This window comes from Adiantum capillus-veneris, chromosome 2 (genome assembly GCF_014529385.1).
Source record: "Adiantum capillus-veneris isolate H3 chromosome 2, ASM1452938v2, whole genome shotgun sequence".
Taxonomy (NCBI): Eukaryota; Viridiplantae; Streptophyta; class Polypodiopsida; order Polypodiales; family Pteridaceae; genus Adiantum; species Adiantum capillus-veneris.
Window position 1 is genome coordinate 132,605,874 of NC_140932.1, and position 144,179 is coordinate 132,750,052.

Below are 144,179 nucleotides of genomic sequence, written 5' to 3' on the forward strand. Positions count from 1 at the left end.
CTCAAAACTGAGTCTGCCATAGAGGTAAACTTTGGGTCTCAGAAACTAGAATATTGTAATTTTACTTTAATACAGTATGAATAGGGTCTATAAAGGACCACTTGAAGCAACCACAGGGCCCAAATCATATCTTATCATATTGGAGTTCTAACTTCCTCAATGCCATGTGAGGGTTGATAGGCAACGCAAATGTGGCACGAACTACTTAAACCAAACCTCAATCTCAGATTGTGACCTCTTTTTACTTTGAAATTGTGTTGACATCAATAAAAATAACCATGCTCCCTAACAATTGCCTTCCACATTTAACCATTTTTTGGTTCTATTTGGCATGATGGTGGGAGGTAACGGGGCTTGGTTGTGCACTATTCCTTGGTAGTTGTTGTACTACGCACTCTCATGGAGTCCTTCATAGTTCTCTCTCTCTCTCTCTCTCTCTCTCTCTCTCTCTCTCTCTCTCTCTCTCTCTCTCTCTCTCTCTCTCTCTCTCTCTCTCTCTCACCAATGTACTCACAAATCTAAATACCAAAAAGGCTTGATGTTGGTGCATTTTTCTTTCATCTTGACAAAGGTATGCACTTCACCCTCTTTTCACATATGTAAGGTAGAACATCGAGCCACATTTGTATCCCCCACACACACACGTGTGCGCACATACACATGCACACGCACACATACATAGAGTGCGCTAAGCTATGATGACAGTGAAGCACCGACATTCAAAACATGATTCACTTTGACACCCAGTCCTTCCAATAGCTTCTTTCTAGGGGACAAGTAGGGAACACCACATTTAAAGGTTATTTGACCTTGTTTTTAACCTTGCAAGCTATTGAATAATTGTTGCAATAAGGAGTATAATACATAGTGAAATAAATACTCAACTTGGATCTTTATCTTGTTTTCAACATAATTTTTTAGCTTTTTGAAATGCTCGAATACTTTCCTTTTTGCCTTTGTGAAATAAACCCATAATACACACATATGATTGAAAAACTATCACATAGCAAGTGTAGCCTACAAGTGAAATTGTCCCTAACTTCTTAGTGTATGAAGTCAAGTGGTCTTGCTCATACTTTCCTCTCTTAGGCCAAATATACAGATGTACCATCACAATATTCCCTTGTGTTGACAACACAATATACATTGTTGTTGGCATACTCCCCTCCAAACCAATCAATTTTGCAATTCTCTTCCATTTCGCACACCCAATGACAACCATCTTGAAAATCTTTCTCAAAATACTTGTATTTCACTTGTTAGTCTCCTCTTAGTCTCCACCTCTTTTTGGCTAACAATGAACAGGCATGTGAAGGATAGTAGTAGTCACATGCTTTGACTTGCAACCATGCATAACCATGGGAATATTCCCAATATATGCTATTGGAAGCTTAGTGCCATTTGTTTTTTCTCTACTTAACCCATTTTTCTCATTCATGCCTCTCATTGGAACTAATTTTTGTGACATGTCATGGTTTAATGCTCCTAAATCACATACTTTACATCTCCCATACTTGCATCATGTGTTGCACCATTTATTACATACTACATAACAAGAGATCCTCATGCTTATGTGTACTTGATGAAGATTTATTGTTGTCCTATTGATCATGACCATAATGCCTATCACTTGGCCTCTGATAACAAGATATGCTCATGCTTATCTGTACTGAATGAAAATTTATAGATTTTGCTATTGATTTTAACCATAATGCCTTATATCACTTGGCCTCTGATAACACTCACTTGCAAATAGAGATGAGATTACTGCAATTATAACATCCATCATGATTTGTGTTTTCACTTGGGTGGCATTGTAAAGACAAGGAGCATTGGAGGCAAGGCTCTAGTGGCTTGGGGCCATAGGTTTGCATGCGTGGGGGAATATATAAGAGGCTAGGTATGTGTTGGCAAGAGTATTTAGTTATCCATCGTCTATGTGGTGTTTGAGGTTCTAAGAAGCCCCAGGTTGTGCTTTCATCTTTCCCTCTTCCTCATAGGCATAAGAATTCTACAAAAAAAAGAAAGGCCAATGAAGCCATTGACACGACACAAAACCTCGGACTCGTCTCACAAGTAAGATCAAAGCCACAAAAACAAGTTGAAAGCTCACTAAGGCCTACATAATGCTATTGAGAGGAATTTACTAATAACATGGTTCTTTGTGAGGAAAAATGAGAAAGTGACACTAGAATTTAAATTTCTTTTTTTTCACAATAGAGCATTACACTTTTTGGAAACAAGCGTAACGATGACTTGTTTAGATTACAATATATTCCAAAAGCATTAAAAAATATTGACTAAACCAATATCCAATGGCCCTTTTTAAAGAGAGAGGTACACAAATGTCAACACCTCTCACAAAGACCTAAAAGAAAAATTAAAAAAGAACCATGTGGCACTAATATGCAAGCTTTATCCAATGGTCCACAAAGGCACCGAAAATCCAACACTTTACTAAGGGCTCCTTATGTAGTCCAAAAAGCACATGCACTATGTTTCCTATGGAAGGCTTAGCCTACAGAGCCAAGACTATAAAAAGAGAAGCATGGGATGGGACAAGGAGAGGGAGAAGGTGAGAAAATACCAAAAGGGGGAGACATAGACAATAACAGACATGAATGCGATCATTTATGTGATTATAATGTAAAAGCTTCTTGTGAAAGGTAAGGCATGACACATGTAGTCATCTACATAGGGATCATGGTCTTCCCATTAGAATGAGTGGGTAAATGATGTTGATATTTTCAAAATAGACTTTGACAAAACACTAAGAGTTGCTTCACACATGTTGTGTCATAGAATAAGTACCCAACCTCTACCTTTGTCTAGTGATAGCTAATATGAGACACAAATTGTTCAATGATGCCTTTTTAAGTTTTTTTTTGTTCAAAAGGGAAATATTCATGGTGCATTCTCACAACTTTGTAGATGAGGTGAGAAAGAGCTTCACACTCTATGTAGGAGAGCTCTACTTGTAGTGATCTGTGCCAAGATCATACAAGAAGGTGAGAATGAGTCATCACTTTGCAATCTAGATAGGAGTACTAATTTGATTGACAAGGTGAGAGGTCTTGATTGCTTATGGAGAACCGAACCTGCAAGTAATGAAGAAGAAAATAGTATCTTCATTGATAGGAGTATTGATTTGATTAACGAGGTGAGAGTCCTCGATTGCTTATGGAGAGCCAAACCTGCAAGTAATGAAGAAGAAGATAGAATCTTCATTTCCTTGACAACATAGGCTACTACCCACTTTGAGCTTCTAATAGTACTTGTTTCACTTCCACAAGGGTGGCTTATTGATGATGGAAATGCTTGTGTATGATGGATCCATTGAAAAGAAACACAATGATGATAATGATTGGCATATTTTAGTATTTCCAATCCATATGTTTCCAGAAAAAACTAGGTGGTGCAAAGAGATTGTTAGTAGGATCAACATTGGTTTGGTGAATGTAATACCCCATGCACTTGTGGGTGATTTCATAAAAACTCCATCCAAAAAAATCTCCTTTTTTAGGTCCTCCCCATCGCTAAGAGCCCTTGTTCATGCCATCCATGTGGCATTTAGGTAGTAGCCTTATCCATAGGCCTTAGCATATTGCAAGACACTTGTCCGGACATTACTTTCCCCTTGAAGAAATGCTTTCATCGTAAAAAACAAGAGTTGAATTTTTTTTCCTTAAGAAAACCAATGTTTTTCCATGTGGAAAATTATTTAGGTATGTGTTTCCTCTTGGCTGGTACTTGATGTGAACATGATGGCTTGTCCTTGAGCAATAACACAAAGGCCCACTATAAAGTCCATAGAAATACTTTCCTATTTACCATTAGGAATCTCAAGGGGATGCAAAAGTGCACCTGCTTTGAAGTGCTTTGCTTTTTTAGCTTGAAAGTTTTGATAATGCAACATATTCTCTTGAACATGTCGATGTAAATCTGATCAGTAAAACATTTTTCGTACAAATACATAAGTCTTCCTTATGCCTAGGTGCCCGAAACTTGGACTATCATGACATTCATAAGAACTTTTGTGACGAATGTATGTGTGTGTCGATACACATACTCTATCCTTTTGGAGTAGATACATATCTTTGATGGAGAAATTCTCCCATCAACTTAGTTCATCACTTGATAGAGGAGAAGCATGTGTGAAGGTACTAGAAACACTACCAACATTGGAGTGAAAAGGATCACTTATTTTAACATGGTTCCACCCTTGAGTATGCTTTTTCATGCTTACATTATCCCTTTGGTGATTACAAAATCTCGCTTTGTATTTTTGTGGACAAGAGAGAGAGAATCTTTGTTATTCTACTAAGGGCATCAACTACAATCTTACATTGATCTTTATGGTACCATACCTAAGAGCATCTACTACAATGTACATCGATCTTTATGATCCCATACGTGAGCATCATACTCTCAAAGAATCTAAGACCACCTAGCCTTTTGACCCTTGATATCAATTTTGTTTATAAATTAGTTATAGTTTCATAGTCAAACACAATGTCAAACTGAGCTTCATACAAATAATATTTACACTTCTTCAAAGGACATATTGTAGCATGGATGTCTCTTTCATAAGTAGAGTAATTATTATGGGAATGATTGAGTTTATTGCTCTTAAAAGGCACTCTGTCTACCCTCTAGGAGTAGAACTACACGAGCCACTCTAGAACTAGCACCAATTTCTAGAACAAATGGGTATTTCACTTAACCAATAATAGTATCGGTGCTGATGTTAAAGCTACCTTGAGCTTTCAAAACTCAAAATAAAGTCTTGCCTTTTACCTTTGAATTGGTTCGTCATAGGAACAACAAGTTTTGTAGGTAAAATATTTGCAAAAGAAAGGCCCTTGGATACAGGCTACACCCCTGATGTTGCTTATTGATGCATGCAATTGACTATGAGGTATGTTAGTTGTGTAATGTTCTCATTTAATGCAAAAATTTGGTGCTCCAATGCATATGTTTGTGCTTTGAAGTCCTTATGTTCAACCAAACCATACTCTACATCATAGATCCAGTCCTTCTCTATGTCTGCCATACAAAATAAGTAGGCATAGGGTTTGCAGATTTGGAGTAGGTGAGCCTTACTCAAATTCAAAGTGTTGTGTATTTGGAATATATGCAACATCCATAGTGTAGTGTGTGCTACAAAATTAAAAGGAAATACCTCAAATTTTTTGTTTGTAAGTGAGGATGTCCACGGGCTGCTTTGAAATGATAAGCTTTGCTTTGACTTTGTTGAAATCATTGTAGATTCTTGCAACATCAATTTGGACCTTGAGAATTAAAATTTGTGCACTTTGCTATTTACTTTGGTACTTGAAAAAGCGGGCTTTGTTAATTGCCTTTGCCTACACCTGCATGCAAACACAAACTTTGAAGAAATTTATAGCTATATGCAAACACATTGTATGCTATGATTGTGTTGAAAAAACCTTGTGTTCTGAATGATCAATTTGATCAAGAACAATTGATGATACACAAGACTTATTCTGCAAGTTTATAGAGGTATACTTTTGATGTCTTCACCTTGAACAGTACCATTGCTAGTTACTTTGCCTTGCCCTTGGACCACCCTTGTGGTCACTTGGTGTGGTATAAGCCCTTTGGGGTGGCCTTAGGGTGTCCATTCTTTTTTGAAATGAAGCAACTCTTGCACACAAACATGATGGCAGCCTCGCTTTGAGAGAGAGAACCGCTTGCACTGCACCGTAGAGACGCCAAATGGGAGTGCCATAGTAGCATGATATGCTCATCTCAGCAATGCATATAGATCAAGACCAATCCCATCACATATAGTGTAGTTCAACCCCGTGGTTCTTGTGTGTAGGTGGTCTTACACATGCAGGTTCATGATCGGAGAAGGAGAGAGAAGTCCATCTAGATGCAAAGACACAGGCACTTCCCCCCCTTCGCTCTAATACCATTGAGAGTACAAGGGGTACATGACATGGAACTCCTCCCATCCAACTCCCTATATATACTAATAAGAGTCCACGCGCCATTGTCTTGGAGACACTTGTTCTCACATTACTCCCTTGACTAGACAATCATCATATCCAAGCCCCTATTTATAATGAATAGGGAAAGCCCATGATGTACTCATGAAGCCATGCTCCAGTCTTTCCAACTCCCTTAATTAGATAAGAGGCGTTGTTGGCACACGTGATAGTATTCCTATTAGGAATAGTCTCAAGGAAAGTGAACCAGTATTAATGAGGAGGCATAATGTGCCTAGTTGCACTATTGCCCAAGATCCACACATGCTCCATAGATTTTTCAATACATGCATCATGAACTTGTGGATCATATTCACATTTCATCGAGCTACATTGCATGAAAAAACCAGACTTGATAGTAGGCAACTAGGCAAAGACTATCAAAACACTCCTATGGTCTAAAGTCCTCAAACCAATGCATACATTTAAAAGAATATTCACAATAACCTAATTTTAGCAAGTGGATCTCAACATCTACTGACCTTATAGCTTCGTCTAAGGTATCTCTATCTTTCTCATATGCTTAGAATGTGAAATGAATGTGTAAAGTGAGTACAATGTTCTAATTTAGCAAGTGTATTGGCCATGCCAAATATATAGAAATATCACAATAAAGTGTAGAACTAAAGATCTTTCGCTTGTGATCACAATGCAAGTCTCAAAATTATGACAACACTTCATACAAAGGAGATAAAAGCACAAGAAGTAAGAAGGTACACCATGAACTCAAGACAGTAGTATGCTTGTTTTGTTATCAAAAACCTCTCCATAACTTTTCAATTTTTCCAATCTAATGCTTCACATCAGCTACTTGTATGGGATTGCGCCCACTCACCCACACCTACATGTCACAGGGGTTGAACCATAGTGGGTACGCTTACAAAAATTGGCTTTTATACCTTGGTTAAAGGTAAAAATGAGCTTTAAGTCAAAATAACCATCCTATCTAGTAATTTAAGTGCCATGAGTGAATCCCTTATTACGAGGTGGAAGCTTGTGGGCCCACTCGACCCCAATCAACTCAAATAATGTGACTCATAAATTTTCAAAATTAACAAGCTACATAAGTTGATGCATCGATATTGCTGGATCTACGTTTACATGTGAGCTGAAAAATATCTCGAGCCACTCTGGACTTTGTTTGGGTGACTTTGCCAACATTCCCCCACTCCTAGCTCATGCCATCCCCAACATGACTATGTCGTCGAGCCGCTTATTTTTTATTGAGTTGTTGAAGGCCTTTCTTCCAATTTCCTATGCAATGCTTCTCTTCTTCTGATATCAATATCTTTGACAAGGAGTTCTTTAGCTTGATGGTTGATATCAAAATCTTTGACAAGGAGTTCTTTAGCTTGTTGGTTGATATCAACATCTTTGACAGGGAGAGATCATGTTACATGTATATAATGCTTCTCCAAAAGTTTCATGTAATATGATGGCAAAACTAAGAGGCTAGTATAAAAACCAAAGAGGACTTCTTAAGAGGGTTGCTTTGACAAGTCTTAGCACAATCCTTGTGCATCTTTGAAGAAGCTCATCCAAGGGGCATTTTTGTATTCTACATTGTTGAAAGTCTCATGTGAGAAGCATAAGGTATGTCTTTTGCATCATCACACATGCTAGATCTGGTACCCCTCGCAGTATGTTTTGCCATGTTATCTAAGCTCTCCTTCTGGTACGCCTCTATTGCAACCCCCATGCTTGGCCTTTGGCAGTAATGGGTAGTTTACCCAAGTTGGCCTATCTTTTTGCATGAATGAGAAGGTATCCCAAGCTTTATGTTGTGGAAGTGGATAGAAAGTGCAATCTTCTTTGATCTCTTTAGGAGCTCTAGTTAAATTCATCTTTCTCCACTAAGCTCTTCAGTGATTATTATCTCTATGTTGTCTTTGTTTTGCAATACTTTAAGACAAAGTAGAGGATACGAAAAACCTTGTTTATGCCAATCCTTTCTAATATGTTCTAGCTTTAACATGCTAATACTCATGCTATGCAAAATTCTCTTCTTATATTCCGTGGCCTCTGTAAACACTTCATCTTGCTCTACAGTTATTGCCCTAGCCAAGTTTTCTTCATCTTGGCTATATATCTCTCTCTCTTTTTGAGGTCTCTAAGATGCTTTCCCTCCTTGTTTCTTGCTCTCCCACATTGATATATTCAAGAGGATTTATGTTTGAGAGGTCACTTCCTCATGTGCTAAACAAGTCTTCACTTTCTAAAATTGACGGCTTGGGTATTGGAACTACAGGGAGGCCTCTCGTAAGTAGGTTTCCCTTTTCTTCTAACTTAGCTTTAATCGGAAGAGACAATGCCAAAGGTTTTCATCAATGGCTTTTAATACATCTAATTGATGTTGAAGGTTTTCTTCAGACTGAGTAATCTGTGTTTTGGTAATAGTAAGTCACAATTGCATTGTTGGCTTTACAAGTCATTTGATTCAAAGGTTCTTGCTTCTTTTGAAGTTGTGCATCTTGATCAGAAATTTTGACCATTAGCATGTTGATGACACTCTACATAACTACACTTTGCTCATCTTTTCAGTTGTTGTACTCGATCCTAGTTTGTATCTCCTTTAGAGTTTCTCTCTCTTTTTCAGGCCTTCAATCTCTTTGATCCTCTCTTAGACCATATTATCAAGATCATAGCTCCTCACATGTTCATTGAGTAGCTCTTGCTCTACAGCATTGACTTGAGCATTAGTGGTTGCCAGTCTTGACTTCCTCCAGCCAGCTTATCTATGAAAGTTTTTGCACTTGCTACTTAAAGCCGTACATCATCTCCTTGAGGTATATTTTTAGACTGTGGGTTTATTCATGGGAATACCATTTGAGTGTGATGTTTGCTAGGTCTTCTTTTTTTGTTGGTGGTTTCCTTATCTTTGTAGAATTGTGGTGATGAAAGGCATGACGGAGACTGTTGATCAAAATGTGTGGTCTCCTCTTGTCTCTCCTCTATTCTTTTAGTTTGTTGGTGTTATCCTTGTGCTTGAAGTTGTGCGCGAGGAGATAAAGTCGGTAACCTAGACTCATGATCTTCTTTAATCCTCCTTTGTTCTTCCGCTATCCTTCTTTGTTCCTCTTCCCTTTCTTGCAAGTTTGCTTTGACAACTGTCACCACTCATTGAAGAGCACATTGAAGAGTTTTTAGAAGGAAAAGTCTTTTGCATTGACTACAAAGAGAGAGAGAGAGAGAGAGAGAGAGAGAGAGAGAGAGAGAGAGAGAGAGAGAGAGAGAGAGAGAGAGAGAGAGAGAGAGAGAGAGAGAGAGAGTCCTTTGTTCAGGAAAAGTGTGCCTTGGCTTAGCCTTGAGCCAGTTGATGGGAGGCAGAGAAGGAAAAAATCCCCTTGGAAAATCTAAGAAAATAGACCTAAATTGCAAAAAATGATGGTATTTTGCAATATTTTCTCTTTGGATCTACCCTAAGGGAAATTTCGTATGTTTATGAAATTGGTTTTTTCCAAACACTAGCATCAACACACACTCTTTGAGAGAGAGAGAGAGAGAGAGAGAGAGAGAGAGAGAGAGAGAGAGAGAGAGAGAGAGAGAGAGAGAGAGAGAGAGAGAGACTTGCTTCTTTCTTTTCCATTTTTATACACATCGAAGAGTTTTTTTTAAAAGGTCCATTCACTTTCGTATATTAGAATGGCTTCTAAGTTCCTTGTCACACTAAAGCATCAGTCATACCCTCTTTTTGTAGATGGTTGTTGATGTTGTTGTCACACTGGACTTGAAAACAAAAGTTGCACATTTTTCTCAATAAATGAGAGTAGCCCGAGTGGTTAAATCTCTGGCTTAATCATTGTCTGTTAGGATTCAATGCCTCTGAAACTCGCACGTGCACTTTTTGCAGGTTGGTTGTTGCTTGGAGAACTTGGCCAAGGATGTGAGGCCATCCCTCTGACAAAAGGTGGAGGCCAACATTTTCCTTTTCATTTTGATTGGGGACCACCTCCACATGGTTTGTGCTTCCTTGCCCTAGTGAGACATGGGCCTAAGACAATTTTCTCTTCTCATTCAAGAATATGATGAACACTCTCTCTCTCTCTCTCTCTCTCTCTCTCTCTCTCTCTCTCTCTCTCAAGGAACCTTACCCGTTTGTGAATTTCAAGAGATGAATACACCATCCCAATGAGCCTTACCTTTTTGTGAATTTTAAAATTCAATATCACTCAACAATAGGCTTGTGACACATGGCACTTCTCAAGACCTCATTCTCCCTCTTTTCAGTGCCCTCATTGCATGTCTCTCTCAATTATAAGAGTTAGGTACTATTTATAGTATAAAGATTCTCTCCCCCTCATTTTTTTCATAATTAATAACCCTCACCGACACGTACACCTTGCCTCGGTTGTGCATCATTGCACCTTGGGGCTTGCCTTGCTTCCTTAGTAGCTTCCACCTTAGATTACATTCACGAGCACATGTGCAGTATGAGAAGCGAGAGAGAGAGAGAGAGAGAGAGAGCATGTAAGAGGAAACATAGTTTTGTGCACTATGGTCAACAAGAGAACAGAGCGCATTTTCAGTAGGAGAGAAAGAGCGAGGGGATACGAGAGGAGAGATGGAGAGCATGCGGCATGTCTATGCTCTACAACTCTTGGAGTCAAAGACTCACAAGTCATGTCTCTTGAATACGGATGTGAAGACAAGAATCGGCACACATAGATCACTGTTCTATTAGAGAGAGAGAGAGAGAGAGAGAGAGAGAGAGAGAGAGAGAATATAGAAGAAAACTATAGACATGTTCCCTAGGTGGCATGCCTCCCTCTACTTCATCCTTGATGTTGAGGATGGGGCTCGAACCGCGCCACATAGGAAAACATGGGTCCATGCCGTATAAATATTCGCTTGAATTTTATTTCGCTCAAAAAATGTCGCTCGGTGTATGGAAAGAGTTGAGTTTCTGTTTGAAATAAAGAAAATTTTCTTGTATGGTGTATTCAAGAAATGTTGGCACAAAATTGTTGAGCATGTGCAATCATGTGGTTTTAAAGTCATCATCTTGTGCATAAGTATCAAGCATAGAATGTGACAATCGATAGGTTATTAAATGTTGGGCTGAAAACTTTGAATAAAAGCAGTCCACTTGATATACCTATCATCTACGAGGGGTTGAGATAATAAATACTTAATACTTTGTTTGATCAATTTAATTATCATGTCAGCACCCATTAAACAATGTTTCCAAATTTTCAAAGCATATACTACAGTAGTCAATTCTTTGTCATATGTACTGAACTTAGATTTAGAGGGTTTATATTTACAACTTTCAAATGCGAATGGATGGTTATCTTGCATAAGAACTACACCGATACTTTTCCACTAACATCACTGACTACAATAAAGAATGGTCATTCAAAATCAAGCGATTGTAACACAAGTGTATGAATCAAAGCATTCTTGAGTGTCATGAATGAGCTTTCTTGCAAATCAGTCCATACATATGGAGTATTTCTTCTAACAAAAGAGTTAGATAATGAGATTTGTAAGTAAAATTACGAACAAACTTCCTGTGATAACTGCATAGACCACTGAAAGAACATAGCTCATGTAAGTTTTTGGGTCTAGGCCATGATTGAATAGCTTCACTTTTCTTGGGGTCTACATGTATTCCCCCTTTTTTTTATACGATATGATCCAAAACTCAATTTCACATTGAAAAAATGAACTTTTTTTGGGATTCGGGTATAGATGGTTTTGTGAAAGAAGGTCAAAGATACGTTCCTTATGTTCTTACTCAGATTTACTAAACACAAAAATATCATCAAAAAAATACAATGACAAATTCTTGATGGTCAATGAAAATTCGGTTCATTATACGAGTGATGGTGGCTTCTGGTATATTTATCAGACCAAGTGACATGACAAGAAATTCATAGTTCCTCGTTTGTGTTGTGAATGTAGTTTTATAAACATCTTCCTCAAACATTTTGACTTGGTGATACCCCAATTTGTTAATGGTGATCTTGCTTAAGGCCCTGTAGTCAATACACATATGAAAGGTTCCATTTTTCTTCTTAACAAGAAGTATTGGAGCTGCGTATGGTGAACTACTAGGTCTAATAAGTCCTCGGTCAAATAAATTTGTGATTTGATTTTGAATCTCTCTTTGTGTGGTTGATTTTACATGATAGGGTGCTCTACAAAGAGGTTCACTGCTCGGGATAATATCAAATTTATGGTCTTCAGGGTGTGATGATGGTTTTTCAGGAGGCAAATCTGCATGAAACAACCTTCAAACTGTGTAGGAAAATCATCATGTGTAGAATGATATGGAATTTTATGAGCACTAGGTATGTTTTCCCTTGCTTTCCAATTGCTCATTTGGCTTGAGTGTGAGAAAGTAGTGGAAATTTTTTATGTTCCAGAATTACTTGGATGGAGTAGGTTTTGTTTTCATGGGTGAGAGTCAAAGTTTGTATTTTGTAATTGATTGGTGGATTAAATTCATGTCAAAAAGGCATCCCCAAAATCATATCAATACCATACAATGGTGCGACTATAAATGTATGTGTATGGAAAAAATCAACTATGCAAACTTCAACAGTGACTTGAGTTTTACAATTGAAATGTTGATTATTAAAGGCAGTCTTAACTTTGTGAGGTGAAGAGAATTGAGAGAGAGAAATCATGCATAGATGAAATCATGGCTACTATCATCATCCAAGAAAATTGTGATTTCTTTATCCTTAGCCTTGCCTTTCACTTTGAGTAAAATGTGTGGGGATATAGGAATACCTGGAGAAGGATTTTCATTGGCATCATACTTGGAATCACACCCCTCACCGTAACTGACTTCAACTTCATTGTCGTCGAGAATAGTATCTTTGATGAGGTTAACGTGTACACCATTTGGGCAGTTGTTGTTGAATGGTCTTTGGTTGTGATTGCATGCAATTTCATTAGGTTGGCCATTAGAATGGCCATTGCTCTTAGCAACGTTGTTTGTGCACTTATTTGTATAGTGCCCAAACTGTTAACATTTAAAACATTTCACCTTTTTATTATTGCTAGAAGGTTGATTAGGGCGTTGACAGTTGGAAGAGTTTTGGTTGCCCCTATACTGCATGTGTTTTTTCCATGGGGTTGAGAAGGTGTAGTAGAATAACCAAATCTGCATCTCTGGAAGAAGGTACCACTTTGAGTTTTGTTCCCATCAAAGTTAGGAGAGAAAGGAACTCTCTTGCTACAGTTAGTGTTAGCTCATTGATCAGTGAGGAGTTGATGTACACCTTTCTTTTTCTCCACATTGAGAGTCAAATTAATAGCTTTTGACAGTGAATCTGGTGCAAACATGTCTAATTCAACACCAGTTTGCAGTGCTAACCCATATACATACTTATGCTTTAGTTTCCTGTGATTGACTTGTTCAATGGCTTGAAGTTGAATGAGACAATTTCAAAAATGATTTGTGTAATATTGTACATCTTCATTTCCAACTTGGAAAATAAAATTTCACTGGTAGAATGCTTTAGCTTTGTATTATGTGGGGAAGTGCGAGAATTAGTGGCATTCCACCATAGTGTAGCACTACCAATGAGGTGATTTGATGCACATTTGACCATGTCACGCTTGGGAAAGTCTTCATCATGAAAATAGTCATCTAGTTGACTAACCCATGCTAGTACCGTGCTAACATCTTTAGTGCCGTCAAAATCCTTGAATGTGAAAGCTTTTCTGCTAATATTGTTTTGCTTTGGAGTAGGTGGAGTTTTGGCTTGTTTAGTGTGCAATAGCTTAACTTCTAGTTCTTGCTTTCACTTGCATTCATATGCAAGTGTTTGTTGCAAATTTGTGAGTTGCTCAACAATAGAGTGTGGTTGTGGAAAATGAGCCATGATGGCATGCTTTTCTTTTCTTTTTAAAAGAATTTTCTTGTATATATATATATATATATATATATATATATAAATATTATATATATATATATATATATATATATAATATTATATATATATATAATATTATATATATATATATATATAGTTTTTTTAATGTTTACTTATAATATGATCGATGTGCAGAATAATAAGTAAATAAAGGAAAAACAAAAAAGTTATTCTACTTAGTTGTACATTTGATGATGACGTCCAGTCCAAAAATGTAGCAGGAGAACAGGTTGAAATCTGACGATCAATTGAATAGGCCTGCATGTAAAAATTTGAAAACTTTCACTTTCAAGCTCCCTTTTGCAATTTGTAGCTAGCAATCAGTAAAAAGGGAATTCTCAATTTGCTTGATGGACTTTGAAAGGTAAGACCGGGTCCCGTTTCTTTTAATCAAATATTGTCGATCAACTTCATATCCTCAACCTTGGAATAGCCCTTCAATTCTCAATGTGTGACAAAGAAGCTTTTAAATGGATGGATAAGAATGTTTGAATCCGCCGCCATATAAATGAGGATAAGCTTGGTGGGTGGCACGAAAAATATGTAAATTGGGTGGTCGAAAAAAGTTGACGTGCGCGACTGAAGAGAGTTGGGTAAATTGGCAGCCTGCCAAAAGATTTGTGATTAGGTAATGGCCAAAGGATTGGGCAGCCGACCAAAGGTTTTGTGATTAGCTTGGGCAGCCAAAGGATTTAATTGAGTAATGTCCACACCTTTTTAAAGTAAAAGGTGTGGACATGCTAAAAAAAAACAAGGTAAAGGGAGCTCTGTCGTGTATTGTCAGCACCAAAAGGCATGGAGAAGATGGTGACTTGCAGAGGCTTCCTCAACCCATGAGCAAGAAGGGGAAATTTCTCCCAACACCAGGGAGACCAGGTTGATGCAACTTTTTTAGGGTTTGGTGAAGGTTGACCTCCAACTCTGCATGTACATAAGTGACGATTCCCGCAGCCTGAAATCGGGTTGCAAAAAAATAAGATGAATTGATAATTCTCTCTCCCCCCCTCTAATTGCTCCCTTGGACTGTAAAGTTCGCTTTGGGTGCAAGGTTGCAATTTGACTTCAAGTCTCAAAAACCTTCATGCACTCCAAGCTACTTGATTGATGTAGGCTTCTTTTTTTTTTAAAAGAAAGCCTCAGAAGCCATATTCTCAATTTATCCCCTCTTCTTATCTTTAACAAAGTCAAGATCTGCCTTCATAAACTCCTTCAAAATCTTGCTTCTTCTTGTTTTTCTCTTTGCCTATGCTGAACTTGCCCTTCAAAATTGTGATGCCAACTTGCTATGTCAGCAAATGGGTGGAGGCTAAAGCGTTACCGAACAACACTATGAAGTCTACAACATGGGTTTTGTATGAACATGTAATTTGCAGGTTCAGCCATTTGTTTGAGATTGTGTCAGATCAAGGAACCCCTTTCATCAATAAAACAATGTAGATATTGACCGACATTTTCTTGATCAAGCATTGAAAATCAACTCCATATTATCCCAGATGCATGTGGCCAGGCTGAAAGCAGCAATAAGACAATCAAAACCATACTTACCAAAATTGTTCGGAGGGAGCCTCACAAAAATGGCATGAGAAACATCATATTACATTATGGGCCTATCAAACTACTCACAAGGCTACCACTCTGATGACACCTTTCAAGATGGTATATGGCACAAACGTAGTGGTACCTATGGAATTTACAATTCCCAATCTGTGATTGGCTATTGAGCATGGTATGGATTTCAATGCAAACTTAAATCAAAGAATGGATGAATTGCTGAGACTAGATGAAATAAGAGAGATATCTATGTTAGAACAAGAGGTGGTTCATCATAGGAGAAAGCATTGGCATGATAGTAAGATCAAAGTGAGAGGAATTCAAGAAGGGGGATCTAGTGTTGCATTATCAATCAAAGTTAGGCCCTAAGAAACCTAATCCAAAAGTTGTGTGGTCGAGACCTTATGAAGTGGATTGGGTTTTCTCCAATGGCACAGTTAGGTTAAAAGACTTGTCAGGACTATTGTTGCAAGGGGTCTATAATGAAGCTAAGATTAAATTATAGTACACCGAATCGGATGGCATTCCAACAACACTAGATTAGGAGGCCAGTTCAGAGTCAGACGGTGAACCTCTGAATCTGTTCAATATCAGACCAATTGAGAAAGGAATGGAGTATTTTTGGAAACCAATAGATCTTTTGGGAATAGCTCTAGTTTCAGACCAGATCAGACAAGAACCAAAGGAGTCTGAGAAGAATAACATTTACTGGCAGGATATTAATGTGCAAATCACTAGGGGAATCTTGCCACTAATCATTGAAAGGACAACCCTATGCATGCTTGCCACGTCACAAACGACGCACATAAGCCCAAGGCAGTCAAAGCGTGGTGCATGTTTTTATAATTATGCAAAGAGTGCGCGACCTAGCACTTTACCCTCAGAGACTTGTGCACTTAGCTCCATGGCCTACAGAGCTTCCTCCATAGCATCTATGTCTTTGCTGTCTACACAACCTACTGAGAATGATTCGCCATTGCCATCATCGACCTCGAGGGTGCACTGTTCAATACCCCCTATATAATCTGCGTTTGCAAGGTAATTAAAAAACCCCCTTTTTAACATGTTTGAATTATTAGAATGACCCCTTATTTAGGAAATTTTTTCCAAATTTGAATATAAAAACCCCTTATTTTAATGTATCTCTACTGAATTGCCTTTTTTTGCATTTTAAAACCCCTCCTGCTGAACTCACGTAGTACATTAACATGATTACATAGTGTGCCCCCCCGAGCCATCGACTATCTTGGCTACTCAACTCAGAATCCCTAAGTGTTCTTGCTTTGATTCATCTTGATCATCCAATAGTGAGTTTTTCCTCTCTACTCAAGGCCCCTTCAAGGATTATCCAAGATTCAGACATGGGTAAACAGAAGATGTCTGAAAGTATGCAAGCAACTATGGATGCTCAGGCTGCACAAATTGAAGAGTTGTTGCGTCCAATAGCAGTTGTACAAGAATGATCCATGCCATATTATAAAATTAGCAGATGCATTTTTCACCAAAGGGAAAGGACCTTGCTCCAACTTTGGAATATGGTAGTGGTGTTGGAAGCGACAAAGATCAACTTTGACCTAAAAATTATTCAACAAGTGTATACCTTCAACTCAGATACTGGCATGGTAGAAATCAATGCCAGACAAGTGTATGCCACAACAGATTCACTTTCCCATTTCCTATATCTATCCTTTTCAACTAATGCTACAACTTGTTCAGCAGATGAAGTCATCAATTTTTTGAATGAAGATGCTCATACTAAAAAGAAGCAAAAAATTAGAGGACAAGGGATTTCATTTTCAGCCCTGGAATTTGAACCGACATACATGTATCTGAAAAGCCTTTTTGTATGTTGCTAGCCAGAATTAGGAATCTGAAGGCTAACCTCATAGTAATTTTTTGTATAATATCATGATACAATAGACTGCCAAGGTGAAGACTTGGAGCCTCTTTAAAGCATGGCATGCTTATCGATTTTTGAAATGGGCAATGTGCATTCCCACGCACATTAACGCCACCACTATCTAGAAGAAGGTTATGGGAGAAAGTATTGAAAGCACCCGGACTAGTATACAAGAAACAACAAAAGGGCATACATTCGAATAGCATGAGGTGCGTGCAAGAAGGGGAAGAAGGAGTGCAAGGTGTGTGGGTGGAGCAAGACTCAAGAATGAGCTGCCCCTTATTCTTTGTATATGTACAAAAGAATAAGGTGGTCAATGGGCGGGCGCCCATAGCCTAGGAGGTTGGGCAAGGGACAAAGGCCTTTACCCCAACAATTAATTGCATTAACCACTCCAGAATTCATTAAGGAAGACGAGTTTTTTGATAACTAAGATCAGAATAGAGTTCCTATCATGGAAATTGTAACAATAGCTTTAACCTCCAATCTCTTTGGAATGGTAATCTCTTTGGAATGGTGAGAAAGAAGTGTTACAAGTCGAAGTCGACTTTGTGGAAGTTGAGATACAGGAACTGAAAATAGAACAAGTTGAAAGTAACAAAATGATTTTCCATTCAAGGATTTATCAACAGAGCAAGAGAAAACAAAAGCACAGGCATGCCATTGTGAGGACAACTACCCTAAACCTCTAATTCTGATGCAAGTTCTAGGAATGAACGCGGTGAGATATACGTGAAGGTCTGTGAGAGAATTCAGTGACTCACAATATAGCTGGATGATATAAGGAAGACCTTGCATGAAGCAAAGAAGTTTATCAGAAATCATAGGCAGAAGGAACATGTAGCAATGTTAGTGGATTGGTCATATATCAAAGATGATGAAGTGCAAGTCATACAAATTGAGCTCCTCCTTTTTTCATCTCTTTTATAGAGTACTTGACCAACCACTTTGTAGTCATGATTGCATATCCCATTAACTGCATGATCGTGTAGTTTGCTGGTTGAGCTGAAGCAAGCGACCGGGCTCTAAGAGCTAAGTCCCCCAAAGTTCTTAATGATTTCGTAGCATGGAAAGCATAGAACGCTGAATGCATAGTCCCCATATAATGTAACTAAAAGGTGATTATTCCAAAAGCAACTAGAGAAGGGAAACTTGAACTTTGAATTCTCATGAGTTAATCATGTTGAATTTGTCTTAATATCAAAGAAAAAGAGAGTATTAGTAGAATCACTACCTTTTAAGAGTTTGTTCCATAGATACAACTTGAACCATGCATGACCACATTCAAGTGATATTTTTTTAATTCCATTAATACCACTGATTAGAACAATGAACTCTCTTTTCTCATCATTTTGATAAAGAAGCCAAAACCCTTGATGCAAAAAAGAAAAAAAACTTTTTCGTTTCAGATAGATGAACTTCAAGTTTTACAAATCCCTGTACAACTATTCACAAATCTCTTTATATTCAAAAGTGAAAGTAGCTTAGCAACTATCATTTAGTATCACCTTAATCAATCTTAACGAGTGTATGAGAGTTTTGTAAAGCGAAAAGAGTAGCATTCCACATGATGAGTAATTTCCAGAACCTGCTATCACCAACCCATGGATGGATTTCGTTATACCTTGAAGACCTTTATAATAAAAAGTCATAATCTTAAAGTTGGCAATCAAAGGAGCATAGCCAACTACACAACTTATCTTGGTATGAGACCAGAGTCTTGTAAAACACTTGCCTTTCTTCTCCATCTCTCTCTTTTTTTTTTCACTCTGATGCTTCAATGAGATTGTTTTATGGGATTGCACCCACACACCCACACATGCATGTCGTTGGGGTTGAACCATAACGGGTGTGCTTAAAGCCCCTCGCCTACCGTTAGGCCGATTCCCCTTGACTTCTTCTCTATCGAAAATATTCACACCTTTGAAATTTGAAGGGCAGGGTGCCTTGTCATAAAGCAACCTTGGAGTGAGCTAAAACTACAAAGACAAGCATTGAGAACTAGCACCCTTCCCTTTGGAAAGTCATACTATATATTGGAGTTTTGGAAATACATGAAGATAAAACATGCTTTTATTTACTTTCACAAATTCAATTTGTCCGTGCATGTTTTTTAACTTGTATGGGCATCCTAATGTACTCTCCCTTCATTGAAAAGGTACCCTTATTTTATTGCCCATTTCTTTTGGAGGACAATTGGTTAAACAAGCCCTTTTAATGACACTCATAACAATTTTGACCTTCATACCGCAAGAAAAATTCCCTAGGAAGGGCATTTTGGTATCAAATTCTATCACACTTATAGCTTTCTTGTAGGTTAGATCTAAACCCTGCTTCTTTACTTCGTTAGCGTAGGAGCCTCTTTTGAATTCTCGAGCTCTCAATAATCCACGTGGCAGTCTTTCAAACCGGCTCCATCGTTTTATCGATGCACCTGGGACAGCGATACGCACAGGGAGCAGGGCCTGAGCATGGACTCTTGAATGCAGTGATTGTAGCAGAGTAGAGCAGGCATGACTGAGCAACCTCGATCGTCCGAAGCTCAGCCTCAATCTCCCCCAATCTTTCATGAGAAACGTCTTCAGTTGTGCCCCTCGATCGCCTGAAGCTCAGCCTCAATCTGCCCCAATCTTTCATGAGAAACAACGTCTTCAATTGTGTCTCCTTCACTCTCTCAACAATCTGTACCAGGTTCAACTCCATAGCCTGCTTCACCTTTTTAAGTGCATATTAGGTGCTTTGTTTATTTATGTGAATGCCGAAAATGTGTGCACGTGTTGCGCATGCACGTTTATCTGTCAGTAGATGCATTTTATTCTTTCATGCAGTAGATTAATTGAGTTTACTTATTTGTTGAGCCTTGAAATATTAGGCATTGAATCAAGAGTAACATGTCTGTCCCTCTTTGTTTGCTATATTGCTCTTTCCAAACAATAGCTACATGTGGTGTTGTCTTTTATTTTTCCCAAGTATTTTCACTGATTTTGTCTATGGCTTTCCTCTAGGAATTGAACCTGGTCTTTTCTCCACCACACAGACACTCAAACCATGAGGCTACGACACCGGTTGGCGTTATCCTCTTATAGAATGTATGAATAGATATAAATGTTTAACATACGTATAAAATAGTATAGTATTTCTTAAATTCATACCTGGTTGATATGTATGCAAAGCGAGGGCCTCTCTCTAGCTACAATTACCTATGCATGCACCTTGAAGGCATGTGGCTCTATGCAAGATGCTGATATGGGCACGAAAATTTACACATTGTTAGTCAAAGGCTGTTGAAAAAAGATGTCGTGCTTGGCACTATCTTGGTCAATATACATGTCAAATGTGGTGCGCTTGAGAAAGCACAAAAAGTGCTTGATGAGCTTTCTGTCCGGCAATGATTGTGGGATGTGCGCAACAAGAGCATCTCCAGAGGCTGTCGTGCTTGGTAGTGTCTTGGTCGAGATGTATGCCAAATGTGATGTGCTTGAGAAAGCACAAAAAGTGCTTGAGCAGCTTCTTGTCTTGAATGTTGTCTCTTGGAATGCACTGATTAAGGGATGTGCGCAAGAAGAGCAGTGCCAAAAATCTCTAGGCTGCTGTTTTCAACAGATGCAAAGCATTGAAATGCATAGGTTGCGGGATATGCACAATAGGAGCAGGTCCAGAAAGCTCTAGAACGCTTTCCACTTCCTACGCATAGTGTGGACCCTTGGAATCCACTGATTGCAATATTTTCCACAGGAGACTAAGTCTATTTACACCAAATGCAATCGCGTACGCGTGCATCCTGAAGTCATGTTGCTCTACGCAAGATGCTCATATGGACACAAAAATTGAGATTGATATTGTTAGTCATGGGCTGTTGATCAAAAAAGATGTCGTGCTTGGCAATGCCTTGGTCGATATGTATGCCAGATGTGGTGCACTTGAGAAAGCATAAAAAGTGCTTGAGGAGATTCTTGCAAGGAATGTCGCCTCTTTGAATGCACTGATTGTGGGATGTGCGCAACAAGAGTAGGGCCAGAAAGCTCTAGGCTGTTTTCAACGGAAGCAAAGCATTGGAATGCACTGGTTGCATGATACACACAACAGAAAGCAGATGCAAACGAAAGGCTTCTCTACAAATGCATTCACCTATGCTTGCACCTTGAAGGCCAGTGGCCTTATGCAAGCTGTTGACATGGGTGAGAGAATTAACGACGAGAAGATACCTGGTTTGGCGTTGTTGGTAAGCCTATGTCGTGCTTGGTTGATATATATGCCAAATGTGGTACTGTCATGAAATGTCGCCTCTTGGAATGCACTGATTGCGGGATGTGTGCAACAAGAGTAGGTCCAGAAAGCTCTAGGTTGTTTTCAACGGATGCAAAGCATTGGAATGCATCGGTCATAGGATACACACAACATGAGTAGTGCCTGAAAGCTCTAGGCTATTTTCAGCTTCCTAGCCGGAGTGTGGACTCTTGGAATGTACTGATTGTGCGATTTTGCCCATAGGAGAAAGCTCTAGTTTGTTTTCACCACATGCAATCACCTATGTATTCATCTTGAAGGCATGTGGCTCTACGCAAGATGCTGATATGGGCAAATTATTCACAATTATATTGTTAGTTAGAGTCTGTTAAAAAAGATGTCATCCTTGGCATTGTCTTGGTCGATATGAATGCTAAATGTCGCCCCTTGAAATGCATTGATTGTGGGACGTGCGCAATAAGAGCAAGGCCAGAAAGCTCGAGACTGCTTTTAGCGGATGCAAAGCAAGTGTATCTCCATAAACTCAATCACCTATACTTTCGTCTTGAAGTCCATGCTTACATTTTGGGTATGTGGCTCTCACAAGTTCTCGAGGAGCTTCTTGTGCGGATCTTGGAATGCATTGATTGCAAGATTTTCCCCACTGTCATGGCCAGAAAGCTCTTGTCTGTTTTCATCAGATGTGGCCTCTTGGAATGCACTGATTGCGGAAGGTGCGCAACAAGAGCAGTAATGTCTTGGTCCATATATATGTGAAGCGAGTGCTCAAGGGCCTCTCTGCAAATGGAATCACCTATGCATGCATCTTGATGGATGTGGCTCTACGCAAGATACTGATATGGGCACAAGAATTCACAACTATATTGTTAGTCAAAGGCTCTTGAAAAGAGGTGTCGTGCTTGGCATTGCCTTGGTCAAAATGTATGTGAAGCGAGGCCCTCTCTCCTGATGCAATCATCTACGCATGCATCTTGAAGGTATGTGGCTCTATGCAAGATGCTGATATTGCCACAAAAATTCACAATTATATTGTTAATCAGAGGCTATTGAAAAAAGATGTCGTGTTTGGCACTATCTTGGTCAATACGTATGCCAAATGTGGTGCGCTTGAGAAAGCACAAAAAGTGCTTGATGAGCTTCCTGTCTGCCAACATTGATTGCGGGATGTGCGCAAGAAGAGTGGCTCTAGAGGTTGTTGAGAAAAGATGTCATGCTTACGATTAGTAACCAATTTTTGTGAAGGTACACCACTGAACCACGACGATCGGTATCCCAAACCAGGTAAAAAAATCTAACACTCTTTCATGAAATCTCTCTCTCTCTCTCTCTCAGTTTCCAATATTTTGTTCTACCTAACATAGCTAACGAAGCTCTCTAGTTGAATACCACTAGTGAGTTAGTCCCTTGTATATGATGCAGCAACCAAGAATCGATCACGATTCGGTAGCGCCGTGACATTTTGAATTTTGCACGGCGCTTCAGCCTTCAGGTGCCGAGTACTCGACACGAGTCAGCGAGGGATCTATGAGGGCACTCTCTACAGCTGACGTCCGGTTAACATGTCCCGTCTATAGCTGTTGTTCGCTGTCCTGGAGGCTATGCTCGCAGATTGAGGCTCGCTTATGACGAAGCCCACAACGTCCTACTCCCATTCCACGGCATCATCAGAGCCGATGCCCCTCACCGAGCAGCTTCTGCAGTTTGCTGCAGTCGTCGTGGTTGCTGCTGTAGTCGCGTTTCTTGGAATCACATTTGTTGAGTGGCGGAAGCGGCAATCTCTCCCTTTCTGCGATCCATATCAATCAGGTGATTGATTTGGCTGTGGATTTTTGTACCTACAACTTTTGTTTGTGATACACAGTATTCTCTGTAGATGGAGGATCGTTTTTCTGTTGTCACCGATTATGAAACTGTTGTATTCTTTGAAATCAAGGTTCACCGGAGCAATTCCTGCACAAGAAAGAGAAAACACTCCATACAAATGAGAATCGAGGCAAAAAATAGCAAGCATTGACAGTTTTCACCATGTAATTATGGTCAAGGAGTCAAATCTGTTTGTCTTGAAGCTGTTTGTTTGTCCTTAATCACTTGATTAGTCATTTTTTAAATTGAAAATTTATGGAAGACGTATATCACAACAAGGGAAAATGCATTTAATCACTTATCTTTGTTGAGTACTGTGTGTTTATTAATTGTATGTATATGTGTCTTGGTTGATGGACCAGAATGTACATGTCCAATGTCCTCAAAGCAGGATGCTCTCAATCTGCATCGTTGAGAAAGGCGAAAACCTCTCACCAAGGTCCAAGGCGGATCTAAAATGCATTAACTCCAAGTCCTCCTTACCACATAAATGCTGGACCAGTCAAGAGTAAAAATCTATGTGGAATTGACCTGTTTTGTGGTGACGTGAGATTTTTTTTACCAGGGCACCCATTTATGGGGTCATGGGGTATTGTGGAAGGGTTTGCAAATGTGGTAGGTCCCGATATAGGGATCCCCCCCGCCCTGCCCCCCTCCCCGGGCCCCCTTCCCCACTTTCTATCATTGCATTGTGCAGCGTGATGCGAGCGTTTTTTGGGGATTGCAGTCTCTCTCTTGCGAGTCTGCATTTTCTCTGTCCTCTCTCTAGAGTTAGTAGATTGGCACCGTGTAATGTGCAGCGGAAGTGATTAATGGTGATAACTCAAGAAGAGAGAGTTCCTTTTACTTCATGAGAGAGATGTGCAATAGACTAGAGAGAGAAGATACTGTGAGTGAAAGTTCTATGGGTGGTAGAAAGAGAGAGAAGACTAACGTCCCAAACCCCCCTCCCCAGGGCCCCCCTCTCTATCGCTAGAGAACAAGTGCTGATACAATGTGTTACAGGCTTGGACACTCCAAGCGAGAAATCAATAGCATGCCAGAGTCTGTACTCCCATGCTGTTCAAGTTCTACTGTTGAGTCTGCTTTTCTATTGAGTTACTTGTTGCTATATTGTTCATCGTCTACAATGTTTTCATTCTGTTGGAGTGAGATTTTATGCACATTGCACTGAGGAGTACCCACAATAGAGATCATGACACATTATTCCTGCTGCTATAGGTGCTCTCATTTTGGGCACGCCCGGTGGGACCTCAACTAAAGTTTCACTCTGTTGTGCCTATAGGTCGAGGAGCTAGCTCGTTTCAGCTCTCGTCTGTGTGTTGGTCTGCTAGTCTGGACTAGAGTAGTCCAGCTTGGTCTGTCCAGCTCAGTACCAGACCAGTTGGTCTAGTCACTCGTCTTGGTCTAGTCAGTCGTCCTGGTCTAGTCCCTCGTCCTGGTCTAGTCACTCATTCAGGTCACTTACACTGGTCTAGTGGAGTCTGGACCAGCTAAGTAAAAGTTTTAGTGCCCAAAGCTTGGGTGGGTTTGTGATTACTGCATGACACATACGAGGCAGTCCAAAGATCGACAAAGTCCATTACTAAGTCCTCTGAAGTACTACCATCGAAAGCGCCAACCCTTTGTGCCGAGTAGAACCCACCAGCCCCGTTACCCCTACCTTTCCACGCGTCTACCTCCACTCTCTCAAACATTCCTTCACCTCCCACGTCACCTTCCCCAGTCCAGTTCTCACCCCCTGTGCTACAGCAAGCTCTTGAACAAGCTCCTGTACATGCAGCCATGGAGGAGCTCACCAGCGTCCTGGCTAAGGTGAATATAAAGTTCCCGACTTTCAGAGGACTCTCCATAGAGGATGCAGACGACTATGCTAGGAGGTTTGTCTCCCTCTGCAGGGGTCGTGGGCTCAACAGAGAAGATGCTTACCTAGTGCTCTTTCCTTCAACCTTGGATGGCTTAGCCGATAAATGGTACAGTCAGTTTGCTGAGAACCATTTTATGACTTGGGCCACGTTACGAAGGCAACTCTGTGAAGATTTCAGATGTCACGTCCACATCTAACCCTATGTGCATGTGGACAAGCTACACCAGTTCCATGGTTCAGGTTAGCCTAGGAAGTGTTCTGGCACCCTTGTGAGCCTGTGCGCAGGTCCTGCATGTCCAGGCACTTAGAATAGTTGCATACCCACTGATTGCACACAACAGGATCATTAGCATGACATTCAGTACCCATCATGAGCATTTTCCAGACCATAGAATCTTTTTCCCAAAATACACATTTCTCACTTATTTTTTAATAAGTGACTTTTGTTGGAAAAGTAAGTAGGGCAATTTGCTAAAGAACACTCAATAGAAGTAGAAGAAGCAGGACACAGAAGGGCAGAGTCCAGACACCCGTAGGAGAGCATTCAGGCACCCACAGGTCCCATCGTTTTTCTCAAGATCAGCCCAACGTTTTCAGCCACTACCACCAATGTTTTTAGTTTTTAGCCCTTAGCCTCGCAAGAACCCGCTCCCACCCGGTTGCAGGTCCTCGCCAGTTTTCCCGTCAAGACCCAGACCAGCCTAGCGTTTTTAGAATTCAAGAGATCAGCCTAGCGTTTTCATAATTCAGCAGATTAGCCTGGCGTTTTCCGATTTCAGCCAGATCAGTCAGCGTTTTTGCATTTCAGCCCAAGTCCGGCGAAGCAGTTACAGATTCAGGCCGCTGTACCGCCACAGCAACAGATCTCCACCAAAGCATCTAGCGTTTTCAATTTTCAGCCTTGACACCGTTGTCGTCGACACCATCGTCATTGTCGCGTGCAATCTATAGCATAGACCTCTCGCTATAGAGAGGGGGCCCTTGGAGGGGGGTTTGAGAACCATTTGGTGTCGTGTTCTCTCTCTCTCTCTCTCTCTCTCTCTCTCATTCTCAGCACTTTCATTCACAGTAGCATTCACTTTGTTTGTGATCATTGCACTTGCACTCTCTCTCTAAGAGGAACGGAAGGCTCTCCCTTCTGTAAGTAAAAGGAACCCTTGAGCACAGTTCGGAGCACTCATCCTGAGTACTATCAACATTCACTTCCGCGGTTCGTAATTGGGATTTGCCCAAAACTGTATATGATGTGCGTTCTTTTCTTGGTTTATGTTAAGCATATAGCTCGCTCAATGAGAATTTTGCACGCATTGCCACACCCATGACTGATGTTTTGAAAGGGGTGAAAACTCGTCGACAGCGCATTGTTTTGCCCGAGGCAGCCGTTGAGGCTTTTTCGGCTCTCAAGGTTGCGGTGATCGAAGTGCCATGTCTCATCCTTGCCTCTTGGGACGATCCCTTTGAGGTATGGACAAATGCTAGCAATGTTGCCATAGGTGCTGTGCTTTAGCAGCATGGCCGTACAGTTGCATTTCTCAGTCGGAAGTAAATAGTGTTGAAAAGAATTATTCAGTTTATGACAAAGTCAGTCATTGGATGAGATTACAGAGAGTGTGAAGCTTCGGCTAAGCAAGGCTCAAGACTCTTATTCAAGCAAGTCGGGAAGAAGTGTCCTAAGTTGTCTTTCAGAATTTATGGTCTATTTCCAGTCATTAAAAAGATAAATGAGGTTTCTATGAAATTACAGTTGCCTAACTCATGGTCAATGCACAACGTGGCTCTCGACCTCGGACTTATTAGCCACTCCCACCCTTACTTCATCGTGCATCGGACGCGCTCCCGTATTCACCGCTCATGTCTTACAGGGCATAAGCCATAAAGGTCACTTACAAGAGAAGGATCCAAGATTTGTTTCGAGCTGCTGTTTTTCTCAGAGGCAGTGCCATGCAGATGTTGATAGCTACCAAGCAGCATACTCCAAGTACTTGGCAAGCTTTCAAGAAAAAAAAAATTTACCCGAAGTTTTATGGTTTCTGACATCTTCCTTCTAGTGCAACTTCTGGCAGAGGGGTATCCTAAAATGCTTGCCATGGAAATCCTAGCAGAACATAACTTGAAATTTCTCGACATCTCTCAGTAGACGTCTCTTCTTAAGTTGATAACCTTGCTGGTTCAGTGTGATTGCTATCTTGGGTCTACCATCGCCACCAGAGGAACACTGTTTGTCCAAGAGCTGATGGACCATGCTGAGGTTGTCTACGACCTTATGGAAAGAACCTAACCCTAATTTTTGATGCAGGTTTCAAGATGGAAAGTCAATTGTAACAAACTGCTGACATGTCAAAGCCTAAAGAATGGAGCCAACTTACAGATGCCGGCCGAGAGGCCTAAACCCTAAGAAGAACAAGTAACAGAAGAAGAAGTCCTACCAACTTATGGGGACCCCGTCCGATGGGGTCCCAAGTGACATAAAGGATTCAAATAAAGCAAGACCCGCACACACACACAAACTGATGACGTGGCAGATTTTCCAAAAATTGCGCTGTCATGATGACGTGGCAAGCTGTACGAAATTCCGCATTTTGCGCTGGTTGATGACGTGGCAGGCTGTACGGATTTCCGTGATTGACGCTAGCAGCTTTTTGGCTTTGCTTTTGGACCAGAAGCTTTTGAGTTCTAAAGGCTTTTTACTGTAACTGCTTTTCAGAACAAGGGCCTTTAAATATGAGGTCAGGGCTCATTCTCTGGCATGCATCTTGGAGAAGGTGCAGAGTCTGGAGTACCGGCTTGTACTGTGTTGATGCAATATAAAGAAATACCGAAAGGGGCGCCAAGGTTGGGGCCATTTCTCTCAGGGGTGGAATTCTGCCACTCGTGTCGCGTGTCGTCTCTCTCTCTCTCTCTCTCTCTCTCTCTCAATTCAGTTGTTATTGAAGTGCTAAAAGTCTATTCAGTCTGTTCTTTTCTATTGGCATGTGGTGCCCGCCTTGTGACAGTGGTATCAGAGCATCAGCCGTGTGCTATTTTGAAAGCATACCGATCCTACAAAAGGGTAGACAGAGCTATTGGAATTTTATCTGAGGTATCTTCACCCTCCAACCCGGACCTATTGGCCACTCTCACCCTTACTTCATCGCGCATCGAGCGTGCTTCCATCTTCACCGCTCATGTCTTACAGGGCATAAGCCATTAAGATCACTTGCAAGAGAAGGATTCAAGATTTGTTTCGAGCTGTTGTTTTTCTCAGAGGCGCTGCCATGCAGATGTTGATAGCTACCAAACAGCATACTCCAAGTACTTGGCAAGCTTCGAAGAAAATTTTTGCCTGAAGTTAAATGGTTTCTGATATCTTCTTTCGGAGTGTAACTTCTGGCAGAGTCGGCTATCCTGAAATGCTTGCCATGGAAACTCTAGCAAATTATAACCTGAAATTTCTCGACATCTCTCAATAGATGTCTCTTCACGAGCAGATTACCTTGGAGGTTTAGTGTGATTGCTATCTTGGGACTACCATCGCCGCCAAAGAAACACTGTTTGTCCAAGAGCTGATGGACCATGTTGTGCTCGGCTACGACCCTATGGAATGAACCTAACCCTAATTTTTGATGCAGGTTTCAAGATGGAAAGTCAGTCGACTTTTCCAGCTCGACTGATGTCGAGATTGCTTTTTAAGTTTGAAATCTGTTTGAGAACTTGTTTGGTGATCCTGTTTAAAATTTGTTTGAAATGGATGGTATATATTTTGAACTTGTTTTGGTGCCGATTTGAATTGTTTGACTCTGGTTTGATACTGGTTTCAAGGATTGATGATTTTACTCCCGGGTGGAGAAGTGAGAAATACTGTTTTGGTATTGTATGAATCTCGTAACGATGCAGGCCGATGCCTGGGGAGCGTTTCGTTGTATGTTTGAAAACCTCTGAACGATGCAGGCCGATGCTTGGGGAGCGTTTGGTTGTATGCTTGTAAAATAATTGTTGTTGTGACTCCCGGCCCGGACCTGGATGGTTATGCGGGAGGAGTATTAAGAAGTCTGAGCAGTGGTTACTCTCAACACCTCCAAACGACGCAGGCTGCGGTCTGGGGGGCGTTTGGTTGTAAAAGGCCTCTATATCACTTGGCCCGGACCTTTTTAGGTTATGCGGGAGGAGTGATGAGGGAGTCCTTGAATATCTCCCGGCCCGGACCTTGTTAGGTTATGTGGGAGGAGTGTTCATCGGCGGCTTTATGTTTCTATGTCTTGTAACATGCATATGTAAGCATTTGTGTTGCATTGTGATGTGCCAGCTACTGAATATTCCTAATTGGATGAGATTGCCCGGGTATGTAATTTTAGTGCATCAAGACACCCGTGGAAGATCGGTACGGTCTGGGTGTGATGGCTAATTTTACTACGTCGGAATATCAAGAGTTCTGATCTGGACGAAAGGAGAAGCTAACTCCTTGATCAAAAGAGCAGACAGGAGAAGCTAACTCCTTGATCAAAACAGCCGAGAGGAGAAGCTAACTCCTTTAAAAGAGCAGAAAGGAGAAGCTAACTCCTTAATAAAAAGAGCAAACTGATTGTCCCTCGAAATGACCCTTGGAAATTTTTGAGCTAACTTGAGTTGTTTTGCAGATATGCTGTAATCGCGGACAATTACTTTCTTTCAAGAAGGGAGATGTAACAAATTGTTGACGTGTCAAAGCCTAAAGAATGGAGCCAACTTACAGATGCGGGCTGAGGGTCCTAAACCCTAAGAAGAACAAGTAACAGAAGAAGAAGTCCTACCAACTTATGGGGACCCCGTCCGATGGGACCCCAAGTGACATAAAGGATTCAAATAAAGCAAGACCCGCACATACACACAAACTGATGACGTGGCAGATTTTCCAAAAATTGCGTTGTCATGATGACGTGGCAAGTTGTACGGAATTCTGTGTTTCGCGCTAGCTGATGACGTGGCAGGTTATGCGGATTTCCGTGGTTTACGTTGATAGCTTTTTGGCTTTGCTTTTGGACCAGAAGCTTTTGAGTTCTAAAGGCTTTTTACTGTAACTGCTTTTCAGGACAAGGGCCTTCAAATATGAGGTTAGGGCTCATTCTCTGGCATGCTTCTTGGAGAAGGTGCAGAGTCTGGAGTACCGGCTTGTACTGTGTTGATGCAATATAAAAAAATACAGAAAGGGGCGCCAAGGTTTGGGGCCATTTCTTTGGGGTGGAATTCCGCCACTCCGTATCGCGTGTCGTCTCTCTCTCTCAGTTCAGTTGTTATTGAAGTGCTAAAAGTCTGTTTAGTCTGTTCTTTTCTATTGGCACGTGGTGCCCGCCTTGTGACATCAGTGGACTTTTCGAGCTCGGCTAATGTCTCGATTGCTTTTTAAGTTTGAGTTTTGTTTGAACTTGTTTGGTGATCCTGTTTGGAATTTGTTTGAAATGGATGGTATCTCTTTTGAACCTGTCTTGGTGCCGATTTGAATTGTTTGCCTTTGGTTTTAATACTAGTTTCAATGATTGGTGATTTTACTCCCGGGTGGAGTAGTGAGAAATGATGTTTGAGAATGCTTGTTTATACTCACGGCCTGGACCCTTGTGGTTATTTGCGGGGGGAGTATTGGATGATTGGAAAGTGTTGTTTCTACTCCCAGACCCTCGTGGTTATTTACGGGTGGAGTATTGTTGTTGTGACTCCCGGCCCGGACCTGGATGGTTATGCAGGAGGAGTATTAAGAAGTCTGAGCAGTGGTTACTCTCAGCACCTCCAAACGACGCAGGCTGCGGTCTGGGGGGCGTTTGGTTGTAAAAGGCCTCTATATCTCATGGCCCAGACCTTTTTAGGTTATTTGCGGGAGGAGTGATGAGGGAGTCGTTGAACAGCTCATGGCCCGGACCTGGATGGTTATTTGCGGGAGGAGCTTTCATCGACGGCTTTATGTTTCTATGTCTTGTAACATACATATGTTATCATTTGTGTTGCATTGTGCTGTGCCAACCATTGAATATTCCTAATTGGATGAGATTGCTTGGGTATATCATTTTAGTGCATCAAGACACTCATGGAAGATCAGTGCGGTCTGGGTGTGATGGCTAATTTGACTACTTTGGAATATCAAGATTTCCGATCCTGACGAAAGGAGAAGCTAACTCCTTGATCAAAAGAGCCGAAAGGAGAACCTAACTCCTTAACAAAAAGAGCAAACCGATTGTCCCTCGGAAGGACCCTCAGAAATTTTTGAGCTAACTTGAGTTGTTTTGCAGATATGCTGTAATCGCGGACGATTACTCTCTTTCAAGAAGGGAGATGTCACAAATTGTTGACGTGTCAAAGCTCCAGAAAATGGAGCCAACTTGCAGATGTCGGCCGAGGGGCCTACACCCTAAGAAGAACAAGTAGAAGAAGAAGAAGAAGTCCTACCAACTTATGGGGACCCCGTTCGATGGGGCCCCAGTAACATAAAGGGATTAAAATAAAGCAGGACTCACACACACACTCACACAAAGCTAATGACGTGGCAGCTGTACGGAAGTTTTGGAAATTGTGCTCGTTGATGACGTGACAGGATGTACGGATTTCCACGTTTTGAGCTGGCTGATGACGTGGCAGGCTGTACGGATTTTCGTAAATTATGCTGGCAGCTTTTGGCATTGCTTTTGGGACCGGAAGCTTTTGAGTTTTGAAGGCTTTTCACTGTAACTGCTTTTCAGGCCAAGGGCCTTTAAATATGAGGTTAGGGCTCATTCTTTGGCATGCTTCCTGGAGAAGGTGCAGAGTTTGGAGTATCGACTTATATTGAGTTGATGCGAAATAAAGAAATACCGAAAGGGGCGCCAAGGTTTGGGACCAATACTCTCTGGGTGGAATTTAGCCACTCCGTGTCGTGTGTCGTCTCTCTCTTTCGGTTCAGTTGTTATTGAAGTGCTAAAAGTCTGTTTAGTCTGTTCTTTTCTTTTGGCACGTGGTCCCCGCCTTGTGACATTTTGCCCGAAGTTATATGGTTTCTGACATCTTCCTTCGGAGTGCAACTTCTTGCAGAGTGGGGTATCTTGAAATGCTTGCCGTGGAAACCCTAGCAGATTACAACTTGAAATTTCTCGACATCTCTCAGTAGGTGTCTCTTTTTGAGCTGATAACCTTGGAGGTCGGGTGTGATTGCTATGTCTTGGGACTACCGTCGCCGCCAGAGGAACACTGTCTGTCCAAGAGCTGATAGACCGTGCTGTGGTGGGCTACGACCTTATGGAAGGAACCTAACCTTAATTTTTGGGGCAGGTTTCAGGATGGAAAGTCAATTGATTTTTCGAGCTCGACTGATATTGAGATTGCTTTTTAAGTTTAAGTTCTGTTTGAGAACTTGTTTGGTGATCTTGTTTGGAATTTTTTTGAAATGGATGGTATTTTGTTTTGAACGTGTCTTACTTGAATTGTTTGATTGGTTTCAAAACTGGTTTCAATGATTGCTGATTTTACTCTCGGGTAAAGTACTGAGAAATGATTTTTGAGAATGCTTGTTCATACTCATGGCCCGCTGATAACCTTGGAGGTCGGGTGTGATTGCTATGTCTTGGGACTACCGTCGCCGCCAGAGGAACACTGTCTGTCCAAGAGCTGATAGACCGTGCTGTGGTGGGCTACGACCTTATGGAAGGAACCTAACCCTAATTTTTGAGAGAGGTTTCAGGATGGAAAGTCAATTGATTTTTCGAGCTCGACTGATATCTGAGATTGCTTTTTAAGTTTAAGTTCTGTCTGAGAACTTGTTTGGTGATCTTGTTTGGAATTTTTTTGAAATGGATGGTATCTTGTTTTGAATGTGTCTTACTTGAATTGTTTGATTGGTTTTAAAACTTGTTTCAATGATTGTTGATTTTACTCTCGGGTAAAGTACTGAGAAATGATTTTTGAGAATGCTTGTTCATACTCATGGCCTGGACCCTTGTGGTTATTTGCGGGGGGTGTATTGAATGTTTGAAAGTGTTGTTTTTATTCATGGCCTGGACCTGGATGGTTATTTATGGGGGGAGTATTAAGAAGTCTGAGCAGTCAACACCTCCAAACGGCGAAGGTTGCGGTATGGGGGGCGTTTGGTTGCTAAAGGCCTCTATATCTCCCGGCCTGGACCTTGTTAGGTTATGCGGGAGGAGTGATGAGGGAGTCGTTGAATATCTCCCGGCCCAGACCTTGTTAGGTTATGTGGGAGGAGCGTTCATCGGCGGCTTTATGTTTCTCTGTCTTGTAACATGCATATGTGAGCATTCGTGTTGCATTGTGATGTGCCAACCACTGAATATTCCTTATTGGATGAGATACTTCTGGGAAGTCAACGACCCAAGATATTAGGAGTTTCGATCTGGAATGAGACTCCTAATTAGATGAGATTCTTTTGGGAAGCCAACGACCCAAAAAATCAAGAGCTCCGATTTGGAATGAGAAAACTGATTGTCCCTTGGAAATTTTTGAGCTAACTTGAGTTGTTTTGAAGATATGCTGTAATCGCGGACGATTACTTTCTTTCAAGAAGGGGGGATGTCACAAATTGTTGACGTTTCAAGCCACTCAAGAACGGAGCGAACCTGCATATCTTGGCTGAGAGGCCTAAACCCTAAGTGAAGAAGCATAGGAAGTTTTACCAACTTGCAGAGTCTTGCCGAGTGGCCTATCTTTAAAGAAGTGTTCCCACCAACTTATGGGACCCCGTTCGATGGGGCCCAAGTGACATAAAGGCATTAAAATAAAGCTGGACCCACACACACACACGCACACAAAGCATTGGCATGCTGACGTGGCAGCTGTACGGACGTCCGCAATTCGTGCTGACATGCGGACGTGGCAGCTATACGAATTTCCGCAAAACGCGCTAGCAGCTTTTGGCGCTAGTGCTTTTGGGACCAATTGCTTTTGAGTTTGGCTGCTTTTCATGTAACTCCTTTTAAGGCCAAGGGCCTTTAAATATGTGTAGAGGGCTCATTCTCTGGCTTGCTTCAATGTGAAGGTGCAGGGATTGGAGTACAGGCATTGTACTCAGTTGAAGCAATATAAAGAAATACCGAAAGGAGCGCCAAGGTTTGGGGCCAATACACTCTGGGGTGGAATTCTGCCACTATGTCGCGTGCTCTCTCTCTCTCTCTCTCTCTCTCTCTCTCTCTCTCTCTTTCAGTTCAGTTGTTATTGAAGTGCTAAAAGTCTGTTCAGTCTATTCTTTTCCGTTGGCGCGTGGTGCCCGTCTCGTGACAATGCTAAAGTGCTTGGACATGCAGCTCTTGTGTTTGCTGAAAATCCTTCATTCATTGAGCAGGTACGTATCCCAAGGGGTTGCGTGATTGAGGGTGGTACATCAAGTTGGCTAGAAGCCGAAGCCGCTGCAAAGTTCCTCCTTGGAATTGAGGTCATAGTGACAGTTGGTGGGCTGAAGGGGGGGGGGGGGGGGGGGGGGGGGGGGGTTAGGGTATGGAGCTCTCTGGCTTGGTTGAGGGTATTGCTGGTACAGTTAGATTACCAGGTCTTCTTCCATAGTTTTGGTCGTACATCTGAGAGAGGGGGAGGAGCCTGTGGGTTTTTACTTAGTGAGGATCAGACTCTGCCAGAAAATTTTCATGGAAAGCAGCTTGACACAGTTAACTACAATTTTGTAATGAAAAAATGCCATCCTGCCAGCTGCTGAAAGGAGTGAAATCCCAATATGCGTGGACACAGATTGCTTACTAGCTCTTTGAGCTCGTTTCCTGTCTCGTCAAGGGGCTCACCATGGCTTGAATTTAAAATGTGAAGGGTTTAGTGCCGAGGTAGAAAAAAATAGATTTTGAACTAAGTGTTTGTGTTCCCGTCTGTGCATTTAGCCTCTTTTGGCTGCATCTATCAATTGAATGCTTTGAGTATTTTGTTTTGTCTGGTGTGCTCATCAACATCTTGTAGTTGTTGCAGAGTCTTGTTTACCTTGTCCGGAAAATGCAAGATGCATCGGAGGAGATATGGAGTGCAGTTCTGGTTTTAATAGGCATGGGAAATTTTGTGTCAGAGACAGAGACATAGAAAAATCTGTCAAGGCAATTGTAAGATCCTCTCATGAAAAGTTTGACCAGCCGCACACTTAGTCAAGCAAGGATAACATTTGCTTAAAGACATTATCTTGAATTGAATATGTAGTCACTTACTGTACTGTTGGAATGGGTTTGCAGGAGGAATTCATAGTTCAGAAAGTTTGTGGACATTATACTCTCCCATTTTGCAAGCAGATTGGTCCTGAACAGGTCTGTTTCTCACCACATTTGGAAGCACAAACTTAGGTGCTCTTCAGTTTCACAGTTTCTTTTTGGCTCACACATGTTTAACATCAGTGCAGCTGACTGTGCTTGAGGCCACACAACTTCTGGAAAATGTCAAACTGGTAGAAGTACTGAGCATCAATCCGGAAACGTTCAAGCTTGCAGGCCAACAGGGTTTAGAGACCGCTAAAAACAGACTCATTAGGACACAGAATGTTCAAGGGTAATTTATTGCTATTTTTGCTTTTCTTGTTTAAGTTACGATTTGGTTCTTATTGACAGTGTTCATTCCAATTATTGCTCGTTGTAGCTTGTTAGAGCTGCAATGTCCTACTGATTTGCTGGAGTATTACAAGCCTTATTGGTGTCGTGCTCAGGAGTGGATCTTATCGCACTACAGTACCCTCCTTATCCTTATTCCTTTGGTAGGTCACTGTTGGCATGTAAACCGTGCTTGTGTGGTGCAGACATTTTCAATAAGTCAAGGTTGTTTGGATGTAGATGATCTTACCTGTGATTGTGCTTCGTGGAGCATATCGTAATCGCAAAGTTTCTAAGCGGGCAGAACAACTCTATGTTCAGGTAAGTACTTGAAACACGTATTGGTGCATGCTTTTTGGTTCAATGAGCGGCCCGACTTCCATGTTTTGATTCATTTTATAGGTTTCATGGTTTCATGTGTTTGTCACTGTGTGTGGAGTCTACACTTATGCTCGAGCCTTACACACGTCTAAAACATCGTAGGTTTGTGAAGCACTAGAAGAAAAATCACGTAACAATGCGTCAGGAAATGAAAAGTGGATTGTTGCATCACATCTTCGAGACCATCTTCTCACACTAAGGGAACGCCAATATAATGCTGTTTGGCATGCGGTATGAGCTCTACCTTGAACGACCTTTTCAGACTTTTGCCTATCTACCATGATATTAGTCTTTGATCTTTTTTTATAATCTTGCGTACCCGTCTAGCTTCTTATCATTTTTTCAACTTTTGTATGGTTGAAAGGATGATATGGAAACTGTTGAACTGCATATTTGGGATGTTTAAAACCTTTACAAAAAGTGTGACCAGTCTTTGCTATCTTTGTTTCTTCTTTGTTTGTTACGTCCCTTTTTAAATTGTCGCAAGAGCTCCTTGTGCCCTATCCTTGGTATACTGTGCTTTAAGGAATAGAGCCAATACATCAAGTTGATGCTCAAGACTTGGTGATAATGCTCAATTCGAGTGTGATAATGCTAAGTCTAATGCATATCTATCAAGATTCTGGTGATACGAGCCGTGTTTGGCAGCAGCAACCTAGCCTACTGCCATTGCCAACTTCAATTGGTGCAAACTGGTACCTTTTTTAAATTGTATTCAGCCAAAATGACTTTCTGTTTTGGAGGGTATTACATAGCTAATAACGGCCATTCGAGGCTGACCAGACATCAAGTCCATCTGCAAGGGAGTGCGGGGGCATGCATGCCCGACATATAGGGATGAAGTATGGAGTGTGACAAAACATAACCTGTAAACAAAACTTCTTCTTGCCCCTTGAATTCAGAGGCACCACCTACTTTGTTCGGTGGAATTATAAAAGAAAAAACAATGTCAAATGGCTAACAATCTCTATGAAAATGTTTGAGGTGGAGGTGATTGCCACCATGATCTTCTTTGAGATATGAAACTTTTTGACTTAAAAAATGGTTGAAACCTAAAGGTGATTAATTGATCTCATGCTTTTTAAGACTCTTATATTCATTAATATCCTAGGTTGTTGCAGGTGGAGCAGATGGTTTGTAAGGACTCTCGTATTGATCAGTATCCAAAATTAGTGAAAGGGGAATCCAAGGTTGTATGGGAGTGGCAAGGTAAGCTCGCATTTTTACATTCTACAAAATAAAGCTGCAAGCTAATGATAGATATGGCTGTGTTGCATGTGTGTGTGCGCGTGCGCCATGTGTGTGCGTGCGTGTGTGTGCATGAGAGAGAGAGAGAGAGAGAGAGAGAGAGAGAGAGAGAGAGAGAGAGAGAGAGAGAGAGAGAGAGAGAGAGAGATGAAATGAAATGAAATGTTATATTAACGTCTTCAAAAGGCCAAAGTGACCTATGAGACCAAAAAGTTACAATGTGGTGGATCTGATACAAAATCAGAGTAACAAGATGACAAAAATGAACTGACAAATGTCACAATAAAATACTATGGAATCCTAAACTACTAGGTGTGAACTAAGCAGCTAGCTGGGATAGCTAGATCACAAGAGATCCAGCATCGGTCGCTGGCGGATCTCATCAATCTCCTCCATGGTCAGTAGTCTGACCGGGCGTCGTGCATGTCGAGCCAAAGTGATCCGAATCCTCTGATGCAGCCTCCGCCGATGCTGTGTAGTCCTCCGCAATCGTGGGCGTCTGGATCTCCCCAGCTCAGTCGCTCGGTCGATCAGTGTGCCTCTGGTGTGAGACAACGAGCTCTGCTGTGGTAGTAACTCCTCCGAGTGTCCAGTGGCAGCTCTAAAGAAATCTGTGATCTGTCTCTGAGACTGGCTAGCCTCTCCTCTCATCAGGCTCTCTCTGTGTCTGCGTAGCTCGAGCAAAAACAAACCCAAGCATCTCTGATCCTCGTACTGCATGACTCTGGAGAATGGTCCAAAGCCCTCTCTGAACAAGCAATGGAAGCGGCCTCGTATCTCGTAGTACACGGGGCAGTGGCATGTGTAGTGCAACTCTGTCTCAGGCTCGATGCCACACAGGGGGCATGTCCTGGCCTCTGTTGGTACTCCGCTGTATCTCCGAGTCTCGATCCGCAGCTGGTGTGAAGATGTGCATATCTGGCCGATAGCACATCGTACCCCATGAGACAAGTGGGTGTCCATGTATCTGGGCCTCGTCACAAAACCATCAACCGTAAGCTGGAGGAGATGCTCTCTGTAGAAAGCCATTTTCGTGCCCAGCTCCTGTGCTGGCTGTATCCATGTCCTCCTGGTGTCTAGCTGAGTCAAGTCCTGGCGGATGAGCTTGGTGATCTCGGACTCTGTAAGAGTCAGAGAGGGTGCATCCAGTGAGTACTGGAAGGGAGGCAATCTGTCTATGCTGAACCCATGCGCCTGAAACCATGATGTCATCTCCCCATACCAGCATGCTGTATCTCCCTGCATGGCTAACTGTCGAGAGGACTCAAGTGCAAGGTGGGAATATCTGTCTCTGGGAAGTTCCCACATGCGGTGTATGAAGGAGACAGATCTGGTGAGCGCCTCAACCACTAGTGGGCGGGCCGCTAGCTCTGCTCGAACAATAGCACATGGTACTGAGGCCTTGGCTCTAATGAGCCGCGAGATCATAGAGACCAGAGGCTTCTCCATTTCCCCCCATCCATCACTGCGGCCTGTCCTCTCGTGATGATCCAATGAAGGTCCCCAAATCTCAGCTCCATAAAGCAATGCAGAAGCCGCCAGAGTGTCAAAGAGCCAAAGCTTCGCCCGAGGCTCCTGAAACTGAACCTGTGAACACATCCTTTCCAATCTACCCAATGCTGCATGGGCTCTAGTCAGTCTAGTCTCTGCTGCCCTCCTGAATGAGAATGCTGGCCCACTAAAAACCACTCCGAGGTAAGTGTACGCATCTGTATACTCCACAGTCTCCTGGCCGTATGTGAATGCTGGGGCTGACCTCCTGATCCACTGTGGGGTGGTATTAAATACCATGACCTTGGTTTTACCAAGGTTGACGGACAAACCACTTTCTTGGGCAAACCTATTCAAAGCATCCAAGTGACGTTGCATCCCCTCCGGAGAGTCGGAGATCAACACAATATCATCAGCATATAACAATAATGGAATCCATGTCCCTGCCAGCTGTGCACCTCTATCACATCTCTCTCAATGTGGTTAGAAACCTCATCCACATACATACCAAACAGAGTAGGAGAGAGCGGGCAGCCCTGCTTCACCCCAATAGTGGAGTGAATCGGTGTGGATAGACCCTCTGAGGTGCGTACCTGCCCCACTACTGACCTGTATAATGCCATGACCCCCCAAATGAGCTCTGTGGGTACTCCCATCTGTTGTAATCTGCGCATCAATCTAGCTATAGGTACTGTGTCAAATGCTTTGCGGAAATCCACAAAGCTACAATAGATCCGTCTCCCACGCGATCTACCCTCCTCAATGATGGCTCTGAGTGTCAAGATATGGTCAAGAGTAGAAAAACCCCTCCTGAACCCTGCCTGCCCGGTTGCGCGTATCCCCTCCCTCTCTGCCCATCTACTCAGCTGCTGCTCAAGAATAGATGCGTACAACCGTGCCAATGTGTGTCCAATCATGATAGTGCGATAATTCCCAGGCTCCATAGCGTCTCCCGACTTGAAGATAGGTACAATAGTAGATAGGCTCCAAGTATCAGGCAAGCCCTCACACATGGCACGGTTAAACATCACTGCTAGAAGCTCTGCTGGTAGATCTCTGGCATGCGTGAAATGCTCAGCCACTAAACCATCGTGATCGTATGCTCTCCCAGTCCTCATCCTGTCAATGGCCTTCCTCACCATGTCCGCGGTGGAAAAAGCTCATGTGTGTGGGCATAGATCGGGAGGGTCGGGAAGGGAGAGAGATGTTAAATGAAGTGTTTTATTAACGTCTTCATGAGGCTAGAATGACCTATGAGACCAGAAAGTTACAATCTGGTGGATCTTATATAAAGTCAGAGTAACAAAAATGACATAATAAAATGCTATGGAATCCGAAACAGCTAGGTGTGATCTAAGCAACTAGGTGGGATAGCTAAATCACAGATCACAAAAGTTCCAGCATTGATCGCTGGCGGATCTCATCAATCTTCTCCATGGTCAATAGCCTGACCGGGCGTCGTGCATGTCGGGCCAGAGTGATCCGAATCCTCTGATGCAGCCTCCATCGATGCCTTGTAGTCCTCCGCAGTCGTGGGCGTCTGGATCATCCCTAGCTCGGTCGCTCGGTCGATCAGCGTGCCTCTGGTGTGAGGCGGCGAGCTCTCCTATGGTAGTAGCTCCTCCGGGTGTCCAGTGTCTGCTCTAAAGAAGTCTGTGATCCGTCTCTAAGACTGGTTGACCTCTCCCCTCATCAGGCTCTTTCTGTGTGCGCACAGCTCCAGCAAAACAGACCCAAGCATCTCTGATCCTCGTACCGCATGACTCTGGAGAGTGGTCCGAAGCCCTCTCTCAACAAGCAGTGGAAGCGGCTGCGTATCTCGTAGTAGATGTCACGAGGACGTGGCAGTTATTAACCATGTCACAAAGATGTGGCAACTGCTAACCTTGGTTGTTGGTTTCTTTCCAATGGGGTTTATTTTATTTGTTTTGAGACCCTCTTTTTGAAGTAGCAAACGGTCGGACATTATATGGCCAATGTGAACGGTAGATTCACCCGCAGACGGGAAGTGGTCGGCACTGGAATTCGTATGGTAAGAGGATATCTAGGCTCAGAGCAAGATCATAAAGGTCCCCCCGTCGCACTTGGCAAGTTGGTGGATACTAGGAAGTGAACTCAATTAAGGCGTAAAGTCAAGGTGTGACTACCAACTGAAAGTATCCAATACTTGGGCCACATTGCACTTTTGGATGCTGTCCCAATGAGGATAGATGGTCAGAAGACCAGTGGGAGCCCAACGGAAGCATCTCCTAAAATTTAGGGAACTGCTATTTTGGGCCGTGAAATGTGTTCGTGTCATTACCTCCGGTATGACTAGGGGAACATTTTATAACTATGTTGCGAAGTCAACTGACGCGTCGGTTGGGATATTTTTAAGCGACGAACCCGAAACGGGAAAATGCTTGTAAATGCGCCAAGTGTCACATTTTTATGCACTTGCCTCTTCTAGAAAAATGGGCGCTGAATTTTTAAGCTGGGAAGGCCTCATTATGCAATCTGTCACAGGTTAAGAGCTATGGAGTGCTTCCTTTCCCTCTCATGTATAGTGTGGTGCTAGGAGTGATGCAGAGGACAGTTAGGGGACTGTTTAGGGCTGAAAGCATGGCAAAAACCAGTAAATACATCATGCTGAATTTACTGTTTTTGGGCAGGAATCTGAGGGTATACGCCCGTGCAAGCGAGTTCTAGCAGGGGAATTGGTTTCGCGCAAGTTTTGGGGTTGTTATGTTGCCGAATTTTGGCCAAATCAAATGGTATCTAGGTGGATACACGTGAAGGATTCCCAGGACCTTACCTTGTAATTTACCCTCCTAAAGAATAAAGAAATATCGAAAGGGGCGCCAATTTTGGGTCCTACAGGTTGTCGGCGTCTGCTCGGAGCATTCTAGCTTCCGAGCCGTGTGTGTGTTCAAGTGTTAATTCCCGTCGCAGGTTCTCTTTGCAAAATGCTCTGTGTGTGTGTCTAAAGTAAAGAATTTCGGGTGAAAGCCAATGCCTACCGCCCTACGGGCCGATTACATGGTTCCATTGCCGGGATATCAATCACTTTTTCCTCAAAGAGTGAGCCTGGATTGTTTTGGGATAAAGACACAGAGTGCAGGAACGCGGGGATTACACTATGGCCGACAAGGGGAAGGGAATTATGGAAGAGGGTTCCTCTTCACAGGACAGGCAGGAGATTCCTATGGTTTTTGAGATTGGCGAGAGCTCACGGCTAGGTCGGTCTGTACCTCCTGTCAATGTGAATGTCCCTCCAATAGTACAGGGCTTTATGACTGGGCAACTTGAGGATGATGCGTTCAAGACTCAGTTAGTTGCCGCGGTAAATGTCTTTTCGCAGCTGGTGCAGAATCCGAGGTTTATGGAATTCTTGCAAGTGTCACCAGTGCAACAACAAAATAGGCAACCTACACCGTGTACGGAGCTTGTTGATGCTCAAGCCCAGGTACTTCATGTGGCGCAGGAGGAAAGGGAACACTCGCATGTTGCGGAGTCGGGGGTTCCAAAGCAGGTTCCTCCCGTGCTTGAACAAGTGGCTAGAACGCCTATTCCACAGGTTATGCCAATTCAGCCCGCCACCTTTCAGAGCCAGCATGCTGTCTTGAATGGACAGGGAGCTGGATACCAGGCAATGCACTCAGTTTTTCCACCACCCACGGTACATCCTGGGTATTTCGGGGTGGATCAGTGTTCCAAAGTATGGCTGGTTATGCGCCTGGAAGTTAGCCGTACATGCCAGGAACAATGTTCGAGGGTATGCAAGGCATCATGCCAAACCCCATGTATGCTAGTATCGGCATGCAGCAAGGTTTCCACTGCAACTAGGGTCAGTTTGGGGTGCCACAGGGTCATTTTGGCATGGCTGGTTTTTCTGGACAGCAGCCAAATATCGCACCTCTGACGCAAAATGTGAATGGCCAAAGCGTGCCGATCATGCCTACTACAATGCCCATGTTGCAGACCATTCCGTATGACAATTTGGGGGCACTAGAGAAGCCGAAGGCTTACAAAGAAGGTGGTGCAACGGTAAAGTTCAGTACCTTCAGTGGTTTCGAGGACAAGACAAAGGCACTCACTTTCCTCCAGCAGTTTGATACAGCTTATGCGGGAGGGAATTTTATAGAGGCTTTGAAGGTCAGGAAAGCTGCCACTTTCATAAACGACAATGCGCTTACATGGTGGACGACATTGTTAATGCAAGGACAGGCACCCGCCACTTGGGTTTACTTCAAGCAAATGTTTGAATCTGCTTGGCTATCAAATGAATTTGAAGCCGACGTCCTGACAGATTGGCACCAGCTTACTTCAGCTTCGTGCAAGAGCTTGCTGGAGTACAATAGGAGGTTTTGTAAAGCGTTACTCTCAGTGACCTCCTACAGATTTGTGCCATTGACAGAGCAGATAGAGAAGTACTGTTGTGGGCTGCCTAAAGGGCTTCGCGATTACTGTACAAAGAACAAAGTGGCTACCCTTACTCAGCTTATGGAAGTTGCGAACATTGGTCTTGCCTTGTTGAAAGGAGAGGACAGTGGATTTCCGAGCAGTGATAAAGGAGGGCAGCAAAAGAAAAATTCAGCGAAGAAGCCCTTTGTGAAAACGGCTCCTGATGCGTCACAGGGGTCAGAAAAGGCCACCAAAGACAAGGATTCAGCCGGCACTTCTAGAGCGCAGGCAAAGAAACAGAAAAGGAAGCCTTTTGTGCGCAAGTCGCTCGAGGAAAAGAAGGTCCTAATGGTTGAGAACAAATGCTTTATATGCGAGCAGCCTGGTCACTTTTCTTTCAATTGTCCACAAAGGAAAAGGCCAGCTGACTCAGAGGATAAAGAAGACCAGAAAGGCAAGAAGCCAAAACCCACGGCAGGTTTAGTGCTAGACATGGTGGGTGACAGGCCCAGCACAGATGCCAGTGAGTTATGCAGGGCATGGGGTAAAGTTAGGGATCAGACAACACTCATCTTCTTTGATCCAGGTGCCAAAGCCAACTTTATCTCACCAGAGTTAGCTATAAAGCTGGGCATCAGAGCTGAAGAGATGCGGTACACAGCAGAGGCAGGGTTTGCATGTCCTGGCCACTCAAAGTGTGTTACTCCCATCATTGGAAAGCTGCGTCTGCATATTCAGTCGTATGTGGACACATAAGAGTTTTACATCATGCCGCTGGAAGGTTGTGACGCCTTGTTGGGGATCTCGTGGATGTTCCGAGTGCATGGAGTCTTGGATGCCTACAACAAAAAGATCACTGTACAGCATAGGGGCAAAACTCACATCTTGGATGTAAAGCTTAAAGGAGAGTCAGTCCCTATTGTATCTGCTTTTGCTATCACTTCTATAATAAAGAATCATCTTTCTGTGTACTTGATTTTTGCACGTGATGTCGCAGATAGTGATCAGTCAAATTTATCTGTGTTAGATAAAGAAAGGTCAGCATTTTTGCAAAAGTTTAGTGACTGTTTTTCTGATTCATTACCGTCGCAATTGCCGCCAGAGAGACCTGAGGACCATCGGATAGATTTGGTGCCAGGGTGTAGCCCACCAAATAGACCTCCCTACAGGGTTAGTGCGGCGCAGCAGAAAGAGATTATGGGCCACGTTGAGGAGTTATTAGAGAAGGGGCTGATTCAGCCTAGTTCTTCACCCTTTTACTCCCCAGTGCTCCTAGTGCAGAAGAAGGATGGCTCATGGCGCATGTGTATTGATTACCGTGCGTTGAATAAGAATACCATCAAGAATAGGTTCCCTATTCCTAGAATTGATGATATTCTCGATTGTTTAGAGGGTGCTGCAATTTTTAGCAGGATAGACCTTAAGAGTGGGTACCATCAGATTCGTATAAGACCAGAGGATGTGCACAAGACTGCGTTTAGAACGACATTTGGTCTCTATGAGTTTCTAGTGATGCCGTTTGGGCTAACAAATGCTCCTGCCACGTTCAACAGAATGATGGACCGGATTTTCTGCTCGCATCAACAGTTTGTTGGAACGTTCTTCGATGACATGATAGTGTATTCGAAGAATGAAGAGGAGCATAGGCGTCACTTGACCATTGTGCTCGAAGAGCTGTGCAGTCACAGGTTACTTGTCAATCCTAAGAAAAGTGAATTCTTCCTCGAAGAGATCCACTTTCTGGGCCACATAGTCTCAAAGGATGGTGTTAGAATGGATCCCGCAAAGGTCGAAGCTATCAAGACATGGCTAGACTTGAAGACTGTGCACGATGTCAGAAGCTTCTTGGGATTGTGTTCCTACTATAGAAAGGTTTATCATAAATTTTGCAGAGATAGCATCGCCTCTTCACGCATTGCAAAAGAAAGAGGTCACTTTCAGATGGACCCAAAAAGAGATTTCAGCTTCTAGTCTCTTAAAGGAAAAGTTGACTTCAGATCCAGTTATTGTTTTGCCAGATCTCAGGAAGTCATTTGTGGTCTAGTGTGACGCGTGTGGCAGTAGCATCAGAGCAGTGCTAATGCAAGATGGACGGGTAGTAGCTTATGAAAGCCGAATTTTGCAAGGGTGAGAGAGGACTATGCAAGTCTATGAGAAAGAGCTCTTGGCCGTGATTCATGCGCTTTCTAGTTGGAAGCACTACCTCTTAGGTGCTGATTTTGTTGTCCAAACAGATCACCAGACCTTGCGATACTTCTTGACATAGTCAAAGTTATCCGAAAAGCATATGCGATGGGCAAACATTCTTTCCACGTTCCACTTCCAGATTATGCATGTGGAAGGCAAGAAGAATGTTGTGGCTGATGCGTTATCAAGAAAGCCACAAATTTCAGCTGTGTCAATTCCTTATCATCATGAGTTAGATGACATGAAGGAACAGTATACTGCTGATGAAGATTTTGCAAGGATCTTTGAATAGTTACAAGAGGGGCAACATCACGAGCACTACCTCCTCAGAGATGGTTTTATGATGATGCATGGCAGTTTTTGTGTCACTAGGCCACTGCGACATAAGGTCATGGAAGAGAGTCATGTACCACCCTATGCAGGGCATCGTGGCATTGATGCAACAGTTAAAGCGGTAGAGACGTTCTTCAATTGGCCTACCTTGAGGAGAGATGTGGATGCCTTTGTGCGAGCATGCATAGTTTGCCAAAAGGTCAAGTTTGACAGGCAAAAGGCACCAGGGTTGTTACAACCACTGCCGATTCCGGATAAGCCATGGGAAAGCATTGCTATGGACTTTATCTTTGATCTTCCAAGGACGCCAACAGGGAATGATGGTATATGGACCATTATTTGCAGGTTCAGCAAGCAAGCCCATTTTATCCCTGTCAGGAAGAAGATAAAATCTGATCAGATGGCAGGCTTGTTCATGTACAATGTGTTTAAGTACCATGGTATGCCACAATCGATTATCAGTGATCGTGATCCTCGCATGACCAGTTTGTTCTGGAGAGGATTGTTTGAGAACATGGCCACTACGCTCAAGTTTTCGTCTTCGTTTCATCCACAAACTGATGGACAGTCAAAAGAGGCTAATTCTACTGTCTTAGATCTGCTGAAATGCTATGTGTCAGATAATAAGGGCAAGTGGGAACAATATTTGCCTATGCTTGAGTATGCGTACAATAATACGGTGCATTCGTCTACTGGCAAAGCACCTTTTGAGATTGTTGAAGGCGGCAAAAAGGTTCCTCCCATTTTGCATACAAAGGACAAGATCTTTGAGGCAGATTGATATGTTGAGAACATGGATGAGATATATAAGAAGATTAAAGTTGCCTTGGAGAAGACTCAAGCAAAGCAGAAAAAGGCTGCTGATCGTCACCGTCGTGAATTGCTGCTATCACCTGGTGATTGGGTTTTGTTAAGGTTCGAAAAGGCAAGGTTAAAGAAGATGAAGGGCAAGGAACGGCTGTTTTCTAAGCTCAGCATGCGTTACTATGGGCCTTTTCAAGTGCTTGACAAGATCAGTGATGTGGCTTATAGGCTGAAATTGCCTGATGCATGGACGATTCATAATGCGTTTCACGTGAGTCTTCTAAGACCCTTCGTGGGTGATGTGCCAGAAGATATGCCAGATGAGGATCAGCGAGAAGTTGAGGAACTTGATGAGATCCTGGTACCTGAGCAAGTTTTGGCACATAAGGACAGAAAAGTTAAAGGACAAGTTGCAAGACGCTATTTGGTGAAGTTCAAGAACTATCCGCCTATGGATGCAAAGTGGATGGAAGAGCATGAACTGTCAGAGTCACCAAATGTATTGCAGCTTTACCTTGAAGCCTTTGGGTTACAGCCTACTTATGCCCCAACCCAACGTGTGCAAAGGAGGGGTAATGATAGAGCTAGTACATCAAATGTACATATGAATTCAGTGCCATAGATGGAAATGGCAAAAGTATGAAGGTCTCATTAAGTCATTTGTATCTATGTATGTTACAACCTTTGTTGCGGATACATGCGATGATAAAAGAGGGTTAATAGCACAAGATCATCAGTGGCGTGTATTTATGGTATGCAATCGAGGACGTTTGCGATTTCAAGAGGGGGGTATGTCACGAGGACATGGCAGTTATTAACCATGTCACAAAGATGTGGCAACTGCTAACCTTGGTTGTTGGTTTCTTTCCAATGGGGTTTATTTTATTTGTTTTGAGACCCTCTTTTTGAAGTAGCAAACGGTCGGACATTGTATGGCCAATGTGAACGGTAGATTCACCCGCAGACGGGAAGTGGTCAGCACTGGAATTCGTATGGTAAGAGGATGTCTAGGCTCAGAGCAAGATCATAAAGGTCCCCCCGTCGCACTTAGCAAGTTGGTGGATACTAGGAAGTGAACTCAATTAAGGCGTAAAGTCAAGGTGTGACTACCAACTGAAAGTATCCAATACTTGGGCCACATTGCACTTTTGGATGCGGTCCCAATGAGGATAGATGGTCAGAAGACCAGTGGGAGCCCAACCGAAGCATCTCCTAAAATTTAGGGAACTGCTATTTTGGGCCGTGAAATGTGTTCGTGTCATTACCTCCGGTATGACTAGGGGAACATTTTATAACTATGTTGCGAAGTCAACTGACTCGTCGGTTGGGATATTTTTAAGCGGCGAACCCGAAACGGGAAAATGCTTGTAAATGCGCCAAGTGTCACATTTTTATGCACTTGCCTCTTCTAGAAAAATGGGCGCTGAATTTTTAAGCTGGGAAGGCCTCATTATGCAATCTGTCACAGGTTAAGAGCTATGGAGTGCTTCCTTTCCCTCTCATGTACAGTGTGGTGCTAGGTGTGATGCCTTGCACACTACACACTGCTCTCTCTCCCCTACGTGCAGTTATGTGATGCCCCACAAGAGGGCTCCTCATTTGACTGATGTACAGCTGTGTGGGTTCATGCTTTTGTGCTGAGGCAAGAGCCTCCTTGAGCAGGAACAGGGGTAGCTAGTTGCTGCTCCAAAGCAGGCACTAGTGAGGGTCATAACCTCACCACACAGGTGCAAAATCAGCGCTGTGTATGCGCTGTAATTTTACTGTTTTTCAGCCATACGGACGCCAGAACGGGAATCGTGCCCCATAGGCAGAGGACAGTTAGGGGACTGTTTGGGGCTGAAAATAGGGCAAAAACTAGTAAATACATTATGCTGAATTTACTGTTTTTGGGCAGGAATCAGAGGGTATACGCCCGTGCAAGTGAGTTCTAGCAGGGGAATTGGTTTCGCGCAAGTTTTGGGGTTGTTATGCTGCCGAAATTTGGCCAAATCAAATGGTATCTAGGTGGATACACGTGAAGGATTCCCAGGACCTTACCTTGTAATTTACCTTCCTAAAGAATAAAGAAATACCGAAAGGAGCGCCAATTTTGGGGCCTACAGGTTGTCGGCGTCTGCTCGGAGCATTCTAGCTTCCGAGCCGTGTGTGTGTTCAAGTGTTAATTCCCGTCGCAGGTTCTCTTTGCAAAATGCTCTCTGTGTGTGTCTAAAGTAAAGAATTTCGGGTGAAAGCCAATGCCTACCGCGCTACGGGCCAGTTACAGTAGACGGGGCAGTGGCATGTGTAGTGCAACTCTGTCTTAGGTTCTAGGTCACACAAGAGGCATGTCCTGGCCTCTGCTGGTACTCTGCTGTATCTCCTAGTCTCGATCTGCAGTTGGTGTGAAGATGTGCGTATCTGGCCAATAGCACATCGTATCCCATGAGACAAGAGGTGTCCATGTATCTGGGTCTCGTCACAAAACCGTCCTCCGTGCTGGAGATGCTCTCTGTAGAAAGCCATCTTCATGCCCAACTCTTGTGCTGGCTGTATCCATGTCCTCCTGGTGTCTAGCTGAGTCAGGTCCTGGCGGATGAGCATGGTGATCTCGGACTGTGTGAGAGTCAGGGAGGGTGCATCGAGTGAGTACTGGAAGGGGAGCAGTCTGTCTATGCTGAACCCATGCGCTTGAAACCATGATGTCATCTCCCCATACCAGCATGCAGTATCTCCCTGCATGGCTAACTGTTGAGAGGACTGAAGTGCAAGGCGGGCATATCTGTGTGTGGGAAGTTCCCACATGCGGTGTATGAAGGAGACTGATCTGGTGAGCGCCTCAACCACTAGTTGGGGGGGGCAGCTAGCTCTGCTTGGATAATGGCACGTGGTACTGAGGCCTTGGCTCTAATGAGCCGTGAGATCATAGAGACTAGTGGCTTCTCCATGTCCCCCCATCCATCAGTGCGACCTGTCCTCCCATGATGGTCCAATGAAGGTCCCCAAATCTCAGCTCCATAGAGCAATGCAGAAGCCACCAGGGTGTCAAAGAGCCAGATCTTCGTCCTAGGCTCCTGAAACTGAACATGTGAACACATCCTCTCCAATCTACCCAATGCTGCTTGGGCTCTGGTCAATCTAGTCTCTGCTGCTCTTCTCAATGAAAATGCTGGTCCACTAAAAACCACTCCAACGTAGGTGTAAGCATCTGTATAATCCACTGTCTCCTGGCCGTATGTGAATGCGGGCGTTGACCTCCTGATCCACTGTGGGGTGGTATTTAATACCATGACCTTGGTTTTACCAAGGTTGACAAACGAACCACTTTCATGGGCGAACCTATGCAAAGCATCCAAGTGACATTGCATCCCCTCCGGAGAGTTGGAGATCAACACAATATCATCAGCATATAACAATAGTGGAATCCATGTTCCTGCCAGTTGTGCACCTCTATCACCATCTCTCTCAATGTAGTTGAAAACCTCATCCACATACATACCAAACAGAGTAGGAGAGAGCGGGCAACCCTGCTTCACCCCAATAGTGGAATGAACCGCTGTAGATAGGCCCTCTTGAGGTGCATACATGCCCCACTACTGACCTGTATAGTGCCATGACCCCCCAAATGAGCTCTGTGGGTACCCCCATCTTCTGTAATCTGTGCATTAATCTAGCTCTGGGTACTGTGTCAAATGCTTTGCGGAAGTCCACAAAGCTGCAATAAATCCGTCTCCCATGTGATCTGCCCTCCTCAATGATGGCTCTGAGTGTCAAGATATGGTCAAGAGTAGGAAAACCTCTCTTGAATCTTGCCTGCCCGGTTGTGCATATCCCCTCCGTCTCTGCCCATCTACTCAGCTGCTGCTCAAGAATGGATGCGTACAACCGTGCCAATGCGTGTCGGATCATGATAGTGCGATAATTCCCAGGCTCCATAGGGTCTCCTGATTTGAAGGTAGGTACAATAGTAGATAGGCTCCAAGTATCAGGCAAGCCCTCACACATGGCACGGTTAAACATAACTGCTAGGAGCTCTGCTAGTAGATCTCTGGCATGCATGAAGTGCTTAGCCACTGAGCCATCATGATCATATGCTCTCCCAGTCCTCATCCGTCAATGGCCTTCCTCACCATCTCAACGGTGAAAAAAGAACATGTGGGGGCATGGATCGGGGGGGTCCAGAAGGGGCGGCTGTCCAAGAACTGTGTACAGAGATGACGCGTATTGACCCCAGGCCTCTGTAGAGGTAATGGCCTTGGGGGGGGGGGGGGGGGGGGGGGGGGGTTGGTGCTCATGAAAGAGCCGCCATGCCTCACGTGAGTCCTGACTCAAGAATAGATGGCATGACTCAAGAATAGCTGGTATAGATCCTACTCTAGGCGAGCTAAAAATGCCCTCTTCTTCTGCCGCACTAGGCGTCGGAAGTCAATCTGTGACTATCTGTGAGTGATGGCCCCCAAAAGCACCTCCCTCTGAAGTCTAGCTCTGGTCTCGCGGCATTCCTCATCATACTAGCTGTTCTGGGGCATGCTCCTAGAACGGCGTCTCTACTCAGGCTGTGTGTGTGGGTATGCCTCTGTTGCTGTATCATGTAACTCTGTGTTAGTATAGTAGTAAGCTCCTCCAAAGGTCGCCCTGACTCTTCTATACACAATCGTCTGTAGATCCCATCTATGTATATAGAGTACGTCTCCCACGTGAAGGTGTAGTGAGTAGGAGCTGCTGCCTGTGGCCTGTGTGCTACACTAAACTCGAAAGAGATGGTCAACGACACAAGAGCATGGTCCATTGCCACACCAACAGGTCTGGGTCCAACCGTGAGGTCTTGGATACTAGAGATGAGACTTGGTTGTGCCATGACATAATCCACTGTGCTAGCTCCATGTCTGTGTGGAAAGCATGTAAAACTCCCCGCATCGGGAAATCTCTGTAGGCCATTCAAGATGACCAATCCATGTGCAGTCCCCATGTCTATCAAGTGTCATCCATACTCTGTATGCTCCCCCTCCTGTGATAGTCTGGATAGGCCCGTCTCTGCAACATCCAGCTCTCTCAGCATCTCCTCTGAAGTATCATAAAAAACTGTCTGATGATGGGCAGTCCTAGCATTGAAATCCCCTAGAATGATGGTGTCACCATCTCTAGAGAACTCCCAGATGTCATCATCCAAAATAGAAAAGGGGGACTGTCCTCTGGGTGGTGCATACACTGACGTACTCGGGGGAAAGTAACAAATAGCAATGTAAAGATATCTGCCTGTCTCTGCTCCAATATCACCCACATATACCTAGCTTGCTCATCCCTACGAGCTATATGTATCAATGGTTGCAACTCCTCCTTGAATAACACTGCCACTCCACTTGAGCCTCGCCCTCTGTGCTCTAATCGTGTGTCTCGTCTACATGCGGTCTCCCATCTGTATCCACTAATTTGAGGCATAGACTGCCCAAGGGCCTGATGTGTCTCAGAGTAGAAGATGATATCTCTCCCACTGAAAATTTCCTCAAAAGCACCCACATCTAGACGCATAGATCCATTACAATTCCAGGTAGCAACTTTGAGTGTCGTCCCATAGGTCTCACACCGTCATGTGGAGCGTGGCTCCAATATCACCACTCTTCCATCTCGGTAAAAAGCAATCTTATCTTTTTCCCTTGCCGCTCTAATCTCTGGCATTACCTCCTGCATATGAGCTATCTGTGAGAGGGTAAGGTCATCCTCGAGGAAGATGCCATTTTCTTAAGAGTTGGTCTCTTCTTCAAAAAGTCCTTCGCTTCCATAGAGGGAAAACGAAGGATGAGTGCCCTTTCTTTCGAGGTTTCCCCCTTGCTCCCATTTTTCTTGTTGCCGACTCTCCAAGCTCTTGAGTGCATCGGCTCATGAACCCCCATCAAAGCCATGAGTTCTTTTACCTCTTCGTCCACATTATCTTTGTCTTTAAGATCGCAAATCCTCACATGTAGAGAGCGCACACGCCTTCTTTGCTTCTCTTCAAGTGTCAGGTTAATGATGGTGGGTGTGGACGTAGTTGTTTCCTTGCTTTTCCCTTTCTTGGCAACCTCAATCCACTTCTCGGCCTCAACTGCCTTCTGTTGAGTCTTTGTAATAACGTCCACCCAAGAGGTCGTCATTTCTTTGTGTTGCTCTTCCCCCTCTTTGATGGCTCGCACTTGCTCTTCGATCGTGTTTAGCTCTTCTATCACTGAAGGTTGCAATTCTCCCTCTTCAAGTGTATTTCGTGAACGTGCCTCTACGAGCTCCCTCTTGAGTGACACAATCTCCTCGTCTTGGGCCATCACACGTTCTCCTAGTGTAGCTATCTTGCTTTCTTGGGCCAACACGCGTTCGTCGAGCATTTTTATTGTGCCCAATAAGTTGCGGTTGATCTTGTTAATTGTTTCGGTCATTCTTCTTTGCACTTTTGAACTGCATCCTCTAAAGGGTCAAGCTTATTGTTCTGTTTCCTGATGCTTGATCACCGCAAAAAAACGCTCTGGCTCAGCAATAACCAGGCAGCAAGTGAGCATCCACAACCCGATGTGGGTATATTCACAACCTCAGCCCACTGCGGGCATTAGCAATAGAGCAAAATAAGATGAAGGGCATTGCGCCCGCTGTCTTGCACTGAAACCTGTCAAGCCTTCCAAACATACAGTCCGCAGCCCCCTGGATCGGGAAAGCTCACGGCTAAACAGTCAACCCCGCTGGGCGCAGTGCATATACTCTGCCAGAGACAAGAGACGCAGGACGTAGCCCCAACGGGGTCTGCTCCTGATTCTGCACCTGAATGGAAACAAATACACACGGCCCCTAGCTGGGTCAGCACACCGGCTTCGATGAGCCCCCTCTGTGGGACTGGCCCGCGACCTGCGCATGCGGACACCCTGTAAAGCAGAAGGTTCAACCCTGCTAGCTGCTACCCGAAAACCTGCACGATCACTACCCTGGGCCTACTCTGTCTGCTTGCGAAGTGTTGTGTACCAGACTTGGACACTCCAAGTAAAGAATCTACCACGACAACACCAAATAACCACTTCAAAACAGTTCACAATTCACAATTGATTCAACACTGGCCCGACAGAGTTCCGTGCCTAGAGATATTGGCCCCATAGATTGGCGCCCCTTTCGGTATTTCTTTTTGTATTAATCTGAGTTCAAAATACGAGAGTGCGGGCAGACGCTGACACTTAGACTCCGCGTCCAGATGTTCTGAGTTGTGAGTGGCCTACCCACAAATTTAAAGGTACAAGGGATACCAAAAGCAGAGTCAAAAGCTGAAAATCAAAAGCATTAAAAGCTTTGAAAAATAAAGCACTTCTTTTTGCTTTTCTCTCTCATGCCACTACTTGGCAAATAAAGCAATTCTAAGTTCTCTCTCTCTCTCTCTCTCTCTCTCTCTCTCTCTCTCTCTCTCTCTCTCTCTCTCTCTCTCTCTCTCTCTCTCTCTCTCTCTCTCTCTCCTATGCGTAGGAAAAAAAGCTGCTGTAAACAGCAAGGCAAAAATTGCCGCAAAATACGGACTTCCGTACACTGCTGCCATGTCATCAGCCCCGCGAAAGGCGCCGCATTTTTCGGGATCAGCAGTCAATCAGGGCCCATACCGGCATGTCATGTGTGTACAGGGCAGCCACGTCACCAGTTTGTGACATACCCCCCTCTTGAAAGCATTGTAATCGCCCTCGATTATGCCTGCAAAACAGACAGAAGCCATAAACTGCCTTAGCAGACACTGACTGTTAGTACCTACGTACTAGGAACACACATCTAGCACATGTACCAATCGACAGTCACGTCATACGACATCACAGACATCACTAGACATCACAAGACATCACATGACATTCAACATTCATCCGGATCTTAGACCATGATTTATCGGCAATGTAGCTAGCAATCGCATCTAGATCCAGTTGGGACCTCATCGATGCCCGATTGACTAACCCCTATTGCAACCATGTCTATTCGAGATCAATTAGACCAAAATGTTGCAGTCATTTCGTCTATCAATTCTTGCACTTACAAACAAGTCAAGAACAAATCAGTTTCATATTCAGGATTTCCATTTCATAAAGTCGTACAGCAGAATACTGTCAGCTCTCAGTATCCCTGAATCTCAAAGAGACATCAGTGACTCTAGTATACAAAAATCAAGGCATCTGTTGACAAAGGAGCGGAGTAACTCCCCTCTTGTGCATCCCACTGCACCAGATCTCCGGCCAAGCTGAATTCTGGGTTCCATTTGGAGTAGACTATGCTAAACCAAAAGCTTCGAGGTAAAGTTTCACAATCTGAGGAGTATCTGCTAGGTCCTCCTCCTCCATCCACTTCGTATCCAATGTAGGATAGTTCTGAACTTAACCAAGAATTGCCTTCTAACTTTACCTTTATTCTTTGTGTCCTTATGTGCCAAAATCTGTTCAGGATCAAGGATCTCCTCGTTTTCTTCCACTTCGGGTTGCTCATCAGGCTCCCCATCATCATGCACATCACCTTTAAAAGGTTTCAAGAGAGTGACATGGAATGCATTGTGAATCCTCCAAGTGTCAGGCAGTTTCAGTTGGAAGGAGACAACATCGATCTTTTCAGAGATCCGGAAAGGTCCGTAGTACCGCATACTAAGCTTTGGAAAAAGCCTCTCCTTTCCCTTCTTCTTTCTCAGGCGTGCCTTCTCAAAACGTAAGAGCACCCAATCAGCCTCCTTCAATTTCAAATCGCAACGATGGCGATCTGCTGCCTTTTTCTGTCGTTCTTGAGATTTGTGCAAAGCCTCGCGGACCTTGGCAAAAGCCGTGTCTAAGTTGCGCGTATACTCATCCGCTTCAAAAATCTTATCTTTCGTGCTCAGGAAGGGTGGAACCTTCGCAGCACCTTCAACAATCTCAAATGGCGCCTTCCCCGTCGAAGAGTGTATCGTGTTATTGTAGGCAAATTCCACCAAAGGTAGACACTTTTCCCATTGAGTCTTCTGATATCACGTGACCCATCCCAACCCTACGTGTCCGTGGACAAGCTACACCACAGCAGGGTTCATTCAGTCCAGTCAGTCTAGATTTAGCAAGTGATCTGGCACTTTTGTGAGTCTATTCGTAGACCGTGCATGCCCAGTCACTTAGTGTAGATGCATATCCTTCGGTTGCACACAGCATGATCATCAATATTCCCTTTAGAATCCATCAGATTCAGTCGGGGGAATTTTCCAGTGCATTTAGCCTATTTTCCCTATTTTTGGTTATTTTCACTTATTATTTTTAAGTGACTTTCCAACAAAAGTAGGTAGGGCAATTTTGCTAAGTTAAAATATAAGCAAACCCAAGTTAGCACTTTCTGGCAGAAGAGGGAGCAGGAGCTTCCCGCTCAACAGGCAACTTCTCAACAGTACCCCCCCCCCCCCCAAGCACCCCTAGCGTTTTCTAGCGCTAGACCAACCCCCCTTCCCTGGCGTTTTTCCTCACTTGCAGCCGTCGCCAGAAGTCAGCATCCTTAGCGTTTTTATACACCTACAACAGCCCAATCCTCAACATTTTGGTCGCTTGCAAGGTCAGCCCATTAGCGTTTTTGACTCCAGCATTTTCAGCCATAAAACGCAGGAGCAGATCTGCAATTTGAGCGTTTTTGGATCAGCAATTTCAGCATTTTTGGATAAGCAATTTCAGCATTGAAAAACACAGATTTTTCAGCAGATGAATCGCACCAGATCAGCCCTAATTTGGTTGCAGCAGAACCCCCTATTTCAGCCCATGAAAACACAGCCAAAACAGTCATTTTCAGCCCCCGAAACAGTCCCGAAAATCAGCAGATAGAAGACCACAGATTTCAGCCATCAAGTCGTCGTCGTCATCACCGTCGTCGTCATCGGCATAGTCCAAGTTGCATCAGTCCATTGCATACTCATTGTACCACTTTGTGCAATCAAAAAGTAGACCACTCTCGCCGACGAGAGTGGGGCCTTCGGAGGAGGGTTTTACGTCTCTGGTGTTGTATCTCTCTTCTCTCTATCTCTCAGTCTCATACACTTGCACGCACATTGTCCATTCACTTTGTTCGTGATCATAGCACTTTCCACTAAGAACGGAAGGCTCTCCCTTCCATAAGAACTAAAAGGAACTTTGAGCACAGTTCGGAGCACTCATCTTGAGCAAAGCGGAAACAATCATTCCGCTGCACCTAACATTGGTATCAGAGCTTTGGCAGTGTTCTGTATCACTCAAGGAAAGAACCACAAGAACCACAAGAATTTTTTTGCTTGTTGAGGTCGCACGAACCCAAGCTTGCTTGGGCGTGTCGATTCCTAATCGTGTTTTGTTGAAGAGTGACAAGAATCCCAAGAAAGAAGGGCTTGTCTAGCCTCCCCTTGTGCCTCTTTTCACTCATTCAGAGCGGACCGTGCACTTAGCGGCCGGCCAATCGACGTGAGGTGGGAAAAAGCAACCTTGGTGTGAGCGCAAGGCCGCCAAGGGGTGCGCCCGCGGAAAGGAGTACAACTCGGGTGAAGAGAAGATCCTTCTCAAACGCGATTTGCAAGCGAAAGAAAACCTCAAGAACCTCAAGAACCCAAGAACCCAAGAACCAAGACTCTCAAGAACCCAAGTTCCTCGAGAACTTAAGAACCAAAGATCATAGTGCATGGTCGTCACCCGAAGCGGAATGGATACTTCGCATACAGGTGATGAGTATGAGAGAGGCGGCGAAGATTTTTTCCCACCAGGAGACTTTTTCGACCCTCCCCCTTCGCCATCTATGCAACGAGTTGCACTCACTTCTATGGAGATGATCAAGTCGATGTTGGACATGGCACAACAACAAGAAATGAATCGAGTTGCATTGGCACAACTCGCAAGCAAAGCAGAACAACAAGAAGCTAGGGACCGTGAACGCGACGAAAGAATTGCAAGACTTGCCGAAGAACAAGCAGCTAAGGACCGTGAACAAGAAGCTAAGGACCGTGAGCAAGTAGCCAAAGACCGCGAGCGCGATGAAAGAAACGCCAGACTTGCCGCACAACAAGAAGACAAGCGCCTTGCTTTCGAACGCGAGCACGACGCAAGAAAAGAAAGAAAAGAACTAAGGAAGGAGGAAGCGGCAGCACGAAGCGCGGCCTTGGAGGTCGAGCGTGAAGCTCGAAGGGAGCTACGCACTCAAGAATTGCTTGCCCAAGTCCTAGCCTCGAAGACCGAACCACCCAAATATCGTGGGAGTTCCTCAAGTGGTGCAAGCCACGATGCGGATTCCAACCATCCAGTCACAGAGAAGTTGACCTTCAGTAAGTATGATGGTAAGATGGATTCTACGGTTATTTATTCTTGGTTGCATCAATTTAATGTTTATTTTGCGACAACTAAGAAGACAGGAAATAGCAAAGTTTTGACGGCAGCTATGTACCTTGTCGGTGATGCCATCAATTGTACCACGCATGGCAAGAGGCACAGCTAGCCGCGCACCTAGAGGCAGCCGACAGATTCACGTCTCTTTCTTTCGATTGGGCTGATTTCCAAGACAAGCTCAAGGCGCGGTTTATGCCACCTCAGTACCTTGCACGCTTGAAGGACGATTGGCGCTCTCTCAAGCAGAATGGTATGCCAGTCATGTCTTTTTCTAATCGTGTTTTGCAGCTAGGTACCCAATTACGCATGTCGGATGATGAACGCAAAGAGGCATTCCTTTTTGGATTAGACGACTATATCAAGTTCAATGTAGAAGTCTTCGATCCAATCGATCTCAACAAGGCGGTAGCGATTGCTCTCGCACAGGAGATGAAGCACAACAAGGGAAAGCCTAAGGAGAACAAGACTTCCACAAGTACCTCGCAGACTTCTCAGAACCCACAGAACGGTAAGAATGGTAAGAATGATTCCTCTTCTAACCAATCTGCCAACAGTCTCTCATCAAAGAATTCTTCCAATGAATCTAAGGGTAAGGCTAACACAATTGCTAAACCTAAGCTTACTCTAGATGAAAAGGTAGCACAAGGAATTGTAGGAGGATACATCACTTCGGAAGAACAAAGCACTTATATAAGGAAGGTCGTTGTTTTCATTGTCACATTAAGGGTCACATAAAACGAACATGTCCTAAGCTTGAATCGAATGAATCTAAAGAACCACAGCACCGACTTCCTCTGTCAATGCAATGAATGATAACACGAGTGTGCCCCTAGTTTCTCAGGGCCCTCCCATTGATGAATCTCTCATTAAATGTTACGGTCGTACGTCGGGGCACCGTTTTGTCATATTGTTTGACCCAGGTAGTATGCATGATGTGATCAGTTCCTCTCTTGTTAAGAGAGCCCGCCTCGAAATTAGTCCGAGATCTCCTATCGAGGTCTCTGGCTTTCGGCCTGGTATGGACGCTCTCATCACGGAGGAGTGCCTTGATGTGTTGTTTGCAATTCAACAGACTGCCTCACTAGAAGATTTGTTGTTTCTCCTCTCTCAGGATGTGATATGATTTTGGGCATTCGATGGTTTTGTGAGACTAACGCTCTCATTGATTTTGAGGCTAACACTTTAACTCTCAATGCCAAAAGTGATTCTCCTACTGTCTTTCATGGAGAGGACATTGCTCCTTCTCCATCTCTCATTGCTAATATGCAGGACAAGGTTGAAAGGATTCGGGATAAGGAGATTCTCTCAATCTCTTTTTCTCCACAGCATGACACACAGGATTCGCATGATTATGAGAAGCACGATGATTTGAAGGATAATGATTTGCATGTTGATTTGGATGACAATGACAAGCATGATGATTTGCATGATCAAGATGTGATTTCTCACAAGCATGATGAGCTGCATGAAGATGATGTGATTGTTTACAAGGATGATGTGTTAGTGGATGCTTTTTCTAGCGAAGCTAACCTCATTGCAGATTTGATCAATCACGAAGAACCGATCTTGGCTTTCAAGTCGAGGTCCAAAGAACCCCCACAAGACGATTCGATCATTCAGGAAGCACAAATCTTGGCTCTCATTCCTAGGTCCATAGAACCATCATAGAAGTATTATGTGTTCGCATGATTGAGACGCACGCATTGTTCGAGTGTTTCATTCGTGACGGTTTCTTGTATTTTAGTCAACATCGTTGTGTGATCCTTTTCCTAGGCATGACATATTGTATGTTGAGCACGTTTTTCTCATGGATGAGCACGAATGTATGCGGATTTTTCGTGAAAAGCTGAAAAGTATGTATGTCAGGAAGTCACATTCCATGTCTCTTCCTTGGCATGACACAGTTTCCGAACGAGCACATGAAAGTATGCGCACCAAGCATGGGCATTTCCGTTGTGAATTGCCATAGTTGATTGCTTTAGATCATAAGAGAAAGATTCGATCTCATTGTTTGCATGTGTTTGATGAACGGGTCGTCCTCTGTCTCTATGTTCATCTACATTGCATACACAGTCTTTAGCGAAGACAAGATTTTTTCCACTTACTTTACATGGGATAGATATGTTCATGGTTTTGTGTTGGAAATGGTTTCAGGAATTTTCAGCCATGGAGATTCTTGAAGAAGAAAGAAGCAGGACTCTAGACGAAGTTGAAGCATTGAAGATGACTTTGTGTCGCTTTCGGCGCGGCCCAAAGAAGCAAGCGTTGCAGACCTTATGAAGTTCAAATACCGCATGACCCACACATCAGAGTGGGCTGGCGAAGAGTCCCTTCCAGGATTCCGGATGCTATTGGGGATCTCCCTCGACGCCATACAGTTCGGTACCAATACCTCACTTTGAAAAGGAGGGGATGTCACGTGACCCATCCCAACCCTATGTGTCCGTGGACAAGCTACACCACAACAAGGTTCAGTCAGTCCAGTCAGTCTAGATTTAGCAAGTGATCTGGCACTTTTGTGAGTCTATTCGTAGACCGTGCATGCCCAGTCACTTAGTGTAGATGCATATCCTCCGGTTGCACACAGCATGATCATCAATATTCCTATTTTAGCCTATTTTTGGTTATTTTCACTTATTATTTTTAAGTGACTTTCCAACAAAAGTAGGTAGGGCAATTTTGCTAAGTTAATATATAAGCAAACCCAAGTTAGCACTTTCTGGCAGAAGAGGGAGCAGGAGCTTCCCGCTCAACAGGCAACTCCCCCCCCCCCCCAAAGCACCCCTAGCATTTTCTAGGGCTAGACCAACCCCCCTTCCTTGGCGTTTTTCCTCACTTGCATCCGTCGCCAGAAGTCAGCATCCTTAGCGTTTTTGTACACCTACAACAGCCCAATCCTCAGCGTTTTGGTCGCCTGCAAGGTCAGCCCATTAGCGTTTTTGACCCCAGCATTTTCAGCCATAAAACGCAGGAGCAGATCTGCAATTTGAGCGTTTTTGGATCAGCAATTTCAGCGTTTTTGGATAAGCAATTTCAGCATTGAAAAACGCAGATTTTTCAGCAGATGAATCGCACCAGATCAGCCCTAATTTGGCTGCAGCAGAACCCCCAATTTCAGCCCATGAAAACGCAGCCAAAACAGTCATTTTCAGCCCCCGAAACGGTCCTGAAAATCAGCAGATAGAAGACCACAGATTTCAGCCATCAAGTCGTCGTCGTCATCACCGTCGTCGTCATCGGCATAGTCCAAGTTGCATCAGTCCATTGCATACGCATTGTACCACTTTGTGCAATCAAAAAGTAGACCACTTTCGCCTACAAGAGTGGGGCCTTCGGAGGAGGGTTTTACAACGTCTCTGGTGTCGTGTCTCTCTTCTCTCTATCTCTCAGTCTCATACACTTGCACGCACATTGTCCATTCACTTTGTTCGTGGTCATAGCACTTTCCACTTAGAACGGAAGGCTCTCCCTTCCATAAGAACTAAAAGGAACCTTGAGCACAATTCGGAGCACTCATCTTAAGCAAAGTGCAAACAATCATTCCGCTGCACCTAACATCTGATTCGAGATATAAGACTTCAATAAATTTAAAACCACTGAATTGCAATCTCAGATTGCCCGTCAGTCTGCGGGTGGAACGATGACAAGAACTTCAACCGCGTGCCAATGTTCTCCCAAATTGCCTTCCAAAACAAACTTGTAAATCTGGGGTCCCTCTCGGAGACAATCGTCTCAGGCATGCCATGTAATCTGAAGCTTTGGGCCACAAACAGTCTCCCTAAGCGATCCGGCTTGACTGTTCTCTTCATTGGAATGAAATGAGCCTGCTTGCTAAATGTGTCAATAACAGTCTAGATACCATCGTGACCACTCTGTGTTCTCGAAAGATCAAAAATGAAATCCATTGCAATGCTTTCCCAGGCGCGGGTGGGTATGGGCAAAGGCTGCAACAATCCTTGTGCTTTATGCCTGTCAAACTTGACCTTCTTGCATACCAAGCAACTGCGCACAAATCTTCCACATCCTTCTTGAGTCTCGGCCAAAAGAAGTCTCTCTCTACCCCTTTCATGGTGGTAGCGATGCCGCGGTGACCCGTAAAAGGTGGACACTGGCATTCGGTCATAACCTTTTCCCTCAACGACTGTGTAACGCACAACATGGTTTTTCTCATCAAGTAGCCATCGCGAATGGAATATCCGGCTACTCTCTCCCCATCCCGTATCCGTGTGAAAACGTCTGCAAAATCTGTATCTGTGGCATACTGGTCGACCATATCCTCGAAGCTCTTATGATGTATCGCGGAAATAGCCAGAACCAACGGCTTCCGAGACAAAGCATATGCCACCACATTCTTCTGTCCCTCAACATGGACAATCTGGAAGTGAAACTGTGACAAGATGTTCGCCCACCGCATCTGCTTTTCCTATAGCTGCTCCTGTGACAAGAAGTAGTGTAAACTCTGATGGTCCGTAAAGACAATAAATTCCGTTCCGAGTAGGTAGTGCCGCCACTGAGTAAGAGCATGGATAACCGCCAAAAGCTCTTTCTCATAAATCTGTGCTTTCATTTCCGGCCTTGAGAACAATCGGCTCTCGTAAGCAATGACATTGCCTTCTTGCATTAAGACCGCACCCAGACTACGACCACAAGCATCACAATATACTTCAAATGACTTCTGCTAGTTCGACAAAGTCAAAACTGGTCCCATAGTCAATTTCTCTTTCAATGTCTGAAAGGCAGTCACCTCTGTGGGTCCCCACGAGAAAGGGACTCCTTTCTGTGTTAAGATATGCAAAGGGGAAGCAACCTCTGCAAACTTTCGAATGAACCGCCTGTAGTACGAACACAGTCCCAAGAAGCTTCTAACTTCATGGACATTCTTCAAATCGGGCCAATCACGGATAGTCTCTATCTTGGCCGGATCCATTTGCACTCTTGCTGCTGACACAATGTGTCCCAAAAAGTGTATCTTTGGTAGGAAAAATTCACTTTTCTTTGCATTAATCACTAAGTTGTGATCTCGTAATGGTTGAAAGACCTGAAGTAGGTAATCTCTATGTTCTGCCTCACTCTTGGAGAAAACAATGATATCGTCGAAGAAAGTGCCAACAAATAGTCGAAAAATTGTGTCCATCATCCGGTTAAATGTCGCAGGAGCATTGGTTAAGCCAAAAGGCATCACCAAAAACTCAACTAAACCCAAAAGTCGTCCGAACAGTTGTCTTGTAGACGTCTCCCGGGGCGATTCTGATTTGCTGATATCCACTCTTCAAATCAATCCTGCTAAAGCACGAGGATCCTTGTAATCTGTCGAGTATATCATCGATCCTAGGAATCGGAAATCTGTTCTTGCTGGTGATTTTGTTGAGAGCTCTATAATCGATGCACATTCTCCAAGATCCGTCTTTCTTCAAAACCAACAATACTGGAGAGCAATACGGTGAAGTACTAGGCTGGACAAGACCCTTTTCCAAGAGGTCTTTCACTTGGTTCATAATCTCTTCTGTGCTCGGCTCGGCTCACACGGTAAGGTGGCCGGTTCGGTGGTGTGCTTCCAGGTATTAGATCAATGGTATGATCTTCAGGACGAGCAGGTGGTAACTCGCCTTGTAGGCCTTCTGAGAAGCAATCGGCGGGAGAGTGGAGAAAATCTTGGCGTTCTTTATCAACTTTAGACATATTTGTCCTATCCTCATCACTCAACTCTTTCATAAAGATCGAGTAAACAAACAGACTGGATTTCATTAATTTAGAAATGGCCGAAGCCAATACAATAGGGACAGACTCACCCTTCAGTTTAATGTCAAGTAGAATGGTTCTGCCCTTCTCTGTAGTCAATGTCGCTTTCCTCGCCCGATAGTCGACCACGGTGTTGTTCTTGTGGTACCAGGGAATTCCCAAGAGAACATCACAACCTTCCAAAGGCATTATGTAAAAGTCCTCATGCCCCAAATACCCCTGACAATGCAACCGAGGTTTGTCAACGACAGGTGTAATGGCTATGTCCCTGCCAAGTGCCGCTAGAACAACCTCCGCAAGTGATCTGATCCGATCGGGAGTGATCTCGAGCCGCGTCGCCAATTCCGGTGAAATGAAGCTGGCCTTGGCTCCTCCATCAAAGAAGATCAGGGCCTCTTGGTCTTTCACTTTGCCCCAAGCTCGGCAAAGTTCTGTACTCTCGTCCATTGTGTTGGGATCGGTACCCACACAATCTGGAACCAGTCCTGTTTTCATCTTGTCTTTTCTTCCATGTTCCTCAGCTACTCTTGAACTCTCAAGCCTTGTCATTCTGTTCTTCCTGTGCCTTTTTAGGGCACTTCGTGGAGATATGTCCGGGTTCCCCGCATCCGAAAGACTTCCCCTCCCCGATGAAGCGAGCTCTCTCCTGAGGAGTAAGCTTGGGTCGTGCATCCCTCTTTTTTTGGCTGCTCTTTCTCTTTCTACTTTCATTTACTGAAGTCCGCTCGGCTCGTTGTGTTATGACCTCATCGGGTAGGTCAGACTGCCAGAGTGAATGACAAAACCCCGTTTTGGATAACTTATCAACTCCTGTATAGAAGCTGACTTCTGTTCCAAGCAGTGATCTCGGATCTCTGCAGGTAGACCCAAGGTAAACCGCTCAATCTGTTCTCTGAACGAGATCTTCTTGAATGAAGAGGCGGGTAGAAAAGAGCTCCAGAATCTCTCGCAATAAGCGTCTACTGTATCTTTCTTGGTCATCCGCAGATGGTTCCGAGCAGCTCGTATATCGCGTTCATACTCTTGAGTTAGCCAAGAAGAAATAAAAAGCTTCTTAAATTTCAGCCATTTAACTGGCGCAGTCTTGTTTAAAAGAAGCGTGGACCACCAAGTTCGAGCATTCCCCTTAAAGTAAGAGGCAACTCTCCGAATCTTAGAGTGCTCTGAGTAGCGTCCTCCCGCGAAAGCGATGTCAAACTGCTGTACAAAAGACAAAGCCTTCGAAGCATCTCTATATCCCGAAAACGTGTCAAATTTAATTGACTGTCCACCTTCCTTAAACTCTCGAAGCTTCTTGCTTTTATCTTCGAGAAAGTCGTATTGGTTGGCTTTATAAAAATTATGCTTCTTTGCATAAAAGTTGTTGTCATCAGAGTGTGAACTGTCTGTAGACGAGTCCTCTGTAGAACTGTCACTCACTGAGCGAGATTTAGACTTCTTTGTCTTTTTCTTGCCCTTTTCGAAGCGTTGTTTCTTGCTTCGCTTTTTGCCTTTGTGGTCTTCTTCGCTCGAGTCAGATGAGCTAGAAGAACTGTCAGAAGAAGAAGAAGAAGAACTGGGTACTTCTTCAAATCGAACACGCTTCTTCTGTTTCTTTGCCTTTCCAAATGTCGACTAATGACCCAAATAACCCGGGAAGTCAGTGCCTTTCTTCTGCTTTTTGCCGTGGTTTTTAGCTTTGTTTTGCGCATCAAAAAGCTGAGCAATCTGTGCATCAACCACCTCTTCTAATTCCTTCTCTGAATATTTCTTGTGTGTAGAAGGTTTCTTGAGAGCGGGTTTTGGGGGTGGTGGTGTGGTTTTCTGCCACTGCGCATGCACTTCCTGAAAAGAAGTCTCGCTCATATATTTCACAAATTTTTGGTCCTTCGCAAAATTGAGCATCATCTTTGTTGCATCGCCGATCAATTGACGACGCTCCATCTCTCGACGCTCCGCCTGAGTAGGCCAAGGCGGGCCATACTCCTTGCCAGAATCTTCGTTGTGATCCCTTTCCGCATCTGTGCAGAGGGCGTTCTGTGCCTAGAGATATTGGCGCCAAAGACTGGCGCCCCTTTTGGTTTTTTTTTTGGTATTTTTTTTGTATTAATCTGAGTTTTTAAGGAATCCCAGTCATCCTTAGTTGCTTGTGGAAGTGCATTGTACCATGACCTAGCTTCTAGCTTCATGAGATGCTTACAGATTCTAACCCGGGATTAAAGTACAAGAGTGCGGGCAGGCGCTCACACTCGGATTCTGCGTCCAAGGGATGCCAAAAGCAGAGCCCAAAAGCTGAAAATCAAAAGCAACTAAAGCAATTCAAAGCTCTCTCTCTCTCTCTCTCCCCCTTGCTAATATGCATAGGAAAAGCATGTCCAAAAAGCTGCCGTAAATAGTGCCGCCAAACGCGCTGCAAAACACGGACTTCCGTACACTGTTGCCACGTCATCAGCCCCGCGAAATGCGCCGCATTTTCCGGGATCAGCAGTCCATCAGGGCACACACCGGCATGTCATGTGTGTACAGGGCAGTCACGTCACCAGTTTGTGACATGTTGCCCTGCGCCTGCTTTGCCTTGTGCGCCACAGAACCTGTGAGTAGCACGTCTCCTGTGTGAGCCCGTTGCTTTGCGACAAAACAATCTGTGCGAGGTGAAGCCTATGGCAATGAGAGAGAGAGAGAGAGAGAGAGAGAGAGAGAGAGAGAGAGAGAGAGAGAGAGAGAGAGAGAGAGAGAGAGAGAGAGAGAGAGAGAGAGAGAGAGAGAGAGAGAGAGAGAGAGGAAATGAAATGTAATATTAACGTCTTCAAAAGGCCAAAATGACCTATGAGACCAAAAGGTTACATGTGGTGAATGTAATACCAGGTCTGGGTACAAAAAGTACAAAGAAATGAAAAGAAAATAATGGGTAGGGGTGGGGTGAAAGCTGATACAAAGGGAATACAAAGGGTGAGCTGATACAATGGAGCTCTCTGACAGTCGAGGCATCATATACATATACATCAGTATGCGGGATGGCTCTTATGTTGCGCTAGTATAGTATAGATCCTCTGTCGCAATTTGCGTCGATATCGAGAGGGCCCCCTCATCTGTGGGCGACGGGACCGCCCCAACTCTATTGCCCGATCAAGCAGTATGCCTCTGGTGTTGTTATACTGTGGGAGCTGCTCGAACTCCTCTGTCTGTGACTGAAAGAAATCTGCAATCTTCCACTAGCGCTGGATCTCTCATTGTGCCCGTCTTCAAGAGGTCCTCTCTGTGTTTGCGAATCTCCAGTAAGTATAATCCGAGGCATCTTTGATCCTTATATCTCATGACTCTAGAAAGTGGCCCAAAACCCTCTTTGAATAGATAGTGAAAGCCGCCTCGTATTTCATAGTATACTGGGCAGTGACTTATGTAATGTAGCTCTGTCTCTGGCTCTATTTGGCACACTTGACAAATCCTGGACTCAGCGGGTACTCCTCTAAATCTGCCTGTCTCGATCTCTAGCTGATGTGAGAATGTGCGTATCTGACCAATAGCACATCGTATCCCATGGGATAGACGAGTATCCATGTATCCTGGTCTGATCACAAAACCATCCTCCGTGAGTTGGAGAAGATGCTCTCTATAGAAAGTCATCTTCGTACCTAGCTCATGTGTAGGCTGTATCCATGACCTCTTCGTATCCAACTGAATCAAGCCCTGTCTGATGAGCCTAGTAATCTTTGCCCTAGTGAGGGAGATGGAGGGTGCATCCAGAGAGTACTCAAATGGGGGTAGCCGGTCCATACTAAAGCCATGTAACTGAAACCAAGATGCCATCTCTGCATACCAACATGATTTATCTCCCTGTAATGCTAGGTGTCGCGAAGACTCTAGTGCTAATCGAGCATATCTGTCTCTAGGGAGAGCCCAAGTGCTATGCATAAATGAAACTGATCCAGTGAGTGCTTCCACTACCAATGGAGGAGCAGCGAGCTCCACCCTAATAATGTCATGTGGTACTGAGGCCTTGGCCCTAATCATCCGAGAAATCATAGACACCAAGGGCTTCTCCATACATCTCCATCCATCAGTATTGCCAGCAGTGCTATGATGATCAACTAAGGGGCCCCATATCTCCACTCCGTACAACATGGCCAAAGTGACCAAAGTGTCAGAGAGCCAAAGCTTTGTCCGACGTTCGTAGACAAGTCTCCCCAATGCTGGATAGGCTCTGGTCAATCGCGTATCTGCTACACACCTCAAAGAAAATACTAGACCATTGAAAACTGCCCCAAGATAAGTGTATGAATCTGCATACTCCATAGTCTCTCGACCATATGTAGAAGTGGGGGCGGACCTCCTTACCCACTGCGCCGTGGTGTTAAACACCATTACCTTGGTCTTATCGAGGTTCACAGACAATCCACTGTCCCGTGCAAATACATGCAATGCATCCAAATGACGTTGCATCCCCTCTGGAGAATCGGAGATCAGCACAATATCATCAGCATATAATAGCAACGGAATGCATGTCCCTGCAAGTTGAGCACCTCTATCACCCTCTGTATGAACATAATCTGAAAACTCATCTACATATATCCCAAAGAGAGTCGGAGATAGGGGACAAACCTGCTTCACCCCAATGGTGGAGTGAACCATGTCGGACATGCCCTGAGTAGCGTGTACCTGTCCTACCACTGTCCTGTATAAAGCTAAGATCCCCCAGATCAGCTCTGTGGGCACCCCCATGTCTTGCAATCTGCGTATGAGTCAGGCTCCTGGCACTGTATCAAAGGCTTTGCGAAAATCCGCAAAGCTACAATATATCCTCCTGCCATGGTGTGTACCCTCCTCAATAATGGCTCTAAGTGTCAAAATCTGGTCAAGAGTGGAGAAACCTCTCCTTAACCTTGCCTGTCCTGCTGCCCGTATGCCCTCTATCTCTGCCCATCAATTCAACTCATGCTCAAGAATTGATGCATATAGCCTAGCCAGAGTGTGACCGACCATGATGGTTCGGTAATTCCCGGGAAGCATAGGATCTCTCGACTTGAAGATAGGCACAATAGTGGACATACTCCAAGTCTTAGGGAAACCCTCAATACATGGCTCTATTAAACATCATAGCAAGAGGCTCTGCAAGCATATCTCTGGCATGGATAAAGTGCTTCGCTACCAGACCATCATGATCCTGTGCTCTTCCTGTCTTCATCTTGTCAATGGCTTTCCTTACCCTCTCAGCAGTAAAGAAAGTACATGTACGTACATGTTTTTGGGCATGTCTCTGGAGGGTCAAGCAAAGGTGGCTGCCTCGATGCTGTATAGAGAGATGTAGCATATTCCCCCCATGTCTCTATGGAAGTGATGGCTGGCGGTAGAGAGTGCTCATTGAAAAGCCTCCATGCCTCACTAGAGTCTTGACTCATAAACAACTGATACAGATCACGCTCTAATTGAGATAGGTAAGCCCTCTTCTTTCGTCGCACTAGGCGGCGGAAGATAATCCGTGACTGTCTGTGTAACAAACTGCTGACGTGTCAAAGCCTAAAGAATGGAGCCAACTTATAGATGATGTGGTTGCCCGAGAGCAGAAACCCTAACCCTAATTTTTGCCAGAAACCCTAACTATTGAAACCCTCATTCTGGAAACCCTAACCCTAAAACCTGCAAACCCTAATTCTGGAAACGCAAACCCTAAAACCTGCAAACCCTAATTCTAGAAACCCTAAGAAGAACAAGCAACAGAAGAAGAAGTCCTACCAACTTGTGGAGACCCTGTTCGATGGGGTCCCAAGTGACATAAAGGCATTAAAAATAAAGCAGAACACACTCAAAAGACTTGCACATCAAAATATGATGATGTGGCACCTGTACGGACGTTCCGAAATTCGCGGCGGGTTTTTAGGGAAATCCCGAAATTTTAGGGAAGTGATTTTTTCGGGTCAGCTTTTCATATCTGATGCTTTTAGGCTTTGGGCCTTTAAATATGAGCCTTGGGGGCCCTCTCTGGCACTTTTTAGCGCGCAGATTGCAGAGCAGGTGCTCCTCGGCTGTTGTACTTTGTGAATCGGCAGTAATATAAAGAAATACCGAAAGGGGCGCCAAGGTTTGGGGCCAATACTCTCTGGGGTGGAATTCTGCCACTCCGTGTCGCGTGTCGTCTCTCTCTCTCTCTTTCATTTTAGTTGTTATTGAAGTGCTAAAAGTGTGTTCAGTTTGTTCTTTTCTATTGGCACGTGGTGCCCGCTTTGTGACAGTGGTATCAGAACATCAGGCGTGTGCTTTTTTGAAAGCATACCGGTCCTACAAAAGAGCAGACAGAGCTACTGAAATTGAATTATATTTGAGGTATCAGCCACGCCCACCCTTACTTCATCACGCATCGGGCGCGCCCTCGTCTTCACCGCTCATGTCTTACAGGGCATAAGCCAATTAAGATCCCTTGTAAGAGAAGGATCTAGATTTGTTTCAAGTCACTGTTTTTCTCAGAAGCAGTGCCATGCAGATGTTGATGTCTACAGCTACCAAGCAACATACTCCAAGTACTTGGCAAGCTTTCAAGAAAATTTTTGCCCGAAGTTATATGGTTTCTGATATCTTCCTTCGGAGTGCAACTTCTGGCAGAGTGGGGTATCCTGAAATGCTTGCCATGGAAACCCTAGCAGATTATAACTTGAAGTTTCTCGACATCTCCCAGTAGATGTCTCTTCACGAGTAGATGACCTTGGAGGTTTAGTGTGATTGCTATCTCTTGGGACTACCATCGCCGCCAAAGAAACATTGTCTGTCCAAGAGTTGATGGACCATGCCGTGCTCGGCTACGACCTCATGGAAGCCCTAATTTTTGGTGCAGGTTTCAAGATGGAAAGTCAGTCGACTTTTCGAGCTCGACTAATGTCGAGATTGCTTTTTAAGTTTGAGTATTGTTTGATCTTGTTTGGAATTTGTTTGAAATGGATGGTATCTGTTTTGAACCTGTTTTGGTGCCGATTTGAATTGTTTGACTCTGGTTTGATACTGGTTTCAATGATTGGTGATTTTACTCCCGGGTGGAGAAGTGAGAAATACTGTTTTGGTATTGTTTGAACCTCGGAACGATGCATGCCGATGCCTGGGGAGCGTTTCGTTGTATGTTTGAAAACCTTCGAATGACGCAGGCCGATGCCTGGGGAGTGTTTGGTTGTATGCTTGTAAAATAATTGTTGTTGTGACTCCCGGCCCGGACCTGGATGGTTATGCGGGAGGAGTATTAAGAAGTGTGAGCAGTGGTTACTCTCAGCACCTCCAAACGACGCAGGCTGCGGTCTGGGGGGCGTTTGGTTGTAAAAGGCCTCTATGTCTCCCGGCTTGGACCTTTTTAGGTTATGCGGGAGGAGTGATGAGGGAGTCGTTGTATATCTCCCGGCCCGGACCTTGTTAGGTTATGCGGGAGGAGTGTTCATCGGCAACTTTATGTTTCTATGTCTTGTAACATGCATATGTGAGCATTTGTGTTGCATTGTGATGTGCCAACCACTGAATATTCCTAATTGGATGAGATTGCCTTGGGTATGTAATTTTAGTGCATCAAGACACCCGTGGAAGATCAGTACGGTCTGGGTGTGATGGCTAATTTTACTACGTCGGAATATCAAGAGTTCCGATCGGGATGAAAGGAGAAGCTAACTCCTTAATCAAAACAGCCGATAGGAGCAGCTAACTCCTTGATCAAAAGAGCAAAAAGGAGAAGCTAACTCCTTAATAAAAAGGAGCAAACTGATTGTGCCTCGGAATGTCCCTGGGAATGACCCTCGGAAATTTTTGAGCTAACTTGAGTTGTTTTGCAGATATGCTGTAATCGCGGACGATTACTCTCTTTCAAGAAGGGGAAATGTAACAAACTGTTGACGTGTCAAAGCCTAAAGAATGGAGCCAACTTACAGATGATGTGGTTGCCCGAGAGCAGAAACCCTAACCCTAATTTTTGCCAAAAACCCTAACTGCTGAAACCCTAATTTTGGAAAGCCTAACCCTAAAACCTGCAAACCCTAATTCTGGAAACCCTAACCCTAAAACTTGCAAACCCTAATTCTAGAAACCCTAAGAAGAACAAGCAACAGAAGAAGAAGTCCTACCAACTTGTGGATGGGGTCCCAAGTGACATAAAGGCATTCAAAATAAAGCAGAACACACTCAAAAGACTTTGCACATCAAAATATGATGATGTGGCACCTGTAAGGAGTCCGGACGTCTCGGAATTCGCGGCAGATTTTTAGGGAAATCCCGAAATATTAGGAAATTGATTTTTTGGGGTCAGCTTTTCATATTTGATGCTTTTAGGCTTTGGGCCTTTAAATATGAGCCTTGGGGGCCCTCTCTGGCACTTTTTAGCACGCAGATTGCAGAGCAGTTGCTCCTCGGTTGTTGTACTTTGTGAATCAGCAGTAATATAAAGAAATACCGAAAGGGGCGCCAAGGTTTGGGGCCAATACTCTCTGGGGTGGAATTCCGCCACTTCGTGTCGCGTGTCGTCTCTCTCTCTCTCTCTCTTTCATTTCAGTTGTTATTGAAGTGCTAAAAGTGTGTTCAGTCTGCTCTTTTCTATTGGCACGTGGTGCCCGTCTTGTGACAGTCTATGTGTAGTAGTATTGATGAGCACCTCTCTCTGTAATCTGATCCTCGTCTCTCTACACTCCTCAGCATACGAATTGTCTGAGGCATGCTCCCAGATCGTCTGCGTGTAGGTTGGCTGTGGGGATATGCCTCTGATGCTGCATCATGTAGCATCTCTGTTAGAATCTGGGTGAGCTCATCTAGCGGTCGTCCTGGCTTCTAAGTGTGTAGCTGCCTGTATATCTCATCAGTGTACACGTGATCCGTCTCCCTCGTGAAGGTATACCGAGTATGTGTGGAGGCCTCTCCCAATGGAGCTGTGTTAAACTGGAGAGAGAGAGAGAGAGAGAGAGAGAGAGAGAGAGAGAGAGAGAGAGAGAGAGAGAGAGAGAGAGAGAGAGGGGGGGAGGGGAAATGAAATGCTACATTAAACGTCTTCAAAAGGCCAAAATGACCTATGAGACCAAACTGATACAATCTTGGTGGATCTAATATAATGTCTGGGTACAAAAATTAAATGAAGTTAAGTGAAAAATTAAAATCTTATCTGCTAGATGTGAACTAAGCAGGTAGCTGGAAATGTGTAGGATTATGGATATGAGTAGGGCGGTGAAAGTAGTGACTGGGGGCTAATACAACACATTGTGTGTGTGCGTGTGGGGAATGAGTACTGGAAGAAGGGGGGGGCGGGGGGGGTGCACAGGGGTGCAATCTATCCATGCTGAACTCATGTACCTGAAACCATGATGTCATCTCCCCATACCAGCGTGTTTATCTCCCTGCATAGCTAACTGTTGAGAGGACTCCAAGTGCTAGGCGGCCATATCTGTCTTTGGGGAGGTCCCACAAGCGGTGTATAAAGGAGACCGATCTAGTAAGCGCCTCAACCACTAGTGGGGGGCAGCTAGCTCTGCTTGAATAATGACATGTGGTACTGAAGCCTTGGCTCTAATAAGCCGCGAGATCATAGAGACTAGAGGCTTCTCCATGTGTCCCCATCTGTCAGTGCGACTTGGCCTCCCGTGATGGTCCAATGAAGGCCCCCAGATCTGAACTCCATAGAGCAATGCAAAAGCCAAGAGAGTGTCAAAAGACCAGAGCTTCGTCCGAGGCTCCTCAAACTGAATCTGTGAACACGTGCTCTGGTCAGTCTAGTCCCTGCTGCTCTCCTCAATGAAAATGCTGGTCTTCTAAAGACCACCCCAAGGTAGGTGTAAGCATGTGTATACTCCACTGTCTCATGGCCTTATCTTCTGGTCCACTATTGGGTGGTGTTAAACACCATAACCTTGGTTTTATCAAGGTTGTTAGAAAAACCACTGTCGTGGGCGAACCTTTGCAAAGCATCCAAGTGACGTCCCATCCCTTGCGGAGAGTTGGAGATCAACACAATATCATTAGCATATAACAATAGTGGAATCCATGTCCCTGCCAGCTGTGCATCTCTATCACCCTCTCTCTCAATATAGTCAAAAGCCTCATCCACATACATACCAAATAGCAGAAGAAAGCGGGCAGCCCAGCTTCACCCCGATAGTGGAGTGAACTAATGTAGATAACCCCTCTGAACTGTGTACATGCCCCACTACTGACATGTATAATGCCATGATCCCCCAAATCAGCTCTTTGGGTACTCCCAACTCCTGTAGTGTGCCCATCAATCTAGCTCTGGCACCGCGTCAAATGCTTTGCGGAAGTCCACAAAACTACAATAGATCCGTCTCTCATGTGATCTGCCCTCCTCAATAATGACTCTGAGTTTCAGAATGTGGTCAAGAGTAGAAAAACCTCTCCTGAACCTTGCTTGCTCGGCTGTGCGTATACCCTCCCTCTCTGTCCATCTACTTGCAGCAGGGCTACAGTGTCACTGGCATGGGACAAGCAGTTAGTTGCAGTTGGGCTTGAGTTCACACTGGGCGGACTCTCACTTGGGCAGTGACACGTGGCAAGTGTTACGAATGGTGGTCCAGTGGACACCGCGGCCAAATAACCACCACCTCAGTTAGGAGATAGGCTTAGCTGGATTGGGATATCGGCCAACTGTTGGTGCTATGAGGAGATACATATGAGTGGTTGGTTCCAGTCGTGGGGACGCATCATGATCTACTTTGGTGTGGTCAGTCATCTTGAGTTGTACACAGCACGTCGCACCATCCCTGCACAGTTGAGCCTCGACACCCCACTGTACCTATAAGAGCTGGGCTAGAGCTAAGTGTGCTGCCATGCCAGTGTGTGTATTGGTTTCTTGAGTTAGTCGATGTTCATGCTGTTCATGTTCACTGTTGAGTCGTACTGTTGTTGCTTTGTTGTTCATTGTCTTCTTTGTTCTCACTCTGTGGAGTGAGATCTCACGCACACAACACTGAGGAGCACCCACTATAGAGGGCACGACACATTATCTCTGCTACAGGTGCTCTCATTTTTGACATGCCCCATGGGACCTCAACTGAAGTCTCACTCTGTCGAAAGTCGAGTTGAGGAGCTACTGGTTTGGGCGTGCCTCAGCTTGGTTCCATCTAGTTTTCCCTTGACCTGCTTAGTTTTCAACCTGCTCGTCTAGACCTGCTTGTCTATTCTCTCGTCTTGATCTAGTAGTCTCTAGGCTGGGTCTAGTCCTCTCTCGTCTAGGTGTCGGGAGTAGGCTGGGTCTAGTCCTCTCACCCAGGTCTAGAAGGAGGTCTAGGCACTCGCCTTGGTCTAGTGGAGTCTGGACGAGTGTGAGGTAAAGGTCTTCGTGTACAATTGCTCAAAGCTTTGGTGGGGTTTTGGTTACTGCATGACACATACAAGGCAGTCAAAAGAGCGACAAAGCCCACTACTAAGTCCCTTGAAGTACTACCACAGGAAGCGTCAACCCTTCGTGCCAAGCAGAAGTCCACCAGCCCCATTACCCCTATCTTCTCCCTCAACCAGTTCTACACCTCCCTAGTCACACCCATCAGTAAACTTCTCACCCACTGTGTTACAGCAAGCTCCGGTGCAACAAGCTCTTGCACAGACAGCCATGGAAAAGCTCGCAATTTTTCTAGCTAAGGTGAATATTAAGTTTCCGACTTTCAAAGGTCTCTCCACAGAGGATGCTGACGACCATGCCCGGAGGTTTGTTTCTCTTTGCAGACGTCGTGGTCTCAACCGAGAAGATGCCTACTTAGTACACTTTCCATCCACCTTGGATGGTTTAGCCGACAAATGGTACAGTCAGTTTGTAGAGAACCTTTTTACAACTTGGGCCATGTTAGGACGACAATTCTGTGAAGCTTTCAGGCTAGGCGACTTCCAAGAGAAGGTTCTGGATGAGTTAGCCAATCTAATGCTCCGGCCAAATGAGACTTTTGTAGAACTCATGATCAGAACCAAGTCTCTGGTCGCTAAGCTTCCTCAGTAACCCGGTGAATTTATGGCTAAGAAATGGGTGGAGAAGGCTCTGCCCAAAACCTCTCAGCAAAAACTCAGAGAGAATCTCCGACCTGAGGCCAACTTGGAGGAGTTTGTTGCGGCTGCTACTAGGATAGAAGGAACTAGGAAGCTGTTCACCGACTCCCCTTAGGTAGAGCCCCCCTCAATCAATGTTTTTGGAAAGTCCTTCTGACTCGTTAACTTCTTTATGCAGGGAATTGGAAACCCTTAAGTTACAGCAAGCTCTTCAAGAGGAGAGGTCCTTCTCTCTTAGACAGGAGGAGCCTCTAAATCACGAGGCATTGGAACAGATCAAGCGCGAGCTAGAAGAGCTCAAGTCTCAACAGGAGACTAAGGCTATGGTTTGGTGTAGCTCATGCCACTCTCCAGGGCACCCTCCACATGAATGCCCCCTTCGGGTTTACTGCCACTTCTGCGAAAAGTTTGGACACGAGGACAAGGATTGCTACTACCTCAAGGGATTGCGACAAATACAACAAAGTCTTGGTCCTACTCTTCAACAAGGGCCACCACCTGCATCCAACTTGGTTTCCCCCTATGGCCATCCAAACCACATGCCACCTTTGCTAACAGCCCCTCCTATGCAAGGTATGGAGAGCACTTTTCCCTCTCAAAGCTTTTATCATACCCATGCTCCCTCATTACCTCAAAGCTTCTATGCCTCCACCTCCAACTCAATGCACCAGGAGCAAGGACCACCTCGCCCATTGAATCGGCCCATTTTGTGCTACAGATGCGGGGAATATGGTCATTACCAAAGCAAATTGCCCAGTCATAAAGCCCTGTACCACTGGAGGGACATTCACATCAACAGGAGGTACAGACTGACGTGGCCGTGAGCTCTCGCCAATCTTGAAGACCATAGGAGTTTCTTGCCTGTCCTTTGAAGAGGAACCCTCTTCCATAATGCCCTTCCCTTTGTCGGCCATAGTGTAGTCCCTTGTTTTTGTACTCTGTGTCTTTACCCGAAACAACCGAGGCTCACTCTTTGAGGAAAAAGTGATTGATGTCCCGGCAATGGAACCTTGAAACCGGCCCGTGGGGCGGTAGACTTTGGCTTTCACCCAAAATTCTTTACTTTGCTTTAGACATACACACACACACACACACAGAGAGAGAGAGAGAGAGAGAGAGAGAGAGAGAGAGAGAGAGAGAGAGAGAGAGAGAGTACTTTGCAAAAGGAACCTGCGACGGGAATTAACACTGAAGTACACACACGGCTTGGAAGCTAGAATGCTCCGAGGAGACGCCGACAACCTGTAGACCCCAAAATTGGTGCCCCTTTCGGTATTTCTTTATACTTTGAGAGGGTAAATTACAAAGTAGAGTCCTGGGAATTCTTTACCTGTACATAGCTAGATACCACCTGTTTTGGCCAAATTTGGGCAGCATAACAGCCCCAAAACTTTCGCGAAACCTATTCCCTTGTTGGAACTTACTTCCACTGGCATAAACCCTCTGATTCCTGCCCAAAAACAGTAAATTCAGCACGCTGTATTTACTGGTTTTTGCCCTGTTTTCAGCCCTAAACAGTCCCCGAACTGTCCTTTGTCAGTGGGGCACTGTTCCCAATGGTTATGGCGTCCGTATGGCTGAAAAACAGTCAAATTACAGCGCATACACAACGCTGAAAACGCACCTGTTTGGTGAGGTTATGACCCTCACTGGTGCTTGCTTTTGGAGTAGCAGTTAGCTACTCCTGTTTCTGCTCAAGGAGGCTCTTGCCTCAGCACAAAAGCATGAAACCACACAGCTGTACATAAGTCAAATGAAGAGCTCTCTTGTGGGGCATAACATAACTGCACGTAGGGGAGAGAGAGAGCAGTGTGTAGTGTGAAGGTCATCACTCCTAGCACTACACTGTACATAGAGTGGAAAGAAAGCACTCAACTTAAAAATCAGCGCTACCTTCTTTTGCATGAGGAAAGTGCATAGAAATGTGCCACTTAGCATTTTCCCGTTTCGGGGTTGCCGCCTAAAAATCTCCCAACTGGTTGCCCAGTTGACTTCACGGCAGAGTTGTAAAATGTTCCCCTTGTCATTCCGAAGGTAATGACGCAAACACATTTTACGGCCCAAAATAGCAGTTCCCTAGTTTTTAGGAGATGCTTCCGTTGGGCTCCCACTGGTCTTTTGACCGTCCCAACTGTCGGATACTTTCTGTCGGTGATCCCACCTTGACTTTATGCCTTTATTGAGTTCACTTCCTAGTATCAACCAACTTGCTAAGTGCGACGGGGGGACCTACATGATCTTGTACTGAGCCTAGACATCGTCTTACTATACGAATTCCAGTGCCGACCCACTTCTTGTCTATGGGTGAAACTACCGTTCACATTGGCCATACAATGTCCGACCACGGTCTCATAAATAAAACAAAAATCATTGGAAAGAAACCTACAACTAAGGTTAGCAGTTGCCACGTCCTCGTGACATAGTTAACAACTGCCACGTCCTCCTGACAGAGGTATTTGCTTCAGATTGCACAAATGCTGATACAATGGTCCTAGATGCTGAGATGCTGATGGGATCTTGCGATAGGTGCTTGGATCTGCGAGGCTAAGGGCTGGAAATTGAAAACGCTAGGGCTGATTCGTGGCTTAATTTGGAAATGCTGGAATTATGGCTGAAACCTTCAACTTCTGAAAAATGCTAGGGCTGAAAACTGATGGCGATGCAAATCTGCTACTAATGGCTGAAAATGTTGATGGTCTGTTGGTCATGGCTGAAAACGCTGATGCAAAAACGCAATGGATGTTGATGGTACTGTCGGTACTCGGTGTTGATATTGAGGTTATTGATTTATGCTTGAGAAGTGACCCTTGGGATCACTTATATAGGGGTTTAAATCTGGGTCGGGCAATGCCAATCAAAATCCACGATTTCTAAATTTCACTTATGGAACGTGATTCACATGCAAATAAATACCTAGGCTAGGTGCTAATGCAATTGTATGAGAACACTCCGAAATGGCTACACCTAGCAGACACTGGCTATGCTCATGTGCAATCAGAGGGTATGCAACTAATCTAAAGTGCCTAGACGTGCAGGTCCTATGTAGATTCTCATAAGGTTGCGATAACACTTTCTAGGCTGTCCTAAACCCTAGAAGTAGGAGTTCTCTTGTCCACATGCACATAGGCTTAGATGTGCACGTGACACCAAACCATGTAGAACTCACAAGACACTCTTTCTACAAGATTTTAAAGTTCCAAAGGACAAATCAAAAGAGAGCTAGACACATCATGTCACGTGCACATGGCTCTGTGCGCCACGTGGACATGCTTCATCGACTTCCAGAGCCAATTCTGTACATATCTCTAGATAGGAGTGTCTAGAATCCTAGGAGGATTAAAATTGGTAATTTTGGGGTTGTGTTTGGAGGACCTGTGTGTCTGTACAAGTCCATTAGATTAGGGTTTTGAGTTTTAGAACTCTCTTTCATAAATGGTTCGTAGTCTCGTTTTGACAGATGTTATTACACTCCGGTGGGCATTTGACATAAGGTGTATTTAGGTCTAGGCCAGAGGAACGTATCGGTCCAGTTCTTTCGTCAAATGGTTCACAAATCAATGGGTTATGGCCATTCTATTGCCCGAAACTCATATGTGCGCACATTTGCACATTTTTTTGACCTTGGCATATTTTTACGACTTGGCACCTAAAAAGTGAGTATGAAGGAACCAACAAGCCTAGCATTTTTCCATAATTTGGGAGGGCAAGTGCAGATCAGCCCAGCCTTTTTGCATCCTGCAGCCCTTGGTGTTTTTGCTCCCTATCACCAGCACATCAGCCAACTGCCACATTAGGAAGAGGATGGGGTGTAGAAGGGCCTCTTTATTTGCCACGAGCTTATGGAGGTGATTAACATTTTGACGAATAGGTGTACGCCATGTGTGCAATGCACTTTTTCCCCCAAAAAGGAGGTGGACAATTTTATGATTTTTTGGCCTTCCATAACTCCCACATATGATCTCCGATTTGAGTGGAGATCATAGACATGCAATCTACTCGTCGAGCTCTTTCCATAGATATGCTACATGATATGGTTTCACCCGCTAGATTTTAAATTCAATTTTGGGGGGGAACTTTGAATTCAAACAAACTAACCGTTTTGGCTGTTTGAATTCAAAAGCTGTCCTTTGATTACTTTCTTAATACTACAGGTTTGACTTCCTTAAACTGCCAAATAAAGAAGCCCTCCTAGAACTTATTCTCTTCCTAATGGCTGGCTCATCTTCCTTGCCGGAAAAGCCTCTCGTTTGTGTACGCAAAATCCCTATGGTAGCTCGGACCTTTTGGCCCATCGAGCCTCTTCTCGTCCATTCCCTCGTTGGATGGAGTGCTCCCATTGAAAGATGAAAGAGTGAAGGTTATGATTGATGAAAGGCCACTCAAAACTACATCTGATGATGACCGCACGCACACTGGTCCAAAGATGAAACTCGAAAATTTAGTTGAAAGGCTACAAGTGTGGGTGCGGTCAATATGTAAAACCTCTATTGACTTATACCTTTCATTACCAAGTAAAGAGTTTAAATAACATGAAATTGCTTATCTTTTTTGCCCTTGTCAAGGTTTTTTTCTTATCATCATCCCCTTTCTTTTTGTTCTTGGGGTAGTTCCATGCAAGGTGGTTTGGAGACAAACAGGTGAAAAAAAGGTTTTCTTTCTTTGCTCTCTTCTTGACTAATCCTAGGCCCCTTCATCATTTTCTTGAAAGGTGGTTTTTTATCCTTTGAAAATGAAAAATTTCTTTTTTCCTTCTGAAATGGCCATGAAGTTCTGGTTTCTTTATCATTAGTGGGGTTTAAAGTGCTTCGGAAGCGTGTGGGGTCTTCATAGATTAGAGCAAATTTAATTGTATCTGCCAAGGTCTTCGTTTAAATTGTTTCCCCAACCCCTTGATGAAAGCTCTTGTCTCATGAAAGTGGTTAATGCCCTGGAGTTTAAGGATGATTTCACGGTATTCAGATATGAAAGTGGTTAATGCCCTAGAGTTTAAGGATGATGTCATGGTATTCAGATATGTAAGTGAGCTGTGGCTTGCCTCTTTGCAAAGCTTAATCCCAATCATCTCAATTTCTTTCTAGTTCATTCTTGGGTAAGAACTCTTTCAAAAAGACCATATCAAATTAAGCCCAATCTTCTGGAGTTTTACCCGTTTCTTTGAGGTTCATCCACCATTCATAGGCTCTGGGGCCCAAGGTGAGACTTGCCTTGAGCATTTATACTTTGAAGGAGTGTTTTAAGCCTATGCAAGTCTAGCCATTTCTGGAGGAAAGTGTTAAACAGAGTCTTTATTTCTGTCTTTTTCCTCACCGCTAATCTGGGTGGTTTCATATCTTTAAGAACGGGATTTTCTCTAGTCCTAGCAGCATGGTCTTGAGAAGGCTGGATGTAGATGTAGTGTCCAACATCGTGCACCCTGTTTATTATGCTGCTCATGACAAACATCCCATTCTTCTTTATTTTTCCCAAGTCCCAATCTCCGTCATATGGAGATCTTCATTTATTATGGTCTCAAAGAGGGAGATTTCCTTTTTCTCTTTTTTCATTTTGGGTAACCCTATTCTCTCTCCCTCCTGTGTTTTTTGGGTTTATTTCAAATTCACTGAAACTTAAAACAGATAACGTAAAACCTATGCATTCAACATGCACAGAATGTACAAGGGAGCTTTCCCTGATGATGATTATGCTACGCATACGGATCGAAGCGAGCAACACTTCACGGTGATCATTTCTTTGGGCTTCTGGACTTGAAGCGCTCGTGCGACAAACACTTGTCTTAGTAACAACTTCAATACCCTTGCTCTTGTTCGGTTACTGTGGAAAGCCGATCTCCAAGCAATTTCCCTTTATGATCTGAATCTGGAACATGTTTGCCGAACCCCTTAAGGTACACATGGGGTGATCAAATTGTAGTGTAAAAGGGCTACCATAAGCTATGGTTCTAGCATTTTCACAACTGGCAGGCGGCCGATTGAAGCTGAAAGCAGCAAGTCAAAGCCTATGCCAACAACAGCTTGAAGCGAACAGTAGTCGCCACAAGGTTAGCACCAGAGCTGTTGGCAAGGAGAAAGCTGGAATTTGTCAGCAGCCTTACAAGGGAAAAGGCATCAGCCGGGTAAGCAATGGCACCTAACGATTAGTTGGTGGCACCAGTAACTGCCTGAGAGGGTGTTGAAGTCACAGGGCAATTGCCTTGAGAGAGTGTTGGCGCAGGTGCTCATAAGGCAGGAGATGGCGCAATCATTTTCGCTTTACGCAGGTGCGGCAGCCTGAGGAAAGCAGCTCTGATACCAGTATTAAGTTCTTCCCTCATCAGTTCGCTATGAAGAGAGCCCTAACCCCCCTGCCCCCTTTCCTTCATGGCCTTGTGAGCTGCCGACGGCCAGCATGGGCAAGCCTCCTTTTCCTTATACACTTGTCCACTTAACTATTAACTACTAGAGTGAGTTCCCACGCTAGTTAGCCGTGAGCTCCTAGCCATGCCCCCTTGCTCGTAGGCGATAGCATGCGGGCGCCCCAAGCTATAGGATACGTCACACTTTCTTAGCTGACCTTGACACTTTTTATCTTGACATTTTTTATTCTCTTCAGGAGAAGTTTTTATCTTGGCCTTTTCCGTTTGGTGAGTTTCAATTTTTGCCCATGTGGCTAGTTGTATATGGTTTTGTCAGATGTCGCCCTTAGGCATGCTTTGTACCTGCCATGCTTTGTACCCCTCAGAATTGAGGGGTCTTTTAAGCAGTGTAATAGGGAACGGACAGAACACAGCCCAAACGTTTTGAAACGGTGTTCCGAACGAGTCCCGTTCTTGAAATGGAGTCGGGAATGGGACACCATTCCGGAACGGGGTGTTACCGAAACGGTGTTCCGGAACGGGGTGGAACGTCGAGCAGAATGGGCAAAAGTAGGCATTTGTGGGCAAAAAGGTAGGCATTTGGGGGCAGATTTGGGGCTCTTTGGGGGGCATATTTGGGGCAGTTTGAGGGCAGGTTTGGGGGCAGATTTGGGTTTGTTTAGGAGTCGATTTGGGACTAAGTTGAATGGAGGTAATTCAAGCCTTACTATAGTCGACCGAACCGGCCCCGTTCCTGTTCCCGTTCCCGTTCCCGTTCCGGGTAACTATGCTTTTAAGAGAGAGAGAGAGAGAGAGAGAGAGAGAAATGAAATGAAATGTTATATTAACATCTTCAAACGGCCAAAATGACCTATGAGACCAAAAAGTTACAACGTGGTGAATCTGAAACAATGTCTGAGTACCAAAAATGAAAAGGTAAACCGCTAGACTGTAGAATCCTAAACTGTTAGATGTGTACTCAGTAGCTAGTTGGAGCTGTGTAGGATATGAGTAGTGGGGTGAAAGTAGTGAGTGAGGGCTAATACAACACAATGTGGGTGTGTGTGTGTGTGTGGGGGGGGGGGGGATATAAAGGGTAAGAGTTGATACAAAGGCTGGTACAAGATGAACCGGGTGTAAAATCCTCAAAAGAGCTAAATCACAGGATATCCATGGCGGATCTCATCAATCTCCTCCATGGTGGCCGTCATGCATGTCGGGCCAAAGTGATCCGAATCCAGAGAGAGAGAGAGAGAGAGAGAGAGAGAGAGAGCCTTTTCTTTGTTGTAATGAGACTTTGTTCACCAACAGTTGAAGGGGCATTAAGGTCACCCAATTCAAAATTGGTGCTAAAAGCTTGAATGACGTTGAAGATTGGCATTGCCTTCTACAAAAACACTGCAAGGACCAAAGTTCCGATGTGAGCTCTGAAAGCAATCTGTTAATTGTTATGCCGATTGTTTAGATGTGAGCATTTGCCATGTGGAAATGATGACCAGCAGGGATTCAAGTAAAAGACTCGTATTTCTGATTTGATTGTAAATGTCGATGTGATTGTGCTCTTAGCTGCTGTGTGTTTATGTTATGTAATAATTTACTGAGTTCATGGTACCTAAATTAATCACTAGCGTTGTATTCTCACAAGTGTTCTATCAAAGTTGAAGTTTGCAAGTTTAACAACCTCATATGTTTCTTGGTTTTGTGTGTGTATGGTTTCTTCAGCCTCATCCTTTTGATAATCCCTTGTAGAAGGCTTTAGACTAAAACTTGTGTATCAAAGTAGAGGGACTATATCCACTAGAATGTTGCTTGGCACTTTTGTATGCAGATCTTAAAACTCTAAAATCGCTCACTATTTTCATCTATATGTTGCTAGTGTATCATTTAGGATTTGGTTAACTCTTTGACATAGTTAAGCTTCCCAAAAATCAAATGCAACTCTCTAAAGTTTTCTATAAAGTAATTGTCGATTTTCTACAAGTAGTGTTAATATGTATGAGGTGCTCGCTCTGTCACAATAACCATGACTAATTTGGTTTGTATGAACCAAGCACGTGGCATTTGCTTCAATTCACACTTTTTGAACAAAACCAGAAGGCTGCATTACATTAATAGTTTTATATCAATGACTCCAAAAGTTGATTTTGCTGATTTGAAATCTTGTAGCATGTCATCAAGATCAATGCCCTTCTTTTGAGCATAACTTTTTACCACGAGTCTAGCTTTATAGCAACCAACATGTTTGTCTTCTTGTGCTTCAAATTGAAAACCCACCTTGAACTTTTTTTTTTTTTGGAGGAGGTAATTTACACAGAGCACACCATCTTCATATAGCATCCTTTTGAGAAATTTTGAGATTTGGGCCTTACTTGACATTAATTATTGTTCTCATACATACATACATACATACATACGTGGTACACCCAAAATTTGACAATCTAGTGCATAAGAGGCATGTTGACAACCTAAATGATCCCAACTAGACAAAGCTGCATCTGATTGATTGCTATGTATAGTCTACACTCCATTTCGGCATGCCTTTGTTTGCTCATTTTAAGCTCTAGCCATTTACATCTTTTACATTTGCATTAGAGGTTGGATAATCTAGGGTGTACATGTAATTGATTAGGACATTCATGTGCACCAGTAAATAGAGAACATATCATATGCACTTTGTGAGTTCATGTGTCTCCTTGATACATGGTAACAAAGGCTAAACAATATCTTCTACAAAAGCAACATCTTTACTAGTTGAGATATATTTTGTTTGAGGATAAATTAACACAACCTTGGTTTTTATATTGTGACAATCAAAATGCATTTGACAACATTATTAGTAATTTTTAACATTGTTACTCTAGTACTAAAGCGTAAACCAAGCAACCAAGGATAGGCAGGAGGCTAGTAGATAACTTCTTGCTATGCGAAGCTTCATATGGAGTGAGAGACTATAATGCTTTAGTGGGGCACTGTTTTAGTATATATAAAATACACATGATAGCCTGAAGCCAAAATGCCTATGGCAAAAAGCTTAGCTTTTGACCATACATCATGCCTTCTCCATAAGTGATCTATTTGTTCGTTAACAATGCCATATTTTGAATGGAGTAATACATTGTACCTTGGTGTTTTATCCCATGACCTCCTCAATCAAAATGAGGGGTATCAGTATACAACCGAATACATTTTTATTTGTAAGCAAAATTTCTATAAGCACTTAAATACTTTGGACATGTTTTAAGAGGATATACCCATGCATGCTTGAAGTAATCAGCAATAAAAGCCACAAAGTAAAAATGGTTATTAAAATATGAAGTATGTATCAAATCACAAATGTCACAATGACAAGGTGCAATCTACAAGGGGCTTACATAGAACCATCCTTAGGGAACTTCGAACGTTGCATTGTGCATAACATATAGCCTTCAGCTACATGTTTCAATGGTGCCGCAACAGAGATCACCAAAGCAACATAATAAATATTTGCAACAATTAATAATTGACAATTTAGATGACCAAAATGGTTATGTCAAAAGTTTAGCATTTGAAATAGTCTTCGAATAAAAACTATGCATGCTAGATTTTCCACACATTTCTTGTAAGTGTCGATTTGATACAATCCACCAAACAAAGTGCCAGTTGTCACAATAGTATAAGGAAAAGTGAGATCTTGTATAGTAGATTGTCATCTACAAGCTTGACTACAAGACCAAGTTTTGCAAGTATAAATATAGACAAAAAGTTTGCCTTGAACCTTAATATATATAAAACATCAATAAGTGTGAAAGAACTACCACATGCTGCAATAAGCACAATCGTTTCAACTCCCTTACCTAGAAAAAAGGCATTAGTGGCATAAGGGACAAGACCTTTATTAGGTCAATTTCAAGAGAAGTAAACAAATCACGATAAGACGTAATGTATTTGGCGGTGTTGCTTTTAAAGTACTAAATATAATGCATAGATTCCACAATACTTGCATCATAAATAGATGGGTCATATTGACATTGTGCACTAAAAGTCCATTCTATATCCTACACAACATTTGTCAAATCCGCATTTGAAGAAGCATTTACATTGGTTACATTTGGGTCTTTTTGTGAGCTTCTAAAGCTTTAAGCTTAGGATATTGCTTGATGAAATGATCATTTTAGTGATGGCATTTCATCTTCTTGGCCTTTATTTCCATAATTCTCAAACATATTCTTGTTTGAAAAAGTTGCAGCCACAAGAGCGAGCTTGCTACTTGAAGAGGTGGTAGTATAGGAATTCTTACTTTCTCATGCAACCACAAATGCAAGTTCAAGAGCACATTGCATCTTTTTTTCCTAGACTCAATCTCTTGCAACAACACAAAGATAAGACCATCAAACTTTAAATCATCAGTCTTATTCTGTCATTAGCAAGAGGATGAGGTCTTGAAGGGCCTTTAAATTTGCAGAGATTACAAAAGTGATTATAATTTGGGTAGATAGGTGTACGCCATGCGCCTTTGCTTCAACCTCTCATTTGGCCTCACAAGTACCCATGACAATGGCAATCTCTTGTGCCCAATATACCTTTGGATGAACGCTCTTTGTGGCCCCTGTGCAATATTCCCATACAAAACCCCTCAGAAACCAGCTGGTGAGTTATTTATTGAAAGGCATCTCCTGGTAAACCTTGAGGTGCACCTCCATGAGCTACACATATAAGTGCGGATGAACCCAATAACATTCTACTTTTATGCTTGGTTCATGCTTTGCACAAGAGAAAAGCGATGCCTAGTCCTCATTTGAAACGTCTTCCTTCTTGATTTCCCGCGGGTTGACAACCCCATCATACCACCCATGAACCTCTTTGAGGTCATCCTTTGTCTCGCAAAATTTCCAAGGTCCATTGAAATGGAGCTCAAGAAGGTTTAAGGACCTTGAAGGATGTTGGATTGGCTTGATGTGCATGTGAATTTTTTTGGATGTTGCAACCTTTTCTCTCTCGGAGGGGCTTGGTTTCAATGGCTTTGTTAGCCCGTCTCTTCATTGGTGGCATCTTGCAACACAGAGTTAAATAGACAATGAAGCACATTTTACTTCTCTCTCTCTCTCTCTCTCTCTCTCTCTCTCTCTCTCTCTCTCTCTCTCTCTCTCTCTCTCTCTCTATAGAAATGCCATTTTGAAAGTGCTGCTTTGTAGCCTCTACGGCTAACCCTCCCTGCTATACGATTACGGGCACATTTTATTACATGTTGATGGTGATGCCTATTCTCCCTTTGCACAAGTAGCCATAGAACTTGTGTGTGTGTGCGCGCGTGCGTGCGTGCGCATGTGTGGAACTGTGACGTAAGGATGAAATGTACCGGTACAAGGCTTCTTGTTATGGAGGAGAATCTCAACAATCAACAATGAGGGTAACACATAGACATTCCATGCACAAATCTGTACTGCTCAACATTGATGTGTGGCACATGTATGTGTAACCATACTGAGTGTTGTGCATGCATGAAAAACAGAGTACATATGAAACCTACCTGCACCCCTTCTCAAGATTATCTAACAATTTGAACCGGCTTGAGAACCTTCTTGCCCAAAATTGAGCCTGCCATTCTTAATTTTGAACAGGCTTTGGATGAAGCGAACCTATCTTTTCTCGAGCCCTGTTAATACCACCACATCTCGTTTGATTCTCTATACATGGCCTCACAATTTTAGTTTCTATTTAGTTGGGTGAGGCAATGTAAATGAGAGCAATCTAGACAAGGGAAGCCTATGTTGGTGGCCTCGGGAAGTCTAAATAGACCTAGGCGTAATTGTGCATCCTCATGAGGGGGCGTTGTGTTCACGTGGCAAAAGCATATTTGCTCAAAGATAAGCATGTAGTTTCTCGACCCACCAACAAGACAAACGACCTTATACGCCAGAAAAACAAATTCATTTCTTCACACTACAACATGTAACATGGGTGTGAATCTATGTCTTTCCCTCAATGAGTTGCAACCACAATCTAACCACTACATCTCTTTTTATTATCTACACAAGGCCTCACAATTTTGGTTTCTATTCAATTGGTTACCATGATGTGAATGAGAGAAACTTAGAAAACCCAAGCCTACGTTGGCAGCCAGGGCCAGTCTGACGAACCCTAACCATGGGTTACAATCCACTAAAAAATCTAGTGCAAAAGCAATATTTTCACATAAGTCAAGCATATGGAGCAAGAGCATGATGAGAAGTTCATGGATTTTGTGTGTGTCAATAAAGAAAAAGTAATCCATTGACAAATCCAAGGAAGAAGCAATATTCACAAACAAAGAATCAGAAGCTTAGAGGGCTCCCACAAAAGCCAATTTCAGGTGCTTTCGGAGGGCTCTTTAAACGGAAATGGGTTGCCCCATAACTCCTTCACATTTTCATTGTACCTTCTTAGATGTGGGGCATGATCTAAAACAGCCTCCAAGGTAGGGGTTCTGTCAACCACCCTGTACACTCAAAAGGGCCCTCTATGACTTGAGATTCTAGATCATTTTATCTTTTGACCCTCTACAAAGGGTCTCCCTCGTTTTTCTCTAAATGAATCACAATTTTTTATTGGTAGAACTTGGCTTTATGGGGCTCTAATTTTTTAAAAAAGGATACACTCACATTTTAGTGGGTCCCCCCAAAATGTAGGGCCTATAGGGAGCCCTTTACGTAACCTATGTGTGCATTCTGATAGCTTGTGTTGTAATTGGGCCATTGACAAGGGACTTATGTGTGCACAACATGTTTCTGCAATAGTCTCTATCTAACAGTCTAGTTGTGACTTCTCTTAGACCCATGTGAAGGTCTTGGGTAAGGCCACATGCCCTTTAAGGTGCGAGCATAGGTAATCATGTTTAGGGAGGGCTTCCCTACTCACTCATTAAAAATAATAAAGATCTTTCTTACCAAGCCTTTCTAGGAAGCAAGAGCATGATGAAAAGTCAATAGCCATGAATTTTTGGTTATGTATTGATAGAGCAACAAAAAATCCCAGCGACAAATCAAGGGAAGAAGCAACATTGAAACAAGTCAAGCAAAGCCAACAATAGCACGAACAATGCAAAGATTTTGTGTTACATAGTGGCACCAAATCCAATGACAAATCCAAGGGGAAAGAAGCAATGTTTGCATGCAAGTCATGTTGATGACACTTAAAAGTAAGTGTATGTGTTTGCGCGTGTGCGCACATGTGCACGTGTATGCACGCACGTGTATTCTTGTTTAGTATAAATTAAAATATTTGCAACTAAACAAAAAGATTGTTGCAAATGACAATTGAGAGAAGCAATAAAGTGGTTTGCACTAAAATCCAAATGGTTCTTTAGATTTAATAGATCTTCGATATTCTTTTGAATAGCATGCATCCAAAAGAGAGAGAGAGAGAGATGCTCACCTACATCCATACAACCAAAAACAACTACTTGTTAGTCCTTAATGCATTTTGCAAGACTACTTGTTAGTCCTTAACTACTTGTTACTCTCTACATATTCTTTAGCTAGTCTTTTTTTTTTTTAATGCATTCCTATTTACACATATGTTTAAATATCCAAATTGGAAGTCTAAAGAAGGCTTTAAAAATGTTGGTCCCCTTCATGGGGCACTTCACCATTGTATACAAATTCCTTTTTGGTCAAATTTTATAACGGCATCAAGATCATGCGGTCGCTGCATGTCTTTGAACATGGGTTATCAAAAATAGTCGCCAATGTATTAAAAACAACCAAGATACTCTTTATAGTAAGCAACCACACATATGGTTTGAGTAATTAAGGATGTTTGCAAAAAACCAATGTATCCAAGCTTGGGGCATCTCAAACCACCCTTTACTAACGGTATTCATACTAAGCATCCTCTACAAAAAAAAAGTACATTATCCTCGTGAGGAGGGTGTTTTAAGTAAATAATCAATGATCAAGACAATATTAAATATGCGCATGCCCAAAAAAAAGGGATTATAGAATCATGTGCAGGTCTCCAACTCGAGGTAACCCTCAAATACAACAGAGGTCTACAAAAATTAACCTGATTAGAGAGGAGGTGGGTGATTACTTGTGATGTGCTGGCCTTCTCCTCCACCTTCTTTTGGAGTTCTTGGTCGTGCATGGAATTAATAGCAACAATATAACACAATATACATAGTGTGGAAAGGACCAAGTGAGCTTCAAAAGGGGCTCTACTCTCAAGCTTTATAGTAATGAGGATGATTTCTCATTCGTCTATTTCCTCCATCATCACACGATTTGTAGGTAGCTCACCATGCCGAGAGAGAGAGAGAGAGAGAGAGAGAGAGAGAGAGAGAGAGAGAGAGAAGCAAAGCATGATACTCATTATACAATAGTACTACCAAAAAAAAAAAATCAAGCTTAAGGATACCCCAAGGAGGGCTACCTGCAATAGGGTTTTCAAGCCTTTGTTTAGAAAAACCTACTCAATGTACACAAATGTGTATGTGTGTGTGTGTGTGTGTGTGTATTAATTTATATACATGACTCACAAGTTGAACTTAAAAAGAGAAATGACATAGGAAAGAATAAAAATGGTTACATATATTTTTATATAAATATGTGTACATATGGAAATGATTTTGATGTTTTAGCTACATTTGAAAAATGAACCAAATACAGTAATTGCCGTAGACATCCTTTGCATTGATAAATCGAATAGCTTTTGAATCTAGAGATAACAAAAGTCGGAATCCTAACCTACAATCGTCATGCAAACAAAAAAATCATCAGTTTTTGTGTTGTTAAATGGAATGTAGGTATAGAGTCAACCCGACAGTTGTCATGCATGTCTCTATTATCCACACGTTCATGTTTACCTTATTAAGATAATTTCTTGTATTATCGATCTCATCGCAAGCTTGGTCAATAAATTTCCAAAGTAGGAGATTTTCTTTTATGGATTATAGTTCAATCGTAGAAAGAGAATGGCTTAAAAGTAAAAGCTTTTTGTGGGGTAGTGACTCATTTGGAGATGCTATATTTTTGTAAACTAAATTCATGTAAACTTTAATGTGTCCATCAACCGAAAAGAGGTTAAAGACACTTACTAAGTGTTGAAAATTAATTATCGATGGAGATCTATATATTCCATTTTTCAATGCAAGCCATTGAAAAAAAAATCTGATGAACTCTTTATTCTCCTAGGCATCAAAATTACCAAAAAGAAAGTGAGTATTAATAATTTGACGCAACTCAATGTTGTTAATTTTAGGTCATGTGAGATTGTCTCAAAGATATGGGCTCAAAGTCTAATGACTAGTAATTTATACCTAGTGCTATGGGAAAGGAAGAACGCATACATGGTCCATGCTCTTTCTTTAAAGTTGTTAACAGACGATACTTGCAAAATTTATTCAAAAACAATTATGCAATCATTCATAGGATGACTAGCACGATTTAGGTTGCACATTGTATCTATGCACCCTACTACTACTACTTGGTCCCTTCTCATTAAACGGAATCTCAAGAAGATGCCAAAAATTTAAGTTTGATTTCAAGGCCTGTCGCCAGTGTTATGTCGCTTGCAGTCGTGCCTTTTGTCAGACTGTCACCCTCCACTCCCCATCCTGCTACCCGGGATCCTGGCTAATCCACTCGATCTATGGCGTCGTCCCAAGCCCTCGACACTCGCGACATAGAGAGAATGTTGCATAACACTGCTGCTGGTCTATACCTCTAGAGAGAGAGAGAGAGAGAGAGAGAGAGAGAGAGAGAGAGAGAGGGCTTCACAATGCGCTGTAGCGTACTTGCAGGGCATCAGGAAGGAGACAAAGAGAGAGAGAGAGAGGGCTTCACAATGCGTTGTAGCGTACTTGCAATGCATCAGGAAGGAGAGAGAGAGAGAGAGAGACGACCTCGCAATGCCGCTCTGCACCCGCTATCCATGCTTCCCCTGCTTTTGCTATTGAATCGCTGATCTGCCATCAACTTGGATGAAAATTTTCCTGATCATGACAAGATTGCCTCGTAACAAACAAGGGAGACAGAGAGAGAGAATGCATCACCGACGTTTTCCATCAACTCTTCTTCCTCCCTCTACTGCGGCCTCATCCTCTTCAACCAAATGCAACACTGTCTTATCCTGATCCTCCCAAGATTGCAAGAGAATCTACCCCTTGACATATATCACCTCTCTCTCTCTCTCTCTCTCTCTCTCTCTCTCTTTGCATCCGTGTGTGCTACACGTGTGATATGTCTTGAGCACAGATTTAGTTTCGTCACCTGTCCCATTCAAGCACCTCTAATATTTTGTCATAAATTCCCAAAATGCACTTCAAAATTGTCCGAATACCCCTGATTGCGACAATGCGACATTAAATATCTCCAAAGATTAAAACAAGATGAAAAAATGTGATAAAATCACGAGGCCTGCCATAGAAATTTTCCTTGCTAATAGAAAAATGGAAAGCGAAGATTAATCGAGAAAGAGAGGCAGGTGGAAATCCATTGAATCTAGCATAGTTGCTTTGGGAGACACACATTTTAGAGATGAAGTAGTTGTCGTACACGCATGTTGAGCCTCAAGATCGAGCGGGGGGAAAAACTCTCTTGACCAAATGGTTGTAGGTTACAAAAATTGTGTTTGAGACATATGGTGAGATGAGTTGATATACATCAAAGCAGGTGTTTGGATGGTATGAATGTAGATTTCCTTTGCTTCGATGGTTTGGTGGGTAGGAAGGGAGGGGGAAGTGGGAAGGGAGGGGAGGTCTCCCCTCCAATGATATTTGGGTTATTTATTTTGGGATTAGCATACATGTGATGAATGATCTGACCAAAAGCAAAATCTTGTGCCACAAATGTAGTGAGGTTGTTGGCTTCTCACCGAAATATGGTCTAGCATTGAATTATAGATGGTTGTTGTATCTTTGATTTGTTGCCGATAGTTCTCCGAATGAAGTAGAGATCCAACTGTTGGTATTGGGTTTTTGTGGTGCTAATGTCGATGTTGAAGTCCCCTAGTACGATGCTCAGGTTTTTTTTATTGTTTTCTTGTATCAAGTGTTGGAGTTCTAAAAGAAGTGTTTTTATTGGTGTGTTTGGTGTTTTGTATACATTCATGACATGGATATGAGTTGCATTTTGATTTCGAAAGAGAAAGTTGCATCGATTATTTCAAGTCCTACTCTTGAGACAGTTTTTTGACATATGGATTGAATGCTTGGATGGTGGAATATAGATACACCATAACCATTATAATGTTGAATATGCTCAAAGTTTGGTATCAGGGGGTTCATACTTTTTTTTTTGTTTCGTTTCTTGGAAGCACAAGATACTGGATGACATGAAGTTTGGGTCGCCCTTGATGTGGTAAATGTGTTTGTTGATTGAGACGATGTTTAATGATGCAACAATATGGTGTGTTTGTGCAAGTGCAACTAGGGGCTTGTTCAAGTAGGACCATCTAGCATCTGTCTGGAGACGTTTGATTTCTTTCAGGACTATGGGGTCAGTTTTGATGTGGCTCTTGAGAATGGGACTAAGAACATGTAGATTTGCAGGGTCTTTGATATGTGATAGAGCTGTGTAGACCAAGCCATGAGATTGGGTCCCAGTAGGGTCGAATGCGACTGTTGTCATTGTCAAGCCTTGGGATCTATGGATTGTGCGTGCGTTCGCTGCTTGTATTGGGAGTTGTGTTCTTGAGACTAGGTTGAGTGGGTTCTTTCCTACCTGAAAGTCTTTTGTGACTTGAAGTATTGGTGTCCATTGTTTTTTTATGTTTGCATGGTAGAGATGTGCATTTTGGGATCGTTGTCTTCTCCCAATTGAGGTATCGAAGAACTCCACCCAAGCTATCAATGATTGTGCTCTGTTGTTTGTTGTTTGAAAGATTCCATCTGCACCATTGACCAAACCATCAAGCACATTGATATTGCTAGCACAAAGTTCGACTATTATTCCTGGCTTTAGCTCAAGGATGGAGGATAATCCAACAGTTACTTGAGGGTTGTTTGGAATGACTAGGTTCTTTGAGCATGTTTTGTGGAATTTGTCATGAGCCTTGATGATGTATGGTGTCTCTTGCAAGTTCTCAAAGTCTGTTTGGTTGTGCTTGGACTTTAGTTTATTTGTGAAGAAAAGATGAGGTGTTGTAAAAATGTCAAATTTGTTGTTTGCAAATGTGTCATTGATAAATGCCAAGTCTCTTTGTGTTTTCTCCGCAACACGTATCCTATTTAAGACCTCTATAAACAATTCATTTGATTGGCGCATTGGTGTTGTTAGCTCAACGCATGTGATATGTGTGTTCCAGCTCGATGGTGTGAGGATGTCAAGTGTATTACCTGTGTCGCTGAATATCCAACGGTCGCGGACAGGGCTTGCTTGGCAAAGATCGCCACAAAAGATAACGTCTAGGCCACCGAAGGGTTCATTGTGTTTGTGCTTTATAGATCGGAGTCTTGTGTCAATAATACGCAATAGCCTGTTGCCTATTAAGGAAGCCTCCTCAAAAACAACTAGTTTGAGGTTTGCGTTTGCCTGGGATAGGTCATTGAGGGTGTCGTTGGAAAGAGGGGCCATCTCAGTCAGCATCAATGGAAGGCGCAATGCAGAGTGTATTGTTGTGCCACCAAGGTTGAATGCTGCTTTGCTTGTATATGCCATCAACAATGCTGTTGGAAGCTCAATATTTCCTTCTATCGAAGGTGCATAGTGTCGAACCAAGCCTTGGATGACTGCACGCAAAGTAAAGGTTTTCCCTGTGCCGGCGCCTCCTGTTAAAAAAAGGTGTATTTTGTCATTTGGGCATACTCTCTTTCGTGTCATAATATCATCGTAAAGATGTATTTGCTCTATATTCAAACTCACGACAATTGAGTGATATTCTTCATTTGGCATTCCAAGGAATTTGGATGATGTTGGTAGTTGAGTGGTATGATGCCTTGTGGTTGGTAGGTCGAGATCAAGCTCATAAGTGAATTGTTGTTGTTGAGTTTCTTGTGAGGAGATTGAGCAAGATGTTGATGATTCTTGATTGTTGATTTCTAGTTTTGTGAAAGGATCCATGTTTTGTGCAATTATAGCAATATTAGACTCATATCTCTCTCTCCAAGTTGATGTCAAATCATCGAACGTGGATTCATCGCTTGTGAACGGTAGAAACAACAGACATAGTTGGTGGTAATGTCTCTCGCTGTCGATCTCCTTGTTGAAGCTTGTATATCTGATGATCCGAGGCTTTTTGCACTTGTGGTGTGTCCTTTGTGAGATAGTGTATTTGCTTACATACTCTGCCAAACAAAGATTTTGTATGCTAGCTGGTCTTTTTGTATACTTTGTTACGAGATCATCAAAGAATATGTCTGTGTCATCATGATGAAGTGTTTGCAAGGAAGTCTTCGTCTTTAACAATAGTTTTCTTTGGGTTTGGTAGTCTGCATTGATGAAGATAAATTGCCTGGTTGTGCTGTGCAATGGAAGAGATAGTGAAATGTATGTTGCTTGTTGAGTGTGATTTCTTGAGCATTGATCAAGGCACCTCCAATTTTCTTAAGACGCTCCAATGTGGGAAGACTCTCCTTCTTGCATTTCTCAAGGATTTTATTGATTGCTTTGCTTGTGGTCGAATCTGTTTTTGTCATATATGATGTGCAATATGCAGCAGCTCCATGAGGATTGAAAATAAACTAAATGAATATCAAGATTGCCATCCCACAATGTGCACATTGTTTTGTTGAAATTGTTTGTGTATATATTTTTTGGTTGTCTTTTGAGCAAAAGTGTTGGTTCTGTGAGCGAAGTTGAGAGTGTCTCAAGGTACATGTCTTCATCCATGCTTAAAGAGGATAACCAATCATCAAAACTCATTTCAAGGCAGTGTGGCAGAGCTGCAAGTTGACTTTCGAGTTGTGTCTTATTCGCAAGAAGAATGGATTCCCGTTTTTCACTTGATCGTATTGAACGCAAGATAGTTGTTTGCCGTGCAGGTGGTCTTGGAAATCCAAAACGGCAATGCTTCTTTCTTTTTTGCAAGTTCTTCGATGGGAATGGATTTGTACTTTTTGTAGGTCAACAGGTAATTCATCTTTGTCACTTGAGATGTATTTATCAACAAAAGCAATCACTTCTTTGTCATCAGAAATTCCAAGCTTTGGAGAATTGTCAATCCAAATTAATCCATGATCATGTTGGCTTCCCCTATGCTGAAATTCTGTGACAAAGAAAAAATCCATGATTTGGCCAAGTATTTTTGAATTTCGTTTCAACTCTTTCTTAAGTGCGTTGAATCTATGGACATAGTATCGAGCTGTGGTGATAGGATTTGCACGAACCAACGCACGGATATAATGTGCACTAGATTGGAAATTAGATTCATTGATTTGTGGATTAAGCGCAGCAAGACATTCGTGCAATGGCTTCCATCTTTGCTCTACACATGATAGCATGACAAAAAAGGTAGGCTGTCCTATTTGTCGAATCATGGCGAAGACATTACGCTTGAGTTTGGCCTTGTAATCTGATGATGTTCGCAGGGATTCAAAGTCATGATATCCTAGCTGGGATGATAGTATTCGATCAATGTTAGTGTTGTTCTGAACATCTTTTGCGCATAGTTGCATGCCTTGCAATTTTCCCTTGCGCAGACGTACCCATATAGAACCAAGCACTTTGCCAATGATAATCTTCATCACTTTGAAGAACAAATTTTCAATGTCTAATGCAAAGCGTCTATCCTTGTTTTTGAGCTCCCATTGTGCGATCTTTAAGTAATTTTTTTTCGCAATGTTTGCATAGGTTCTTCTTTTTCCAAAGAACAAAGCTGGAAATGATAATTCCTCATAATCGGCATCATCAAATAGGCTCAGTGGGGAAAATCCTTCACACGGAGCGACGCTATGGACATGTGCACTGTGATCGATGACTTGTTGTGAAGAATAGATACCATGGACAAGGATGTCGGAATGTTCATTCACTAACTCATCAACCTCATCTTCTTCATACAACACTACATCCGGACTCATGTGAAAAGTAGAAACCCAAGCTTCATTAATAGAGGCTTTGTGCTCTATGTATAAAGGGGTGCTAATCAAATCTTTCAATGCTTGGAGCACATAAAAGGGACGTACACCACCACTAAGGTATGCATGGGCATCTCAAGTTTACGCTTAAATCTCCACAAGGATTGTAGCGTGCTCATCACTAAAACGCGGCAAGATTGCTTGAATTCTTGTCAAGTCTGCCATGCCATTAACGACACTACCTCGCAGCCCGAACTGACCCTCATAATTGAGCTCTCGTATTTGGGTGAAAGGAATGCGAAGTGATACAAGGCGCTTCTCGATTGCATTTAACAATGCAATGCTTCCAATACTTTCATTGAGGAGAGAATGTGGATGTATGCAAAAGAACAGCTTCCTTTGAGATTTCAAGCTTTGCTTACAAGAGAAACAAACTCTTTTGTCTAGAGCAGAGTTAAATATTTGCAATCCCATCAAGGTCTGGAGAAAAGATGCTTCGAGCACACTCAAACAATGCAAACTCTTTTTGAACAAAGGACTACCACAGCTTAAACATCCATATGCAGGAGTGTCTTGAATTTCCACTAAGTATTTTTGTTTCCTAGATCTTTTATTAGATTGAGGCACAACATTGTCTTTATGCAACATTTTTGATATTGAGTAAACTTTCTTTTGAATTTGTTTCAAAGTGTAAGAAGAACAAACTTGTGCTCGAAATCGAGAAGCTATCTCCAATGCTGTCTCAATGTTTGGAAAACTCTTCACAACATCCACCAATCTAGCGGCAAGATCTTTAGGCCAGGAGCAGCGCTTACGTTTCTTGATGGAAGGCGATTGTGGAAAAACAAACAATCCATCTTGACAAATAAAGACGAACAAGCCATGAGAAGAGGAAGAAGATGCAACACAAGGATTAGCGTTAAAAGAATGTTGATGATTTTGTTCTTAAAACACATGAACAACACATTGAAACTCCAAGACATGGCAAGCTAGATTGATCAAATTGATTGAAACCAAAGGAGAATTTGCTCTTGTGCCAATACGTTGGCAAACTAGAGATTCAAGAGTTTTGTCGTCAACATTATAAGAAACACGCTCATCATTCCACAATTTCAGCCACACACTTGTGATCTCCAAGTCGTGAGAACGAAATTTTGCAACAATATGCTTGGACAAAATATTCTCTTATGAATTGATAGAGATATCTACACCACATACAAACAACAATGCCCTTAAAACATCTTGATTACAAGGAGATGTCATCCAAAAATTTGAGTCGATTGAACATTGGAAACCATTTATACAAAAAACAATTTTATCGTCAAGAGATAATCCCACCATAATGCCTAGATACAAAAGGATATTCAACAGAATATAGGCTTACTAGACGAGTGCAAGGCACATTAGATAGATAGCATCTCCCTATTTAGACTTAAAGCTTGTTACATACCCATGTGCATCAATTGAGAAATGCCCAGCTCTTTTCATTCCCACCAAGGAAGCTTTCAAACTCACTAGATCAGTTTCATACAAATGCAAAAAAGAAGAGGGTAGGCGAAGGACTTGGTCATCGATCTTTCCGTGCAAGGTGACAGAAATGCCTTTGCCGTCGCGAGGAACCAGCTTTGATTGAAGAGCAGGAAATTTCCAAATTTCAACAACTTTGTTGCAAGTAAAACAATGAGGATTAGAGCTTTGGCGTTTGACTTGGGCAGATTTGCAAACTCCACATAAATACTCCCATCCAATGCTGTTGACGTTAACAACCTCAAGAGAACCAAACACCTGAAATTAACATAAAGGGATCACACAATGCACAATGAATACAACGAACCTACCAAGCGGAACTCACCGTTTTTCCGAATCTCATATTAGCAATCTGCTTATCACGGATATCTTTGAAAACCAACTTCAATTGAGAGGGCAATGGCAGCAGGATAGTGTAGTCCACGACAGACAATGTGTTAGAGAATTGTTTGAAGACATTTATGTTGTGGGCCACACAATCATAAAATCCATTCTCTTTGACTTCATTGGATATGTTATAAAAATCAGCCTTTCGAGAAGATACAAACAAAAGCTGCAGCAATAACAAACAATCAAAACACTATCAAGAACACTTAGAGCTGTGCATAGAAGCTTACCGTTGCTCTATCAACATCAGCAAGGCCATCAGCAACAATAAACCTAGTGCCACTACTCCCATCACTTTTTGCCATGTTCTCCACCTTGATAACAATAAATGCTACAGTAGTCACACCATCTTCAATTGAAGAAGTCCATGATGAGACAAGATCTTTAATCTTGTGCTCGGGAAAGAGAGTTAGCACAAAGTCGAATGAAGGAGCCTTCACAATAGATGTAGTTGCATCAGCATAGAGAGCAAGTTGGCAAGTGCCTCCATCACTAGGATTCTTTTTCCTCACAACAGGGCCCTCAATACGTATAAAATCAACCACCACAAATGAGTTGACAAACTGCTCAATATAATTTTCTGCCACAACAAAAGTGATAGTATGATGTGCAACCTTGTCCACAAGATCAGCCTTCAAAAATCTGTTGTAGTTTGCTTTTTGGATTTTGTATGTGCCATATTTTGCAAGCACCTTACCGATGAAGACAAAACGGTAGTTAATAGCATCAACAAGCTCAGTAATAAGAAGCTCGAGTGTAGATTGGCTCAATGCCAATTGACATTCAAAAGAGTCAACAATAGGCTTTGGCTCTTCTTTAATAGATGCTAAGCCCAACGAACGATTCACACCAACAGAGGGAGTGGCAATCCCAGAAATGTTAAGCGGTGTTCGCCCTACATCACATGGCACACAATACTATTATTATCGATTACACATTGGTAAGCCATAGAAATTTAAACAAAGCTAATCTCTCACAGTGGCCATTCCCCTTGCAATACTAAGGGCCTTTTGAACAGATTTTGGAGATTTCTTTAACTTGGCCTTGGGACTAAGCTTTTTAAATGCTGAGTTTGGAGAACCTACTAAGCTACTTGACGATCCAAGGCCCCCACTTTCAGACACAACTTCATGCAAGTTTTCAGTTCTAGGAGCTGCGCTTAAAGTCTCAAAGTAGTCATTGCTTGAGTTTGTAGAGAAAGCATCTATAATCAAGAGCAAATTCAAGACAGTTTCCAAGATAAGCAAGACAACAAGACTCTTAAGCGCCAAAAGAGGAAACGAAATGCAGAGGTGTATTACCATCCATATTCGAATCCATGGCGCCTTGGTATAGAGAGTGATGCTATGCTTTGATAATAGATGTGGCTATAAGGTTTAAAAGACTGTACTATAGAGGAGGTAAAACTCTCAGCAAGAGTAATCTCACAATAGGAGGCTTGTAAAACATGATAGTTCTTCAAAATACCTTTGGCTTTTATATACTAACAACTCAAAGAGTGAAACGTGATGGATAATCTTGAGTACTTCAAGAAAGATAGTTCAAAAGTTCCACTCAAAGGTTGGCAATAAATGCAAATTTTTACAATTGTTGCCATCTATCATTATATAATATTGGGTCACGACCTATACACTCCATTAAGAGAGAGAGAGAGAGAGAGAGAAGAGTGGGCTCTTTTAATTAACTCTACTTCGATTTTTGCAATAACATTAAAAGCTATAAATAACTCAACTATTACTAGAGAGAAGAGAGAAGGGAAGACAAGTACATCCTAAATATTAGAGAGAGGAGAGAGGAGAAGAAAAGTGCAAGGCTGCAAATGAGATGAGAACTACAACTAAGTAAATTAAGAAATCTAAAAAATAGAAACAAATATGATTCTAAATCATCACATCAAAACGGATTTGTTTTCTCACTTTACAATATTAACAATGAACCTTGAGACAATATTTAATAATGAGAGTTGAATCATTTTTTTACATTAAAAAAATAACATCATAACCATAAATTTTCAACGCCAAATCCCAAAACCCTAACCACATACTCATCTAGTCCAAATAATCCATCAATAGGATTAAATCATGGACCAAAATTGCATCATAGAATGTGGAGCCAATCGTTTTTAACTAAAAGCATCTCGCCACACCAAAAAAAAAATTATAGCAAAACAAAGCATAGAGTCCATCAACAACAATAGGACAAAGTTCGAGATATAATTAACTTCAAAACATTACACAACATCAAACTTAATTGACACCGAAAAAGTTGGCAACTATTATAGTATTCAAGTTATTTAGCCCATAACAAAGTGTGCTTGACCTCGACATACATTAAGTCACCCAAACTATCCAATCCCGTCAATGGTTCCGCACGCCCCTGCAGAAAACAACAAACTGTTAAACAAACAATCAACCGGTAGAAAGCAACAACTCAAAAAAAAAAAATCTCTTTAAAACATACCGAAAATTAACACAAACTGCCGGTGACGAGGTACATGTGACACCAAACCGCCATAGATCGGCAGGCGAGATGACACAGCAGAGCAACGCAACACACTGCAGCAAGCCTGCACAGCAGAATGCCCCGATCCACCACAGACCGACGGAGAAGACGACAATACAGCACGGCAACACCGGAAACAGTAGCAGCAGAACAGATCGGCGTCCAAGATCCATCACAGGCCGACGGAGGAGACGTCCTAACAGAGCAGCACAACCCCAATGCATAGAGCAGCACGACACAGAACAGAACGGCCCAATCCACCATAGACCGACGAAGAGGACGGCAATGCAGCACGACATAACCAAAAACAACAGCAGCACCACAGATCGGCATCCAAGATCCGCCATAGATCGGAGAAGGCAACGTCCAAACAGAGCAGCACGGCCCGAATCCACAGAGCAGCACGACACCACATGTTCAAGTGCCACTTCAGATCGGCGAAGGAGACGAGAAAAAAGAGCAGCACAACCCCGAGACATGGAGCAACATAGCACCAAGGCACGGCCCCAATCCACCATAGACCAGCGAACCAAGAACACGAGGCACCCGCAGAGAAGCACAGCAGAGCACAAGCGCGGCCCAAATCCGCCATAGATCGGCAAGCAGGACGACAAACCACAGCAACGCATGACTGCGGAGAGGCAGGGCACTGAAACACGCCCAACAGCGCCATAGACCAGCGAAAAGAACCACGCCACACAAGCCAACATGTTCTCAACAACCCCATGCAAGAAGCAGGACAACACTACAGGAGCAGAGCAGGACAGCACAGCAGGAGCGCGGCCCAGAACCGCCACAGGCCGGTGAGCAGGGCGATATGCCCCCATGGTGTCATGCGTGAACGACAACACTACGGGAGCGGAGCAGGACAACAGAGCAGGAGCACGGCCCAGAAGCGCCATAGGCCGGCGAACAGGACAATAGAGAGCACCAAGACAACAAGCAGAGGCACCCCATGCGCAGCGCAAACCTACGACCAAGAACCGCCATAGACCCGCCTTGAGCGTTGCCTACCCTACTAAGGGGCTCATGAGCCCTAACCCTAAGGAGACCTCCACGAGGCTCCACTCCAAAAGAGGGAAGAATGATAACCAAGGCACTCATTATAAGGCCCTCCCACCAACCCCACTTTAAGCCTGGCAGCTTCCAGCTTGCACCCAACGTCCACCATTCGGAATCCAATGCACCTATCTTCTCAAGAGCCACTCAAAACAACATACTTTAATTTTTCTTTTCCACACTTATTTATAAAACCCATCTCATATTTTTCCCTAAGAAAAAATGCAAACCACCACTATGACCTTAGCCCTTTGGGCAGGCCAAAAAAACTAGAAGATGCTAAAACTACTCTCTACTGTATTAAAATTCAATACTTAAAAGATGCCAAAGCATCTTGCAATTTCACGCAACCTTTGGTCCACTCTATGAAAGGATGCACATAGTCGCAGGGCAAGCTTTGTGCAAGGACGCACACAATCGAATGTGGACCCTCATGCGTTCACAACACTCTCGCAGGCAACATTGAGCGACCACACTCGTTCATGCATGACAGACAAAGCGAGAGCTTCCGCCCGTGCGTGTAGAGAGAGAGAGAGAGAGAGAGAGAGAGAGAGAGAGAGAGAGAGAGAGAGAGAGAGAGAGAGAGCATTATCCACATGAGAGGAGGAGGAGGAGGAAGCATTGGCTTCATTAGTCATAAAATTTTCGCCATGAGAGTGGTCATATTAAGTATACTATCTAGGAGACAACTCTATATTGTGTGCTCCTTCTCCAGTATGTCCGGCATTTGTATCTTTTGAAAGCTCGTATCTTTGTACTCAATTGTAAAATGTAAATTTGAGCCCAAATTATGTTAAATTGGTGCTAAAATGGGGTTCTGTTTAGATGCCTAAGCCTATATGCCTCTAATTGATGTAAAAAATTCCACTTAAATCTCCCTAAAAGTATTACTCAAATATGTAGATGACCGCAAGCCATAGTTCAAAAGGAAGCAATGTAGGCAATGTGAGAGGCAAAGAGTGGCTTGTGCTAGCACTTAGAGGGGATCTTTATATAGTAGGCAAAAGGGATGTGTGTGTGTGTGTGTGTGTGTGTGTGTGTGTGTATAGCAAGAGAGCTAGACAACCCATTATGGCGTTGCAGTTAATAGCGCCAACAAATTTAGTGTCATTGGAACGGCTTGGAATAGCCTTGTAGAACAAACAATAAATCTCACACACACACACACACACACACACACACACACACAAAGCTACATTCAGATTGTGTGAGAAAGCATTGCCATGCAATCTTTTCTAAGGCAAGGCTTGTTCACACCATTAGCCGATGCCATTAAAAAAAAGGCAACTATTTTGCTACTGCTTGTTTGACAAAATACTAACAAAATGATTTTGCGGTCTAACCCATCAAGCATAAAGCATAGAAAAAGTAATTTGAGACAATCCAATTTCTGGAGGGTTTGGTAAGGCATATATATATTTTCTAGCAAATCAAGAAATGATGTGCATGACCTACGTCCAACCTCAAACCAGTTTTCTTGGCCGTCTCAACCAAGCTTGAGCAATGACTAGTCATTAGGAGTGCTTTTTGTCTCCAGAGATAGGATAAAATTTGTAGAAAAATCGAGCGGGTTAGTTGTAAAAGGTTTATGACTAACTTTTTCAAATTGAACTGGTGTGTGTGTGTGTGTGTGTGTGTGTGTGTACCCACCCTATCCCAGGCATCCAAACACTCGTGAGGCAGCAATCCCCATGAGAGGGGGCCTACTACCTCATCAAATAAATGAGAGTATCAATGTCAAACATGATTTCAGGCCAACTCTCGTTAGTAAGGGATTTGATAATGATATTAGTAACATCTTGATTTCGAAAATGATTGGACCATATCTTATTTCATGATATGAGAGTTCCCTCAAAGGCTATGTAAGCTATTGTTAATAAGGAGTACAAAATTAGATGCACTATGTTGTCCTAATCTTCCAAGAAGGTCAAATTAACGCGATTCTAACGAGATGCTGCCAATGCTTTGAGGAGAAAACGGGAGAAGATGACACGTGTAGGGGAGGCGCAGAGAGAGAGAGGGAGTTGTCTGTCAGGCCAACGGCAGAGAGAGAGAGAGAGAGAGAGAGAGAGAGACGCGTGTATCCATTGTTGCGCGAGGTGTTTGCATGGAACCAGGAGTGAGATAGGCCCCAGGCCAGAAGAGCACGCAAGAGCATGATCACGGAGTGCGAGCTGCGAAAAATACACAGCAACGGGACTGAGTTGCGCAGTTGTGTGGCTCGATCCTAGTGAGAATTGTGGGAGCTTGGATTGCAGCTCGTGCTGAGCTGCATGTGTGAACAAGGAGAAGTAGGGGTTGCAGGAGCGGCGATGGTGTGGGCGATGGGAGAAGCCGTCGTACTGGCGAGCTGGGGCAGTGTGCTGCACAGGGGTGGGGGAGTGTGCGGTTACTGAAGGGGATGGCGGGCAGACGAGGAGTGATCGCGACAGGCGAATGACTTTGGCTTTGAAAATAAGAGATTCGTTCAGAATCTCAGCAACAAATTAATTAATACATGAGTGAATGGACCCAATATGCTGAGGCAATTTTTGAGGGAGCTTGAAAAGGGCTTTTTGCTTTTTATTTTAACAAGCTCCACTGGGATTATATCCAGTTTATCCCTCTTCCAACAAAGTTTGACTCCAGAGTCACCATTGTTAGGAAACTTTCCAAGTTAAGGTACACAACATTGGTCTGGAAAGGGTAGTTATTGACCTCAAATTGAGATATAAAAGATGGTTCAATTCTAAGCCAGTTGGGGTTTGGTTAAATGAATAATTGATACTTAGAATATCATCCATGTATCTCAAGGTTTGGTTAAATGGTATGATTATTTTAGTTAGCTCATGATAAGTGAGATGCTTCTAATACCATTTGTACTCAAAGAAGGCGAGGTGAAGGTTGCACATAAGTGACAAGCAGAACAATCCCATTAGGATTCCTAGAAGTTGATTAAAGAAGATAGAACTTCCAGATTGCACAATGCTATGGTCAAATACCCAAGCAAGTAGTTTACATAAGTCAAATCAATCAAAGTGAAATAGTGAAGGTTTCTTAAAAGTTTGTATCCGTTTCGTTTCATAAATAAGGGAGTTTTTTTCCATCCTAGACTGGAAAGCAAGGTTGATTAATTCTTTTAAGATCTTCAAAAGGACAAATTGACCATTTAGAGGATTTTTTTTGTAACATTGTGTGATGTCTACAGAAAACAAAGAATAAATTGGTGGGTGGTGAAAGATTTATAAACGCATCGGAGGAGTTTTTCATCAACCAAATGTTGTTGATTGACATATTAAGAAATATTTTGAAAACTACTTGTTTCATCTCACAAAGATGAAGAAATTCTATCAAGACAAGATTAAGATAGGAGGTAATGTCCCTATTGATTTTCATAAAAGATGCCAGTATATGCATGAGAAATCCAACGGAACTTATGTTTATGACGTTTATATGTCATAAGAGGACAAATATTTTACTAATTGATGTAGGATATCTAGAGGTCGCAAGTTCATCCTTGACTTGTGTAGTAAATGAAAATTAGGGTGGTTAAGATAAAAAACTCCACAGCATTTGAGTCTTTCCTTAGCTCCAAGCCATAACTAGATTTTGACATAACTCCTTATCTATACCAAAAATCTAATATTTTTAGTGCAACCTTGTATCTTACTCAAGAATCTAGTGACCAAAAATGGGAATTTTCTCAATCTCATGAAAGAAGGCCAAACTTCATATCAAAGAGTTTTGCAAAAATAAAGTTTGGGTGGGTAAACATCAAAACACTTATTGACAAAAAGACAAAGGGTTATTAGGATCTGAAATGTGGCCAAAGTACTCCTTTGAGAGCTACTTATGAGGACCTATAAGAGATCATAAATCAAGTAACAGCCTAATTTGCGGACTTCTTTTTTTCCCTTGAGTAAAACTCCTAGCATTTCCTCCTGAGAAATTGAAGGCAGATTAAGTTGGAGCTAGCATGGAAGTGTATGACCCACTAGGGGAAGTAAGAGAAAGAGGTCTCTTCAAAGAGGGGTTATCTTCATCATCTAAGCAAGGATTAATCATACTTTGAATAGCCTTAACCAGACGACAAAGCCTCTATATGATGCCAAGAAAGTGTCTGCTTCATCTACTTTGATTCTTGGAGAACTTCAAGCATCATGTTTCTAAATTGCATAAATGCAATATTAGGCAAGCACTAATGGCCTAGCATGCATGTCCACCCAACCAAGAACAAAATAAGGAGTGATGATATTCATTTTCATTACTCTAGAAGATAAGGGTCAAAATGATCGAGAACATACCAAATGGCATAATCTAACCACATAATACTAGACCCACATGGAGCTCTACTGTCCAAGAATTTATAGGCACACTTGATATAACGTTGATAGACGTTCTAAGTAAATTTTAAATAGTATTTCAATGTAGCTTTAAAGAAGACCATAGCTCCTTTGGTTCGGCCATAAAGTCTTGCGACGGCTGAAAAGAATTTTGGTGTATCCTAAATTCTCATGGTAAAAAGGGCTTTTACTAGCTCCCTTTATCTAAGAATTGTAACCTTTTTAGCACTTTAAGATGGCCTTTCTCAAGTGATGTAGTTGGGAGGAGCCTAGCAAGGAATAACAAGGTCTCCATTCGGATAAGTGCTACGAAACCTTTGTTAGGAAGGGCCATAACTTGTGTTCAATGCCCATGGGTTTTACTGCCTTTGAGACTTTGACAAGATCTAACAATCTACCTTCAATAATAGCACAAAAATGTGTCTAGAAATCCTTGGTTGCTTTCAAAACAATAGGATTGCAAGAAAAGCCACTAGTAGGAAGACTAGGGGTAGCTAGGGTAGTGATGAAGGAGGGTTGAATCCATAAAACCTTTTCAAAAGTCTGATCCATTGGAAGAAAGGAAGCAAGCTCCTCACTGTGAGATTTTGCAAGGATAGGGAGTTGAACAATGTAATCTATATGGACCTTGTTACCCTCAACAAGGTTCTTATCAAGATCAACCAGTAGCTTAACCTAGTCATTAATATAACTTGAAGAAAAGAGCCATGTGAATTAGACAAAGTAGAGGCGAAAATCCTACAAGGGGCATTCTCATCATTGATACATTTCAACACATAAGAGCTAGCATGTGACAAAGTATCCATAGGGTTTCTTGGCTGCCTCATATAAATAAGGCCCTGTTCTAGGGGAGGATTCAATAGGGCCAAAAAGTTTTGAAAACATAGCATGTTGTATCCTTTTAACAATCTTTTCTCTTTTTAAGGGATCATAAATGACCCGCATGCGAGAAGTTTGCTTGAAGTTTCTTTTAACTTGACAAAATCAAAGGTTATGGTCAAAACATATTGCAATAAAGGTCGTCTTCCCATCTTCCTTTAACACTAGTCAAGTCAATAGAGAATATGAGGACCATGAGAGAGGACCCCAATTTTTGATATCTCCTGAGGCCATACCACCAACTAGAGCTCAAAATCCGGAGGGTATTTTGCTCAGAAGATCCAAAAACAAAAGTGATATGAGTCAACTAAATAGAAAATATGTTACAAATGACAACCGACAAAAGACAATGAAGTGGTTTGTATAAAATCCAAGATTTAGTATGAGTGATGAGTAATTCCCAAAACAAGCTGTTTATCTATAGTTATAGATCTTCAATCTTGTTTGAACAACATCCATCTAAAATAGAGAAAAAGAGAGATCTTCATCTGCATCCATACAACAAAAGACAACTATTTGGCAGTCTTTTATGCGTTTTCCAAGCCTCAACAAACTTTTTACTTGCTATCAATGTCACTTGCATTTCTGAGTTCAAACTATTCAAACAATATGCTTTCTCATAATAATGTCTTTAGTTAGTCTTTTTTACATCCTTTCCTATTTATACACATATTCAAGTATCCAAACTGAAAGCATAAAGAGGGTTTTAAAAGTAATCTACTTAATACAACCAAGGGCTGAATTTGATGTCATAGCCCAAGTCAATTTTAATCAAACAAACTCTCTTCCCTATTTTTGCTAGGCCATATCACCCTATAAACCATCCCATGAAAAAATATCTACTTAAGCCAAAGGACAATCTCTCTATATGGAGGCATGATAATGCTACCATAATCAATTTTCCATCATTTTTGCAAAACAAAATATTAGTACTCAAGCATTCACGGACAAAAATCGGAGTCGTATGCCCCTAATCAAAACGTATAACATTCTTGTGCACCATACTTGGCAAAGCACTTAAGTCCCATGCTAAAACAATAAGACATTATCAATAGAACTAATAAGCTTGCAAGAAGGAAACCACTTTCTTGTGCCTTGAAAAGTATTGCGATATCACTGTTTCAAATATGCACCCTAATGGGCAAGATTTACAACATGAGGTTAGTATAAAACCCAATAGTATGATTTTATGTTTTAGTGGTCGCCAAAAAACAAGGTAATATCAAAGGCATCTACCACCAACTTCCTATATAGTATTTTGCACATGGGAAATCCCAATGTGGAAAAAACAAAGATATCAGATTGAAAATCTACTATGCAGATCCTCGTACAAGGGTAAAATATTTATCAACTTCCTATATAGTATCTTGCACATGGGTAATCCAATGTGAAAAAAAAAGATACTGGATCAAAAATCTACTATGCAGGTGCTCGTACAAGGATAAATATATATACAAAGTTTTTTGAAAGGACCAATGTGTGCGTGCATGTTGTGCGAGCAAGGAGAACAAGTGCCGATGTGGGTGGAGCTATCCTCACCAACTTGTGACAGTCCCTTACTCTTTTACATATAAAGAAGAAGTAATCCTAGTGTACAATGGTTCATCAAATGTTTATGGCGTATCCGATCCGGCGTAATAGGCACACACTGCCTTTATCTCAACAACGTCCCACTTAAAGGTGAGTGTGCCGATAAGTGGACCTACTATAGGATCTAATAGTATGTACAAGAAGAAAAAAAAGAGTCTTCTCTCAACCTATGCCGACTGGCCCTCTCAAAATATATACATGCCATTGTACAAGCTCTAGAAATGTGCGAAAGCACAAATCTATGCTAGAATGTGCACAAATATCTTGCAAGTATCCCATAATGACCTACACAGCTCCACGCTAGTATCAGTCACCACACGACTGACAAAACCCATCGAAAATGCTCCCACTATAGTTGCTACCTTGGGTCTCGACACCACTCAAAGGTTGTACATGAGACTCTCAAAGGGCAACGATAAACATGCGATCTCTGCCTGCTGGCTACCATATCATTGCTACATGCATGTGTGACCTCTGTCAATGTATCCATGGAAGGCACCTCAATGCTATATGCATCAGAATCTCCATCAAACCGAGTCATGTATGGATGCATCAATCCTAACTCTGGGGTAAATCCTTGCTCCCTCATCATCCATAGGGACTAGATCCACATATCCTAGCATTACCATATCAGCCTCTAGCATAAGTATATCAAACAACCATACATTACTCATCTCCATTGTAGGAGGCATCTCTATCATAGGAGGATAAAATAATTGTGTCTCCCTAGAGCATGACCTCTTTAACTCTCTATCCAAACATGTTGCACACAACACTCTGGAGATCATCATTGCAAAAGAGATTCCTCTCTTCGCTCATCACTGACATGTGTACAACATAATAGAGATTGTCCTGCCTCATAACTATCTCATTGAGTTCAGACTATGTATCAATTGAGAACATACATGACAAAGTGTGTACAATGCACCATTGAGCCATGACAAGCAAACTTCTACTGCACCATCAATGTCATATATTGAACTATCAGTAAGATGCACACGACCAAGTCTCTCACAAGAAAAGCTACTAAACCACTCACGACATAACATGACACGAAAAGCAGTGTCATCATCTAGTAACTAACGTGGAGAAAATGTGCAAATCATAGACATAAAATATACGGAAGGTAAACTAGAGGCAAGAGTGACATCACCGTCACTAGCATAGCCGACCACTAGAACCACCTCTATAACTTGTGTCACAACCACATATGCATCTCATATACATCTCCTCAACTGCCTCATACGTATGAAGCAATGCCATCTAATGTGCCATGTGTGATCACAATGCCCACATCGCATAAATCGGCATGAACAAGACCTCCATTCATCACAAGTCATCTTTGTTGACTTTAAAATTCCACATATATCTGCTATATGAATGTCAAGAAACCAAAATATGCATATGCATCTAAGTGGGAGATCATTTGACCAATATGTCACATAGGCATAATCATCGCATATGCATAAAATAGTCCTATGAAAGATGTATATTATAAAAATCCTCAATTCAACATAAATCCATGCATATAATACAAGAGATATGCAAGCACAAAAAGCCTCACTAAACCAAGTGAGCTCAATCTGGGATAAACAACTCTCAAGCAAGCATAAAGCGCATAACCATATATGCAAGTAATGAGCAAACACAATGCTCAACACACATCCCCCAAAACTGATTGCAAATTCTAATAAGTGTGAATAATTTGTACATGTTACTTGTAGAATCTACTAGAGCTTAAAATTGGCTACTTGTAACCCATAGCCGGTTCATAAATATGCAGGCCTAGAAGAGTGCCTACCTAAAAAACCTATCCATGTTTGAAACAGCCATATGCAAAGTGAGAGAAAATTCAACCACTATGTGAGAGAGGGATAAACCACGAGGAAATTTTGGCAGAGTTCCCTTGTACAAGGAGCAAAATCTCAACTCGAAAATAGAAAAACAATGCAACGTTTGTGTGTGTGTGTGTGAGAGAGAGAGAGAGAGAGAGAGAGAGAGCAGCCTCACACAACATATCTAGAGTGGCTTGCTTTGACTACTCCGACATCGAACTCTCCCGGCATCGGCTTCTTTGCTAGCATTGGTGGCGGATTCGACATATCCGGCCATTCCTCTGGCGTCCCAGACTTGGACTCCTGCAACATCGACATCTCTCCCAGATTCAACATTCACATCCTCAGATTTGACTCTTGGCAATTGACACATTTATTGAGTACTCCAGGTACACATCATAGTGCACACATGATTTGTGCCCGTAGATTGTGACACACAGACACACACACACGCGCGCACACACACACACACACACACTCTCGAACTCAGAGATAAAATGCCGCATTTGTATGAGCAGATGGTGCTCTGGGGCCGTTTGATTTCCCGAGAGGACCATAGCTTGGAGACGGAGATTTCAGAACTAGCACGACAATTGGTGTTCCAGGTTTGTGCTTATTGATGGTTGACAGACACTGTCTGGCCGAGGCGTAGTATAAGTCTGCGTCAACACTAAAAGTCGAGTACAGGTTACACATCATAGGGAGCATTGGTTTATACTCTACATGCACTGGTTTACAGATTATGTACGCTATCTATGGTTTTGTTAGCGCATGGTGGTTGTCGGCTACTCAGACACAAGAACTGTTGGATGCATGTACATGGATTTTGGCAGAAGTTTTTGCAACAAATTACAGATTCTGTGGGATATTATGCATGATTTCTCTATATGGCATTGAGGAGTGCCGTTTTTGAGCTCTCTTGAGAGCGATTTTCCCATAGGGATCTGATTATTGCTTGCTTATACTTGACACATGTTTGTGCGATGTTAAAATGGGTTTAGTAGAGACTTAAATGTTGACGTACGTTATTTGTGGATACTGTCACTATATGCTTTTGTGAAGACCTTCTTGGCACTTATGGAAGTCTCAACCATCTTTTGAGATTTGGTTTGGAAGATAGTCTTCGTGAGCTTGACTAGTTTTGTGTTTATTTATGATGAGCTTTTGGTGCATTGGATGCCTTGTTGGCAGTCATTTTTGGATCTATTTGGTGATCGGGTTTATGCATAGTGATCTTTATTTGTGTCGATTTATGGTCTTATGTACATACTACAGATATATGTATCTATAATTTCGAAACATCTTTAAAACAGAGACAAAAATGGCAGAATAGCATTTTTGATAACGCTTACGAACATCAAAAATATGCAGAATAGCATTTTTGAAAACAATGTTTTTTTTTTTCTCACATGCATCGACAAAAAGAATTTGCTGATAAGGACTAAAAACGTATTGCATTTGTAGCTCTACACACACTCTGTCAATAAACCGTTGTCAATGAGCTGCAAGGCTCGAGAAAAGATAGGTTCGCTTTATCCAAAGCTTGTTCAAAATGAAAAAAGACCGGTTTAAATTTGGACAAGAAGGTTCTCAAGCCGGTCCCTTGCCCCCAATCGTACCTAGGTAGGTATACGGTGCCTCTCGAGCAGAAGCTCATGATGTTATGCATTGTATGAAAAACACTGAGAAAGACCCCATTTTCCTACATAAGAAAATTTCTAAATCTTCTTGTGTATATATAGTGAGAGTCCCTTAGTCGTTTACATATAAAGAACTAGTACGGAGGCAGCCTCTCTCTCTCTCTCTCTCTCTCTCTCTCTCTCTCTCTTTTAGAATCTAGCCTTCATCTCCCAGCTTGCGCCAAGTCTAAATGAGACTCCCTTCCGCCATATTATGTTAAGTAGATAAGTAATCCTAGTGAGTGGGCGGCCGGACGTCTATGGCGCATCCGACCCATTGCATCAGGAAAACACCGCATGTACCCCATCATTTTTAATGCAGACTATACGAACAAACCTTTGTATCAAGATCATGCATTCCCTGAAGGTTACTGAACAAGGGCAATAAAAAATAGTAGACAATGTATTAAAAAAAAAAACCCCTTTATAGTAACACACCACACACATGGTCTGAGTATATCAAGGATGGTGGATTGAGATGCCCTTGTATATTTGAATATTGAAGGATGGTGGATTGAGATGCCCTTGTATATTTGTTTGTATATTCATATCAAGCCTCTTGTACAAACAAACTACGTTATTCCCATGAGCGGGGTACTTTAAGCCAATAATCAATGGACGAGACAATATTGAATACGTGTAGGTCCCAAAAAAGGGATGGCATAGTTTATTTCAGAACCATGTGCAGGTCCTTAACTCAGGGTAACCCTCAAATAAAACAAAGATCTAGGAGAATCAAACTCATTAGAGAAGAGGTGGGTGACTACCTATGACATAGTCGCCTCCTCCTCACCTTCTTTTTGGAGTTCTTGGTCATGGCATCAGTAGCAACTGCATAACACAATACACGTAATGTAGAAAGGAATAAGTGAGCTTCAAAAGGGTCTCACCTCTTTATAGTGGTGGGGATGGTTGCTCACTCGACCTCCTCTATTTGCTCCATCATCACACAATATTCAGGTGGCTTGCCATGCCTTCTTAGAGAGAGAGAGAGAGAGAGAGAGAGAGAGAGAGAGAGAGAGAGAGAGAAGCAAAGCAGGATACTCATTATACGCTAGTACTATAACCTCCAAGGAAAAATTCAAGCCTAAGGGTGCTTCAAGGAGGGGCCCTTTCCCGTGTGGGAAGGGTCTGCACCCAAAAATAACTATACTCTCGATAGGGTTTTTGAAATCTTGTTTAGAAAAACCTACTTGGTGTACGCAAAGATGTGTGTGTGTGTGTGAGAGAGAGAGAGAGATGGGAAAAACCACCATATTTACATATTGATTAAGGTGTTTCTAAACACACCTTTTTTTAAGAAACATGTCATGCCAAGGTGTGGGCTAATTTCTCTCACTTTCACCTAAAATCTATCATCAAATTCAAATGTTAGTATGATAAAAGAGGTTTGAAGTGTGTTAGAGAAAAGAAAAATAGCTTTACGGTTTAGTCCTAGCTTGCTATGCAGACGACATTTCCATTAGGGGCATTGGTTGGGAAAATTCATTTCTCAAGGTTAAGCTGAGACACACTTTTCCCAAACACTAATATTCAGAGGCTAAACCTTAGTAGTTCACATTTTCGTGTATGTAGGAACTTTTGCATCAGGTGCAATCATCGACGTGGCTAACAATAATCATATTTTATGCATGTTGTGTACTAAGGACAAACTAGATAGAGAGGACAACCCACTCTAGGCATACATGATGCAACATATCCACGTTTCAAAGGGCATTGTCTGAGGTTATGATGTAACTCCAATTTTTTGTGGATGTAGGTTCTACAGATGATGGTGTAGGTTCTAGCAACTCTACTGCCAGCCAAAGTTATTTTTCTTACTATTGAGAAAGCATGTTGTGATGCTAAAGAAGTGCAAGCTCAAGTGTTGATTGCACTTTTCATTGAGTGTTTCATCACTCTATACATTTTCTTACCAGAAATAGAAAAACAGGTATGGGATAGACTAGCTTCTTTGTATGTAGAACATAACTTGGCCAAAATTTCTTAGGTTTGTAAGTATTAAGAACCAAAGATTATTCAAGAGGAGGATGGTATAGATGCATTTCTTTGTGAATATTAAAGACCTCAATGAATAGTTTATTTTCATTGGTGAGGCGTAGTTCTCTTATGCACAAGGTTCTTGGTATTTTACCAAATTCTTATCAAACTTCTGCCTCCACGTAGAGACTTGTGACACATTAGGAAGAAACCAAAATCTAGGAAGTCGAATTATTAAGATTCATAAAGTAATCTAAATCGCCAAAGATTTCATCTCTAAAATCAAAATTGAAATCTGACCAAAAAAACTTTATTATGTAACACACATACAAAAATAGCTCATCATGTAGATCCTAAATCTATAATCTATACTAAAATTGGAATACTGCACCCTTTGACCTACCTTGCATGCCCAACATTCTTAGATAACCATGAAAAGATAGTGTTGTGCAATTAACATGAAAGAGCTGGAGAAAACCTCTCTCTTTGGATGAATCAAGTTGCAGCAATGACCACTTGACTAGAAGGGTAGAGCCCTTGCTAGTGTAGTTTGTATCATCTATATTCATGTGACTTGATCAAGTAGGTCATTAGATGAACTACCGCCTAAGTATCATGCGCAAATTAAGAATTAACTAATGATTGAAAATAACTTTAGTTTCTCTTGACTAAACAGAACATTAGAAGCCCAAAGAGCAAAAGTTCCTCTTAGCACCGAGAGGGGGGACATTAAAAGAGCTACCACCTAAGTATCATGCACAAAGTAATAATCAACTAATGATTCTTACTAATGAAAGTAACTTTAGTTTCTCTTGGCCAAACAGAACATTAGAAGCCCAAAGAGCAAAAGTTCCTCTTAGCACCGAGAGAGGGGCAAAGGGACTTGTGCAGACTGGATGATGCCTTCTTTTGCTTTCAAATGTTGAGGTTCTTTGGGAATCTCATAAAGAAGTTAATTTAGTTTAGTTGTGTAGACCCAGTAGGTGGTTCAACTAGTAGTAATGAGCGTGTCTTAATAGCATATTTATATATCAAGAAACCTCTTGAATGGAAGCAGATAAAGGATCAGTGGCATAAGCAAGGTCCAACAAGCGTAGTGGCACCCTCTAAACCTATTACTAAGTAAAAAGCATCTCAAGGGAATGGCCCAATGTATTGTTAGTTGATTATTTGTTTTTAGGTATTTATTTTACTTATTTGATATGATTCTAGGTAGGTCAATTTGTTGAGCAAGATATGTAAGGTGTCTAGGCTAATATATAAGTGCACCATGAGCCTCCATTGTAAAAATTATTTATTTGCTTGGTTTAACAACTCTCTCGCTTTCTCTCTGTCATGCATTCTCTCCAAGCTCTACACTTCCACATCATCGAATTTACATGGTATCAAAGCATTGGTGGGAGAACTAGCACATGTCCAAGAGAAGGTGATGGCACAATGGCTCGGGGTCTTATTCCCTTTGTGTTTTGAAATGACCTCACTTGTGAGCTCCTTGGTCCCTTGCAATAGAATTTTAGAACACTTAGGCAAAGGGAGGCATGGTTTGGCTTGTATTTTCAAACATCGTAAGTAGAGAAGGCTCATTGGATAAGGCCAATGATGGCAATTTGAAGGCACTTGAATGATGTTTTTATTTGTGTTTTGAAATGCTTAACAAGGGCCACATTTGTTTTTCAGTTTTAATTGCATTTTGAGAAGCATGCCCTCCCTCTAGCTTGCCATGTTGTCTCCCTCTTACCTATGTGTTCAAAGGCTAAGGATAGCAGCCCCCTTGGGATTGCTTTTTGAGACACCCTTGGTGGGAGGGGCTCCACTCTCTGTTTATTCTTTTGCACTTTGAAATGCTTCAGTTTTGGCCCATTTTGGAGGAAGTTTTGTTAAGTGCTTTGAGACAATTTTTCCAAGGCTCAATGGTGACGACAAGTGGAGAGGGTAGTGTGTTTGGTATCAAAGGCAAAGGCAAGAGCTTGAACATGCAAGTGGCATCCCATGCTCAAGCGCCAACAACAAACTAAATAGTGACAACTATACTCATTGGAACTTGATCATGGGGCTCTAGTTTTCCCAAAAAGGCTTATGGGATTTCATCGATGGCTTTGAGGTGTGACCCATGAGGGACAATAGCAATAGGTACACCCGACTTTAGGATGATGCGTATCTCTCATCATGCATTGATTGGGATGCGAGTAATGTGAAGGCAATGCTGGCCATTATGGAGTCACTCATAAATGAAATTTTCTCCCGCCATACAGAATTTGCGGAATACTAATGGAATGTGGTCTAAGCTTGTCAAAATGTTTGATTGAGATTCTACAATGCAAGCACAACCTTTTTGCATGAAGTTTGAAACTAGAAGTTCCATATAGTATTTCCTAATGAAGGCAAAGATGCAAGCACAACCTTTTTGGATAGTTATTTTCCATCAAGCTTGAAACTAGAAGTTCCATATAGTATTTCCTAATGAAGGCAAAGGTGATCCATGATCAACTCTCGCCTATGAAAAGTGCATTGACTAGTACTCTATTAGCTACTTTGGTACTTACAAAATTTTGTGAGTACAAAATGGTGTTGAGGACACTACCTTTGCAAATCACGAAGGAAAAGTTGGAAGTTGATGATCTCAACTATCTTCTCATTCAAGAGGAAGATGTCCTAATCACTAAACACAAAATTCAAATTTTTGGAAAAGTTGGTGAAGCACTTGCTACTTTTGATACTAGAAAGAAGTCCAAGGGCCATTGTTACAAATGTGGAAAGAGTGGTAATTTGTCTTGCGATTGCAAATCCAAAGGCAAAGTTGTTGGGCTTGAAGAAGAAACACCACCAAAAATGTCCAACATTGAATGCAAACGCAAATATCAAAAGCTAAGATAAAGTCTGAAAGAAGTTTGAACAATTGAGATGGAAAGTGAGGAGGAATCCAACACGGAGAAATTCGATGTACCTGTTGGGATTTAGGCCAACTGGCCGGACATCCCACTTACTACTAACCCATCTACTAACTTAACCATTATCTACTTATTCTTTAATACAACAAAATAAGGAGCTGCAACAAGATAACGTTGCTTTGCGCTCCACCCAAAGCAGCTCTCTCTCTCTCTCTCTCTCTCTCTCTCTCTCTCTCTCTCTCTCTCTCTCTCTCTCTCTCTCTCTCTCGCATTCGCACACGCTTCCCGCGGCACCTTCAACTGGTATCAGATGCTTGCTGTTTTTGCGTCCGCACGTGTGCACTCTCAAAAGTGCAAACAAGTTTCCAATTTTGGCATCGACAAATTCAGCGTTTCGAGAGCATTTTCAGCAGGTATCCTGGTATCCTGGGGTTTTACCCCCTTTCGAAGCTGTTTGTAGAGTCAAAAGCTTCATCTGAGCTATGCTTCAGGAGTTGTGTTTTTCAACTCCACTTTTTCTACAGCTACAGGTACATGTACAGGACACAAGTGCAGGTTGTTCAGAGACTATTTTGGGATGGTATATAGTCGTTTTATGGCTATTATGTGTTATTGAGATGGTGTTTATGGGCTGATTAGGAGCACTTTTCGGCATCGACATTGTCTCGGGTTTTTCAGGCATCCATCTCCTCACAGGTTCTTGCATACATACAGGACATCCAGGTTTCTTATAGGTTGCAGTGTTTTGCATCAGCATAGATTTCAGTGGGAGTACTTGATGCGCATATGCATTGTTTTGACACTTTTGATAGTGCTTGAGCTCTTTTGAGAGCGGTTTTACTCCCCGCAGGGATTTGTTTACTGCTTGCACATTTTGTTTGGCGCCTGTTTGAGCGCATATACTGCACCTTGCAGTATTGTTGGCAGTGGATGTACGTTGAGTTTCAGAAACTGCCATATGTACCTTTTGTGGAGCCGATTTGGCTTGTTTCTAGCAGTCTTGACCGTTTTTGAGACTCGGTTCGGAGGCCCTTTCTGAGACTGGGCTGGTTTCTTGTCTGCATAACCTTTTGTGAGGGTCGATAGCATGAGGTTTTCTTGAGCTGGGGGATTCTCGAATGTTGAGATCCTTTCGTTGATACAGGTTGCTGGAGTACCCATTTTTTCATGGCCTCGCCATAGGACATGTATAGAGAGGGCTAGGTGCATTTGACACTGTGTTGGCAGTCTTGGGTCAGCTTTTGACTTTTTATGCACAATTAGTGGTTGATGCACCTGTCTTATGCTTTGAGAACATTACTTTTGATGCGTTACTGATCTCTTGTGATAGTTTTGGATTGAGATTCTGTCAGTTTTTTCGGGGAAACTCCGCCAAATTTTTTCTAGAATTAACAGTGTTTATCATCATATTATCTTTAGTTTGCAGCCATGTCATCTAGTGGTGAAAAGGATATTTACAATATCCGAAAATTTGATGGGACAAATTTTTCTATCTGGGAAGAGCAGATTCAAGATGTTCTTATACAAAAAGGCCGCCTGGATCCTATCATGGAGCACCCAGAGGGTGAGTATATATATGTTGAGTGGGAGAAACTTGATGCTAAGGCCAAATCTACCCTCCGTTTGCATTTGGCCTTTACTATAGTTGGAGAAAGGACTGCTAGAGATGTATGGAATAAGTTGTGTTCCAGTTATGAGAATAAAAGTTGTTTGACCTTCGTATGAAGGAAGAGGGCACTATTTCTACTCACATTAATGAGTTCAATATCATTTTCACTTAGTTGACCACTCAGGGTTTGGTCTTTGATGAGGAAATCAAATGTATCTTCTTGCTATACAGTTTACCCTCGTCTTGGGATATGTTCTATAATGCGATTAGCAACCCACCACCTGGTACCGGTCTAGTGTACAATGATGTCCTTAGGAGTTTGTTTATCGAGGAGATTCGCAGGAAATCTCTCAAAGGCAAGAAGGATGGTGATGCGTATGTTGCTAGTGATAGACAGAGGGGTCGCACTCAAAGTCGTGCCAAAAGCAAGGAACGTGGGGGCTCACGCAATAAGTCTCGGGGTTCTATGCGTAATGTCGAGTACTATCACTGCCATAAAAAAGGGCATGTGAAGAAGGATTGCAGGAAATGGAAGCAAAGCAAGAAGGATAAGCAATCCGGTGAAACTTCTAAGTGTGATGATTCAAACAAGGACAAAGCAAAGTTAGAGGAGATCAATGTGCTAGAGTCTTCAAATGCTCCTATTGTAGAGACTCTTCCAGCGGTTGTTATGCCATTTACCTCTGACGTATTGGTCTTCATAGCAGATCTACCTGTCGAGGCTCTTGTTACAGAAGATGCACAGTATGCACAGAATTGGATAGTAGATTCTGGTGCGAGTTTCCATGTGACACCACATAAAGAGTGGTTCTCTACTTATTCTCACTCTTGTGGCAAAGTGAAACTTGGTGATGCTTATGAACTAGACATTGAAGGTTTCGAAAACGTCAAATTGCATCTAAGGAATGGCACACACTTTATGTAATGTCAGACACGTGGCCAAGTTGACTAAAAGATTGATTTCTGTTGGTTAGCTTGATGATTTGGGCTACAACACCACATTTGGAAATGGTTCGTGGATAGTACGCAAAGGTAATCTTGTTGTACTCAGAGGTCAGAAACATGGTACCTTGTATTCCATGCATGTGTTAGATGTTGGTCATAATTACATATCTATAGCCGAGCTGCCGTGTACTGAGTTGTGGCATTGCCGGCTAGGTCATATTAGCCAAAACGGAATGAGAACTCTGACTCGTTTTGGCTACTTACCTGTCTTGTCTTATGTTGACTTTCTTGTTTGTGAGCAATGTATCTATGGAAAACAGACTAGGTCCGTGCACTTACCATTGGGTCAAAAGTGAGCTGAACCTCTAGATTTAGTACATAGTGATGTTTGTGGTCCTATGTCAACCGAATCTCTAGGGGGGGCCAGCTATTTTGTGACATTCATAGATGATTCTACTTGAAAGGTGTGGGCATATCCTTTGAAACATAAGGATCAAGTTCTTCCTGTGTTCCAAAATTTTTTAGCACTTGTGGAGAATCAGTCTGGCAAGAAACTCAAGAGGTTGCGGACTAACAACGGTGGAGAGTATGTCTCCAAGGAGTTTGACAATTTCTGTGCTAAAAGGGGGATTAAAAGATAGTTTATCGCACCATACACACCAGCTCAGAATGGAGTTTCTGAGTGCATGAATCGTATGATTCAGGAAAAAGTCATAGCCATGCTTTCTAGGGCAAATCTCACACAAGGCTTTTGGGTAGAAGCCGTCTTGATCGTAGTGTACATTATAAATCGTTTTCCTAGTACGCCATTGAATTATGAGATTCCAGAAGAGTTATGGTCTAAACGTAAGCCCCACTATGACCATCTACGTGTTTTTGGTTGTGAAGCTTATGCTCACGTGCCTAAACAACTTTGACGGAAGTTAGAGCCAAAGTCACACAAATGTATCTTCATTGGATATGGTGCAGATGGAGAGATGGGATATTTTCTCTGGCACCCGAAATCTCGTCGAGTCATCTGTAATTCAGATGTGATCTTCAATGAGTCAAAGATGCATAAACAACCTATCAAGGAAATAGAGATTCGGAAAGTCACTTTTGAGGATGTTGCCTCAGAGACAGTGAAATCAACTCAGCAGGCTAGTGATGTACCTTCCACTAGCAATGCTCCAGAGGGAGTGGATAGCAATGGTCAAGGAGTGAGACGGTCTACTAGAGTCTCTCGTCCACCTCCGCGTTTCAAGCCAGGTCTTGATTACATCATGTTGATCGATTGCGACGAGCCAAGCTGCTACCAAGAAGCCATGATCGCGGATGATGTGGTGAAGTGGGTGCAGGCGATGGAATCTGAGTATAACTCGATTCTGGCTAATGACACTTGGGTCTTGGCAAAACTACCAAATGATGCAAAAGCTTTACCTTGCAAATGGGTTTACAAGAAGAAATTTACCTCAGGTGGATCCAAATCCAAAGTACAAGGCTAGACTTATAGCCAAAGGGTTCAAACAGCAAAAGAGAGTCGATTTTGATGAAATCTTCTTGCTAGTAGTCAAGATGACAACACTTAGAACCGTACTTGATCTTGTAGCGATTGAGGACATGGAACTTGTCCAAATGGATGTGAAGACAATATTTCTTCACGGGGATCTCGATGAGGATGTTTACATGATGCAGCCTGAAGGGTTTGTTCAGGAGAACGCATCTCGTGAGGAGCTAGTATGTAAGCTCAAAAAGGCACTTTATGGCTTAAAGTAGGGTTCAAGGCAATGGTATCATAAATTTGATGCATGTATGAAGTCTGAAGGATATAAAAGGAGCGAAGAGGATCACTGGTTGTACACAAGAAAGCTAGATGATGGCTTGATGATCATTCTAGTTTTGTATATTGATGACATGCTTATAGCTGGGAAATCCATTGCGGATTTTGCCAACTTGAAGAAAACACTTAGCAATAATTTTGCAATGAAAGATTTGGGGGATGCTACACACTTTCTTAGCATGCAAATCAAAAGAGATCGCAAACTTCGTATTCTTGAGTTATCTCAGGAAACATACATTGAGAAAGTTTTGCAGCATTTCAATATGCAGGGGGGGAAAGCATTGAGTACCCCAATGCAGGAATTCTTGAAACTCAACAAGGAAGATGCACCCAAAAATCTGATGCTGAGCGAGCTGAAATTGCTAAGGTACCATATTCTTCGGCAATGGGCAGTCTCATGTATGCTATGGTAGCCACAAGACCAGACATTGCTTTTGTAGTGGGAGTGGTGAGCTGATATATAGAAAATCCTGGCAGCATGCATTGGGAAGCAATGAAGCACATTCTTAGGTACCTCAAAGGTACGGTCGGCAGGTGGTTACGCTTCGGGATTAGTGATGCATCCATCGTGGGTTATGCGGATGCAGACTATGTGGGTTGTGTCGACAATAGGAGATCGACATCTGGCTATGTTTTCATATTTGCTGGAGCAGCAGTATCTTGGAGGTCATGTCTTCAAGATTGTATGTCGTCTTTCACTACGGAAGCAGAGTACGTTGCATTTTCGGATGCAAGTAAAGAGGTTGTATGGTTATCTCGCTTGGTAAAAAATCTTGGCATTGATGAGACTCCAGTGATATATTGTGATAGTCAGAGTGCTCTTGCATTGGCAAGGAATCCCGTGTTTCACTCCAAATCAAAACACATTGAAGTCAGGTATCATCTCGTGAGAGATTTCTTGGCCAAAAAGCTCATTGATTTGGTCAAGGTACAGACTGACGACAACCTAGCAGATGCTTTGATGGAAGGCTTAGCTTTGGAGCGGTTTACACATTGCAATGAGTTGATGGGTATAGGTTGAAGCCACTAGATTGCTTCACGGTTGTACATACCAGGTCACTTGGGCTACGTTGGCCGTCAAGTGGGAGTTTGTTGGGATTCAGGACAACTCGTCGGACATCCCACTTACTACTAACCCATCTACTAACTTAACCATTATATACTTATTATTTAATACAATAGAATAAGGAGCTGTAACAAGATAATGTTGCTGTGCGCTCCACCCGAAGCAGGTCTCTCTCTCTCTCTCTCTCTCTCTCTCTCTCTCTCTCTCTCTCTCTCTCTCTCTCTCTCTCTCTGTGCTCTTGCACTTGCACTCGCACACGCTTCCCGCAACACCTTCAATACCCTCTCACTATAGAAAGTACACCATTCAAGATAAATGAATTGTGATTCAGTAGCTAATGAGGAAAATCAAGGAGCTAGCTACATCTTATGATGGGCCTGAGCATGCCAAGAGGATCGATTTGGCTGAACCAGGAGAAGAACCAAGACCGGCTTATATAGACACCAACCTCATTGAGGAGGAAGAGAATCTTTTAATAACTACTCTCAAGTAATATAGAGATGTGTTTTCTTGGTCATACAAGGACCTTAAGAGAGTGGATCCAAGTATATGTCAGCATACGATACCCCTTAAGAGTGACGCTAACCCGTGCAGACAACGTCCCCATACTTATAGTGAGACATTTTCAATGAAAATCAATGAAGAGATAGTAAGGCTTAAAGAGACAGAGTTTATCTATGAGATCAAACACACGGATTGGGTGTCTCCAATCATGGTAGTGCCCAAAAAGAATGGAAAATTGTGAGTGTGAATCTTAAGTAGGTAAACACTGCCATCATAAGAGACAACTATCCCTTACCTATCATAGATCATGTGATTGAGAGAGTTACGGGCAAGGAAACTCACAACTTTCCTTGATGGCTTTTGGAGCTAAAATCATCTTACAATAAAGCTAGAGGACCAATACAAAATGGCTTTTTCAATAGAATGGGGCATATTTGCTTACTAAGTGATGCCATTTGACTTGACTAATGCACCTTCCACATTCGAGAGGCTTTTGAGTCATTCGTTCAAAGAGTATCTAAGACATTTCGTAGAAATTTATATGGACGATTTATGTGTGCATTCTCTCCTAAAAAATGAACACGTAGAGCATCTAAAAACGATCTTTGAGAAGTGCAGGACTTATCAAATCTGCTTAAACCCAGAGAAATGCGTCTTTATGGTAAGACAAGGAAAGATTTTAGGGTCTATTGTGTCCAAAAACGGAATTTCCACATATCTTGAGAAGATACAAGTTATGGTTTTCCTTCCAGATCCCGCAAATGTTAGGGAGGTACAAGCCTTTATTGGCCATTGTGGCCACTATTGAAGGTTTACCTATATGTATGCAATCATTGCAAAACCTATCTATGCTCTCATCACAAAGTTTGAGTGGACTAAAGAATGCGAGAAAGCATTTCAACAATTGAAGCAGAGATTGATTTTTGCTCCAATTTTGCAAGCTCTTGATTGGGAAAAGATCTTTCATGTCCACATGAATGCATTGGCATATGCAATCGAATACATCGTAGCAAAACATGGAGAGAACAATATGTATTTCTCTATCTGTTACTCTAACAAGAAACTGAATAGTGCGGAGAGGAAATACACGACAATGAAAAGAGAAGGATTGGGAATGGTCTATGCGATCAAAAATTTCAAACACTACCTTCTCGTGAACAAATTTGTGTTTTTTGTGGACCAATAGGCACTATTGTACTTAGTAAACAAACCATGCAATACTGGATGAATGGTTTGATGGTTTATTATATTTCTTGAGTTTGATTTCATTGTAGTAGTAAAAAAGGGGACTACACATTGGAAGGTAGACCATTTGTCTCGATTGACTCATGGAGAACCACCTCTCTTGGGGTTAACAATGATCTGCCTGAGTATCTTTTCAATATTGAGATGGAGCGAACATGTAATACCACTACTCACCATTGGTTCTTTGGAGATTGAAAGGTAGCCATCAATCATTGAGTAAATACACTCACTTGTGCTAACACCAGGACGGCTATATAATCAAAGAAATGATGGAATTCTTAGTCTGTGTATAGAGCCAGAGGAGAAAAATGTGTACTTGAGGTAGACTCATTGTACAAACAATGGGGATTCACAATGCAAAAATGCAAAATTTACAGATATTGATGAGACTTGGAGTGTATTGGCCTCATATGTAACAAAGTGTTCATGACTATGTTAGTTTGTGTGACATATGTACAATTCAAGCATCGGTAGAACATGCTACACTATTTAGAATAGCAGCCACATCCAAGAGTGTGAGAACTTTAGGTAATTAATTAATGCAATTAAACTCTCATTGGATCCCTTAGTCTTCTAGCCAATAGGAATCAAGCCAGCCATTAGGCTGCTGAATGCTCATTGGACCCCTTGGGAGACTATCCAATAGTCTTCTAGAGAGCTTAATTTCTATTGGTTCTTTTATCAAGTGTTTTTAAATGACTTAAACTAAATATACTCTAGCTTAATCCTCATTGGTCCACCTCTATGGCCATCCAATAGGAATTGAATGCATCTTGGGGGCAACTGTGCTAGGAACCTGACAAGTGTCCATTATGCCCTTTGTGTAAAGGGAAACCTTTGTGTGTGTGTGTGTGTGTATTCTCTCACCTCACTCTCCCACTTCCCCTACCTTTAGGGCTCGCCCCCTCCTCTTTAGGAGTCTTTGAAGACTTTGTGTACACTACCAAGAATCCAATTTTCCTAAGCAATGATGTGCGCGTATGTCGCACGTGTCAATGCAAGGAACTTTCCGATACACTGTGTGCAAGCCACAAATGGCTCCAAGCACACAACAAGCCTAAACTAGTAAGCTCAAAGAAAGCGATGGTGTGTCACTCACCGCTCTACGCTTGCTTCATGGAGGATTCCTCGCCGCGAAGAAGAAGGAGCCGCTGCTTTGCCGTGCTCAACCACTTCACTGCCGTCGTGCCTTCGTAATGCTCGATTGCCTACACACTCCCTCTCTCTCTCTCACTCTCTCTCTCTCTCACACACACACACAAAGAGATGAAGAAGAAGAAGAAGGAGATGGAGCAAGAGCACTCTTCAATTGCACAAATGAGAGAATGAGTGAATTTTAGGTTTAGTTGAATTTTATATGAGCTCACCCCATTCACACTTGGGCGCCCATGCTTAGCCAACTAATCCCTTGAATGTTCCAGTTAGAGTGCGCCTCTCATCGGCGATCACTCTTACCCTTTTCCTATTGGACCGACAAGCCCGGTACCTGACTCTACCAAATAAATAATACAATGTCCGCCGTAGGTTACAACGTCCGTCTCGTAGGTGATAGGGTGTCCGTGAGCCGTGAGGGTTAACATGCCCCCCTTCCTGATGTAGATTCCGTCCTCGGAAGCTATTGAGTTGAAGCTCGTTCGTTGAGGTGGAAGAGCATTTGAGATGAATGTCCTTAGCCTTCTTCAGTCACTGCAAAATTAAACAACATTGGCATAGTAATTGCATTCTCATAAGCGATTAAAAAGCATATGCAATTTTAGGCAGACAATTTGATTGGTAACAAAATTTTAAACAATTTGTCAGCAATAAACATTAAATTGCAATATAATCAAATGCATAAACAGATGTAAAGGTAAAAAATTAAACAAGTCTAGGGTCGCTAATTTAACGGTCGAAAGGCACTAGAGATCGACTATTAATACCATGGGTAAGCTTCTTAATTTTCTCTGGTCAATTAAGTTGTTTAATCGCGAGAGCCAAGTATTTCATGTTCGAGGGCTGACTAGAGGCTATACCTAGAAGACCTTGTAGTTAAGCTACGATAAAAGGAATTTCTCATGAAATCACTTGACTGATTACTTTTTCATTGACCCCCCAAAGTCTTTTCACAGTGATTCAATTTTGATGTGTGTGCTTATTTTGTATGCCTTGGGTTTTTTGCTTTTCAAGGAAAAGCGCCCACACTGGGAACCTCTACGGCTCTAGTACCATAGGCGATACATGTGAGTGAAGTACCCAATCAAGCTGAGATTTCTCTTTTAGCTTAATATTTTACATTGTGGCACTTTGATTTTTTGTTTGTTCATTTTCAACACTTTAATTTTGTAACTTTGGGGGGTCATATAACACTGTTACCCTCCCCAAGCTCATCACATTAGTAAACTCCCTTTATAATACTTAAGCTAAAGGTCAATAGGGTCAAGCCCACTAGAAAGCCCTAGTACATTTCACACAATGCTGCCTTAATCGGATTAAGAACCTAAGTAACCATTGATTATTAGGAAGGCATTCCCCATGGTATTAAGAGAAGATCTCTAACACCTAACTTGGTCAAACTAGCTTAGTCGGACTGCTTGATTTATAAACCTAGACAAGTGATTATGACAAAAAATTACATTGAATTAAATGTTTGATACTAAGCAAATGTGATGGATATTATGCTACCAATCACAATCAAAGCACACAATCATAGATGCAAAAAAGATAAAGGGCAATGCTAATGGACAAGAAACACCTATTTGTGTTGATGGTCGCGCTTGGTTTGAAGAGTGAGTCGAGATAAAGATTCCATGAGGTCCAAATCCTAACAACAACAACACGCTCCTGTACACACTAGGAAACACAAGGAATGCCTCCAGGAGGCACATCAGTGGGAAGAAAGAACTTTGCTAATCCTCAACTCTAAAATAGAAACACTCCTATTGTAATAATCCTACCTACCCTCCATCACTCGAGTTTCCGTTTTATGACGTAGGTTTCTGTTTCACTGTACCGGATGTGACATGTGTAGGTCTGGTCAATGTTTTGACTTTTATTGTGCATACTCGTTTGCTAATTGCTCTTGCTCTTTATTTTTTATTTTTATTTTTCTTTGTGAGTATAAGGCTTTATATGTACATTCCCTAAGATTGGGAGATTAAGAGATCAGGGAGAAAGGTTGAGAGGGAAGCAAGTGAATGATGACTGTCAGCAAACACTCCCCCCTTCCTTGGGTAGATCATACCGTTTGAAATGAGCTTGTCACCCTTTGAAACCAATTGTTCCAGTTGGTAACCGGTGGGGATTTTTTCCAGTAGTTTTCTCTTACCTTAGGTGCCTCGTCTAGTTGCAAGGGTGGTAAGGTACTCTCCCAGGATCGAACTTGAAGTGGTTCATTAGGTGATTCTTGAACACTGTGAGGTGTGGATTCTTTTGTAGCTTCATGGAGGTCCACTATTGTAGGTGGAGGCTGTGGAGAAGCTTTTACCTCTATGGATGCATTATATGAGGAGCTAGAAGCTTCATGGGACTCTCCCCTTCCTGAGCTAGGTGGAATAAATCGTTCTTTCTTTGGTACCCAAACTAGCTGTGGAGTGGGTGTGTAGCATTCTGTGATTTTTTTCTTTCCGCGATTGTCGATTTGTTTTGGAGCTACGGGATTGGGCTCACATGGGTCAGGTGACAGGTAGAAACACAATCTACGTTTTGGCACCCAGATTTGATTATTTCCTTGATAGTAGCCTTGGGCTTCCAATAGTCGTTCAGGAATCCATCGCAATATTTTCTTACTTTTCTTGGAGCGAGTGGTACATTTCTTACAAGGCTTCTGTTTTTTAGCACTAGCTATGGTAGCTAAAGAAGCTTTAGGGACCCACTTGTATGTTTTCTTCGTTATATTTAGATAATTCTTGTCAGAAGCTGTATGCATTGTTTGTAGCATATTTAAGGGTACGAGAGGTGGCATTTCATCCCCCTCAGGTGTTACCCAGGTCATCCCCCTATTTCCCCAAGTGTCTATGGTTGCTGCTAGGTGGACCCAATCCACATTGTCCGACTCAGTCATCCTAGGTAGGACATCCATATAAGGAGAATCTTCCCCAACATCAGTGTTCGCTTTACACGTGTAACAATACTGCAATGGGGCCGAGTGAACTGTGGTGTGAGATCTATGATCAATTATAAACCTGTTTCCTAGAGGATGTGCTCGACCCATCACAAGATCCACTCGAATGACAGAATCTTGGAACTGCAAGTAGACATGGTTCTTAGACGAGTCATGCACCATTTTTTCTTCCCTCATGAAAGGACGTCCTAAGATCATCTCAGATGCCATAGTGTGCTTGGAGAAATCCATAACAATGAAGGTTTAACAATAGACCCATTGGCCATCTTCACTACTATGGTTGTGGTCGCAAGGTGATGTCTTCCCATAGTTTCCCATCAACTTTTAGTCACAATGCTAACCCCAGTGCCACCATCAAGGATTCCCTTCACAGTTAATCCCTTAGTAGTGATGGGTATGGTCACATTGGATTCATCACCCTCAAAGTATTGCCCCAACTTGTTAACAGGTATTTGTATAACAAGGTTCTCATCTAGGTTGGGTTGTGGATCTAAGTGTTCCTCCTCTATTGGCATCTCTCTAGCTCCATCCATCTGTGAAAATTGTGGTAGCCCAAACTTCAGTTCTCCATTGAGAAAGGCTCGAAGAGCTGAGACTAGCTCAGGGTCTTTATATAGTTTGGACATGATGGTGGTCCTAACTTCTGAAGACATGAAATCCATCAATTTGGCAATGTTTAACGACACCTTTTGGCCTTGAGTCTCTTGACGTGGGGAAGATGGGATCTCCATTTCTTCGATAGGATCAGGTAGTCCCTCTGTAAACATTCTTTCAATCAAGAAGTGAGTACGCCCACTTTCCCATGACTTTAAGTCACTTTCTTCTTGGATGACACTAGGTATGTCCAAGGGTCTATGGACTTGGTGAGGTTGTTGTTGCGTAGGGAACACGATGTCTGTAATCTGGATCTTCCTAGATGCTGTTTCCAGATCCCTTTGGGTATCTTCTATCAAACTCCTTAATTGCTTGACTCGCTCAATCTCCTCTGTAGGGTTTGGGTAAGTTCCTATCTTCTTTCTGGATCCTGGCCATTGTGGCTCATGAAGATCTTCCTTGTTGGTTTCTATGTTAGTGGTCGTTTTGGTCTCCATGGTTTCACCTGAATCAGAATCTTCTTCAGCGTCGTTCATATATACGGGGTCATCACCGGTCCCTATGTTGGTCTTTGAACTGGGGTCTGACTTCGTTGCTTTGTGCAATCTCTTTCTTCGTGTTTTCTTCTTTTTCTGAGATTGGGCAATTGATGCGTGTCTCTTTCCTCAAGAATATAATTTTGTTTTTGGAGCATCGATCGTGTGAGTACGTTTACTAGTACCACGGGTGTACTTGGTGATGGCTCCTCGGTAACTTCAATCAAGTTTAATGGCGTGATCTTCGGTGCATTTGGATTATTTGGACATTGGGCAATCAAATGATCTATGCCACATCGATTACACATGAGTATCGGCATCGTAGACGTGCTCGCTTGATTGGTTTGCATTAGTGTGGCGTTCTTTTGTAGCCTAATAGGACACTCGGCTACACGATGTGGACCTCCACACTCATAGCATTGAAGAGGTGGTATCTTAGCGGTGTAATTGATATTTTGGCCTCTTGCCGCAAGAGCAGCTACTTGATATACATGTTTGACTTGTCCCCAATAGTCCTCCATATAGTATTGTGGACTTTCTTCAAGCACATCTATCCCATAGGCAATATTAGGATCTATATCTTCCTCATAGCCTTCCAAACAAGAAATAGATGACTCACAACCCACTTGATTCACAGAAGTGATTCTCGGATGCGGTGGTTGCGGCAAAAACACTGAAGGTGGTAAGGGTGTTGTTTGAACAACATTTTGGGCCCTAGGGACCATGTGTTGTGCTGTTTGTTCAAGAGGTGGGGCCGGCATCAATGCAGGCACTCGAGGTGTGTCTGTCCATGCTAAGGTTGTTCTATTGGCCATCTCACGCTTAAATACTATGCAATCCTTAGCTTGATGACCATACCTCCCACATGCATTGCAGTTCCCATTGAATTTTACTCTAAAAGTAGGGCATTCACTGGTACTATGCGGTCCATAGCATACTGAGCACCATTGCTGCTCCCTTCTTCGATACATATGATTGTTTTGTGGAGCACGATTGTCTCTAAGACTCTCTTGAATAGCCTTGGTGAGATCTGCTAAAGTCATCTCAGATATCTTTGGCTCCTTAGCAAGAGGCTTTAGGGTCATTGGCTGATGCCCTGATGCTTGCGATCTAACAGATTTAGGCTCAACAGACACTCTTTCTCCTTGAATCATTAAATTATCCTCCAATTGGATCGCATTGGTGGTGACTGCTTCCCAAGTGGTGAGACCTCTAATGACTAGGCCATTGTAGATATCCTCATGTCGTAATCCCCTAATGAATCTATCAAGCAATTGGTTATTGTTGAAACGCTCATTTGGATTACAACGAGAGTTCAAATGCTTCAAGCGACTTATAAAGTCTCTCACTGACTCTCCTTCCTCTCGTTGGGCTTTCTGGAGTTGAGAGGCTACACCCCAAAGCACTCCCTCTTGTATGTATTCTTTTAAGAACAGTCTCCTAAGAGTAGGGTAAATCGTTTTTTCTTCAAACCTTAGGGTTCTATACCAATCCCCAACCTTTCCACTTAAGGTTAGGCTTAAAGCATTGCTCTTATGTAGGTCATTGTGTTCTCCTAGAGAATCGCATATTTGTTCAAACACTTCGATATGCTTTCTCACATCCCCGTCTCCACTAAATTTTTGTGTGAGCTTGGCTATTTGTACTGCCTTACTTCTAGACTCTCTATTAGGCGTGTTATGCATATTCTCAGCAATAAATCGACCAATAGCTTGAGAAAATGTTGCCAAGTCACCTAAGTGAGCAGGCACCGTGGGTGAAGGTGCTCCAAAGACTACATGTGGAGTAGGTATTGGCATTGGGCACGGCGCATAGGAATCTCTTGGGTACCACGTTGGGTACGATGTTGTGCCATGTGGTGGTCCATAGTTCATATGGGTGGCCCTAGGCATAGCAGACGTTGGATGTGACATGCTAATGCTAGCCGGTATAGTCCCATGGAAATAAGAACTTGTGTATTGTGGTTGTGGAGCATAGGTAGTTGAAACAATGGGAGGGGTAGAGACTACATGAGTGTGATGACCCATAGGTGCATACGATTGGTACGCACTTGTAGGTACTATTGCAGGCATTGAGCTACCATGTAGCGGTGAGTTACTAACAAACGAGGTCCATGGTGTGTTTCTTGGCATGCCCATCATTGGGGTAGGCATGGTAGCCGTGGTGTCATCAAGGGTAAGATGAGCTAGACTTGGAAAAGTAAAGCTGTCACTTGTGGGCTCAGATTGCATTGAGACCCCTGGCGAAACAACATATGGGGGATCGATGGGACTCACTGGGGGAGTCTCCACTTGTGATAGAGTGGGTTGTTTCCCTTTGCCCGTGTCTAAAAATCGCATAGGACCCGTCGAAGGTATGTTTATTCCTTGATTTTGCCTCTCGGACTAGATAATCCTATGGATGACATTGCAGATCATGTGTTGTTGTTCCTCTAGACTAGTGGCACTAGATATGGATTGTACAACTTCTAACAAACCCACATGGTATGTGTAGCCCATGTATAGGTCGGTCAAAGTCTCCGTGTGTAGGTCATATTCCCAATTTTTATTGAGAAATACCTCGTCCAAACTTGGTGTACTAGAGGGTTGCCGTGAGGTGGATGCAATGTTGCTTCCCTTGTTTTAACTTTTAGTCACCGCTACCTTAGAGGCGACTTTGGAAGGTGGTAGCTCGGTAGAGCCCTCATTAAATGAGGTAGGTAGAATGTCCACGTGGACACTCTGAGGGAGTTTGGGGTCTACAAGAGATGTGAATGGTGATTCTACTTCCCCACCCCCTTCGTTTACTTCACTAGCCGTAGGTTCAGAGCACGTAGCTCTACTAAAAGTTTTCATCAAACGGCTAAAAACACTAGTTCCAGGTTGTTGGGCCCAGCTAGGTACGGTTTCATTTGTTCCCCCGGGGCTTTGTGTAAGATGCTCTTCCATAATATCGTAGTCAGAGGAAGAGTCGCTAGCCGCTATATTTGGGTCTTGGGTTGCACTACCTTGGGTCCCTGCCGAGGGCGTAGACCCTAGCGTGGAAGGATAGTGAGTACCCCCGTAAATCGAAGCACTAGCTAGTTGTTCGGACTCTAACACACAACCAGAGCGTAGATACATGTGCTTTGGGTGTCCTACAAGTGTCGGCAAGTACCCTCAAAGGTTATTTGCTTTGTTTTGTGGGTGTTTTGCACCCCGTTTTCTACTTGATTTTTTCTTGTTTTTGATGATTTTTAATGTTTGATTTTTTTGATTGAAGTGTGTGATAGCTCGAAACGAGCGTATCACTTAAAGGATTTCTGTGTGCTTTACAACACAATTTTCGGGCATGTGACTTTCCGTTGGTCCTCAAAAAATCGATTTTTAGCTACGTGTGAAGCTAAAATTCATTTTTAAAAAAAAGGCGACTGAGGCCTAGGCCTGAGCGTGAGCTTGGGCTTGGGTTTGGGCTTGGGTCTGGGAGATAGTCCCGATCCCGGTTCTACCTTTAAATTTTTTATTTTTATTTATTTTTTAAAATTTTTATTTATTTATTTATTTATAATAAAAAAGATAAGGCCGCCGCGGCCTGCGCGAGAGCACACACACACTCTCTCTACCTACTTCTAACTAATACACCTAATCTTACACACTAACACACTCTATTAAATCTCACTAATCTACTTCCTACTTACTGTACACAGAAAACTAACTACCTTAATACATAGAGAATAAACACAGAACCTTTGAAATCTCTATTAACAAAGAAAACTAACTACCTTAATACACAGAGAATAAACACAACACCTTTGAAAACTCCATTAATAAAAAAAACACACAGTATAACACCAAATCCCTCTTCTCAACACACACACACTCCTTCCTTACCTTTCCTACAATAGAAATTGCACCACGGAGAAGCACAGAGTGCTACTCGAGCTTCATGTATGGCACTCCCCGGCAACGGCGCCAAAAATGTGCGCGTATGTCGCACGTGTCAATGCAAGGAACTTGCCAATACACCGTGTGCGAGCCACAAATGGCTCCAAGCACACAACAAGCCTAAACTAGTAAGCTCAAAGAAAGCGATGGTGTGTCACTCACCGCTCTACGCTTGCTTCGTGGAGGATTCCTCGCCGCGAAGAAGAAGGAGCCGCCGCTTTGCCGCGCTCAAGCTTCCCTGCCGTCGTGCCTTCGTAATGCTCGATCGCCCACACACTCCCTCTCTCTCCCTCTCTCACTCACTCTCTCTCACACACACACAAAGAGATGAAGAAGAAGAAGAAGGAGATGGAGCAAGAGCACTCTTCAATTGCACAAATGAAAGAATGAGTGAATTTTAGGTTTAGTTGAATTTTATATGAGCTCACCCCATTCACACTTGGGCGCCCATGCTTAGCCAACTAATCCCTTGAATGTTCCAGTTAGAGTGCGCCTCTCATCGACGATCACTCTTACCCTTTTCCTATTGGACCGACAAGCCCGGTACCTGACTCTACCAAATAAATAATACAATGTCCTCCGTAGGTTACAACGTCCGTCTCGTAGGTGATAGGGTGTCCGTGAGCCGTGAGGGTTAACAAATGACCATTGGACTTAACCTTGTTTTGGAACCTTAGCAATTTGAAGTCTTAATGGGTTGAACCTTAGGTCTTTGAAGCCCATTGCTTGCTCACACATGAGATTGTGTGAGTGTGTCTGTGATAATGCCTTGCGAAAATCAGCCCCCTCTCTCTCTAGGTCGACCCCTCTTGCAATTTAATCATGTTGGCGTCCCATTGGACCCTGCAAAGCTTAGCCAATGATAATTGAGAATCATAAGTGATAGCTTTGTGACATGTGTCCCCCTTTCCCCTTTTGTGAGAGCTTTAGGTAATTAATTAATACAATTAAACTCTCATTAAACCCCTTAGTCTTCTAGCCTATAGGATAGGAAAGCCATTGGGCTGCTGAATGCTCATTGGACCCCTTGAGAGACTATCCAATAGTCTTCTAGAGAGCTTAATTTTTATTGGTTCTTTTATCAGGTTTTTCTAAATGAATTAAACTAAACATACTCTAGCTTAATTCTCATTGGTTCACCTCTATGGCCATCCAATAGGAATTGAATGCATCTTGGGGCCAACTGTGCTAGGTGAAGGAGTACGAGCGGAAGTGCGACGCGAGAGAGAGTGCAAGAAGAAGAGCACGACGATATGGTGAACTCGCTCTACTGTAATGTGTAGAGCATAGTGAGTTCTTATTAGGTTTTTACAAAAGAATATGTGTACATACCTGGCGGCCCTCCCACTTACCTGGGCGACCACATTGGGCTTTATACCCCAACAACCTCCCACTTAAAGTCCAATGTGGTACTTTAAGTGTGAGAGAAGCTCTATACAAGCTAATATACAAGAGATGTAGAGAAGTGATGTACTACTCTACACCTATCTGCTTGCGAAAATGCGCAAAGCTCTCTGAGGGAAGTCCTTTTGTAAGTAGATCAGCAAGATTTTCTGTGGTGTGAACTTTGACAAGCTGAAGTTTCTTATCCTCGAGCATTTCCTTGATGAAATGATACTTCACATCCACATGCTTTGTCTTTGAGTGATAAACTGGATTGCGAGCCGATTGTATAGCACTTTGACTATCACAATATAACACAGGCATCTCTTCTTTGATTCCCAAATCTGTTACTAGTCGATTAAGCCAAATTGATTCTTTGCATGCCTCTGATGCTGCAACATATTCAGCCTCTGTAGTAGACTGAGTAACACAATCTTGTAATCTAGAACGCCATGATACTGCTCCACCAGCCAATGTAAAGACATACCCTGACGTAGACCTTCGGTTGTCTAAGTCACTTGCATAATCTGAGTCTGTAAAACCCTTTACACTTAGCTCCTGACTCCCATAGCATATACGCATACTCTTTGTAGCTTTCAGGTATCTCAATATTCCTTTCACTGCCTCCCAATGTTTCTTGCCTGGGTTTGACATGTATCGACTTACTACTCCCACTACAAATGCAATGTCTGGGCGAGTAGCAATCATTGCATACATCAAACTACCCACTGCAGACGAATATGGAATCTTATCCATTTAAGCCTGTTCTTCCTCAAACACAGGACAATCTTGTTTGCTAAGTTTCACATATGGTGGCAATGGAACACTCAATGCCTTTCCCTTGTCCATATTGAAACGTTGCAAAACCTTGTCAATATACTCTGTTTGAGATAACCAAATCAACTTCCTTGATCTGTCTCGCTCAATGCGCATACCAAGTATATGACTTGCCTCACCCATGTCTTTCATGTCAAACGATTTTGCCATCTTTGACTTCAAAGCTGAAATTTCTTCCAAGTGCTTGCCAGCAATCAACATGTCATCCACATACAAAATAAGGATCAGCCAACTGCCATGCTTAGCCTTCTTTGTATATAGACAGTGATCGAACTCACTACGTTTGTAGCCTTGAGAAAGCATAAACTTGTGGAATTTATGGTACCATGCCCTCGGTGATTGTTTTAAGCCATAAAGACTCTTTAACAACTGGCATACCCAATCTTCCTTGCCTTTCTCAACAAACCCTTCTGGCTGCTGCATGTAAATTTCCACATCTAAATCACCATGCAAGAACGCTGTCTTGACATCCATTTGGTGCAACACCAAATCTAATATGGCAACCAATGCAAGAAAGCATCTCAATGTAGTCATCTTGACCACCGGAGAGAAGACTTCATCAAAGTCAATGCCTTGTTCTTGCTTAAAGCCCTTGGCAACAAGCCTTGCTTTGTACTTTGGCTGACTATCATGAGCGGTGATCTTATACCTGTAAACCCATTTACAAGGTAGAGCCTTTTTGCCCCGTGGTAATTTAACTAGCTTCCATGTTTGGTTTTTATGCAGAGCTGTCATCTCTGACTGCATGGCCAATTGCCAATTCCCGGAGTCCTTCATTTGCACTGCTTCCTTGTAACATGAAGGCTCATTGCAATCAGTCAACATAACATAGTTCATAGATGGAACAAACCTATCAGGAGGTCGCGTGACACGTCCAGATCTACGCACAATAGGTGGCTCAGGCTCATCCACAACCTGTGGTTCCAATCTATCATGTCCTTGCTCCTCTTGAGCCCTGACATTTTGTCTTGCACGTGCAGGTCCATCTTCTTGGAAGACAACTCTTCTAATCTCCTCAACCCTCTCTGGTTTAGTATGATATTTGGATTCATTAAAGTGAACATCATTACTGCGGATAACCTTTCTGGATTCGGGATCCCAAAGTCTATACCCCATCTCACCAGAATTACCATAGCCTAGAAAGATGCACTTTCTACTCTTTGGCTCAAGTTTGTTCCTAAATTCCTTTGGAAAGTGAGTATATGCCTCACAACCAAAGACTCTGAGATGCTTGTATGAGGGCATTTTGCCTGACCATACCATCTCTGGCACTGAATCCTTCTGCAAAACCTTGCTAGGAGATCTATTTACAAGATGAACAGCTGTTGATACAGCTTCAGCCCAAAACCCATTTGGCAGCTGTGACGTCTGACCTTCTCTTGTATGGTCCTATTCATCCTCTCAGAAACACCATTTTGAGGAGGATTGTAAGGAGCAGTAAGTTCACGTTTTATACCTTTTGACTCACAAAAGTCCTGAAAGGCCTTTGAAACATACTCTCCACCATTGTCAGTGCGTAAGCATTTAAGCTTCTTGCCACTCTGATTCTCCACAAGTGTCACAAACGTTTTGAAAACACTAAACGCTTCATCCTTGTGCTTGAGAAAGTAAACCCATACTTTCCTCGAGTAATCATCTATAAATGTCATAAAGTAAGAAGCTCCCCCTAGAGATAGGTTAGGCATAGGTCCACACAAATCACTATGAACAAGTGCCAACTGTGTATCTCTTCTACTGCTTCTATGCTTATGTGGCTGCTGTGTTTGCTTACCATACAGACAATGTTCACAGAATTCAAAATCATTAAATGAAAAGCCAGGCAAATAACCAGAACGAGACAAGATTTCCATTCCCTTCTTGGACATATGTCCTAACCGGCTATGCCACAAAGAAACGTTCGACTGCTCGGTTACATTGATTACATTTTTAGAGACATTTGATACATAAATCATGTAAAGTCCTCCAGACTTTACTCCATGTGCTACTGTCATAGAACCCTTGGATATCTTCCACATGTTCTGTCCAAAAGTGGTGACGTAGCCAGCATCATCAAGTAAACCTGTGCTGATCAAGCTCTTTGTAATTGCGGGAACATGTCTCACATTCTTCAGCGTGAAAGAAGAGCCATTCTGAAACTTCAATTGAACATCTCCAACACCTAAGATCTCACATGTCTACCCATTGCCTAGCCGCACATGATCTTTAGTGGTCACATAAGAAGTAAACCACTCCTTGTTTGGAGACACATGAAGTGATGCCCCTGAGTCTATAATCCAGTCACTCAGTGCATTTCCATCAGATGCTGTAAGAAGAGCTGAGTCCATTGTATTCTTCAAGAAGTAGATGTCTCCTGACACTAGACTGTCATCCTCTGCAACAGTGTTTGTCACATTTATTTCTTGAATCTTCACTGAGGACTTGTTCTTCTCACCATGGTCTTCAGCTTTCTCTTTGCCTTTTTCTGCTTTCCATTCTCTGCAGTCTCTTTTCATGTGACCCTTCTTGCCACAATGGTAGCATTCTATGTCACTCTTGCCTTTAGCACTGCGGGACTTGCTACGAGACTGATTCCTCTTTCCACCTTTGTACTTTTCTTTGGTCCTTCCCCTGACAACTAAGGCTGTTCCTTTGCCTTTGTCCATTGTCTTTCTATTGGTTTCTTCAGTAAGCAGACTTCCTTCTACACCTGCTATGTTCAAACCATTTGGAGGTGCAGAATTACTCAAAGCTGTGCGAAAAGTGTCCCAACTTTCTGGCAATGTGATCAACAGGAACATAGCTCTAACAGGTTCATCAAACTTGACACCTTGAGCTGACAACTGACTATAGATTGTGTTGAATTCATTCAGATGATTGGACATAGGTGTCTCTTCTTTCATCTTCAAGTCAACAAGCTTCTTAAGACAGTATACATGTGAAGCTGCACTCTGCTTCTCATAAAGATCACTCAGCATTAACCATGCTTGATAAGCCGACATCTCGTCTGCTACATTGAAGTAAACGCTTTCTGCCAAAGTCAGCATAATGGTCGAAAGTGCCAATTCATCCATTTAGCTCCATTCATCTTCGTCCATATCTTCTGGTTTTATCCCCGTGAGCTTTATAGGTTTTATATGCTTCTTTTGTACCAAAACGTGCCAAATCTGCTTCTTCCACAATGGGAAATTGGTTCCATCCAGCTTCTTGATATTGTAAAGAGCAGTGTCCTGTGATCCAGCCATAGCTACGCTTCACAATAGTTTACTTTCCTGGGAAAAATTCGGCAGAGTTTCCCCTGTAAACTAACCTCTGAACCAATATCAACCTGTCAAATGAACCAAGAAAGCTTCAGATTCTGCATAAATTTTGGCAGAGTCTCCTTTGTAAAATGGCTCTGGTGTACTAAAAAAAAGACCAAAAACAGCTCAAAAAACACTATCTCTCTGACATTGTAAGCTGCGGGTAAACCTGTCCTGCACCTGTATTGTCTCTCACTGTCCTGTCACTGTCCTATAAGCATAGACTGCGACAATGCCTCAACGGCAGTAAAGCAAAGATGCAATCCCAACTGTCTAACTCACAGTCAATACATCCTAGCTGCCTATCTAAGGGTGCTCGAGGGATCGCTCCAAGACCTGTATCACCGAAAGGATCTCAACATTCGAGAATCCCCCAGCTCAATAAAACCTCACTCGATCCTCAACAAAGGCTGCAGTAAATCTGACAGTACATGGACTTCCCACAAAGTCATACATCCACAAATTTCCCATTGTATGCTATAACCGCTGCGGCGGTTGTTTGCTGCGTGACTCACAGCCAGCAAACCCTCAACAGACATACATCATCTCTGAAAATACATCCCATGTGGATGTACCTGCAATGTCAGGATGAAATCTGGAATATCAAGCAGCAAACACAAGCTATCTGATGAACTAGTGGATGTTGCCTACAGTCTGTGTGTAGATGCGCCCGTGTCATATGTGACACGCCTCCAAGAACTATGAGCCGTCCTTCGATGTGTAGACAGCCACAAATCAACACTCTGGGAGTGTCGATATCCTCAGCACCTGCAATCGTAGGCCAAAAACCCCAAATTTGCAGAGTCGGATCTGCACCCGCCGAGACCACGTAGTAAAAAATGGCCTGCGCAGACCTTTGTCGAAGCCGAACGGTGACCGAGATGACGTGTCTTCGCCTGTCGAATTTCACTCCAATCTTGGCTGGTGACTCTAGCCTCCTGCAGTGTTGCCCCGAGCCTCGATCTGAGCTCTGATACCAGTTGAAGGAGTACGAGCGGAAGTGCGACGCGAGAGAGAGTGCGAGAAGAAGAGCACGATGATATCGTGAACTCGCTCTACTGTAATGTGTAGAGCATAGTGAGTTCTTATTAGGTTTTTACAAAAGAATATGTGTACATACATGGCGGCCCGCCCACTTACCTGGGCGACCACATTGGGCTTTATACCCCAACACTAGGAACCTGACAAGTGTCCATTATGCCCTTTGTGTAAAGGGAAGCCTTTGTGTGTGTGTGTGTGTGTGTGTGTGTGTATTCTCTCACCTCACTCTCCCACTTCCCCTACCTTTAGGGCTTGCCCCCTCCTCTTTAGGAGTCTTTGAAGGGCTTCCAAACATGGATTGTGATCCATGTACCTTTTTCACTTTTCCAGGCCAAAGCCTCACCATCATGTCCTAATTACCAAATAAAGCCTAACCATAAAGTATCAAGTCATTTGGATTTTAAAACATTAACCATAGTTCCAAAATTCTCTAAGTCTGTGGAAATTTTCCAAGATTGGCATAAATCTCAATTCGGTTTTGGACCATAGCATCTCCATATCATACTCTATTAGGTGGTATCATCAAAAGTCCAAAATGTGTTCCAACATGATCGTGATCCATGTACCTTTGACACAAATATAACCTTTAACCACATGACCTAGTGCCTATAGTTGTCCTAGATGAATTGGTGAGATTTGGTGAAATTTGAACTTGTTTTGATCAAGTTTTGCCCAATTTTCATTTTATGGTCAAGTTCGCATTTTTCTGCATTTCTTGACTACTTTTTGACAAATTTCAAAAGCTAATCAATTGGTTTTCTGATACCAAAATTCCTTAAAGAAGAGCTCAAAAGCAGTGTTAAGTAGCTCCCTATGAAGTCATTCACATCTCCGCAAATGAGAAGTTGCACATATCAGAAGAGGAACTAGCCAAAATTATAGCAAATGTATTCATAAAAAAATTCCAAGCTGCAAATGGCACAAAGGTGAAGACAACCATATTCCCAAGGGAGTTGCAGACCTTACACTAGCAAAGGGAGGTGATTGAAGGTTCTAGGTGTCTACAGCTTGACACATTCTTTTAGCTTCCACTGTGGGGCACTGACTTCTAGAGAGCCCACGAGATCATGAGCTCCATCCATTTCAATACATTGACTGACAAAGATGGTGCTACAATCAAGGTCAGAATCACATATGAGCTCAACAATCAGGCACTCCACATACCAGTTGGAAACCACAATCTACTGCATAAAACCAAAGCCATCAACAATGAGAAAGCATTCATCAAGTAGTAGGGGCATAAGTTTACATACAAGGATCTGATCTACACACATACAAAGTTTCCACTAGAACTGATCTTGCACCACCTCAAGGTCTAGAAGCCACCCCGCTACACATAGCCAAATTTTCACATAGTAGTGGTAATAGCCATGGGACTGGCAGAGCAAAGGGTCATCCGCTATGACCTTGGCAATTACATCTTGGAAAATCTAGTCAAAGCAAACCTGAAGGGCAACAACCAAAACAAAACCTACATGAACGCATGCTCGATACTCACAAAGATTGCATACGAAGACCTTGGCATGATTGACCAACTGCCACTAGTAGAGTTGCAATTAGATCTACGGCATAAAAACAAGCATGCAATCCAATCAGTGGGAAGCTCATCTACTACCCCAACCAAAAGACAAAGACGAGGAAAAAGCTCAAAATAAAAGACTCCAAATAGCGAAGATACAGAGTTGGATATGGACTTTAGTGGCGAGATAAAGCCAGTCACTAGAGATACTCCATCAAAATTCTACTCTAGAGATGATGAGGAGGACAACATCACCATCACTCTAGTTAGAAACAAACAAAAACTAGCCAAGCAAATTCCTAAAAGGAAAACTTAGAGATCTATGGTAGAGGCTCAATGGTTGCGAGTAGAAAGATTGAAAAAGATGGCTAAAAAAAGAAGAAGATCGATGAAGCGGGCTCTGATGCGGATGATGAGGATGACCTTGATCTAGATAAAAAACTATAGAAAAGGAAAGTTGAGCAAATGGAGAAAATAAGACAGTATAGATGAAGGAAAGGAGCGAAAGATGCGGGGCTTAGGATTTCCTTGGGTCATAAGTCTCCAAGTACTAGAAAAATTTTGGTAAGAATCTGGCAATGCATCAAGAACAGTCTACAGAAGGGAATTGTCAAAAATGACTTTGCCTGAAAAAATGATTTGCTCATTGATATCCTTAATACCAACAAGGAAATTTTCCATGTCATCTTCTGCATGTATAATCTTTTACTCCAGCTCTTTACACAACAATGCAATTTTAGTCTCATTGTGAAACTTTCATAAAGACCAACCAGAATATCCCAAGCTTGTGTTACTGATTTAGCTGAGTGAATCTGAGGAGTAATAGTGCACTTCACAGATAATTCAATGATTGCATGAGCTTGCACATCTCTAACAATAGGATACATAACAATGTCTCTATGTAGCGTGTTTGACACAAGGCAATACCACCACCACACTACTTAAATTGTATGCCCATGAAATAATGGAAAAGCCCAAATATTTCATCTTGAAATTAGCATTCAAATTAGAATTAAATTCAGCATTATGTGTCTCATTTGAGCAAGTTTCCAAACGACAATGAGAAATACATCACCCTCACGCTTGACATACAAAGTGCTTTCTGTGGGACTTTTACAAAAGCCTTGTTTAATCAAATGAGTATCAGCTTTCTCATCCTAAGTACGAGGAGACTGCTTCAACCCATACAAATCTTTCTTACATTTGCACCCTTATCGTCTTGTCCTTCTTGAAAAAACTGTGAGGATGAATTACATAAAATTCCTCAAATATATCACCATTCAAGAAAGCAGTAACAATGTTTGATTGATGTACATCCCATCCAAAGTGAGATGCCGATGCACATAGAAAATGAACAGTAGTCATACAACAAGTGGGAGCAAAAGTCTCTTCTTAATCTATGCATTTTTGTTGTGCATAACCTTTTGCAACAAGTTGAGCCTTGTAGTGATCAATCTCACCATCCAGCTTACGTTTCAACTTATAAAACCACTTTGTACCAATGGCCTTTTTGCTAGGAGGAAATCACATAAATCCGTATGCCATTTTCTATAAGTGCGTCATATTCTAATTGCATGGTAGCATCCAATTTTCTAAATTTTGTGCTTCATCAAAAGAAAGAGGTTTCTCCTCATCACATAAACTAGAAACAATCAAAGAAAAACAATCTAACACATGAGATTCATGGCGAGAACTGAACGAGTACGACTAGACATAGGTGCATCCAATTTACTGTCATGCAAAGTATGCACGAACCATTTTGGCATACATCTAGCCTTCTTATTCTTAACCCTTTCCACATCAAGTACATCATGTACATTTGCATTAGTAATAGGTTGAACTGTAGCATTTTGAGAAACCCCCATAGGATGTACATTTGCCTCATTGGAATTTACATTCAAGTTTTCACTATTAAAAAGAGGTAAAATGTGTCAAAAATGGCTGTGAGCTTACATTACCGTCTCTTGTACATGATAACAAAGGTTGAACAGAATCTTCCACAAACACAACATCGAGTGAAACCAAGATAGTTTCATTTTTGGATGGTATAACCAGTAACCTTTTCTTTCAGTATTGTAACCAACAATAATGCTTTTAATAGCCTTATCATCCAATATTTTGTGCTGAATTTGTGGCACCAAAGCATAAGCTAAACAACCAAAAATGCATCAATGGATGGATTTTTATCATG

The 144,179-nt window shown here is 42.6% G+C and overlaps 4 protein-coding genes across 12 annotated transcripts in view; 2 read left to right on the forward strand and 2 right to left on the reverse strand.

Annotated features, from left to right (window-relative positions):
• Window positions 1-379, forward strand: part of LSF2 (dual specificity protein phosphatase (DsPTP1) family protein) — a 2,039-nt gene extending 1,660 nt beyond the window's left edge. For both annotated transcript variants that reach the window (XM_086529376.1, XM_086529378.1), the window contains one exon: window positions 1-379. This exon is cut by the window's left edge. The gene's annotated coding sequence lies outside the window, so the exon portion shown is untranslated.
• A 22,668-nt stretch (window positions 380-23,047) lies between these two features.
• LOC147463655 (Man1-Src1p-carboxy-terminal domain protein) lies at window positions 23,048-83,636 on the forward strand. Of its 8 annotated transcripts, none has more exons than XR_015185250.1 (10): window positions 23,051-23,408; window positions 35,218-35,354; window positions 35,481-35,552; window positions 35,645-35,790; window positions 35,878-35,992; window positions 36,069-36,149; window positions 36,312-36,440; window positions 37,321-37,418; window positions 80,275-80,315; window positions 83,310-83,636. XR_015185250.1 is itself a non-coding variant. In XM_086489977.1 (10 exons), the coding sequence occupies exons 1-10, from the start codon at window positions 23,225-23,227 to the stop codon at window positions 83,322-83,324; spliced, it is 1,008 nt and encodes a 335-aa protein (XP_086346103.1). In that variant the 5' UTR covers window positions 23,053-23,224; the 3' UTR covers window positions 83,325-83,636. The 8 variants fall into 8 exon arrangements, 6 of the variants coding, with proteins under 6 accessions (XP_086346133.1, XP_086346137.1, XP_086346103.1 ...); XM_086489977.1 differs by having other exon boundaries at window positions 23,053-23,408; window positions 37,331-37,418; XM_086489991.1 differs by having other exon boundaries at window positions 23,057-23,408; window positions 35,227-35,354; window positions 37,331-37,418.
• A 14,648-nt stretch (window positions 83,637-98,284) lies between these two features.
• Window positions 98,285-100,181, reverse strand: LOC147463656 (uncharacterized). The gene is made up of 5 exons (XM_086529379.1): window positions 99,850-100,181; window positions 99,108-99,774; window positions 98,802-99,043; window positions 98,557-98,748; window positions 98,285-98,381 (listed from the first exon to the last, which is right to left on the reverse strand). The coding sequence occupies exons 1-5, from the start codon at window positions 100,179-100,181 to the stop codon at window positions 98,285-98,287; spliced, it is 1,530 nt and encodes a 509-aa protein (XP_086385505.1).
• Window positions 100,182-101,115: 934 nt separating this feature from the next.
• LOC147463657 (uncharacterized) lies at window positions 101,116-102,425 on the reverse strand. Its single transcript, XM_086529383.1, has 2 exons — window positions 101,338-102,425; window positions 101,116-101,253 (listed from the first exon to the last, which is right to left on the reverse strand). Exons 1-2 carry the CDS (start codon window positions 102,279-102,281, stop codon window positions 101,235-101,237), a joined length of 963 nt encoding a protein of 320 aa, XP_086385509.1. The 5' UTR covers window positions 102,282-102,425; the 3' UTR covers window positions 101,116-101,234.
• Window positions 102,426-144,179: the final 41,754 nt, after the last annotated feature.

Excerpts from the sequence above, each read along its gene's own strand:
- LOC147463657 (XM_086529383.1), bottom strand. The coding sequence starts at position 102,281 with ATGGCGCTTCTGGGCCGTGCTCCTGCTCTGTTGTCCTGCTCCGCTCCC.
- LOC147463655 (XM_086489977.1), top strand. The coding sequence starts at position 23,225 with ATGACGAAGCCCACAACGTCCTACTCCCATTCCACGGCATCATCAGAG. Across the intron at positions 35,553-35,644 it reads AGCAGATTGGTCCTGAACAG|CTGACTGTGCTTGAGGCCAC; the intron begins GTCTGTTTCTCA and ends ACATCAGTGCAG. Across the intron at positions 36,150-36,311 it reads CAGAACAACTCTATGTTCAG|GTTTGTGAAGCACTAGAAGA; the intron begins GTAAGTACTTGA and ends AAAACATCGTAG.
- LOC147463656 (XM_086529379.1), bottom strand. The coding sequence starts at position 100,181 with ATGGTAATACACCTCTGCATTTCGTTTCCTCTTTTGGCGCTTAAGAGT. Across the intron at positions 98,749-98,801 it reads AAAACGGTGAGTTCCGCTTG|GTGTTTGGTTCTCTTGAGGT; the intron begins GTAGGTTCGTTG and ends TGTTAATTTCAG. Across the intron at positions 98,382-98,556 it reads GCGACGGCAAAGGCATTTCT|ATGCTATCTATCTAATGTGC; the intron begins GTCACCTTGCAC and ends CTAAATAGGGAG.